Here is a 144,179-nt window from a genome sequence, read left to right on the forward strand (position 1 = left end):
TTTGTGTGCACTGTTTTGCAGGAGTAAAGTACTCCCTTGTCTTACCCTATTTCACACAGGAAAAATGTTAACTGCTAGGTTATAAGTGCCCTGAAGAATGGGATTTATCACTGAAATGCCCTAAGTGACTACTTCAATCAGGGCTCAAGCGCATTGCTGCAATAATGATACGCAGCCTTGTGTTAAATCTTTGAAACACCCTGGACAAGAAATGTGTTTGCCGCCTTATGCTTTGATTTCTATAGAGCAGGACTTATTTTTGATTCATCTGAGAATTTTAAAGCTAATAATAGATAGAAAAAAAGGAAAAAAAAAGATATTCCCTTTCTGATCCTAAAGGAGAGACAAGCGCTATGGAGTGGTTAAAATGAATGTTTTCGAATCAGGCTGACCTGATTTTAAACTTTGACAGACACATCATAGGCTGTCAAGAAACAACTGAATCAGTGAATGGCTCATAGACATACAAGCTGTGTAAAGTTGGGCAGATTTAGAATTTTTAATGTCTTCTCTTGCATAATGGGAAAATGATATCTACATCAAGAACATGTTTTAGAGAGAGACTATATGTGCAACGGTAAATACTGTGTTTGACATATAGAAAGATTTCAATAGCACTATTATTAAATAATTTTTTAGTCTACAGCTCAGCATGTGGAACCCTCCTCCCCCAAATTTAATGTTTTACATGAGGTGTAAAAATAGAGATGCGCTTAGTATCAGATATAAAAATGAGCCCTTTCCAAATTCTCTCTTCTCCCTCCTCCATTCTCCCCCTAACTCGAGTTAATCAATAGTCTTGGTATATACATAATTCTTATGAAATCTTCTCATATAACATTTATTCACTTCTTCCTTATTTCCTCAACCACGTGACAAATCATCTCTCATCGTTCAAGACTCTGCTCAGCCATCCCTTCTGTTAGAAGCAGCCCTAGTCCCCCCCAGGGAATTGGGTCTCCTCCTCTGTGCTCCAGTAGTGCCTGGTTTGCTTCCCTGTTACAGCACTCATTGCATCTTCAAACTTGCAGTTCATTATTTACATGGCAATCCCTCCCAGTGGGGATAGCTATAAAAAGTATTCATAAGTCATACATTTGAGACTGGACTAGATGACTTGTGTTCCTACCTCAGAGCATTAAAAATATAATGCATGTAAACAGCTTAGCCCAGTGGCCGGCAGTAGTAAATGGTCAATAATAATAATGATGATGATAATTAGCAGTAGTAGTAGTATTCAGCTGTCAAAGTATGAGGTGAGTAAGTAGATGAAGTATAATAATTATCTGTACAAAAGCTATGATGATCTAGAATATTATAGACCAGCACTCCAAGGTTTTGGAATATCAAAGATTGCTTACCATACAAAGAGGAAATAATGGATCTCAGAATCTTTCTTGTGGGTCTGTGTACAGAAAAAAAAAAAATTGAGTTTTCTTTTCCTAACAAAGTTGTTTATAGAAATAGTTTAAAATCTTAAATGAGAAATTAACACTACACTGTATTTCCTCCTCAATAAATGTCTACTGAATGAATGATGACTATAACTCTTCCATTGATAATATATTCCTACATTAAGATTTGCTCTCAAGCAGTGGTCCTTATTTTAAAATGCAATTGCTCCTGAGAGCCTGTCTCTAAATTTTCTGGTATCTTTATTAGAGACTTGGTTGCAGAGAAATTCAGCCTCGGTGGCTATGGGAGGTATCCGATTAAGGACAGGGAAGGACCAGAGTATAAGCTAAAATTCTCACCTTTGGTACCTCACCGCATTGCCTGAGGCTAGCACTACCATCATTGCAGCTAAGAGCTGGAAACCTAGGGATCACTTAAAATTCCTTCAAGTTTTTTTAAGTTATGAAGCCGTCTCCCCCTGCCCACCCACCCCCACCAGGATTGGCCCTTAGTTGAACAAGGCTTCTGTCTCTCCTCCAGATCATCTGCTACATCAGATGTTATCAGCGACAGGGGCTCTGAGGGTGGCCCAGAAACATTCCATCTGTGTGCAGTGATCCCTTCAAGCTCTCCTTTATGCTCTGGAGCACGCTCCTTTGAGGGGTGGTGTCCCTCTGCATGTGGCAGCCTTTCTTGAAGGCTGACCTCAAACTGCTTAAGGAAAGGCAGCACAAGTGCCCATCAACTGATGAAGGGATAAATAAAATTCAGCTTCAACCATACGATGGAATATTATTCCGCAATAAAAAGAAATGAAATATTGATACATGCTGTATTATGGGTGACTCTTTTGAAGTAGAAGAAGCCAGTTAATTTTTTAAAAATCCACATATTGTATGATTCCATTTATACAAAATATCCAGAATAGACAAATCCATAGAGAGAAAAAGTAAATTAGTGATTGCCTGGGTTGGGAGAGTTTGGTGGGCAATGGGAAATGACTGCTGACAAGTATGGGTTTTCTCTTTGGCATGATGAAAAGTTCTAAAATGGATTGTGGTAATGGTCGTGAAACCTTGTAAATATGCTAAAAAACTGAGTTATGAATTTTATGATATGTGAATTATACCTCAATAAAGCTGTCCAAAACGGGGAGGGGGCAGCACAAAGCAACAGAAGCATTTTAGTGAAATTATATATGAGAATCATGAGATTGTCAGGCACCCGTCACAACTGGAAAAGACTTTGGAAAGTTGCTCTCCAACAGAGGGGTGTGTAGGGCCATACGTATGAACAGTTGCTTACCTCAAGGTATCTATAAATTGATTCCATCCTCAAATTCCTGTGATGCTTTTTTCTCTCCTGAACATGTCTAATTTATTAATCCTATTCTTTTTCCCAGCTTTTATGGGATGAAGTTCACAATAATTCCCAGACTAAAAATATGTGAAGTCAGGCACATATTTTATATTTTTTGGAAAGGATTATAAATTAAAATGTAAAATATGGCTGTTGCTTTGCACATTCTTGCTGCAAGCAATGACAGAGAGCTGGTACTCGTTATTTACAATGGGACAGAAGCATGTAATGTTTAAAAGTAGGACATGATTCCATCAAAGTCTCCGTGTGACAGAGCTGCCACCTCCTTTTTCATCCCCACGGCCATGGCCTCATTCAGGGCTGCATTATTTCTCGCCTGGACCATTGAAGCAGACTCACTAATTTCCTGCCTCCAGTCTCTCCCTCCTTAGTAACTCATCCTCCATCACACTGCTGGAGCTACCTTTCTAAAACGCAAATATGAGGCAGGCTAGCCCAGGGTACACACCTTGGGTCTCAGTTTCAAACTGCCTGGATTTGAATCTGGGCCTCACCAGCTTTCCACTCAGTCCTCTTAGGCAAGTTACTTAATCTTTCTGTGAATCATTTTATTTCCCCCCCTATGTTTAGTGAGCATTAGATGAGAGCAGTATTTTAATTGCTAAATCCAATGACAGGCTCATGGCAATCAGTCACTGTAAGCTTTTATTATTATTACACTTATATGCAAAGGCTGCTATGTTTCTCCATTTCTCCATAATGAAATCTAATCATTATGAATTAAATTTAATCATCGATTATTCAGGAGCCTGTGAAATCTAACCCCAGTCTCTCTTCTCCCAGTTCACAACCTTCTCTACATACATCAGTTGTGTGGCTCCATGTTTTTCTCAAGTTCCTTCCTCTGCCATTTGAGTATCTCCAGTTAGAAAAGCCCATTCTTCGTTCAAGATGACAATATGGCCAGGAAGCGACTGGGAAGCTTTTCCCAAACTGTCCTTTCCTCTGTGTTGTGACAGCACCATAGGGGTTTGAGAGAAGTTGACCAAAGTGAGACATATTTTATAGGTAAAACAAACCAGACTTCCTAGTGGACCGGATAAGGGAAATAAGGGATAAAAAAAAAGGATGATTTCTAAGCTTAGATCTGGAATAACTGGGCATGCGCTGGTGCCGTTTATTGATATGGGAAAACTTGGGGAGGATAAGGTTTTTGAGGAACTAGTAGAAAAGACCTCTGTATTAGTTAAGTTAGGTTTGAGATACCAATTGGATGTCCAAGTGGATTTGGTAAGGAAGCAGTTGAATACATGAGTCTGGGGTTTGGGGAATGGTCAGGGCTATGGATATAGCACTGAGAGTCATAACCCTGTAGGTGGGGCCAGTGGAGATAACCTGGACGAAGCCCTGGGGACCAGCAACATCTAGAGAGCAACTAGAGGAAGAGAAACCTGTTAACTGTATACATGTGAGTTTACTCACCCAGAACCTGCTTGGAGTTAAGTACTGTCTTACTTATCTTTGTGCCTAGTGGTGTTTGTCATACAAATTTTCAATAAATGCTTGTTGAATTCATTTCAATTCTAAAAGCCAAGAATGGTAACCACTTAGAAGTCTCCCAGCCATACACTTTAATGATTTCGCAACATTCGCAAAACAAGCATGAAGGACAACTCCAGCATCTAGCCGAGGGTGGAATATGGTGGACAGGTCCGTGACGGCTGGAGACAGGCGGATCCAACTTCCTAACCTTTTCCTATCCCCTTTCCCTAGGGACACTCTCCAAAGGGCATGGCCCCAGTGCTCATGGGTAGATGGCAGAAAGTCCAGGATCCCAGCATGGTCCTCAAGGCTGAATACCAGGGGTCTTGGTAGAGCAGCAGCTGCTAGAACATATGGGTCATCAGCAGGAATTCCCCTTAGTTCTGGACTGAAGCACCTAGATGTACACAATACTCAATTTTCTGAAAGGTTGCATGGGAAACTCTCTAGTATCTTCTTTATCTAGTCATGTTTTTTTTTGCATGGACTCTTAACAGTTTAGTATTCATATTTTCCTTACCTCCTTGTTCCTATGACACATTTAAGAATTTGTAAATAAGATACATCTCTCTTTTTTCTCTCCTCTTTCTACTGTTCTGACTAGGCCTTCATCATCCTTCACCTTGGCAAGTTTAATAGCCTTCTATCTGGTCTCCCTGCCTTCATTCTCTCCCCACTCTGCCACCAGAATAACCATGCCAAAGTACTGCTGTATCAGGGCATCTACCTGCCAAGAGCTCCTACAGCTTCCTTGTTACTTACTGAAAAATAAATAAATAAATAAATAAAAGATTCCATAATTCTAAGGATGGCATACCAGGTCTCCCAGAATCTATCATTTCCAGGCAACCTTTCTAGCATTAATGCCCACCAACCATATCCTGGGTTGTAACTAATCAGGCCCCCGTTTCCCCCAAAATAGTTACTGTGCTTTCTCTTTGCTGTATCTTGGCACCTGCTGTTTCCTTCACCCAAAGTTCACCTGTTTCTCTACCTGTTAAAATCCTACCCGCTCCTCAAGTTCCAGGCAATGCCACCGTCTTCAGGGAGCCCTCCTTACTCCTTACCTCTCTCTTGAGAAGTCTATATTTTTGAAACAACTAGTGTTTATTTTTTTAAGGCAGTTATCAGATAGATGATGGTGATGATGATGAAGATAGATAGATAGTTAGGTATAAAGGTTTGTTGTTGTTTTTGCCTTGGAAAGCTAACAATTTCAATTTCAACATACTGTACTTAGCACAACATATACAAGCCTATTGACTAAATGAATAAGTGAGTGACCCAATTAACTCAGCATAATTAATCCCCACTTCTCCCAGTTTATCCACTGTATAATTCTAGATCTTTATATATCAGATTTTCTTAAAGTTGGGTCACTCTGTAGGGCGACCATAGGTCATCATATAGGTGACTTCCTTTCACAAATACTAATTAAGTGCCTGGTATGTCCCAGGTCTTGTGATGGACCCTGAGAAGCAAGTTGTAAATACAAACAACACATTCCTGCTCTTACAAAGCTTACAGATTATGGACGTGACCGCACTTGAATAACAAGGGCATGTATTAACCTGGGGGTAAGGTGGGAGGCTTCGAGGAGGAACTGATATGCCAGCTGAGACCTGATGGAGTCATAAAGCTTAGTCAGACTAACCTGTCTGTGTGGCAGCATGTGAGGATGAGGATACGGGGAGGACCATGTGAGCAGGCTGGGCAGAGGATGGAGAAAAATGAAAAGTCCTTATGCGAAGAGAGGAAGAATCAGAAAAAGACATTCCTTACGGCCAGGGTATAAGTGAGTGATGTGGAGGAGGTGAGGCTAGGAGAATGGGCAGGTTCCGGCATAAGGAGCACTCTGAGGTGTGAAAGATATACTCATATATGTCTTCATAGGTCTTTGAAGGGTTTTAAGCAGGGCGTTGACATGACCAAACTCGCCCTTTAGAAAGCCGGCCCTAAATTGATGCGCCAAGTGGACAGGAGCCCTAGGGAGGAGGCTCGTGCAGGCAGCTCAGGCTGCGTGCCTGACGGGCGCGTGGCCCTGGTCTTGGTCACAGCTGTAACTGCTGTCTCTGCCTCTCCCTGGGCTTCTAGGACAGCGGCTGAGGAGACCTTCCCGAGGGGCAGCACGCAGTAGCTGCTGAGCCATCGCACCCGGGAGAAGCAGCAGTAACATGGCAGCCCCTGCTTGAGAGGAATTAAACACCAACAGACTCCATTCAGAGAGGAACAATGTCCAAGAAAGGGCGAAATAAGGGCGAGAAGCCCGAGGCGCTCATTGTCGCCCTTCAAGCTGCCAACGAAGACCTCAGGACCAAGCTCACAGACATCCAGATAGAGCTGCATCAAGAGAAGTCCAAGGTGAGTGGGGCTCCCCGAGGCTGCAGCCTGGGAGGCTCTGGGCCGGCTCTGCCCGCTGGCCTGCCTCAGTGGGCCTCTGTCTGCTGGTTGCCAGAAAGGGCAACAACCCCTGGACAGAGGGAGATTCCCTGTGTGTGGCAGGAGGAAGTTGACCACAGGATACACAGAACATGAGAAAAACCTGCCTGTGGGGCTGAGCTCTGCCTCCCCAGGGGGCCAGATGTAAAAATGGAGACCACACCTGCCCCCACCTACACCTCTGGACACTTCATAGGCATACGGCCTTGGGTAGGTTCCACCCTTGCCCTCTGTAGTCATTTCCCCTGTGGCATTTCTCAGATGTGTCCCTGGTGTCACTCCACTGCTCAGAACCCTGCAACGGCTTCCTGCCTCTCAGTCAGGACTTTCCCCACCACTGAGGACTCTCCCTCCAGCTGTCTCCCAGACCCATCTCCCACTGCTGTCCCCCAGATCACTCTGCTTCAGCCTCTTCGCTGGACCAGGAGACATATGCCCATCACATTTGGGCATATGTCAGCGGCATGCTCCTTCCTCACCAACTTCAAGTGTCAGCCCTAGTACAAGCATCTGACCACAGTGTCCAAAACAGAGCACTTCCTGGGCCCACATACTGCTTAAGGCCTGCCTCTTCTTGATTCATCTCAGAGCAATTTCTATGTTTATGTATTCAACTTGTTTAGTGGTTCTCTCTCCCCAGTCAAGTGTAATCTCTATGACAACAGAGTCTCATCTTACGTCTCTATTCCTAGAGCCTAAATAAATGTCCAGAACTGAAAAGCTCAACATATATTTGTTAAATGAGTAGATGAATGACATGACCAAGAGGTGATTTCTTCACTATACCTTAGCTTCTTCATCAGTCACATACTGTTTTCCTGTTGAGCTGGGATGAGGTTTAAGTTAGACAAGTACAAAAAGGAGTCATGAGGAGTACATGAGAAAATTCACGTCAGAGGCTCAGAGAGCTGCCTGGCACATAGCAAACTCTGAAAAAAAAATGCATGGTAATATCCCTTCTAAAATGCTGTATGCTTGAGTCAGTTGCTATCTAGACTTAAGAAAGTCTCTTTAATTCTCTGAATCTCATCCCTTAAATGAATATGCTAACACTTATCTTACTAGAGTGGTATGGATATCAAACAGGGTCACGGACAGGAAAGCATTTTGAAATATGTGACAGGCATAAGACATTTTTGCAAACTAGAGACAGCCATGTCAGCATAAAGTTGCCTTAAAGAGATAGAGCCTTGTGTAGTAAGGAAACGTTCTTGGTCAAGCTATAGATCACAAACCAACAGATATCCTTATTCTTTTTAATCTACCTCTTCTTCCTTGACGTTGCTATTACATTTTAATTAGTTATTTTCACCCAAATCTATTTCTCCTGGTTTGAGCAATCATAAAGCTTGGATTGGCCAAAGCTCCTGGCCTCCCATCTCAGCTAAGCCTTGACCTTGGATAACCAGACCCCAATGTAAAGTTTGTGAAGGATATTATAGTTTCCACGAAGCTAAAAGGACTGGGATGTCCCGAAATGAAAACAAACAAACAAACAAACAAAACCCAAAAACTTTTGTGTAAGAGTCAGAAAACCAGAATATTGTCTTTATCTCTCCTTGGGGACAAATTTCAGTGTTTCAGTATCTCGATCTGTAATTCAGTGACTGAATCTGTTTCTCCATATCTGTGTCCCTCAAGCATCACTGGGCGTTAGAATAACCTGAGGGAACTTATTAAAAATTGAGATCCCTGGGCCCACAACCCAAGGATTGTGATAAAGTAGGTGGGTTAAGGTTCAGGACCGCAATTCCAGCAAACAGTCCAGACAGTCCCCATGGAGGTGGCTCTCTGCCTTCATGTTGACAAACACTCCACTCCACGATTCCTTCCAGGTTGACAACCTATAAACATTTCATTGGTTTTAACTTTCCCTGGGGCAACATAACATTTCAAGGGAGGCAGACTCCTTTTTTTTTTTGTGGTCCGTGGGCCTCTCACTGTTGTGGCCTCTCCCGTTGCGGAGCACAGGCTCCGGACGTGCAGGCTCAGCGGCCATGGCCCACAGGCCCAGCCGCTCCGCGGCATGTGGGATCCTCCCAGACCGGGGCACGAACCCGTGTCCCCTGCATCGGCAGGCGCACTCTCAACCACTGCGCCACCAGGGAAGCCCAGCAGAGTCCTTTAATTGTAGTAACAACAGAATGACAAACTACCTTCACGGGAAGAAACCTATCCGTCTAAAGACCGGCAACTATAACCTGCCGCTGATTTACAGAGAGCAAACTCATGAGATTTTAAAGAGGCAGAGGCCCGACAGACCCCACCCTGCCATTTTCCACACATTCAAGCTTTTTTTTTTTTTTTCATTCAAGCCTTTTAAAAGGAGTAACTCTTGACCACGGACAGAGCTGTTTATCCTGCCTGTTTATCCAGGGCCTGGCCCTGGTGTCTAAGCCAGCAGGTCAGGGGTAATCTCCTTTGCCTCTGACAAGAGACGAGAAGCCAGACCCTGGAATAAAAGCACTGCCCTATTGTCCCCTCTGCTGCCCCCTCCCCAGTCTCCCTCTCCGCGGCCCTTAATTACAATCCCAGCACAGGGGCCACAGCAAAGCCTCACTGCCTGTCAGCAGCATTCCCCAAAGAGCAAAGGGAATTTAGAGGGCAAACAAGTCATAAAGCAGTTTTATTAAAATAAATACGATTGTGTTTCCAAAGGCCCAAGCTTTAAGAGAGAGAATATGAACAATGCCAACATGTGAATTCACACTCTCAGTTTGGCTCCAAGGCTATGATGATAAAATGACAGTTTAGCCACTGGGGAATGGACTAGTTAAAGAGCAGAAACCTTTGGAGCAATGGGGCATTACTCATTTTTCCAGAAAGACAAATCATCCCATTGACATTTGCAGAACACATTGTAGTAGAGCAGAGTCACAAATGCTAGACTTTTTGGAATGTTTACTCTCTGTCACACACCATAAGAACTGCATTTCCTCCTGACATAATCCCAGCTCTTTCCCTTAGCTCCTGAGTGACCCTGAGCAGGTTATGAAATCCCTCTGCATCTTCCTTCCCTCATCTGTCATGTAGGATAATAGTCATGTTTACTTCCTAAGTGTGTTATTTTTTGAGGAGTTAGTGTCAAACATGTTGCGTTATAATTCAGTCATCTCACTTCATCCTCACTACCATTCTCTGAGGTGGGCATTGTTGTGATCCACATTTTACAGATGAGGAAACCGAGGCTTGGTGAGGTAAAGCAATTCACCCAGAGTCACATGCTAGTCGGTGACAGAGCTGAGTCTTTAACTTCCCTTCTCTCTCCTCCCAAGCCAATGCTCCTTTTTTGAAATATGTTTTTTCCCCAGTTTTATTGAGATATAATTGACATATCACATTGTATTTGTTTTAGGTATACAACATAATGATTTGATATATGTATAAATTGTGAAATGATTACACAATAAATCTAGTCAGTATCAGTCACCTCACATAGTTACAAAGTTTTGTTTTCTTGTGATCAGAACCTCTAAGATATACTCTCCTTGCAACCTTCAAATATTGTTAACAGGATTGTTAACTATAGTTGCCATGCTGTACATTACATCCTCAGAACTTACTTATTGTATAACTGGAAGTTTGTACCTTTTGACCCCCCTCGCCCATTTCTCCCATCTCCTACATCCTGCCTCTGGCCACAACCGCCAGTCCGTTCCCTGTATCTATGAGCTCTAATTTTTTTTTTTTTTTTAGATTCCACACAGTATCTGTCTTTCTCTGTCTGACTTATTTCACTTGGCATAATGTTGCAAATGACAGAATTTCCTTCCTTTTTATGGCTGAATAATATTTTGTGTGTGTGAGTGTGTGTGTGTGTGTGTGTGTGTGTGTGTGTATGTGTGATATATCACATTTTCTTTATCCATTTTACATCAGTGGACACTTAGGTTGTTTCCATGTCTTGCAAAGCCTATGCTTAAAATATGTGAAGGTCTGGAAAATACTGAAAAGTTTAGGCAGAGGAAGAGAGGATGTAAGAACTTTTCTTTACACTATTGTGCAAAATTTCAAATGGAGAAACAAAGTGGGAGAGGGAGTGGGAACATACCCCTATCCTTCTCCCACAGATGCCTGCATTTCCACTGCAGGGAAATGAAACAAAAATACTAGATACAGTCAACTTCTGGTGAGTAGAAATTATCTAAAATATTTGCCAATCGCTGATAGGAATAACCATGCAGATAGGTAGGTCATTTTGACTGGACTCCAGGCATAAGGACCAAGAGGATATAACTGTGAAGAGCCTGTGGTGGATAGGAAAGAACACAAGGCGGGGTCTTTTTCTTTAGTTAATTAATTAATTTATTATTTTCTTATTTTTTTGGCTGCGTTGGGTCTTCGTTGCTCTGCACGGGCTTTCTCTAGTTGCGGCGAGTGGGGGCTACTCTGTTGCGGTGCACAGGGTTCTCATTGCAGTGGCTTCTCTTGTTGGGGAGCATGGGCTCTAGGCACATGGGCTTCAGTAGTTGTGGTTCGTGGACTCTAGAACACAGGCTCAGTAGTTGTGGCACACGGGCTTAGTTGCTCCGTGGCATGTGGGATCTTCCCAGACCAGGGCTCAAACCTGTGTCCCATGCATTGGCAGGCGGATTCTTAACCACCTGCACCACCAGGGAAGCCCAGGGTGAGGTCTTTATGCTGGATGATCTTGTCATTTCTGGCCTGCACTTGTGCATCTATAAAATGAGCAGATTGTAGACAACATAAAAGAGCTAAGGTCCTTGCAAAACGGTCGGGATTAGTTAGGAAAGGAAACTGCTTTAGCTCTTCGGGACCCTTCCCTGACCACCGAGTTAGATGACACTGTTCCCCTAGTTCCATGTACTCTATCACATCGCCCTGTAATACTTTAATCACCGGGCTCTGTACTGTCTGAAGTTATGTTATTCGTTTATTTGCTTGTTTATTGCCTGCTGCCCCCACCCCAATGAAATATATGCTTCTATGAGTAAGAGACCATGTCTGCTTAAGGGATCCCCTAAGTAAGGTATCCCCAGAGCTTGCAGTGCTGCCGGGCATGTAGGAGACATGTCCTACTTGTTGAATGAATTTCCATGGTTCTTTTTAAAACATTCCCAACAACCCCAAGGGATAAGTACATTATAGTATTTATTTAGGTGGGCATCCCCAAGCCTGGGTGGAGAAAGTATTTCCACCCAGGTCTGTTTTTCTTAGAGCAGCACTGAGCCATTAAGCCATGGTATTTCCCTGTCTGTCTGCTCCTTGGACACCATGATCCGCTGATCAGGGTGTGTAAGCACACCAGGGATTGCTGTGAGATGTGAAATCCACCCACCCGATTCCCCAGGGTTTGGTCTTCTCCCTCAGAGGCAGCCTACAGCTAGGATGAACCCCACAGGCACAGAGGGGATGAAGCAGGAGCAGAGGACAGGGCTCGAAGGGTAGGGGCAGGGGGGCAACAGGCCTGGGATGCAGGCTCTGGGAGGAGTCGGCTCCAGACAGCAGTTGCCACCTTGGACAGCCCTTCAGCCTACAAAGCAGTCCTCACAGAGAGCCTGGGACAAAGGCAGCATGCGATACTATTCTGATTTCACTGAGAAAGAAAATGAGTTCTAACCATGTAACTCATTTGCTCCCAGTGACACAACTAGTAGAGCAGCCAAAATGGGAATTCCCATCTTCTCCAAGGCGGTGATCAAGGTAATGCTGCCTTATTCCACCGCACTCTGTTGCCTCCAGGGCACTCTCAGAAAACCAGCCAACCTTCTCTATCCTCAGGCTAGTACTCTAGAGCTTCCAGGTTCAGGGACCACACTGGGCATCCAGTATTTCTTGCTTTCTGCAAATTTAGTTTTATTTTCAGGAAGCCTAAGTAGCTAAAAGCAAGAAATGGAAAGAGAGAAGCTTTTATTACTTCCCCAGGCTGTATAAAAAATCTCCCTTATGGGTCACGTTCCTGTGGCGGCAGCCTTTCCCTCTTCACATCTCCTGTTGGAGAGTTACTCAGTGCCCATGAAAATCCCTGCCTGCCTACCATGAGTTTAGATCTCCAGCAACATCCGATGAAGATAATCCAAGCTGAACCTTTTGCTAACTTGTCTTGTCTTGATAACCTCTCAATTCTCCTTATCTTCGACAGGCTGTCCAATGTTTAATCCTAGATTTCTAAGGTCACATTAAAGCTCAAACACCACCCTCTTTATCTTGGCAGAACTTACAGTGGCATTTTTCAAAGGCCAGAACAGAATGAAGACAGAAGAAGAAATTATAATGTGAGGCCTGGGAGGGCTAGTCATGAATTTTCTTCCTTCTGTCATAGTGGAAGCTTTCCCCAGCCGGATTAAATTTTCCTAATGATCTTTATTTATTTTATTTTACTTTTTGGAAAACACCTCTGGGGTAAAAGGGATATGGGAAGTGTACCATTCAAAGCTCTGTTCAGTGCTCACCCCCTGGCCCTGTCCCACCCCACCCCCCAGTCCTTCGTACACATAATCCAGGTATCTTCCCAGTTAAGATTAGATGCCACCAGGGAACTCAAGACATCTTGAGGAAAATGTTATCTTTGAACATCTCTTTCTATTAGGAAAATCGTTGCTATGGTCTTGATAATGTAATAATAGTAACATTTGTCTTACTACCATAATATGGGTATTTAGATTTATGGTTTTGTTGGTATTAGTATATCATTGCATGATATAATGTTAATATATGCTATAATGTTCATCAAAATTAATATCTAGTATCTACCATGTATTAATAAGTATTAACCTCCCATGTGTTCCAGCCTTTCCAAAGGACTTTTGCTACATTATGGAAGTCAGTCCTCGCAACAATCATATGAGAAGGATATCACCAATTCTAGTTTACACGTGAGACTGAGGCTGAGTCAGGGGCCCCAGCTTGCCCAAGGTTTCAGAGCAAACTAGGAGACCTGGGATCTGACCTGACCTGGCTCCTGGCCCACACTGGACTCTGATCAGCCTTCTTTATGTTGTGCTTATGTAGAGCCTGTTCCCCATTTTTTTCATCAGAAATTCAGGTGCAACAAATACTAGCTACATCATAGAGCTGCCTAGGAGGTTAAATGTACTGATAGGTGTAAAGCCTTTAAAAAATCGCCTCATACATAGTAAATTAAACCCTCAATAAATGCTTACTATTTATGTGATCGAGCTGAAATTTTTCTCCATAAAACATTTCCACTAACAAAATTGATTCTCTCTCCAATTAATAAATAATTTTTTCCATTTCAAAGTATTATCATCTTCACATTTTTTCAGTTACTCAGGGGTAGTTCTTCATCTTTTCGTATACTCATTCTCATGATTTACATTAAGATATTAAGATCTATTTCCTTAGTGGTACAATCTAAGCTGCAAATAATTTTCAGAAAATGATTTTACTACAGAATTTCTATTGGTTCTTTTTTCCTCCCAGATGTCAGTCACATTCTTTGTATCTCCTTCACAGTGAAACTCTTCTCCCAAGCCTAAAAAAATCATACCTAGAAATCCTGCCAAAAATGACAGTTTCCATGACAACCAAAATAAGCAGACATAAAAAATGCCAAATGTAATTCAATACCTTTGAATTTTCTTTGAGTTCTGTGGATCCCTTTTATGTGATAGACAAAAAGGCCAGTGTTAGTTTTGTCTTCATGCTGGAATATATTTCCCATATACCTGTATTTTCACTTTTTTTTTTCTTTTTCATTCATTTCCTCTCCAGTCTACACACAAAAGATTAGTGTTTATAAATAAATTTGAGAGAAATTACAGAATCAGAAAGTGGTACAATCTAATGCACCTGCAGAGAATTTGACAAATAATTTTAGATCAAGAGTATCTCCTCTTATATCCAATAATAATATCATTACCTTACATTTTATAGTACTTTACAGTTCAAGCTACTTTCCCATTCACTATCTAATTTAATCCTAAAAATAATTCTTTTACAGGTATTTTTAAAATTGTAATCAAAGATCCTCAGAATAAAGCAACCTTCTTAGAGACAGCAGATGATGAAATCAAAATACAAACCCAGAATTCATTACCCTTTATCCATTTATACTACAACGTTTTATTGTTTTAGGAAGAGTTGCTAAAATTCCCTTAGTAACTTGTTACCTATCAGCTCTTAATGGTCATGATACTGTTCCAAATGCCTAAGGAACATAAATACGTCCTGCTGAAATTGAAGATGATCCCGTTTCGTATCACTCAAGCTAAAGTTAACTTCCCCAAGGTCCTAGATGGAAGATAAATTACAGAGTTTCTAAATCAGTGAAAAATAAGGCCTCTTATGTCAAAAAGTGCGTTATCTAAAAGAAGAATCAGCAAACATTTTCTGTGAAGGGCAAAACAGTAAATATTTTAGGCTTTGTGGGCCAGTCTCTGTGAAACTACTCAACTTCATTGTAGCGTGAAAGCAGCCATAGGCAATATGGAAATGGATGGGCCTGGTTGTGTTCCAATAAAACTTTATTAAAAAAGACTGGGGGTGGGGCAGGAAAGATTTGGCCTATGAGCTGTTGTTTGCCCACTCATGGTCTAGAAGATACTTCTTCATTGTAGAAAAATGGAAAGTTAGATTTAGGTTTTCATCACTGAAGAACTGAGAGAAACATCAAACAGAGGACAGGCAAACATTATATGTTAGGGGTTTTTTTGTTTTATACAGGGAAGGGATGGATGAGGGCTGCTCTGGGTAACAGTGCAAGCCTATGTTCGTTCTCTAAATCGTTGACAGGATATATTATTCCTGCCTCTGGTTACGAGGCTAGCCAGGGAAACATATTGGCTTACATTCTTTAATTCCACACGTACTCTTTGTCTTCTTATCATGTGTTATGCTGACAACCAATGGGTAGACAAAGATGAACAAGGCTCACTGGCAGCCTTCTAGGAGTTTCCAGTCTGAGGTGAGGTAGGAGAGGAGGTGGTGAGGACAGACAAGTATGTAAAAAAAAATACAGCATAAAGAAAAATGTGGAAGAGACCAGTAAGGAGGTATTAGCAAACTGCACTGAGAAGACAAATGCAGGAGAAATAAGCTTGGTCCTGGGTGATTGGGGTGTCATGACCAGAGAGGGTAACATTTAGTTGGGTCATGAGGAATGAAAGGATCCCAAAAGGAGCTGAGGGAAGGGCAGGTCAGGAAGAAGAATCTCAGGTAGGCACACAGGTACAGCGATGTAGGGCATGTGCAGAAAATAGGATAATCCCCCGTGCCTGGAGAGGTAGAGTGAGGAGTGGAAATGGGAGCTGGAAGTCCAACCAAGTCTTCTGAGAGCTGAAAGATGCAGCTGAAGTGTTGGGATTTTATTCCCCGACAGAAAGGAGTCCTGGCACGTAAATCAGATCATAACAGGACTTTATTAAGAGAATGTCAGCAGCAGTGTGAAGAAAGCTCGGTTCATTAAATGAACCTCCAAGAACTCTGGAGCAATGCTGTCCAAAAGAAATATAATATGTGCCACAAACGCAAGCCACATATGTGATTTTAAAATTTCTTATAACCACAATTTTAAAAAGTAAAACTAAACAGCATTAATTTTAATAATATACTTTATTTTACCTAATTTATCCAAAGTATTATAGTTTCAACATGTAATCAATGTAAAAATTATTAATGAGATATTAATGTTTACCTCATACTGAGTCTTCAAAATCGGGTATGTATTTTACACTTAGGGCAGGGCTCAATTCAGATTTTCAATATTGCAAGTGCTCAGTGTGGCTAGTGGCCACCGCATGGGACAGCACAGCTCTAGAACATATGAACTAAAGGGCATCTGGGAGGGGACCTGAGCCTAGGCTGGAGGCAAGACACAAGGACAGTCATTTGGGGATGCCTGGCTGCATATTTTGCCAAGTCTCCTTGTGCCCTGAGTTCTTTTAGAATAACCTACATGGGAATAATTGCTGTGCCTTTAAAATAAAATGTTCATAAAATGCCATGTGGACTTAGAAAATCCTGTTCTAGCTAAAGGTAGGTAAACTGTTAAGGTAAGTGAAATCTCAGACACTTTACATTATAATTACAATGGTTTCAATAAGGAATTTGGATCTTAACATTTTTCAGCTGGAAGGGCTCTTAATTATTTTATGAAACGTTCTAATTTTACAAATGGCAGAGACTCAGTATCACTCACCTAGATATTACTCCTGGGGCTGCCCAGTTCTTCCCTTTTTCCAGGTTACTGTGTGGGTGTATGTGTGTGTGTGGTGTATGTGCAAACAACAGAGACAGAGGAACAAAGGCAGGCAGCAGAGATGAGGAGGGGGAAGGAGAACAGTACAAGAGCCTGGTGAGTCTTTTTTAAGCTACAGATGCTGGGGCCCTACCCTGATCTACTGAATCAGAGATGGACTCACAGACAAATTAAGGTAGTGCCATTGCTAATCTACGAAGAGACCTATGTTATCATTAGAAATAGTACAAAACACAGGAGAATTTTTTAAACCAGAATACCTGACAGATGAAAAGATGAAAAGGAATACTTTATTAAATTCCTTGGAGTGTTGGCTTAGGTGGGAGAGAGAGGGAGATAAAAGCACGGGGTAGTGAAGGATGCAGACACCCATGTAGCAGAAATAACAACAGCCACTGAACGCCTTTAGCACAGGGCCCTGCACTGCAGGGTTTTGGGCTGGTGTGTGTGTACCTGTAATAATTTTGGGGGTGGAACCAAGTTGCCATAGTAAGAAAGGGAAGGTTGAGGACCTATCAACTGTCTTCATTTCTCACCTCCCCCTTAGCAGCAATTAGTTTCTCTTCCCAAAAAAAGGGGCGGAAGAATATTTTATACTTTCACTTTAGGCACCAATTTATTAGCCTGATCATAATATTGAACTATGGACCAACCTGGGTGTCCCGGTACACCCACATTTATCCGTTTGGACCTTGTTAGGGATGTGTAGTCTAGAAAGCTCTCCAGGTGATCTGTTCTCCTGGTGATCCTCACCAGGGTGAAGACTATTATAGTACCGCTTCCTAATTTTAATGTGTACACCAGTCACCTGGGGATTTGTTACACTGCAGGCTCTGATTCGTAGGTCTGGGATGGAGCCCCTGCATTTCTGACAGGCCCCTGGGTGATGGCTGTGCTGCTTGTCTGCAGACCACACAGAACAGTAAGGCCCCAGAACATCAACTATTTTTCTGAACAAAGTAATGTAAGCACCCTCGGGTATTTCCTCCTTTCCCACTGCATTCCCAGCATTAAAAGGCCTGAGGTTCCCCTCGCTCCTTCCACAGGGGGCTGGAACTTGAAAAGAGACGAGGCATTAAGAGATCTCAGGGGCCTGAGCTGCCAGCCCTGCCTAGGAGCACACCTGTTTGATGAGGCTCACCTCTTTTCATCCTTTCACCTCTCTGCCTTCAGGTATCTAAACTCGAAAGAGAGAAAACTCAAGAAGCCAAGAGGATCCGTGAGCTGGAGCAGCGCAAGCACACGGTCCTGGTGACCGAACTCAAAACCAAGCTCCACGAGGAGAAGATGAAGGAGCTGCAGGCCGTGCGGGAGAATCTCATCAAGCAGCACGAGCAGGAAATGGCCCGGACGGTGAAGGTGCGGGACGGGGAGATCCAGAGGCTCAAGTCGGCGCTGTGTGCGCTCCGGGACGGCAGCAGCGACAAAGTAAGGACAGCGCTCACCATTGAGGCCCGCGAGGAGGCCCGGAAACTGTTTGATGCAGAGCGCCTTAAGCTCTTACAGGAAATTGCGGACCTGAAAACGGCCAAGAAGCAGGTGGATGAGGCGCTGAGCAATATGATCCAAGCGGATAAAATCAAGGCTGGGGACCTCAGGAGTGAGCATCAGTCCCACCAAGAAGCCATCTCCAAGATCAAGTGGGAGTCGGAGCGGGATATTCGGAGGCTGGTTAGTAACCCAGGGCAGAACCATTCTCTTTCCAGGCTTCAGAGTGCTTTGGGGTTTGCTTTTTCATGAAAGGTGTCTTTTTCATGAAAGGTGTCTTTCATGAGAGGATTGTAAACAGTACCCTCCTTCTGTCTAGTGCTATGGCCAAGATACAAGATAGGTCAATAGATAAGTAGAGGCGCCCAGGCCAAAATTGGCATTGTAAAAGGTAAAAGATTTTGGAGTCACCTTTCTCATGGAAACTGGATTCTTCCAGCCCCACACGTATGGAGAGTATGGGTTTAATGACTCCTGTTTTCTTGGATGTCCATGGAAATATTCTGAATTATGAACTCTTCCAAAATCAGCATGTTTTGTAGGCTTTCCATTTATAAAATGTTTGGGGGTTTTTACCGGGGAAAGGGAAGTTTCTTTGGCTTTCAAGGTGTCTGAAAATGGCAGCCACTGGGAACATCCTCTGGGATTCACCTGTCTTCTCTCCAGGAACCGTGTCTGAAAGCAAGAAATAGAGCTATAAAACCCCTAGTCATTTTACAAAGAGATCTTCTTTCCCAGAATAAACAGGGGCCACTCAAAATAGGGGCCATTATAATTCTTAAATTGGATGTCATTCCTAAATAGCTTATTTGCTATTACAAATTTCCAAGACTTCCTTCAACCCCTACTGAGTTGAGTCTTTCTTTTTAATATGTATGACCAAAAGCCACGTCAGTCTCTCACTATGCTTAAAAGTAAAACAAATAGAATTATTGTGTGAAAGCTATAATGTTGCAGATTGGCCTTCTCTTAGAAGTATTTATATGCATCTATATTCAGAATGTTTAGCATTAGTTATATCTTGGTTATATATTAACTATCACCTGTTCGAGTGTACTTTATGCTTCTCTAAAAATATTTTCTTAGGAAAAACTACACCTTCCTTCTTGTGTGTGCCAGGTCTAAGCATTTATATTCTAAGAATTCCAATTATGTGTCTTAGACAGTATCTCTAGGATTTCAATTTTATGTACAAAATGGTTATGGTAGAACATTTTAGAAAACCAAACATGTGATTTTCTTTGTACTGCAATACAGTGTGACTGTAAAATGTTGCCTTTGCTACACTTTCCAAATTCTTTATCTGCAATTCATACTATCGCATTGGTTGACAATAAAGACCAAACACAGTGCAGAAATATTGGTCTCTGCCCTGCCTTTGGTTTTTAAGACAACAATGGCTGATGAAGAAAGAATCAAGACTGTGAACTCTGGAGTCAGCAGGTAGGTAAGGAAGCTTACATTAAATATTTTTGCTTGTCGATGCTTTTAATGTAAAATCTTAAATGAAAAGGAAGCTTTACATTAAATACTTTTTACATTATATTTACATTAAATATTTTTGCTTGTCGATGCTTTTAATGTGAAATCTACACGTATATCTACCTGTTGGTCTGCAATTTCTTCCATGATTTCCTTTCACCAGCACATTGCAGAAGCAGACTTGAAATCCCTCTTAATAACAATGTAAAATCTAATCTGTCTGAAGATTGGTTCAAAAATTGGGTACAAACAGAAACAGGGGAAACTTTTTCATTAATACAGATGCACTTCATTTTTTCCTTCTAATCCTGTTCTTACTGCAACACCCAGTTTTATTTTTGGAACTGAAAAGGAGAGAAATGGGAGCTATTCTGTGTAGAAAATTTTCCCAGGGAATTCTGGTATGTACCCATCTAATTAGAAATTTGGAAGATTTTCAGTATTCTGAAACCAGAGTCCATATTTATAACCAGCATGCAATAGAGACTGCTTGACACTAGGTACTGGATAGTCTACAGAAAACCACTTTGGGAAAATGCTGGAAGGATAACCTTGGCATAAGTATAGCATAGGGCCAAATAGAATGGGCTCTAGGGTCATAAGACTGTATATTAAATCAGTCTTCATCATTTATTAGCCATATGACCATGAACAAGTTCTTAACCCTTTGGGTCCTCAGTCGTCACCTGTGAAATGGTGATAACAGAACCTATATAATAGGATTGTTATAAAATTAGACAAGGTATGTAAGGCCCTGAATGCCTTGAATGTAGAAAAAGATCAATAAATTTCAGTTATAATGATGAGGCTGATTATATGGGTGTAATGGGGTGATTTCCCAGCCAGTTCAGTTATGTAGGGTACTTAAGAACCAAGTAAGAGCATGCAGATCTGGAGCTACGGTAAACTGGAAATAAACCATAGATGACAGATCTAACAAAGGAACGTGCTACTTAGATAAGAGCAACACTGGACTCAAGTTTCCTGCAAGGAGATAAAATGAAGACAATGCTTTTACTCCCAAATTAACAGGACAGCGTTTGATTACTTGCCAAGTTATCAGATGATGTCACAGCACCATGGCCTCCCAAAAATGATCTAAAATTTTATCCTGTGACTTGGAGGCAGTAGCTCACAGAGAGTTACATGTGGGAAGATGTGATTGTATAATACAGTTTCTGTTCCAAATATATATAAATATGTATTTTGGTCTTAGGAACACAGCAAAGAAAGATTTATACCAAGTGATTTGTTATATATAAGGAGACATTTTTATAAAGAGGAGAACAGTATACTATTGTTTGCATTAAATGTGTCTATTCTATTTCCATTTTTAAGATTCTCATGGAATATAATGAAATGAGAAGAAAGGTTTTACCTAATGGCTGTGCTTTCTTCAGAGATTGTTTATAGATATTAACTTCACTAGCCCTCACCCAGGGATGGCAAAAAGTTTTCAGTCCAGTGGAACTCTGATCAATTGGTATCAAATGCTTTTGGCCTTTAGTTGAGAAGTATTTCTGAGGTCATGCCCAGGCTTAACAAAAATGAGTGTTGGGATCAATAAATATATCCCACAGATATAGGTGGGAAAATAGTAACTAATATTACCAGGTATTTTCTATTCCAGTTCTTGTCCCAACCATGATTTTCTGACTATAATAGTAGAATGGTTGCTAAGAACTGGCTGCTCTGAAAAATGGATAGGAATGGAAAGAACCATACAACATGAACCGTGGAAGGACAAATTCACCACTTGAATGCAAACATATTGGCCTTAGGAAATGATGAGGCTACTGGAAATACTGTAGCTTCTTCAGTTACAAATGACCTGTTCATAGTTGTTACTGCTATTTAAACTGAACTCAAAAGTCATTCCCCCAAACAGGAGGTAACATCACACATTGTCCTGGGAAACATTGTAGTAGAATATTTAGCATCTGTCCTTATTAACACTAATGCCCTGTTTTAAAGTTAACTTTTGCTTTCCATATCCAACCAAACCAGACTGTTTCAAACAATATATTGAATCACAGCACCTACATAGGATATACTAGAGAGAAAAAATTACCCTCCTTGACACCTAATTAGTCTAGGATGGCCGTTCATTACCTATTCTTGCCTTGTCTGACTCCTGAATTCAGTATACTTGTCATATTCATGATTTTTTTCCCTATATCAATCAGCAGAACAAAAGTTAAGCTCATACCATTGTAAAAATGCATTTCTTTGCAGCATTGTTAAATAAAATGTCATGGGTGTCATTTAATTCAGATGGATGAAATCAAAGCCAAGGACAGGATCATCTTTTCCCTGGAAAAGGAACTGGAGACCCAAACAGGCTATGTACAGAAACTCCAACTGCAGAAGGAGGCTTTGGATGAACAGCTCTTTCTGGTCAAGGAGGCTGAATGTAACATGAGCAGTCCAAAACGAGAAATTCCGGGAAGGGCAGGAGATGGCTCTGAACACTGCAGCAGTCCTGTAAGTCTATTCAAGTTGAAGTTAAAAACTCAGGAGTCATCTTTTATTTAGCGCCTAAGTTTTACTTTTCACTTAAGCTCTTTTCCTGTTTACTACAGAGCAATCAATTCCACCTCCTACTATAAAACAAGCAAGTACCTTGGGAGCAGAGTTTTCTAAACTCATAGACAACAAAGTGGTCTGTACTGCATTAGCTGATCACAAGAGAATTACATATCTTTTAAAATCCTTTATAGAATTTTTCTAGCCGTGATACCTGTCCAAACATCAGCATATTATAAGAATCATAAATTAGATGAAAATACTTTGCCTCTTGCCAAGACTGGTCATTTTCCCTTGTGTGAACAATTGAGTTGAAAATTGGTAAAAATGGTTATCATGTACAGGGGTCAAAATGTATAACTGTGTAAAAGACTAAACCATTTATAATCGTCACCTGAAAGCTTCAAGTCTGATTGTTCGACACTTATTTTCCTGGAGTTTCCTCATTTTATATGAGAAATTATTTTCAGAAGTTTAGTGATAGAAATCAGCTTGTATATAGTTTACTTTCATATCTTATACCTTGCAAATTATTTAGCGCTAAAAAAGATGACAATGTATTTTTTAGGAACAGAGGTAGGTTCCAAAGTAGTACTTAGAACTGACTAATAAATAATTTATGAATATATGTGTGTATATATATATATATATACATATATCCCAGTAGGTGGCGGAAAGAATACTGAACTAGGATTCAGCAGATGTAAGTTTTAGTTCTGTCACTGACACTTAGCTGCAGTGTAGTAAAATTGTCAAGAGAATGAGCTCTAGAGTCATACCCTTTAGTTTAAATCCTGGATCTGCTGTTTGCTGTGTGACCTTAGGCAGATCCTTTGACTGCTCAGAGTTTCCTCATCTGTAAAATAGAGGCAATAGTGGTACTCCACAGAGCTGGTCTAAGGTTTAGAAGAAAAGATATGTAAATATAGAACATAGTGTCTGGCACACAGCATCCAATACATATTAGTATAGACCTTGAACAACTTACGACCTCCCTGAATCTTACCGGTTCTGCTGAATCCTTTAGGATATTGTGAATCAAGGAATAGTGTGTGAAACTGCTTTGCCAACAGTACAGCACTATCAAAATGTAAGATGATAATGGAATTGCAAGTATATATGTCCTATGGACTCTAGAGCACAGACTTAATCTATGACTGCTGCGTGTAAAGTGATTCCATGACTATTATGCCAGTGGGGAAGCCAGCTGATCTGGGCAGAATCTACCAGCGAAGTTTATCCTATAATCTACTGTCTTCTATACATGAAAGTAATGCACCAGCCTTCTGAGTCTGACCTTTTTCTCCGGGGTATGCAGGAATTTGCAAATCCCATCCCTATATCCTGCTCTATCCTCTCTTTGGCTAAGAGTAATAGCAGGACATCTGTCTAGGCTTTGGGAAGCAATGTGCAGCCATGACACAAGGGATGAACCTCATGTAACCATGAACCTCATGTAATCACAAAGTGACCTTGGTCTCACAGCTCACAGATCTCATAAACTGATCCAACCATCTACCACTTCCTTTGCCAGGAGCCAGGGCTCCAGGGAGTATCTGCCACATGGAATTCATTTACAACTTCAAACAGGCTTGATCTTAAACCCAAGCAGAGAATATTGGGGATTGGAATAGGGTAAATATTTACTCTTCTCTGAATAAGAGAACATTTTACTCTCAACTCATGAGCCAAATGAAAGGAACCAAGCCTATTACTTTTATGAGCAGTATTCTAAAATTTTGTGAAAAGTATTATTGAAGAAATAATAATTTTAATTTTCATGTGTAGGATTTGCGAAGAAATCAAAAGAGAATAGCTGAGTTGAACGCCACTATAAGAAAATTAGAAGACAGGAATACCTTGCTTGGAGATGAACGAAATGAATTGGTGAGTTCTAAGCAAATTTTTTTTATTTTATTATTTTTTAAACATTTTGTTATAGTAGTATATACGATGTTATAGAAGTATAGCACAGTAAAGAAAAGCGCACAAATAATAAAGGTATGGCTCAGTAAATATGCCCCAGTGAAGCATATTATGGGCGAAGCACCCATATAACCACTACCCAGGTGAATAAGTGGAAGATTACCAGCATCTCAGAACTTCCCCTTTGTGTGACCTCTTTCAATCACCATCCTTCTAAAGTTAACCACTATACTGAATTCTCTCACTACAGATGTCTGTCGCCATTTTTAAAACGTGTTGTAGGGAATTCCCTGGCGGTCCAGTGGTTAGGGCTCGGCACTTTGATTACTGGGGCCTGGGTTCAGTCTCTGGTTGGGGAACTAAGAGTCCCGCAAGCCGTGCGGCCCAACCAACAACAACAAAATGTGTTGTAAATGGAATCATATGAGAATCACTCCTTTGTGTCGGGCTTTTTTGCTCAGCATTACATTGGTGAGGGTCATCCACTGTGTTGCATGTAGAATTCATTCATTTTCACTTTCTATCATATTCAATTATATATGATATAATTATATATTTATTGTAAAAGTATAAACAATATACGATATGTATATACAATTATATGATAAATATATATATATATTCATCTATTGTTAATGGACATTAATGTTGTTTCATAACAATTTATAGCTGTTAATGGTGCTGCTACATGTCCTGGTGAGAAAATGTGCTCATGTCTGGGGGGAATATACTAAGGAACAGAATAACTGGATCATAGAGTATGCATGCAGTCAGCTTCAGCAGTTGCTACCAGTTTTCCACAGTTGTCTTAATAGCCACATTTCCCCCAACAATGTATGAGAGTTGTAGTTTCTCCATGTCTTTGTCAACATGCAAAGTTAATTGGTCATTTTAGTCATTTTGGTGGGTGTGAGGTATATTCTTATTGTAGGATTTTCATTTTTATTTTCCTTCTCACTAATGAGGTGGAGTAACTTTTCAAATATCTATTGGCCTTTTGGGTATCCTGTGTGATTTGCCCTTTGTCTTTTGCCCATTTCCTCTTGTGCGTTCATTTTCTTATTAGTATTAGGGATTTTTTACGTCATTTTTGGATGCTTGTGTTTAAAATATCATGCTCTGTGCCTTACATTTTACATTCTTTTTGGTGGCTCTTGGTATAATGAAGTCATTTTCAGCCTCTAAACACGAGGGACACATTGTCTTATGTCTTCCCAGTTAAAACGCGTGCGGGAAACCGAAAAACAATGTAAACCTCTTCTGGAAAGGAACAAGTGCCTCGCCAAGAGAAACGATGAACTGGTGGTGTCTTTGCAGCGCATGGAAGAGAAACTAAAAGCCGTTACCAAGGAAAATTCAGAAATGGTGTGTACCACAGACTCTGCAAAACTGCAGCTTCTTTCCTTTTATTACACTGTTAACCTGACTTCCTGGTCTTTCCCAGTTTATTTTTAAAATACAATGCTATTTGTGAAAGCTTAGATTTTTCCCTTATGTAAGCAAGGAACACATAAGGAAGAAATCAAGAGAAGGTTGCTGGCTTTGAATTTTGTGGGGTTTCTAAATTTTGCAGAATGATGGGAGCACTTCCAGGAATCTGTACACTCTCCAAAAGCTCCAAAATAGAGAAGCAGAGTTTCAACCTAGCTCCTCAGCCACAGAAACCTCCTTCCAAGATAAACAAGGTCCTACTGTATAGCACAGGGAACTATCTTCAATATCCTGTGATATTCCAGAATGGAAAAGAATATGAAAAAGAATATATATATATGTATAACTGAGTCACTTTGCTATACAGCAGAAATTAACACAACATTGTAAATCAACTAAACGTCAATAAAACTTTTTTAAAAATTAATAAAATTAAAAAAATAGAAACCTCCTTCCAAGAATTTCACTAACGTGCACTTTGTGGAACTGTAGAGTGGGTACCCCACATCTCCTGAGATCTTGCATAGTAACTGAGAACAGATGCCATCATTTTCATTATATATAGAGGTGACGTGCTAACGTACTCCTTCACAGACTTCCCGTCCTGCTGTAGAGATCTTCAGACATTCCCAGTGATTTCCACCTATTACAGAAGACAAAATGTACTTGAGGGTGTTAGTTGGTGTGTGTGTGTGTATTGAAGCTGGGCCATTTTCACATTTAGCTGTAGCCTCATAAAGTTTCTACAGATATTTTATGTTAACCACTAACGTTTGGGATTTTCAAAGTCTCCACCTGCATTTTCTTTTTTTTTTTCAACCCAGAGAGAAAAAATTACATCTCATCCACCCTTGAAGAAATTAAAATCTCTGAATGACCTCGATCAAGCTAATGAAGAACAAGAGACAGAGTTTCTAAAACTTCAGGTCATTGAACAGCAGAACATTATTGATGAGCTCACAAGGGTAGGTCTTGATTAATCTATAAACTCTAAGCTGTTTCCAAGGACAAGTAGCCAAGAAATCAACATACACTTAGAAGCAGTTAATAACTTTGGTAACACAAATAATAGCTGCAAAGCACATTAAAATAATTCCCAAATGCATTATAATGTGAGTAGGTGGATCGTGTGATGTATCTTATAATTGCTTTCCAGTATCAAGATTCTGAGGCTCAGAGATTAAATACTTGGCCTACAATAACAGGACCATAGGTCTCTTGTTTCCCAACACCTGATTCAGTGTCTGGCGCATAGTGGTAGTTTAATAAATATTTGTCGAATGAACACCAATATCATAATGACATAACAGCTGAAATTCCAGTCCAGATCTTCTGACTGTGACTTCAGTACCTGCTGAAGTAGGTAAAGCAGTTACTCCCATCTGCATCTGGCTGAGGCCTGTGTTACCTACAACTTTGGGCTGAGACCTGTATACGCGTTTGGGTTTTCCTGTTTGCCTCTGTCTTTATTATGTGAATGACATCTGTGATCACTCCTGAGGACCAAGCCAAGGCTTACAGATGTGAACTAGTGATGGGGGAGTTTCAAGCAGTAGTCTCCAGAGTAGGGTGAGCAAGATGATTTACTGCCATTGAGGGAAGAAAAGATGATAAATTCTGCTTTATAATTATTTATGGTTCACCTTTTTAAAAGTTTCCATGTTGAGTGTATGTTATAATGCATATGCTACATTTGGAGGGTCATCTAAGTATAAATTTTAAAAGTTTTGGATATATTAAGGTTGCATGATCAAATTACTTTTACTTATAAAGGTGAAAGATCAAAAAAGTTAACACCACTGGCTTAACCAGATTATTTCTTAAACATGTGCTTAAAAGCTCTATGCCCCTCACTTCACTTCCACATCCTTAATAACTCATAAATCTCACAGATTCACTAGTCCAGGAATTTGCTTGGCTTTGAGTATCCTGAGTTTAAGCTAAAAGTTTCTTACAGAATTTTGAGGCATGTCCACCAGACTTTCAAGAAGACATAAGTGTCACTTATTCCATCCACTTTTTAAAAAAATATTTATTTATTTATCTGGCTGCATTGGGTCTTAGTTGCGGCACACGGGATTGTCGTTGCAGCGTGTGGACTTCTCTCTAGTTGTGGTGCACGGGCTCCAGAGCACGCAGGCTCAGTAGTTGTGGCTCGTGGGCTCTGTAGTTGTGGCACACGGGATTGCCCTGCAGCATGTGGGATCTTAGCTCCCAGACCAGGGATCGAATCCGTGTCCCCTGCATTGGAAGGCGGATTCTTAACCATTGGACCACCAGGGAAGTCCCTCCATCCACTTTTGAATTTGTACAGTAAGTATATGGAGTATTTAGCAGGTGGACACCAAAGTCCCAGGATATCTCCTTTCACAAAAAGAATGAATTAAGAAATCGATTGTTATTTCTAGATATTCTTTGAATTTCCCAGAACATTCTAACGAGGACCACCCCCCATCCAAAAAAAGAAAACACTAGATGATTCCAACCAAGCAGATACCCTGTCCCATTTTCAGAGGCTACAGGTGAGAACAAGGATCCAAACATAGTCAAAAGATAGCTTTCTATGCTTTTCAAGTGATTAAGTGAAAAGAATGTTTTATTCTTTAAAATAAAATAATATTTTTTTCCACACCTAAATTTAAAATAATTTGGGATCTGAGAAAATTGAAGAATTGTGCTTTGGGAGAACATGAATGACTATTTTGTTCTTGATTTCAAGTATAACACACTTGAAATCCAATTAGCAACACAGTGTACACAGTGTACTTCCTGACTGTGAGGCTCTCAGATCCACATAATCAGGAAAGGTTGTAGAATATCCTTCCTTTGAAAATACTTAAGTATCAAACCCAAAGTTGCCAAAATTTACAAAACATAATCTTATTTTAAATAGAAATATGTAATGCCTCAGGGGAAAAACAACTCTGTCTTTGGGGGAAAAAAAAAACCCAAAACCCTACGGGGAGATATGTACCAACTCAAGATCTGAAAAGTCGTTAATCTATTTTCCAGGACCGGGAAAAGCTCATTCGTAGGAGAAAGCATAGAAGAAGTTCCAAGCCAATTAAGGTAATGAGAAAACTAGGTTATCAGGCTTTTGCCACACACAGAGCCGGAGAAGTGAGGCTTGCCAAGGAATCTTCCTGCAAAGATGTGATAAATCACATGTTCCTGAATTGCAGCAAACCCTGGGGTTTATCTGCCAGAAGAAAACCTCTTCTCTTGACAGTTCTCAGAAGTCCAAAAATGATTGCGTTGTGGATCTTAACCTGAAAGGGTTTGCTTTAATATGAGTTCCTCTTAGTGAAGAAGCCACTAGGTTTGACATAGAAAGGGTTATCTGACAAGCTGGAGAGTCACACTCCAAGAACATGAAAGAGATACTTATTATTTGATGTCTCCCCTGAATAATATTAGCATCTGGTACCCATCCTATAATTGATTAATATATTTTCATTATTCACTTGGGCAATATTATTGATAATGATACTCTCAATCCATGAATATCTGTATAGCCTCTTATAATCCACAAAGTTTTGTTATTTAATTTGTCAGTGTGTTTGATTTTTGCTTTTAACAATTGCATCATTTGATTTGGATGTGGAATTAGATGATATGAGTTGATAATCCCTTCCCATAGATGCCTGGACTTTCAGAATTCCTTAATTATATTTTAAATACTGGACAGAGTAAATGACATAAAATCATCATGGTATAAAATGTAACATAAAAGAGGATACAGTGTTTTTATGAAGAGCCCAAATATTAATGAATCTTCCTCTGAAATATCAGAAGTGAAATAACGTAGGACAAACATTTATTGGAATTATTGTGTTCATGCCTAATATGTTTATTTCATCAAAGAAGCATTAAAGGATCTATGTCTTCTCTGTTCATTTGCATGTTTGCCAGTTGACAGTGCTTTAATAATATGTTGACTTTCCCCACTGTAAGTTTTATTGGTAAATATGTACTGTCCCTCCATTAGAGGCCTGTTTTGGACCCATTTATCGGCTACGATGAGGACTCCATGGATTCAGAAACATCATCCATGGCCTCATTTAGAACAGACCGAACGCCAGCTACTCCTGATGATGACTTGGATGAAGTAAGCTTTTTCACTTCTCTCTCCTTTTGTGATATTGTCACCACATCTTTCCTTGAAGGGGGAGAAACACCATTTCACTTTTTATCTGCTTTATGAACAGCACATAATCTCATAATAGTGACCAATTTTGAGACTGTGCTTGACTTTGTTACCTCTTAGAAATAGCTTCACCTATGTTATGTAGCCCTTGTAGAAACTTCTCTGAAGTTCAGCTCTGTAACTTGAAGACTTCTTTCAAAATAAAATTATTCTTCCAGATTCTTCATCCAGAGGAGGTGTGAACCAAAGAAGAAGCTTAGAGGAACAGCTTTTAAATAAGTCTAAGACAGTGTTTAGCCAAGTTTCTTTGTTGGCCACCTTCATCTGAACTATCTAGGGGGTTCAATTACCATGAAAGTTCCTGGACCACACAACTCCTGACTCAGGATCTTGAGGGTGGAACCCCCAAATCTGCATTTTTCACAGAACGCCTTGATGATTGTATTATGCTCTGAAGTTTGGGACCTAACGCTGTAAAACTATGTTTTTATCATTTATCTGGGGAAGAAGTTGTTAGATATGAATGTATTGAAAGGAACTGAAACTAAAACTCTGATTACCATCTCCTCAAATTTGGATCCAAAATCTGGGTGTACATTTTTCTCATTTGGATCCAAAATTGTCTGTAATCCAAGCCCAAATGGGTAATAATCAGAAAGGTATAAATAAGCAAATGCTTCTCTTATTAATGAATACTTAAATATTTCTGAAATGCGCATCTGGAATGTGTCATAGTATTTGTGCCCATACACATACTTTAAAATTAAGAAGAAAATCACATAGAATCCAATATCATACAAACCTTTATTTCTCTTTAAAAAATGGACAAATGCTAATATTTCACATTGAACACAGGACCTGAACATAATTATTTTTTGACTTTTTTTTTAACCTCAAGAGTCTAGCAGCTGAAGAATCTGAGCTACGATTCCGACAATTAACAAAAGAGTACCAGGCTCTCCAAAGAGCCTATGCCCTCTTGCAGGAGCAGACTGGAGGCATCATTGATGCTGAAAGAGAAGCCAAGGTTAGTGTACATCTGGGAGAGTGCCCTGAATAGGCTTGCGACAGTCATAGCATAAAAGTATTGCAGACATAAAAGTACCAATAGGGTAGCTTTCTCTGTACCCTTCTCTCCACTGCAGTTTTGAACTGCTTTATCTTTTATGTCAACAAACCTTGGATCTAGAGACATTAGAACCAGCTTAGATCGATGCTTTTGTTCCTTTAAAGATAGTTGAGTACATAGTTCTTATTTTTGCTATTTGAAAACTTATATTTTCAAAGCTAAACAATGTTGAATTTTGGTAATCCATGTTTTTTAGTTTCTTGCTTAATAAAAAAGAAAACTTTTATCTTTCAAAAGCAATGGGTAGCCAGTTCTTTTTCTTAGTTAATAAGTGCACAGCATTACATTGACAGCTTACTGAGAATTGTCACTAACAATATCTCACTTAACCCTTGTGCCAGCCCCCTAAGGTGGGTATTTTATAAAAGAGGAATTTGAGGCTCAGAGAGGTTAATTGAATTGCCCCAGATCACACAGCTAATAAATGCTAAACTGGGATTCCAAGTCATATCATACTGGGTCAGTTGTTTTTTCCATTATGTTGCAACTGCCTCTCATAAGTCTGTTTTTTAAAAAAGCCACATACAGTACTAATACTTGACATTTATTGAGTCGTTGCTGTGTTTTAGGCATTGTATTGAGTACTTTATATGCATTATCTCATGTAATCCTAAAACAACTCTATGAGTTAGATGCTATTATTAACTCCTTTTTACAGGAGAGGAAATAGTAGCCTAGTAGAATTTAAATGTAGCTTAGTTAGGTTAAAACCAGGGTATGTAGCTTAGATAAAAGCTAGGATATGAACCTCGTCCTTCTGAGTTCAGTCATAACCACTATGCCATAACTTCCTTATAGGTTAGTTTACTTGGGGCAAGAAAGAGTGTGACCATCCAGTGATCTTATCCTACTTCCTAATTAGAAGACCTACAATGTACTGAGGAGTGTTGTAGGAACTACTGTTAGTTGGTTAGTGGGAAAGGATAGATATTATAGCTATATTTTTAAATGGTAGCATACATACATACATGCACATACACATACATAGAGAGCAAACATTAAAGAAAACCCACTGTGATTTGGAATAGACACGTAAGCAATCATTAGGAAGGGATGTGTGTGTGTGTGCTTTCATGTCTGTGCCCTAATACTGTAAGAGTTGTGGATTCCTTTATCAGTATTTACTACCCATTCTTAGCAGTGTAGGATTGGTCAATTGAAATAATAGCATATGCCTTGTTTTTTGGAGAGGTGACGACATAGAACCCAGTTCTCTTTCTCTAGTCTCACTCTCCCATCAAAATACAGGTTTAGCATTGTTTATGGCCATTAAAGTAAGACAACTTAACTATTCTGAGCAAAATAGCCTAAAACAAATCAAGATGTTGGGAAAAGAGTAGTAGAGTAAATTCAAAGAAAGTAGAAATGCAAAAATAGTATAGATGAAAAAGTATCAGTGAAAACAGAAGACCTAATCACTTCAAGACAAGGACAAAAAATAGGTTATACTCAACACCCATTCAAAGTTAAAATAATTCTTTTTTTTTTTTTTCCGGCTGCGTTGGGTCTTCGTTGTGGTTCACGGGCTTCTCATTGTGGTGGCTTCTAGTTGCAGAGCACGGGCTCTAGGCACACGGGCTTCAGTAGTTGTGACACACAGGCTTAGTTGCTCCGAGGCATGTGGGATCTTCCCGGACCAGGGATCGAACTCGTGTCACCTGCATTGGCAGGTGGATTCTTAACCACTGCGCCAACAAAGTTAAATTAATTCTTAGCAAACGAAGCTTGGAATTTTTTAACCTGATAAAGAAGCTAACACTAAATATAACACTTAACAGTCCAAAGAAATATTCTCCTCACAGCGAATAATGAGAAAAGAATACTTATCATCACTGATTTTGTTCAACTTTGTTGAACCTATCCAGATCATAAGACAAGGAAAAAAAATATGTGTATGACCAGAAAACAAAAAAAGCTATTTTTCACAAAAAGTAGGATCATATTAAGAGAGAATACAAGTGAATCTAAAAAATTACTAGACTAAATGAAGTAAGGTTGTTCCGTACAAATCAGTGTCCCAAACTGCTGATGTGCGCACACGTGCATGCACACACACACAAAACACATGATAGATACATAGATACATACCTACATACATAGATTTGGATTTAGATTTAAATATAGGGCACAAAGTTGGCTTCAAAATAACAGAAGGATTTTGGGGAAGCAAAATGGGAGAAGGCTTTCCAGAAGGGGAAGTCGTTCAAATAAAGAGAGAAGCGGAGAGGTACAAGGCATATTTAGGAAACAAGGAGATCACTAGCAGGTAAGGGATGGACCCTGCATTGATAGTGGTGGGAAAAGATTGGAAATATAAGAGAAGTTCTCGAATCCTAAGCTAAACAGTTTGAATTTTAACCTGATGGTAAAGGGAGCCACTGAAAATTGTACACAGAGAATTTAGGTTGTAAAAATAGATAGAAAATATTCTTTGGTGATAGAAAATTCTTTTTTTTTTTTCTCAATTGTTGAGTTCTAATCAAGGAACACGAGGGGAAGAAAAATGTTGAGTTGCCATTTTACGTACTGAGTTCTGGAATTTTAATTTCACTAGGCTCAAGAGCAACTCCAGGCAGAGGTGCTAAGGTATAAAGCCAAAATTGAAGATCTGGAAGCGACTCTGGCTCAGAAAGGGCAGGTAGGCATTTGGTTGCTCCCACTTCTGCAGATGCAGACAATTCAAACTGACCTTCCTCTAGATCACCCTGTGCATGGGCCCATCCAGGACACGGCTTGGCCCTCCACAGTGACCTTTCTCAAACTGTGTCAGAATGTTCAACTCTCTGTTTCTGTCCCTGGTGTTTGGTTGGCCAGAGTGTGAACCCAGCTACAACAGTGAATGAGGCTGGGCAAGAGAGAGAATGCCAGAGGAAGAGGAGCCCTGTACACATAGCCTAGAGTGGTCATGAGCTGCTAAGACCAAGACCCACCCCTCAAGCTGCATTCTTTGCCTCTATGCTACATTTATGGTTCTGCATTTTAATGTTTTCCATCCATATGTATCTAGCCTGTGTGCATTCTGACCCTTTTCACTTTTTGCCTGTGTGGTCACTTCTGAGTCCCCAGAAGGCTGGTCCTGGATTATTCAGACTTAAAAAGATAGGGATAGTGAGTGACAATAAAAAGGGGGTTCAATTTTCCCGGCAACTTTGGCCCCAGTGTCTTGGAATAAGGAGCAGGCCGGGGTGGATGTCATTTACCAGTCGTTGGCAGGCAAACAATCCGGGTGGAGAGAAGACGGCTCTGGCAAAGTGGTTTGACGACACATGCTCTTTCATGCCACTCTGAAATGCTGACTGCGCGATATTCTTTGTCAAACAGGATTCACACTGGGTAGAAGATAAACAACTTTTCATTAAGAGAAACCAGGAGCTTTTAGAAAAGGTATGTGGGGCGCAACACCCTAGTGGGGCAGAGGAGAGAATGATGAGAGATCCAGGAGCAGCAGGGGGTCCTCTCAGGAGTGGCACAGGGGCTAGGGGACGGGGAGGCTTTTCTGGCGCTGTGCTCCCCTCTGCTGAGTGCCCAACTGCATCTCTGTCACTGCCATCACCATCAGTTGAGTGGCACGTGGTGTGCATGGCTCTGCGCTGGGCGTTGTGCCGACTTGAAAGGATGTGATCCCTGAAACCTATTGATTTGTTACCCATATATATATACTGTATATGTACTGTACGTATATATATATTTACACACCCACACATGCACACATCCTATGTGGTTGTCCATCTACAAGAGCACCCTTTGAATAGGACCTGTTATTTTGTGCAAGGACATGCTGCAACCTAGCATAGAGTGTGTTCTTACTGTTAATTTTTTGCTAATGTTCGCTGCTTGTTTGTTTATTTTTTATGAAAGAACATTTCAAAAGATACATCCAGATCACAAAAGAGCATTTCCAGGAGGTTGGAACAAATCAAGATGCAAAGGCTTGGTTTCGGCCCAATAGATAAAATTAATTTGGGTTAGCTGAACATAGACTTTTGATTAGGGGCAGTGAAATACATCAGAGATCATTTTAAGTTTAAACGTGGCTTTTCCTTTGGTATTTCCCTTTGATGATGTGAAACGATTACAAAATAATCTCATATTATTCTTGACAGAAAAAGAATTTGAAAGCCCATTTGAAAAAGGGAAATTATTCTGTAGGGTGATGTAAAGTTATATAGAAATTATTTTAGGATTGTTTCTGCCAATATTCACTAGCCTTGACAAGTAATAAAAGTTAACTGCAACACCCTGGTAAGCATGAAAAGGTAAAGAAGACGCTTGTCCTCCCCTCCCTCTGGTCCTGTCTCACTTTCTACATGATGAGAGACAGAGCTGATGTATAGAAGTGGGGTGGGTGTTCCAGGATTGAGGACTGGTACTCTCAGAAAGGTTGCGGGTCCCTATAAAGAAACTTTATGGACATTAGCCCTGGTCTATGAATTGTAGCCACCTGTGAACCACTAATATTATGGCTAGTGCTAACCACCAGAGCCAGGCATCTCCCCAAATATCCCATCTCTGATGTCAATCCAAGATTCTAGGAAATAGTCAACTTCTAAAAACTTTCAAAAGTTTACTAGACCACAAAAATCTAGTGGAAAAAACTTGAGTTGGCTACATAAATTAATGTTACATAGTATCTCACTTTCCCCCATCTTTATTTTCTATAATTTTTCTATATCAGGAGACTATGAGAAAAAGAAGATTTTAGTAGTTTCCGAGATACCCAGTAATAAGTGTTATTATATTTATTTATCATCTAAAAAATAACTCCCATTATGTCTTCTTTCTGATTTTCTTTGGTCTTGATTTCTTTGGGCTAAAAGGGGAATTTTTTGAGCTCAGGCTTCTAAGAGTAAAAGAAAACCAAAGTGACAATAAAGCTAAACATTCTACTTCAAGTGTTTATCCTTGAGAAAGTAAGATTCACCCTACATTAAAAAGCCCCTGATTTTTTATTTCTAAATTCAAGATTTTAAACAGTTACTGTACAGAAGGCCCACCCACACAGCTAATATCGAAGGCAGCCCCAAACCTATTGCAAATCATGAAAATGTTCTGATCCCTTGTGGACGTGGGCACTGTGTACAGGGCAAGGCAGGTTTGTACACAACTAACTTAATTCCATGCTTCATCAGGTTACACTAGATGTCCTACAGGAAAGCCCTATGGGAAAACAGAAGGGAGAGTTGTCACCTTGGATTAAGGAGCCAGGGGAAGGCTCTTATGGTAGGAGACATCAAGGAAGTATAGGATTTCCTCATGTAGAAAAGGGAGTGGGGGAGCCCTTTTCAGGCAGAGGTGAGCACAGACAGAGCTCCTGGAGTAACCAGAACATAGGGTAGATCTGGGTTTCTAGATTCAAGTGTATGTGATCACATGTGAGTGTGTGTGTGTGTGTGTGTGTGTGTGTGTGTGTGTGTGTGTGTAGACATGACAGTGATAACACCTAAATCTGGTGAGCAGATTATTAAGGTTTTTGAATTCCATTGAGGACTTCAGCTTTATTTTGCACGTAACTGGAATTCAACAAATTTTTGTGTAGGATCAGAGCTGTTTTAAAAAAATATTTCTTCAACAACTTGTAACTCCAGAAATAAGAGGTGTCAGTCTCCATTATTTGCACCATTTAATCTAGTTCTTGGACACTGTCCCAGACAGCAAGGGACAGATTCACTATTCATAGGGTCCCTAGACTTTATCTCAATGAATGGAGGCATCCTCCAGTATTTTCTTCTATGACCCGAAAAACTCAACCAAAGGATAACTAGAGGGAAAACCAAAGATTTAGTTTATTCACATCTACTTGGGACTTTTTTCATGGTCTAGACAATTTATTCACCCTGTAAATGAATGCTGTCCATGCTTGCTTTGCAAAGTTGTAGATGCTTTTTGCAATGTCCACCTAACTTGAGGATTTACTTTATCAGATAGAAAAACAAGAGGCAGAAAATCACCGGCTCCAACAGGAACTGCAGGATGCCAGAGACCAGAATGAGCTGCTGGAGTTTCGAAATCTAGAGCTAGAAGTAAGGAAATGATGATAATGATAATAAAAATATTAACATGCACTGAACCCATTCTTTGTGTGAGGTACTAGCTTAAGCATTTCAGATACATACCCTCATTGGACCTCACAACCACAACCAAGATTTGATAGATGAGGCAACTGAGGTTAAATAACTTGCCCAAGTCCTGTGACTAGTACGTGGTGAAGCACTGATGCAACTCAGAATTGTCTGTTTAGTTACTGTACTTTACAACACTGTTGCCTTTATGAACAAGGCTAATGAATAATTTTAAAATAATTTGAATAATATATTTCAAACTTTATCAATATTTCATTGCTTTTAAATAATCATTTCCATCCTTCATTGAATTCTGACTCAGGAAAATATTACTTCAAGAATTATATTTTAAAATGTACTATATACACAAATACTTTATTGGTAGACCCTTGAATCTGTAAGTAAACTTTTTATTCTGTAATGCATTATGCAAAAGGCTAAGAAGCAAGGTAATTTGTTTTAGGAAATACTTTGTTTAACTTGACCAAGTTTCAGAGTCTTTGTTTTTAAGTAAAACATATCAATCAAATCAGATTTTGATTGTATCATGCAGAATCCGGCATAGGGTCTGGTTGAATGTGCATGATATGTAAAGGATAAGAAAATTTCCCATTTGATTTCTTTGTTATTTCGCCAACAATTTCTTCTTGAGGTTATTTTACATTAGGTTTGGATAAAGTTAGTAGTTGGTATGCTTCAGTGAAGAAGAGTTAGGTCATCTTTGGTAGCCCACAAATCTTACTAATAAAGCTTGAGTGGATTGAATATGCAGAAGACCATGAGCTGCCATAAAACTTCATGGTCAGAAGAACATTCTTTGTGATACCTGAAAGCTCTAAATATTCATGTAGTTTAAAATGGAACTCCACTTCCCACATTTCCTTGATCCAAAAATTTGCAAAACTGGCCGCAGAGTGGCTGGGCCCGTGAGCCATGGCCGCTGGGCCTGCGCGTCCGGAGCCTGTGCTCCGCGGTGGGAGAGGACACAGCAGTGAGAGGCCCGCATATCGCAAAAAAAAAAAAAAAAAAAAAAAATTTGCAAAACTGGATGACACCATGTTAAATTCTTCTCCCACATCTCTTAGTTGACTTATCAGTTCTTTTCCATTAAATTCAAGCATGAAGATCTTGAGTTCGATTTTTTTTTTTTTTTTTGCCAAATGGCATATTGATAAGCTGCTGAAATAGCATAGAGGCCACAGACAACTGGTTTAGTGATTAATCAGTTGTTGCTTTTTTTTTTAATTTGCACATATTCTTCACTGTATTTCAAGGAAAGAGAGAGACGATCCCCTCCATTTAATCTGCAAATTCACCCATTCTCAGATGGTGTGAGTGCTCTACAGATCTACTGTATGAAAGAAGGTGTCAAGGTAGGCAGATGTTTCCCTGTGTATGTTGTAGACAGTAGAAAAACTGGGAATTGGAAAAGGGGAGGTTGTTTGTGACTGTTTTGTCTTTCGGTCACTGGTTGTCATTTTGATACAAACTATGTAGGAACTGAAAATAGTCACATCTATGGGAAAATCGACAGAACATACACAAAATAAATGTGTGACAGATGTATGAATGGTAACAGCAAAAAAAAACAAAAACAAAAAACTAGGAAGCCATGATTATTTAGAACAGTAACGTAAAGAGTGATACAGAATCAAAATATTAAGATAATTACCCTTGATTATCTGGAAGAAATATTAAATAAATTCAATATTTTAAGAAACATATCTCAAGGATGCCAGATAAAAAGGTATTTGTTGAGTCCCTTTGTTGTGCTGTTCTAATTGCTATGGAATTCATCATCTTGGAATTTCAGTATTAGAAGAAACCTTGAAATCATCTTGCCCACCATCTCTTTTGATATGGGTGTTTTAGGGAGGATTTCACTTTTGGAAGGCCTTGGGGATTATAACATGTTGCTCACTTAGACAAAATATAATTTCATCTTTAGTGATACATTTTAAATATTAAGGTCAAATGGAGGTGCTTCCATCTCCTGGAAGATATATTGTCCCTCAATGTAACAGAATCACATAGTGACTGACTATTCCAGAGGTAAGGCTAGGAAGCCTCCCGCTCTTTCTGGTCTCTCCTTACCTTCTGCATGGCCCTTCCTGTTCCCACTCTGAGCCGCCAAATATACCTGCTTTAGTTGCCTTCTCTCTACCTCTGAGATTGAGCTAGACTTCTGTATTTCTGGCAGTAGGGATCTGCTAAACTGTTATCTGAACCTGAGTAAAAGGATAACGTGGTACTAATGGGGGGGAAATTAGGTCGAAAATTGTGCTTCTTTGACTTCTGTCTTAAACCACTCTTATGTTGTTTAAACTTCTGGCCTTCCTGGGCTGCGTGAAAATTTGTAAACCAAAGCAATTTTTTGATTCAACTCTAATTCAATGAGAAGCACTTTACTTTGTCTTTTCCTTAGATGTTTTGTTTTTAGATAAATCACAAACAACCTAATCAGTGCATGTAGTTTATATACAAAGGAACTCTTTTAAATGGAGTTCAGCTGCTTCAAATTGACTCAGGGACTATAATAAAAATCAGCTGTTTTCCATAGGATGGAATTAATGCTAAACACCTAAAAAATAGAACTGCTCTGCAGTTTTCTATGTGGCAGTCAAAATCTCAACCAGGTCAGAATTCCATTAATTAGAATGAAATTGGTTGGTTATTTAAATTTCTTTCTTGTTACTTTTCTTAATACTTGAAATCTACCACAGTTGAAACAATTTTCAACAATTATAAGAAAAAGAGTTACTGAGCAAATCCTGAGTCCTTAGTACATCCTAGATGCTTTCATGTACAATCTCTTTATCCTCAAATCAGCCTATGAAGAAAGTATTTATTTTGCAGTTGGCGAAATTGAAAATGCACTGTTAAGTAGTTTTCCCAGGTTCACACAGCTTCTATGAAGCAAAGTGGAAATGTAAAACCAGCTGTGCCTGATTGAAAACGAACCAAGGAAGAGCAGGTCTCAAAATGTCCTCTCTAACTCAAGGTTCAGGCAGGCACTGATAGAATGGTAAGCCACGACTTGAATGAATCTCCTTGATTTTGCAGGATGTGAACATCCCTGATCTCATAAAGCAGCTTGATATCTTGGGTGATAACGGGGTAAGTCATGAATTGTTTAAGTACAGTAAAGATATGCATTTGCCTAAAGAGAAGCAAGAAATACTTGCCAATGCATTACGTGTAAAACAGTAGCAAGTGAAGGGAACTATACTCAGTATTTTGTAATAACCTATAAGGGAAAAGAATCTGAAAATGTAGCTATACACATATATATGCATGTATATATGTAGTTATACATATATATGTGTATAACTAAAGCACTGTGCTGTACACCTGAAACTAACACAACATTGTAAATCAACTATACTTCAATTAAATAAATAAATAGAAAAAAACAAAAAAATAATAGCAAGTGAGACAGCAGGTTCACTTAAGCATGCGGCTTCTGGAAAAGAATCAGCAATCTATCAAACCACTCAGCTAAGGGATTGTAAGGATCTCTGGAAGGTAGTGGCAGAAGTGGGAACTGGTAAGGTGCTTTTCATGCGCAGGTTTCAGGTTTGAATGCCAATGGAGTGTGCGCTGATTAAAGCTAATTACCTTCTGACTGTTGCTGGGAGGCATGGGGGTAAAATTAATCAGTCATGCAGTTGCAGATGCTGCTAAACAGTAGGGTTGGTGGCAGCCCCATAAAAATGCGCTAGGAAACTATAATCCCTTTTCTTTCTAAAAACACCTTCCAGACAGGGTCAAGCCATATTAATTCAGTGGGAGGACCATTCATTGAGATACTAGATGAATGATGTATGTAGGTTGAAATAGTCACACTATTTTTTTTCCCTTGAAAAATTACCAAAGGAGAGAACAAAATCGATTAAATCACATCAAACTGCTGTGAAGAGATTACTCTTTATTTCATTTCTTTAATATCTTTATCGGAGTACAATTGCTTTACAATGGTGTGTTAGTTTCTGCTGTATAACAAAGTGAATCAGCTATACATATACATATATCCCCATATCTCCTCCCTCTTGCGTCTCCCTCCCACCCTCCCTATCCCACCCCTCTAGGTGGTCACAAAGCACTGAGCTGATCTCCCTGTGCTGTGTGGCTGCTTCCCACTGTCTTTATTTCATTTTGGTTTCTGCTTTTCTTATGACTATTCATGCAGTATGCTTACAGTGAAACAAAATCAAGTCAGCACTAGAGATATAAAACCATCACATTTAATGTACTTTTTACAGCTTTTGAATGAACTCTTTGTTAGGAATTATTACTAAATAGAATAGGCCGTTTGTGAATGTTCTATGCATGCGTATGTGGCAGGCAAGTTAGGCAGTATCTTCTGATAGTATAAATGTCAAAAAGTGTTTTCAGCTTATTTTCTTTCTCCCCACCCCTTCAACCCCCGCCACAGAATTTAAGAAATGAAGAGCAAGTGGCTATAATTCAGGCCAGCACTGTGCTGTCCCTGGCAGAAAAGGTAATAAATCATACTAACATTCAAATCATCTCAGTGTCTGGCTTAACACTTGGGGTTGAAGGACAATCTCTTTGCACATGATTTTGCATTATTGAATACCTAATAAATATTTTATTCTTCAGGGTGATATAACCCAGATAGAATGAGAACACACAAAACAAGAGTCTACACACTGATTTAGGGTGGGTGGATAATTCTTGCTTTGAAGTCTCTTAAAAATATAATTCTGTAAAAATGCAAAACCTGGATTACATTACTTAAGCCATCCTTACCAAGCTGGGAAACCAATAAAGAAGGGTTTTGTTAAGTGGTAAATTGGAACATGGCTCTGTCTGTGGGCTTTTCCTTGGGTGTATACCTACCAGTTATTCCAACTGATTCTGTAACTTGTGGTGGCTCCCTGCACCTTCATTTAGAAAGCCCATCTGGGGACTGTCAGAAGAGCAACACTGCGCGTTCTCTCACCCCCTTGTGTCTAAACCTGGTAAATGCAAGAGAGAGAAAAAAGGAAAGAGCCAAGTGAAGAAACCTGGTAACTGGCTGTATTCAGGGCACCTTGAGAATCAGCACATAGTTGACAGTCACGTGTACATGGCTGGGTAAAGTAAGAACTTATGTACTATAAGTTCCTTGAGATGCTTTCTTAATTTCTAAATGCATAAAAAAGCATGTTGTAAATTAAATGAAACCATGAGCAAGCATTCACCTTGCTCCAGTCTGAAATGAGGGAATTCTACTGGTCAAATGACCCAGTTAAGTTACTCAAACAAAACAATGACATTTAAAAAAATGGCAGAGGGAGAGGGAAGAATTGCTATGAAATAAAAAGTTACTTAAGAAATATTGAAATGGTCCTTTTTTGCATCCTGTTTCAAGCAAACCAAGTGTGAAACCAAGGACATTTTGCTGACAACTGGGGAAATTTTAATATGGACCAGGTATCAGATGACAAAAGGGATTAATATTAATTTTGCAAAGTGTGGAAATGGCCTTGTGGTTATGTTATTTCTTAAAAGACCTTAAGTGTTAGGGACACATACTGAAGTATTTCATGTGAAATATCTGGGATTTGCTCTTTTGAAAACTTCCACCCTTCACAATTTAATAACAGACCTTATCACTTTCCCTTTCCTCTTGTGATCAAATTAATAGCACCACATTGTCCCTAACATAGGTCTAGAATCCAAAATTTGGCAAGAGGGCCCCCTTGGAACTGGCCCTTACCTATTTCTCCAGCACCCCACTTCCTTCCTTGGTCACCAACCAAGGTCCAGCCATGCACAGATCCTTTTGGGGCTCCAGTCTCCTCTCTCCTCTCTTCTCTCTCCTCTTGCTCTCTGTCTCTCTATCACTCTATCTCTGTCTCTGTCTCTGTCTACCTCTACATATTTTCATCCCTTGGTCCTTTACACTGTTCCTTTTGTCTAGATTTTCTCTTCTTCCCTTTCTACCTTTGTCTGGCTAAATCTTAATCATTAGACCCTCCCATACATGGGGAAGCCTTCCTATTCACCCAAGCCCAGTTAGGTCTTCTCACTCTGTGTTCCCACAGTGACCTGTGCTTCTGCTACCATGGCTTTTAGCAACTGTAATACAACCACACTTTTTTTTTTTTTTTTTTTTTCTGTAGTTCACTAGACTCTACGCTCCACAAGGGCAACTCTGGAATCTGTTTTTCACTCTTTGTTTTCCTAGTTTTTCACACCAGAACATCTCATCCAGTTGGAGTCATGAAGGGCTATGATTCTTTATTGCAAGTGTTCCCTCAAGCTTCCTACTAAAAGCAGAAAGTACCCTACAGCACGTAGGAACTGTTCTAGTAAAGCTTTGACGTATTAGTTCGTGCCTCCACTTACCTCCTTTGCAAAACAGGTGTGAGGGGTTCGGATTAAACAGTCAAGGGGTGATGCCTATGCGCTTAGCACTGTGATTGAAAGTGAGGAATCAGCTGAATAAGACACAAGCTTGTCCTTAAAATGCTCATGGTCTGTGCAATTGCCTTTTGTGCAAATCTTTGCAATTCATAAGCTAAAGTCACCGCCTCCCCCCATGTTCGGGATTCACAGATAAACATTTCTACCTCCAAGTAATTGTAAATATCATCTTGAACTTCCTGAGACCACACATTTGAATTATCTCTCTACCATCTGAGAGTGTGACCTTTAGCCAGAGGTTGAGCCTAGACAAATTTCCAACAAGGAAATCCTATTGTGACTTCGTATTAAAAATAATAAGAGCAGTGACCTTATGTGAGGACATGTTACGGGCCAGGGACTATGCTAAATACTGTCTGTGCACTATCTCATTGCTCCCCACAACCACCCTATATTCATCCACTATTTTCATTTTATCTGTGAGAAAACTGTGGCCTGGGCTATTCATTCCTCATCCTGCATCATCCATGTAGTCAGAGTCAGGGGCCAACATACAAATCTATAGCTAAAGCCCATGACCGGACTACTTCACTTCACGGTTCTCTTAAAAACATAGTGTGGGATTTCCCTGGTAGCACGGTGGTTAAGACTCCGCATTCCCAATGCAGGGGGCCAGGGTTCGATCCCTGGTCAGGGAACTAGATCCCACATGCATGCCACAACTAAGGAGCCCACGAGCCACAAGTAAGAAGCCCGCCTGCTGCAACTAAGACCCAGCGCAACCAAATAAGTAAATATTAAAAAAAAAAAACATGGTACACAAGAGAATTTGTTTCTCAATGGTAAATGGCAGCAAGCAAGAGGAAGCATTTTAATAAAGCTTGATGGTACACAATTGCAATATGAGGGTGTTTACAAGAAACCCATGACTTTGGACTGAAATTTGTTTCATGAGGGAAGCCATGTGTACGTACAAGAGCTGAGAGATTAGCACCTCTCCAGTCTCCACGGCCTTTTTTCTTTCCCCATGTTCCTTACAGCCAAGGGGCTGTTGGATATGGTGGCCCCTTGTGAATACCAAGGCTTTAGTATATAGAAAAATGCTCAGTACACCACATAATTTATCACAAACAAACTAAGAAGAAATAGTTGGTAGTGAGGCAAATTTCTAACAGTGTGGAAGTACAAAAATGAATGTTAACCAAAAACAAGAATGTATTGGTTACCTAGTACGTGCAGTACACTGTCAGTAGGACCTTAGGTTTATTACATCCTTTAATCTTCACATTATTATTAATCCCATTTCACAGATAAGAAAGTTGAGGCTTAGAGAAACCAGGTAACATTTCAAGGCCACATAGCCATGAAAAGCTAGGATTGGGATTAGACCCAAGGTAGTCGGCCTCTAGGACCCACACACTTAATTATTTGCCCAATTGCCTCCCTGAGGGATAAGCTTATGGTTAACTTGATGGAGACCCATTATAACAATTTATTCTCTGAAACCATATATGTGGTAGGCTCACAGTATATTATTCAAAGTCTAAATTCATTCAGGGTATTGATCTGTGCTAATATCAACACCATCTAACAGAATGATATATTCTAAGTGTTAGGAAAGATAAGTTCTTTCTGTGTGATTTAAAATTTGTCTCCACTCAACAAAAATGATTCCTCAACATTTAGCTGTAATCAGTGTCATATACTGAAAAAAATGCCATTTCTCCAGATTCACCTGGCCTTCTTTCTTTCATCATGCTCCCTCCAATCATGGAGAATTAGACATACCTTCTGCTTGGAACTTGCCCCTCACCTTTGCTTAGTCATCTCTGACTCATTCCTTACACCCAGTGCAATTGTCATTTCCAAGAAAGCCTCCCATGGTGTCCTCCAATGAGGGCAAAACATGTGTTGGTCTTATTCACCATCACAGCCCTATTACCTAGCACATTGCCTCACACATGGTAGATATCAATGAAGGCTTTTGTTGAATGAAGAATGAATGAATGAGTGGAAATTTATAAACTTGTTTCTGAGCTAAGAGTTAAAATGTACTAAGTTTTCACTCCAATTCTTAGTCTGCTTCCTGAGATATAAGGGGAAGAGACACTAAGCAGCTCAGGAGGCAGCACCATTTACACCATGTCAAGCAATCATGTCAAACACTTGTGTCTGGTTTACCCCTTAGTGGATCCAGCAAATTGAAGGAGCAGAGGCTGCCCTGCACCAGAAAATGATGGAATTGGAAAGTGACATGGTGAGTAAAAATGAGATGTCAGAAAACAAAAGAAAAATTGACAAGACAAATGGAAAACAACTGTTTTCTAGCAGTTTTATCTGGCACGGATGGAAGTTTGTAGCCTTGCCATTATTTTGTGTATAGACTGTGAAACAGAATGCCCAGAAGTACCCCACAATTTCAAGTTATAGCCTCCAGAAATATCATGTTGTAATTTTGTAGTATTTCCAGAACTAATGCTGAAGAAAATCCAGTTAGGTGTTTTCTTTCTTATGCTAAATAATTTTTCCACCAAATTGACAGAAATGATGGGTGTAACTTTGGTATTAAAAATCCCCAAGCCACCTCACTCCCATTAAGATGGCTACTATCAAAAAAACCCAACAAAAATCAGAAAATAACAAGTGATGATGAAGATGTGGAGAAACTGGAACCCTGTGCAGTGTTGGTGGGAATGTAAAATGGTGCAGCTGCTATGGAAAACCGTATGGTTAGTCGTTGCTCAAAAAATTCAAAATAGAATTTCCATATGATACAGCAACACCACTTCTGGGAGTACACCCAAAATAACTGAAAGCGGGCTCTTGAAGAGAGATTTGTACACCTGTGTTCAAAGCAGCATTATTCTCTATAGCTTAAACATGGAAGCAACCCAAGTGTCTGTCAATGGATAAGCAAAATGTGGTATATCCATCTATGGAATATTATTCAGCCTCTAAAGAGTAAGGACATTATGACACATGCTATGACATGGATGAACTTTGAGGACATTATGCTAAATGAAATAAGCCAGTCACGAAAAGACAAATACTGTGTGATTCTACTAATATAGGGTACCTACAGTAGTCATATTCATAGAAACAGAAAGCAAAATGCTGGTTCTCAGGAGCTAAGAGGAGGAAATGGGGAGTTACTGTTTAATAGGTACGGAGTTTCAGTTTTGCAAGATGAAAAGAGTTCTGGAGATTGGTCTCATAACACTGAATATACTTAACACTACTGAAGATAAGAAAGTTTCTGTGAAACTTGTTTCTGTGAAACTTTCTTATCTGTGAATATACTTAACACTACTTAAAAGTGGTTACGATTATAAATTTTACGTTGTGTGTAGTTTGCCACTATTAGCTTTTGTTTTTTAAATCCCCAGGCCTGGGAATTGGTCATTTTTAACTTACAGCAATACATAGACTTTTTTAACAGTACGGTCATTACTGTTATCATTATTACTAAAAGTCAGGTAGTGATTCCTATCAGGTTGGGGAATCCTATCGTAAGAACAACAAGTTGAATTTATATAGCATGTGACAGCTTACAAATCATTAGCTCGTATTTTACACGGGACTTACATTTTACCAACAGGTTAGGCTGTAAAGTCAAAACATATAACAAGAACTGTTTATATTCAAAATACCCTTGAACTCTTTAAATGCATAAACATTAATTAAGCAATCAGCTTGTTACACTGTTCTAGGCACTGCAGCTCAGAGGTAATTAGGAAAGTCACTAGCAAAATCGCATGCAGACATATCCTCTCTCAAAAGTTGATGCAATCAAGTTTACCTTCAGTGTTGGATGAGGCCCTTGTTCCTTGTTAAGCATACAGGGAAAGAATGGACTTGTGCTTGGAGCTATGTTCTATACAAAGATACATTTTTTAATGCCAATGGCAAGATGCTCACAATATGAGAGCCACACAAAAACTGAGGACAAGCAAGGGAACATCAGATTTACGTTTCCCAGCTCACTCTGGCTTTGCAGCAAGAGCAGACACTCACTCATTAAGTGGCACTGTGGGTGGAATTGCCTCCACTCTCTTTTATTTTTTTCTTTCTTTTTAAAATAAAATTTAGTTTAAATTGTGGTAAAAAAACATACAGCATGCAATTTGCCATCCTAAATTATTTATTTATTTATTTAGGACACACCAGGGTCCAAGTTCCCTGACCAGGGATCAAACCCATGCCCCCTGCAGTGAGAGCACAGAGTCCTAACCACTGGACCACCAGGGAAGTCCCCCGTGACTCTTCTTAAAGCAGATGCCCACCCCCAACCCCCTGCCTCCACCACCCCTTCATAAGTCTTAGCGAGACGGGCAGATGGATAAATTGGTCAGTTAGTTGGTATGTGGATGGAGCAATATGTGTGGTTAACTTTGTGCCCACTCTCTAAATTATCTTTGTGTTTGCTAATGATACACAGATGAGTTTGAATAAATTGTTTTTTATTATACAACTTTGCTCTATTACATTTCATGACATTCTTACAAAAATATACTATCTCAGTATATTTACACAGATATATTTATTAGCATCTATAGCATTTATCTTGTCAGAAGTCTACCCTTAGGGACTTACCTGGCAGTCCAGTGGTTAAGACTCCGTGCTTCCACAGCAGGGGGCATGTGTTTGATCCCTGGTCGGGGAACTAAGATCCCACATGTCGTGCAGTGAGGCCAAAAAACAAACCAACAAACAAACAAACAAAAATCTATCCTTAATGACATACTCTTAAATTGGTATAGAAATCCTTTAAGACATTCCATGTGGATTGTTTGTTATATATTTTTTCTTCTTTCCATTGATTTGTACATTCCCTGTGTGAAACTATAAAAGTTGAACTATTTCCCTAAAAGACAAAATCTGTGACCCTACAAATACTAGTGATTTGTCTTACAGTGGACTTAGAGAAAACGCTAATCAATACAATTTATATATCACTTTCTCATTAACTAAGCTGACTCTATCTATTAATGTCGCCCTTTTTTCTAGGAACAATTCTGCAAAATCAAAGGCTATCTGGAAGAAGAACTAGACTACAGGAAACAAGCTCTCGACCAAGCATATATGGTAGGTACAACAAGCATTGGAGACACTCTGAGTGTTTACGATTACATGCTCTGGAGGAAAGCATCCTGTGTAATTTGTCATGTCATGTATTTGAATAGACCACAACGTGCAGCTCATTTATTCAGAGGTTTCCAGTTCTCATTCTAGAAGAAATATATCTCTAGTTCTTTGCTGTTACAATACTCTTATAATAGTTAATAAATATTTCATTATACTTGATTTTTTAAAAAATTGAATTGTGTTGTTAAATAATATTTAAATGAACAACAGATTGGATGGCAATGTAGATCAAAGAGAAATTTTATTAAATCAAATCTGATTGTTGGGGAGCCTAATCTAGGGATAGAATAATGATGTATTTAATGTGATACATATTTTTAATTCATTTATTTCTGACAACAACCCTAAGAGGTATAGGGAATATTATTATTTATATATTACATATGAGAAAATGAAGGCTTAGAGAGAGAAAGAACTTGGTCCAGCTTGGTACACAAGTAGGTAGTGTTTATCTGACTCCAGACATTGTGGCCTTAACTACCATCATCCAGCCACAGTAAGAATATATGGGTATGTATAAAATGGATAACTAATAAGAACCTCCTGTATAAAAAAATAAATAAAATTTAAAAATTAAAAAAAAGAATATATGGGGAAATGGGCTGTGCCTTTTTCTCTCCTCCAGAAGATTGTGCTGAAGGAGGAGCACATTTGATCCACCCCCCGAACCAAATTCATAAAGCATCATTCCTAATATTGGACTACAGCTTGCACTTCTTCTCTCCGTGTGGACACCACCCTGCCCCCCACCGTAATACACTGTAATGACTCAAGAGAAAAAGAGGAACATTTTGAGGAGTTGCTAGTAGAGGTTTTTATAATGCTTTCCTGGAAGCAGCCTGAGTCACTTTTGGGAAAAGAGTGAAGCACTTAGCCCCTGCTTATATCAAAGATGAATTAGTACTCCCCACCCAAGATGAATAAGAGATTCTGAGCACTGATGATGGGGAAAGGAGAGGATGAGTATTGGCCGCTGATTAGAGAATAAAGAAGGAGGTAATTTTTCCCTCCCTTCCTATCCTTTTAGCCTTGCCTTCTCTACCTACACACGGTAAGATTAAACTGCATGTGTGTGTGTTCCAGGACTGAAGACTCATTCAGATAATTATTAATATATTTAACCTTTAAGAGATGAGACCTGCTTAGTCCAGGACAGGAGCCTGGAGAACATCCCTCACCAGGGCGTGTCCTTTCACCTATGTCAGAGTCACAGGGGATAAGATGATAGATTTTGGTAACTGTATCTGAAGCATGTGAAAGAAAAGAAAACTGGGATATAAGAAGCAGTAGACTCTTCATCTAAAAAAGAAAAGCCTCAAGGAAGCATTTTATAGCTAGAGCAACTATAAATCTCAGAGTATTAAAAAACAGACCAACTCCAAAGACTCTAGGCTATATTTCTCAATTTTTATTTTTATAAGAAAAAAATGGAGACTATAAAGCCATCTTCAGAGGTGTGTCATGTGGAAGAGAGGTGGCATTGTGTGTGTGAAATATCTCCAATTTCAAGTATTTTATTCCAACTTGGACCACTTTTCAATGCTTATTTCTAAAAATATGACCACCACGATAGATGTCTTTAAATATCTGTCAAATGAAAGAGAGAACAAACTTATTTTCAGCTACATTTGAGAATAGAAGGATATACAGTTATTATAACAAAGTAAGGACTTCCTAAAAATGAAAAGTATGTGACATGGACAGGATCCCAAGAAAAAGAACAAACTCTCCATCATCGGAGTAGTTCACGTATTGGCTAGATGATCCTTATGGCATCTTATAAAGGGGATCATCAAAAGGATATTTAAGCTGGAGAAGCTTTTTTTTTTTTTAATTATTTATTTTTGGCTGAGTTGGGTCTTCATTGCTGCACGCGGGCTTTCTCTAGTTGTGGCGAGTGGGGGGCTACTCTTCGTTGCGGTGCGCAGGCTTCTTTCTTTTATATATAAATTTAGTTTATTTACTTATTTTTGGCTGTGTTGGGTCTACATTGCTGCGTGCGGGCTTTCTCTAGTTGTGGCGAGCGGGGGCTATTCTTCGTTGCGGTGCGCGGGCTTCTCATCGCGGTGGCTTCTCTTGTTGTGGAGCACAGGCTCTAGGCAAGCAGGCTTCAGTAGTTGTGGCACACGGGCTCAGTAGTTATGGCTCGTGGGCTCTAGAGCACAGGCTCAGTAGATGTGGCGCATGGGCTTAGTTGCTCTGTGGCATGTGGGACCTTCCCGGACCAGGGCTCGAACCCGTGTCCCCTGCATTGGCAGGCAGATTCTTAACCACTGCGCCACCAGGGAAGTCCCAGTGTGTGGGCTTCTCATGGCAGTGGCTTCTCTTGTTGCGGAGCACAGGCTCTGGGAGTGCGGGCTTCAGTAGTTGTGGTGCACGGGGTCATTAGTTGTGGTGTGCAGGCTCAGTAGCTGTGGCGCACGGGCTTAGTTGTTCTTCGGCATGTGGGATCTTCTCAGACCAGGGATCAAACCCTTGTCCCCTGCACTGACAGACAGATTCTTAACCACTGCACCATCAGGATAGTCCCTAAGCTGGATAAGCTTTGAAATTTATTTTGTTGCTAGGATCCTGTGAGACTAAAATAATACATCCCTCCACATGTACACACGTGTACATTCACACACCACAGGTAAGATGCTAAATTCCAAGGTTTTCTAATTCTATTTGCCAGAGAATCCAGGAACTAGAAGCGACTTTGTACAATGCTCTGCAGCAAGAAACTGTTATCAAGTTTGGTGAATTATTAACTGAAAAACAGCAAGAGGAGCTGAGGACAGCAGTGGAAAAGTTACGGCGGCAGATGCTGAGGAAGAGCAGAGAGTACGACTGTCAGATTCTACAGGAGAGAATGGAGCTCTTACAGCAAGCCCATCAGGTGAGGATGTAGTCACTACATCTGTGTTGGGTGGTACTAAGAAAATGGGACCAAGTGCTCAGTACATAGTGTTGAGTATGAGTATGGAGAAGCCTGGGAGCTAGAAGCTATTTTCAAAGAGTAAAATAAGTAACTGTTGTTTTTCACCTACACTCAGAAACAGGACCATGGTTTTATAATGAATTAATCTGAAGAGAATTGGCACTTCAGAAGCACTGTGTCATGCTACTGTTTTTGCAACTACTTTGTCATGAAACACCCCTTGAATCTCATGGAGCCTGATTATGTCCCTTATGCTGGGAAGGGACTCTCTGGGACTCAGTCCAGGACACAGATAATGCTTCCCCGCTGTTACTCATCCCAGTCCATAACCTAGCCTGATCAAATAATCCGAAGAGGGTAAAAGGGAACAAGGACCTTTCTCTTTATTCCCAGAATAAACAGCAACAGCAACAAAGCATGGAAGCTGCCTCTTACTTACTGGCATGTGCTATAGGTCAGGAGCTAAACTAAGGGCTCTACTTCCATTGTTTCATTTAATCTTGGCAATAGCCCACTACTGTAAGTATTCTCACTATCCCAGCTTAAGAGATCATGATACTGAAGAAAAGAGTGCTTAGGTGATTGGCCCAAGATGACAGACAGTAAGCAACAGAGCCAGAATTACACCCCAGATCGGCCTGACTCCAAGGCCAGTGCACAGAAACATTGCACTGTGCTGTCTTCTACAGCTTGAATCATCTATAATTTATATGATTTATCTAGACCGGCAAGGCTCAAAATAAACACCCAATATTAACTTATAGCCAAAATTCTTAATTCCAACTATTTGTTCATGTCACAGATTGACAGGCAAAGACTAGGGTCCTGGTCAAAAAGCAGATTCTGAAATAATTCCAGAATTGAAAGTTCCAAGCTAGGGTATTCGGTACTCATAAGCTGAAATGAGCAACTGGTACGAAATCCAGATGGGCTCTACGGGAGGTAAGAATCACGTGGTCATTAGAGATCAAGGTGAGTAGAAGAGGAACAGGGGTGATTTTTTGTGGATCTTTACAGGCTAACAAATTACCCAAGTTAACAGGGAACTCTGAAGCCATTTTGTCCCAGAGATGATAAACACATGCATGTTTGTTTCACTGGTTCTTGAGATTCCATCATAAAGGTTTGGATTTTGACTCTGAAGAGAGTTTTAAAGCTTTCAATAATAGACTGTGCGGTATCATTGCATTAATGCAGGCATTCTTCCCTTCTATAAGGGAATGAACATGTCCTCTGCATAAATTTCTCAGGCTGCAATAGCATTTAATTAATTTCAGCAAAGAAGGAGGTGTGTCATAGAACCGCAGAAGTGTTTATTTTTAAGATGGACAAATAGTTATCTAAATTTTTTTATGATTAAAGCCTTGTCAATGCTTTTGTGTCTCTTCAGTCAGCTAAGGTACTTCACTCCCAAAAGAGATGGTTCCGTTTGTTTTGTTTTAAGTTACCCAGTCTGAACTATTAAGTACATTATATTTCTAAGCCTTAGAGAGTTTCATTGACATTTTCTGTCTCGCAAGCAGATGTTCATTAGAATATGCCTTTCCAGTTATTTCTTACTTTCCTTTCAATCAGTAGCTTTGATTTGAGAGAATTATTCCAGAAAGCATTGGCCAGGATTTGTCATATATAAGTTTATAATGCAGTCTAAATTCTAGAGCATATCACTAACCACTTATTAGACATTTCTGTTTGAATGTTTTAGAGTGAACTCAAATGAAACATACCTAAAGACACATTCTTATCCTTATTTCTCCCTTCTCTCCCCATCTGCCTGTCTTGGTTAGTAAAACTACCATATGTCAAAGCACTCAAGCTGAAAACCCTGGGGTCTCCCCTGTCCTTCTCCCCTTTTCTGATGTCATATTCTTCCTCAAAAGCCTCCATGATCCCAATTTCCAGTTGAGTCTAGTCGTGCTATCTCCAGGTCCTTCAGTAGCTGGCTACTCCTCCCCTAAAACCCAGATTTGAGACAATCTTCATAGCTTACCTTCCTCTCTGTTCATGCAGAACTCTTCCCGTACCCCTTAGGCCATGATTTCCCACCTCCAAGCCTTTGTTTTCCTGACTGCTCACCCCAAAATGTCGTTCAGAGTCTGCTGCACTTATCCAAATCTTCTCATTTTTCAGTTCAGATCCAGCTCTTCAGAATGCTCTCCCTGATGAACACAATGAACTACATACTACTGAAAAAATCGACATTCCATACCCTTTTCATACACTCATTCAGAACCATTTACTGAGGGCCTGCTTGTGCTGGGTGCTGGGAATGTGATGGTGGAGAAAGACATAAAGGTCATTTTTCTCATGTATCCTACCGATGAAGAGGGAAAAAGCAACAGCGCAAATGAGCAATAGCCAGGGCAATTTCAGAGAGTGGCAATAAGTGCTCTGAAGATGTGTGCATGTGTGTGTGAGAGAGGGAGAGGGAGGGAGAGGGAGGGAGGGAGAGGGAGAGAATGAGAGTGAGTTTGGGAGTAGGATTAGCCACTCTAGACTGGCTGATCAGAGCAGGCCTCTCTGAAAATGTAGAAATCCCAAGAAATCAGCCACACAAAGATTTTGGCGAGGTGTCCCAGAAGTTAGGGTCAGCAGGGGCTAAGTCTCTATCATGGGAATGTTTGGAATATTTAAGGAGCAGAGAGAAGGCCAGTATGGCAGGGGCACATGGAGCCAAGGGAAGGTGGTTATGAGATGAATCTGGAGAGGTGAGACAGGCCAAGGTCATGCTGGGCCTTGAAGGAGTTTGCGTTTTATTCTGAGAGCAACTTGGCTAACTGTCCCTCTCCCTCTTCCTCGCCCCCTTAAAACTCAAGGACTGCCGTGATCATTTCACATTCTAAGAGTTCACACTGGCTACTGTAGGTGGATGTAGGATGCACAAGATTAGAAGCAGGAAGAGCCGGCAGTAACCTCTCACACAGTCATGATGGGGGACTTGGTGTACTTAGTAGCAGTAGAGACCAAAAGTCGTAGAAAAGGGATCTATTTTGGACTCCATAGAGTTTACTGTGAGACTGGATGGCAGGCTGGTAAGCAGATGGGACGGAAAAAGACATAAAGCCCGCAGCACACAGGGTAGCTTACCTAACTCATTGAATAAATATGTATACGCAGCTTCTTTGTGCTAAACACTGTACTGGGTATTAGAGGTTGGCGATGAAATTGTGCATAGCTTCATCATTGTTTACTTTTTCTGCTTAATCTGTTTTTCCCTGTGTTTTACATTTTTTCTCCCCATCTGGATGTGATAGTTCTTTGAGATCAGGAACTAATTGATGCCTTGCCTGTATTCTCCATCACATCCAGCACAGTCCGGAACATGTGAGAAGGTGCCCAACAAGCACAGGCTTGGTGGCTGCATAGATGCCATAGTAATCTCATGATTTTATTGGTGTAGTGCTTGCCTCTACATCCAGCAGACATGAGAAGGAAGTTCTTGCACACTCAAGGTAGAAATAGCTAGCAAATTTATCCTTTCACTGTGTAGCTTTGGAGCATAAGCCGCACTATGGAAATACAAGCACACACATCACACACATTTATCATTCACTGTCACACACATCATGGTCACATAATTTCATGGTCCTTCTGACAAAACACACCCTCCTCTCCTGCACAAACCTCATCCTCTTTCCTTTAAAGCAGGATTTCCCAGTCTCTGCACTACTGACATTTTGGGCCTGATGATTCTTTATGGGGGCGTGGAGACTGATCTGTGGATTTCCCAGTCTCTGCACTACTGACATTTTGGGCCTGATGATTCTTTATGGCGGGGGTGGGGTGGGGGGGTGGAGACTGATCTGTGTACTGCAGGATGTTTAGCAGCATCTTTGGCCTCTACCTCTTAGGTGCTAGTTGCACCCCTTCCCCCAGTTGTGACCAGTGATCACATGTGATTCAAAACTGTCCAGAGATTAGATAGTGGTGATGGTTGCACAACTTTGTGAATATACTAAAACCACTGAATATTACACTTTAAAATAAATTAACTAACTAACTTTTTTAAATGTCCAGACATTGCCAGATGTCATCTGGGGTGCAAAATCACCCCCAGTTGAGAACCACTTTAGAGAGAGGAAGATATGATTTCCAAGTTCAACTGTTCTTTGTTCTAGCTTCCCTTTTGTCTCCCCACATTGCATTGTAAAACCTCTCCTTCTATATTATCACGTTGTTTAGCTTCCACTGTTTTCTTCTTAAACTCCAGTTCTCCATATTCTAATTATTCCCAAAAGAGGCATTAAATTACAAGCTTGCCCTGTGTAACCCTGTACCATGAACATACAAGGCCTTTAGATTGCCAGAAGGAAATTTGAAGACTCTTTTCACTTATAAATTAGTCTATATAATGTCAATTTCAAATCTGTGCTATTTAAATTACTGGAATTTTGTTATAGTTTACAGGTAATTTCAAAGACAGTTCTGGAACTTTTTTGTCTTCAGGATTACTTGTGTTATTCTTGTTATGTTTGGGTTTTTTTTTCTCCTAGTTTATCAGTTCCTTCTTTTGAATTTTTTTGAAGTGGAATTGCTACCTTGTTTTGTGAAAATTGGTCAGTCCTGTTTCGTGAGGAAATTCCACCCTGAAACAGATTTGAAATAAGGTTGGAAAAAAAAAAAGGTAGAACAGAAATCGATGGGATAGTTGCATTTGTGTGAGCCAGTTTTAGCCATTTTTTAATGAGGTAATAAACAACCAAAAACCTTAATCAAATGGTTTACAACAAAATTTGTTTCTTGCTCTCTAGTTCTGGGACATACAGCTGTCTCTACAAGGATGTGGCTTTCCCACATCTCACTCCCACTCACGTTCCACTGGCCAAAACAGGTCTCCTGACCAAGCCCAAGGACAGTGGGGTGAGAATCATGCCTCTCTCACAGGGAAGGGGTCTTCAGGGATAGATTGACCCAGAAGAGAAAGGGATGGCAAATATTTTTAAAATATAATCAATGAAAATGATTTTCACTGTGAGTATGGGTAATTTTTGAAACATGCAATAACCCACTGGGTATAGAAAAACATATATGTGACATTTCCAGATGTTATGTTTTTATAGAAGTTCTGTGTTTTAGGTTGGTGAATGATCTTCTTGTTTAACTTAACAGACTGAAAAGCTTCTTTTTCCCATCCCTTTTTTTTTCAGAGAATTCGTGACTTAGAAGATAAAACAGACATCCAGAAAAGACAGATAAAGGACTTAGAAGAAAAGGTACATGTGAAGTTCAATATGTATTTCAATCTTTATTTTTTAGATCAGACAATAATATTGTTTTCACTCACCGTGTTTTCTTTCTTCTCAGCTATTGTGTATCTTGTGTAGGCAGGTATAGTTACAGCAAACGTAAACTCTGCCTGTAGTCAGGCACCAGGATTCTAGCAAAGCTTCTGCCTTCAGTTGCATTTTTGCCTTTTGTGTTGATTCCTGTCCTTTTCTATCAGTGTTTTCTTTCCTCAGTTTTCCCTTTCCCATCTTCACTTCTTTGCCAAAAGTTTCTTCTGAGTTTTGTTACTCTACGTTCCTCTTCCTTTTTAAAATCTTTTTAGTCCCTTTTTAAAAAAGTCTTTCCCATTATTCATAAAAAGCCCTTCCTCCTTGTGCTGCAATTTCACCTCAATAATACATTCAGAAATTTAGATTGACACGTGAAAACTATGCCCTCATGTCACTTCCCCAGTGGTCTGAGAGAGGAACTGCTTCTTCCAAGTCAGCCAACACTTTTGGCAGGGGTGGGGGTGAGGTAAAGAGGGCATTTGGAATTGTGTGTGTTCTGGGAGAAGGGAGAGGGCTAGCACAGGGATGCTTCTTAGCTGCAGTGAGTTCAACAGTCTTGCATAACAAAGAATTATCCTGCCTACGATGCCAGGGGCGCCCTGCCAAGGAACACAGCAGGGATGGCAAGAGGTGTTCTATGGAGTTTCAGTCTCATTGACTGGAAGTAGCAGCCTGAATCCCTGTGTTGCGAAAAAGCATGGTTGTTTTGCAGTATCTCATGGGCACCCAAGAAGCAAATAGCAAACCACCTGCCATTTCTGAGATAGTGATTAGAATTTGGTTCATTCCAAATGGCTTTTATAGTTGCCCTTATGTGAGCTCAAAGGCCACTGGTAGGGTCCAGTAGCCAAACAATCAGCCACCTAGATTCTTATGTAGTCTGGGTCTTCATGTACTTATTTGAGCTTGGGTAAGTGACTTTACCCACTGTGTCTAAGCCATATCTATTCAATAGGGATGGTAACACTCACCCTCACCTCCTCTCATGGGTTCCATGAGGAAAAAAATGAGGTCACTTACATGAAAATTAGGAAATACTAAAAAAGTATAAGTCAAATTAAAGTATATTTTTTAAAATTTCCAAATGTAAAGTTACATATCTTATAGAAAATTTTAAATTTGAATTTTCCTCTTTTCCAAACTGTGCTATTTAGTTCTTCAGGGTAAGAGTGTAGTAAACGAAAAGCTGCATCTAATTTCCCAGTGTTTGGCAGAAAGACCCATAGAAAGCAGGTGTTGTCCACAATTTCCCTGGCTGTCAAAGGACACAGCTGCTATCTTCCATTTTCCACGTATTTAAATGGCTACCCTTGGTCCTAGTCAGTCTCTCTGCTAATTCGTAAACAGTCCTGGGGTGGCTCAAGGAGGAAGCTGCCAGCTCTTCCCCAGAAACTTCATTCAGTTCAGTCCCCACTTAACTGAGGAAAAACAAACAAATAAAGGAATTTTCTAACATCTAGTCAGGTCACCACCCTAGCCAATTAAATGTGAACTTTTCATTTTACAGGTCTGAACTTCCTAAATATTTATGATAATAGGTTAATGTACTTAACAGAAAATGACGATTATTTAGCTATCAAAGCAGCATATTCCATATGTAGTACTAAACTAAGCCACTTCAAAAGCAATCCAGTTAGTTTTTGATAGAGGTTAGAATGACAGATGAGGTTTATAAAGTACCTTCTATTCACTTGACCTCAATTCTACTCATCCACAAGCATAGTGAAAAGGCTAAAGATCACTTATGTCAGGGATAGTCTTCATTCTTTCCCCTGGAGTACTTGAACACCTTCTCAGGGTACATACAGTATTCCTTCTTTGTTCCTAATTCCCATGCACACAGTGAGTATAAATCAGGTGATAAAAACAAACATAGCAAAATTGCTTCCCACGTGCCGCTCTTCACCATCCAAGGCACTTCCACATTCATCATCTCATTTGATGATGAATTATCATCATTCATTATAATTATTATTATAATAAATAATAATTATTATAATTAATTATAATTATCCTGAGAAACATACCACAGATATTAGGTTCCCCTTTTATACAGATAATAAAACAAAGGCTCAGAGACATTAAACAACTTTCCCCAAATCATATAACCAGTCTATGGCAAATCAAGACCAGAGGTCAGGTATCCGACCCTAAGTGCCACAGCCTGCCTACCACATAGCATGGAATTTAGATTCTCATTGTAAATCAAGTGATGGGCGTCCCCTCATGCCCAGAGAGGTAGCTCTGACACCTGACCTTCTCATGGGAATAGTGGAAGCCTTCCATTCCTCTCCTCCATCCACTCCTGTTCCATGTGCCATCCTATTACTATCCATCTTCAAGGAATGGAAAAAAAAAAAGGACAGAGTTTCTGCTTTTCATAGTACTAGACCAGTCACTAATACATGGCTCTTCACACCATGTCTATAACTTGTTCATGCAATTTTGCCACAGGGAAGCAAGAGCCTTATAAGTATGGCATTAAAGGAAATGTGCAAATAATATGCCCAATATGAGACTGCCATACAGGACCCTATTCAAAAATGTCATGACCAACAGAAGGCTCCTGAAGTGTGATAACAAGGCAAAAGACTTCATGACTCTGTAAATCACCGAGGAAATCAGTATTCGAAAAAACGGATCTGACCTATGACATTTTATAGTTTGTATACAGTTGGTTTTCTACCAGTGCTACACAAGCATGTTTTCCATCCAAGTATCTGCTTCTCTGGTGAAGCTTCTTGGTGAAGAGAGAAATGTCGGACTCCATTTAACTTCTATGAGTCAAATAAGGAGAAATCTATCTCAGAAGCATGACAGCCTGGAGCGGCAGCATCCATTCACTGTGTGTAGTTACCTCTGATGAATAAGCATAGTTCATACCAGTAGGAGGACCACATATCCTCACTCAACCAGGACAGACCCAGGTTATACCTGTTGCCCTGATGTAATTACTAATACAATTCCATTTCCCTCTGAGGAGTGCCCCACTGTGGATAAGTGATCATATGTTTACCCTACAGATTAATACCTTAGTCCTAAAACCTAACACGTTAACCAAATAATGATAGCATTGAGTGATTGTGTACACTTTGATCATTTTTAATTTTTTAAATTACCCTCTCACACATTAAAAATAGAGACAATAACATGTAATAGAGTAGGACTTGGAAGGTCTAACCTCTAGGCTTCACTATACCATCAGATTATAGGCAATTAGACTATTGATTAACTGCTCTGTGCTTATTTTTCTTACTTATAAAATTACGAGCTTAGGCCGATGACCTGTTAAGACCCTCTCAGAGTTCTAAAATGTATCAGTCGATGTTAGTTGAACACCAGTTATTCATTGCATTGCTTTACCAGTGGATAAATAAAAGGTATGGTTTTTTGAAATAAAAGGTGTTTGGTGTATATATGAGAAATGGTCAGATTTGAGCAAAGTGGAAAAGCTGAGGTTTTGTACGACCTGAATGGCAGTACAGAAATTCAGATTTACATAATCTTCTTCTTTTTCTTCTGCAGTTTCTGTTTCTATTCTTGTTCTTCTCTCTTGCCTTTATTCTATGGCCTTGATGTCAAGGTGCCTCTTACAGGTAAGATTCCATTTAATTCTCAAAATGTGCTTCTAAGAGGTATTTGATAAGAAGGATGCTGCATATAGTTACTATGCCCATGTTTTTTTTAAAAAAATACACTGGGTATTTAAATGCCATAAAATGAGAAATAGATCCAATCCATTTGGGTGATTATTAAAGAAATGAAGCGACCATGAAGCATGATGGAAATCAAGAATTTTTTTCTAGCTAACTGTCTTGCTCTGGGAAGTCATCATGTCTGTGGATCTGTGAATTCTCATTGTAGCCCCTCATTACACTGAAAGAGTCGTTTCTGTATCTGCAAAGTAAAAAAATATGAGTACGTTTTTAGTCTCTCTTCCAGGTTGAAAATTCTGCTTCTGTAAATCTAACAAGTTAAAGATGACTGATTTTTTAACCCTTTTTCCCAGTCCCTCTTCATCAGGACTCAGGAAAAAAGACTGTTTAGGGAAATTGGATCTTGTTTTAAAATAAGATAGTTTTCAATGTCAATTTAGAAAAAAATGAAGACTCACTATTATTATATTATCAAGTCAATTTCTTATGAATACAAGTATAAATCATCTTAGACAGTGATTCCCAATGCTATTAAAAATACAGATTCCAGGGCTTCCCTGGTGGCACAGTGGTTGAGAGTCCGCCTGCCGATGCAGGGGACGTGGGTTCGTGCCCCGGTCCGGGAAGATCCCATATGCCACGGAGTGGCTGGGCCCGTGAGCCATGGCCACTGAGCCTGCGCGTCCGGAGCCTGTGCTCCACAATGGGAGAGGCCACAACAGTGAGAGGCCTGCGTACCACAAAAAAAAAAAAAAAAAAAAAATACAGATTCCAAAGCCTTACCTCCGATTTAATGAAGCAGATTACTAGACGTGGGGATGAGACAGAGGGTGAGAGAGGTGGAGAGTAAAGATTGATCTATATTTTTAACAAGCATACCAGGTGATTCTGATGTCTACCCAGGTACAGAAACCACAAACCTTAACACGATTATTTAAAAATAAACAAGGGCTAGCTGCTATTCTAAATCTGTTTACCATGGTGTGTGTCCACCTTGATTATCCTATTAAGTTATATCATGCAGGGATCTTTCGTGAACCTCACGTTACTTAACATTTTCTATAACAAGTTGAAAAATGGAAGAGAGACACTTTCTCTCTCTGTGGGTATCAACTCTGTTACCTGGATGTGAAACAGAAAAGCAAAAGTACTTTAACATGACCTGATACAAGGAAGGAGTGAAGCAGATATCCCCAGAAAGTTGTATCCTCATATACCCAACTCCCTGGCTTTATTCCTTCCTCCAAAAGATTTTCTTTTCAGACTGAAAATTATCCTCTGTCTGACAAGAAGGGTAGTAACCTTGCAGCACATAAAGAAGAGGACTTAGTTTCTTAAACTGAATGAGAATATCTAAAGAGAAATAGGTGAGATTCTCTAGGAAAGGATCAAAATGGCCAGAGCATGAGAAAACAAACAGCCCTCCCATCCCCCAAATAACAGTCAATCAATCAATCAATCAATGAGGCAAATAAAGTTCATTGAGACACAAGTACTACATGGTAGCGTAGGGAAGAAAAATCAAACTTATACATAAATACTAGCTAGGAAATGAGTAGGCTTGAACATTAATATTAATAATGACTAACAATTACATGCTAGGTGCTGTTCTAAGCAATAGATACATTAATCCTCACAAAACCCCCTAGAAAGTAGGTGTTGCTTTTATTTCTTTTTTTAAAAGTTGGAGAAACTACAGCATGTGATTCTCCCAAGACCATATAGCTACAGTGGGCAGGACTAGGATTTGTACCCAGACAGGCTCACACCAGAGTCCACTTTTAACACCATTCTGCCTCACAAATGAAAGAGGGCCTTTCTCTCACATTTTGAGCATTATTTACATTCATATATATCAGCAATCAGAGGGGTCCTGTCTACAATCTGTGTACTACTACATAGCTCTTGGGTTTTGAAATTGCAATGTGCTCATCTCCATACCTTTTCCAATTTTTTGTAACTCCTCGAGGGATATACAAAATTTGATTTGCTTTTCCTCCAGAGGCGTGCGTGATTGATACTGAGGAATGGTCAAATGAAAAAATGCAATTATAATTAATAATAATAATATAGCCAATTAATGTGGCAGTGAATCTGGGTAGTAAAAATATGTAGAGGAAAAAGGCTGAGTAGAGTGTACAGCTTTGAAGTTAACTCTAGTGTTAAGTTTGAATCCTGCCATATACTAGCTATGTCATGGTAGGTTTAGACCAAGATTAGGTTTCCTATTCCATAAAATGGTTATAATTATATTAACTCCAGCATGGCATTATGTTGAAAGAATTAAATAAGATTATACATATAAAGGATTTGCCACATTGACTGGCACATGGTTCAGTAATCAGCAACTCTTAGCTATTATAAAAAAGAAAAAAAAAGTTGACTATCACATTTACTGAGTTTGCAAATATACAAGTTTGAAAATAAAACCTCTAAGTACTGCCGTGTAGTTTACTACCTAAACCAAAAGGAGTAGTTACCTTTTCATCTCTTCTTTTCCGAGAATAATCTGGATTTCAATAATACAAGGGAATAAAACGTTACTGGAAAGTGATTAATGCCACTTATATGTCCAAAGCAGGCAAGAGAGAAGTAGGAGGAAGTAAGGAAGAAAAGTGCTTTCTTATTGGCGGGTAGTAAGAGCATGCTGCAAATAACCACAAAAATATTTTTCCTATTAAATTAAAGATTTATATTCTGCTCTAAACCTAAGACTAACTTAAATTGCATATAAAGATAGCCTCCTTAAAATGAAATGACTTATGCTTCTTTCCTTGTAGCAATTACCTAAGTCATTCTTGTCAGTGATGAACTAGAAGCTGCTGAAGGCTCCTAACTCCTTACTGCTTTCAGTGGTTGCTGACTAAATAACTCCGTTCACACGTTATTGTGGGACTTTTACCTTAAGTAGGGGAACCCCACATAGTTTCAGGAGATACCATCTGCTCATGCATTCATTTTTTCCTTCCAGTTTTATTGTGACATTATTGACATACAACACTGTATAAGTTGAAGGTACACAGCATAATGATTTGACTTACATACATCGTGAAATGATTATCACAGTAAATTTAGTGAGCATCTACAGAATTAAAGAAATAGAAAAAAATTTTTTTCTTGTGATGAGAACTCTTAGAATTTACTCTCAACAACTTTTATATATAATATACAATCACATTAATTATATTTATCATGTTGTACATAATATCCCTAGAACTTATTTATCTTATAACTGGAAGTTTGTACCTTTTGATTGTGCATCCAGTACCTCTTCCCCCTACCCCTCGCCCCCAGTAATCACAAATCTGATCCTTTTTTCTATGAGTTTCTTTGCTTGTTTTTGAAGTATAATTGACCTATAACATTATGTTAGTTCCTGTTACACAACATAGTGATTCGATATTTCTGTACATTTCAAAATGACCACCACAATAAGTCTAGTTACAAGCTGCCATACAAAGATACTACAACTTATTGACTATATTCCCCACATTGTACATTTCATACCCAAGGCTCGTTTATGTTGCAACTGGAAGTTTGTACCTCTTAATCTCCTTCATGTATTTCTTTCCTCCAAGTATTCTGTATTTTTATTCTAATAAATAGTGTACCACTAATTCTTCCATGTTAGACACTTACACAGGAAGGCAAAGGAAACAAGAAAATGAGAGGAGTGCAGAAATAGCTATCACCAGGTTAGTTGTTACATCCAGGTTACAATGACCATTGAAAATCCTCCTCTTCTGAGGAGGGATGGATTAGTGAAGAACAAAACAGAACCAGCTTTGTTCATTTTGAAGTTGGGAAGACCAGACAGAGCACAGGTGAGCGTGATTCTTCATCCACATATTCTAGTTCATTTTTAATGATACTTCTCTGGTGTCAACCATGAATTTTTGAACTTGATAGCTCAATATTTTCGCTTCCTGTCTAGTAACATAAGCCATGTTAAAAGGCACATAATATTGCATTGTTGTTCTGATCCCAAAAAAACTTAACAATAAATGCTGTATTATAAAAACAGCCACAGCTGATTAGTTACAAATTCTCCATTAAAATATACGAATGTTTATTTCTTATTACATTTACATTTTTTTCAATCCCTCTTCCCACTAATGCCTATAGGTAACATGTGGAAAACAAATGGCAATTGACCAATATCTACAATATACGTTGTTTAAAATCGGAGAATTTTGCTCCTTGTTCTTTTATATTGGTAAAAGAAGTCCATTTGATGCAGCATTATATGCTAGCTAATCAGCCCTTCCTTTATGTAAACATATCCATTAGCCTTTATCTAGTCGTATTAAAATTGTTTCCCTATCCGTCTCACACATTAGACTGTTCGTAAAGCATAGGGTAGGGCCTATGCTGTATTCATCTTTGTATCTTCAGTGTGTACAACAGTGCCTTATATATACTTAGGTGCTGAATAAATTTTAAATTGACAGATGGACTGAAGGGCAGATGTATGAATGAATAACTAGCTGGGTAAATGAAGGTGAAAGCAGATTTGTGACCTGTTAGATCAGGGCCCTGGATAGCATAGTAATGTAACACCAAGATAACTATCCAGTTTGTTCTTTATATGTCGTTTGGAGAATAACTTAAAGAATGAGTGAACAGAGGAAAGAATACATCAATATATTCTCCCCCAGCTCCACAGGGGTGATATCTTACTTATTGGAGTCAGTGCTTCTCCTCAGACACTCTCATAACTCACTCTTCATACAGCAGCCCGAATGAGTTTTAGGAAACACCAATCTAATCATGCCCCCTTCCTGGGAAAACATCACCATTAGGGTCAAATCACGGTTCCTTAATGTGGCCAAAAAAGCCCTGTCTGATCTAACTACAGACTAACTGAGGCCTCGTGTTGTTCCAGGATTTCCCTTGATGAGCTATACTCCCTTCTGCCTACCACAGAGGTCTGCCCATTCAGCCCTTGTGTGCAGAGTAGAGTCAGTTCTCTATGTCCACAGGTTCCGCATTCTTGGATTAAACCAACTGTGGATGGAAAATATTCGGAAAAAAAAATTCCAGAAAGTTCCAAAAAAGCAAAACTTGAGTTTGCTGCATGCAGGCAACTAGTTACATAGCATTTCCATTGTATTAGGTATTGTAAGTAATCTCGAGGTGATTTAAAGTATATGGGAGAATGTGCATAGGTTATATGCAAATACCACACCACTTTATATAAGGAACTTGAGCATCCTTGGATTTTGGTGGGAGGTCCTGGAACCAATCCCTCATGGACACGGAGGAACAACTATACTTTTTGTGCTGCTTTATCTAGTGAACACCTTCTCACTCATCCTTCAGATCTCAGCTCACTTGTGATTCCCTCAGGGAAGTCTTCCTAGATTTCACTCCCAGTCAAATGTTATATGCATTTGGAGTTTTGGGTTTGGTTTGGTTTTGTTTTAATTACTGCCTCTCGCCTTCCTTGCATATAAAGTTCATGAGGGCAAAGACCATAGATGTTTTCTTTACTCTTTTATCTCAAATACCTAGACAGTGTCTAGCACATAGTTGACAATCAATAAATGCATTTTTAATGATAGTAATGATACTATAATAAGGAAGAGGACATCCTGTTTTGCAGTTGAAAAAGTACATTTCATGTCCATTATTTTATGTAATACTTACAACAGTTCTGGAAAATAGACACTATTATACCCCTCCAAACATTAATTTCCTAATTAAAAATTAGCAAGTAATAGCATCTACTATTTTTCTGAGAATTAAGTAATATTATATAAGTAAAGTAACCAATATAGTACCTAGCCCATAGAAAGGATCATTAAAAGCCAAGTTCCTAGGACACACCAAGCGTTCTGTTTTAGATCATGCATTCTGAGACGTGCTTCCCTCTACCTGGACCACATTTCCAACAGCACCATCAACTAGTTAATGTCCATTTGTCCTTCCCATCTCATTGTAAAATTACGGACTCAGGGAAGCCTTCCTTGATCCTCTAGCTTCAGTTAAGTTTCATTCAATATTTTTATCTTCTTTACTAGGATTCTCAAGGACCAATGATCTAACAATCCTCCATACCAGTTTCCTCATCTATAAAATGGAAGTAAGAATAACAGCTACCATTTATTGAATACTGTACGATAAGTTGTATATAAGGGTTGATAGATTGAAAAGTATTGGGAATGGCCCTTAGGGTCCCGGATGGTACAGTATAACTGGTTAGATGGTGGTACCCTTTACCATGAAAAGCATATGTGGAAGTCAGGAATAGGGCGTGATTGCTGTTCATGAGTTTTGGCTATTTGTCATAACCAGAGAACAGGAGTTAGCTACAGTTTGTTAATCAATGTGCCTCTAAGTACGTGGTCCATAAAGGATCTGAACCAACTTCTAACAGTTAGAAGACTCTAAAGAACAGTGAACATAAGTAGCCTATCCATTGATCTCAGCACATATTTGCTAAGTTTCTTCTGTGAACCGAGCAATGCAGCAGGTACTTGGATACTAGAGTCAGAAGTCAGAAATGACATCACTTCATTCATCAACTTAGAGTCTGGTGGCATGTCGTAAACTCTCAGAAGGGATGACTGCAGTCACTGTTTTACAGAGGAGGAAACTAAAGCTCAGCGCTGTAGAGCAATACATTCAAAAGAATCCCTGAGGTTTTGTAATATCCAGAAGGGCCTTCTGAATCAAAGATGGATTTGTATTTTATACAGTTTTAGTTATAGCATACTGACCTTTAGATCATTGAAAATGGGTCATGTGTGGTGACGCATTGGATACTACTTCAGTTATTCATAATGCCTGTTTGAATAAACCTGGCTTTGCTGTAGAAATCATAGTTCCTTTTATAGATACTCAATTTGCAGAAATTTAACATTCTGGGAGACTACCTATAAATCCATTTGTTTTTTAAAACCAACATGGTTTTACTCAAATGATGGGCTTTACTTCAGTTGTGATGGGGAGAAATGGTGCATATGTGCTTTGAAACAGAATTTAGGATTTATCTCTGAGGTTATATAAATTGAAAATTTGCAAGTAAAAGACTTTTATGTTACATATTTATTTTATATATAAAAACACACTGGGTGTGTGTGTGTGTATGTATATACATATATATTTATAGAGAGAGCGTGCACGCGCACACAGACACACACACACCTTAAAGCATCTTTTATACACATTCAGATTAGTTCTCTTCTTTACCAGGGATTATGGGAATCTTATAGGTGTAACGAGTTGTTTGAGGCTCTCATCTCAGTGGGATGTAAGTCTGAGTGCAATCTATTTTTTTTTAATAAATTTATTTATTTATTTTTGGCTGCGTTGGGTCTTCGTTGCTGCGTGTGGGCTTTCCCTAGTTGCGGTGAACGGGGGCTACTCTTCGTTGCGGTGCACGGGCCCTAGGCTCGTGGGCTTCAGTAGTTGCAGCACACGGGCTCAGTAGTTGTGGCTCGCACCCTCTAGAGCACAGGCTCAGTAGTTGTGGCGCACGGGCTTAGTTGCTCCGCGGCATGTGGGATCTTCCCGGACCAGGGCTCAAACCCGTGTCCCATGCATCGGCAGGCGGATTCTTAACCACTGCGCCACCAGGGAAGCCCTGCAATCTATTTTTATCAAAACAAGGCTTTCACTTATTTCCCTCTCTCATCCTTTAATTAAATCTTAGGTTGGTTCCCCAGTTTGTTTTCCCCAGTCATTTCCAGTTCTTGAAAGTCTAGCCTAATTTAAAAATTCAGCTTCAGTCTCTGCTTCATCTCACTTCTTCCCTTATCCCCATGGTGAAGGAGGTGCACGAGCTGGCTCTAAGAGGTCTCTTCCTCTGCCCTCTGCAAGGTTCAGCTCTTCTGGAGGGCAGGGAAGAGGAAGAGGGAAAATGATCCATGCCTCTCAACCCATGGGCAGTGGTTATGGCCCCCTCCCTGGTGGTTGAAGCTGTTTTTCTGGCTATTACTGACCAGTTCTTGTTGTATTTTCTATGAGAGGTGATGGGGCCATTTGGAGGGTCATATGTGTGAATTCTTTAGAAGCCCATTGCACTATCCCCTGCCTGGCTGGGGCCCAAGCCCTTCCACTGAGACTCTGGCTCTCGTCATTGGTGGTACTGGCCTCAGCTTCTTGTTGGGAAGGAAGTTACTGCCCCGTCTCGCCTTGCCATTCCTCTCCAGTTCTCTGCCTAGATAGACAAAGGAGGATGAGAAATAGATGAGCATTGCTCTGTGTTTGAGCAATAGAATGCAAGTCTCCTTTGTGCCAGCACCACCTTTTAGCACCCTCCCCTGCCTCCCACAGTGTACTTTCATCCCAACCACTGCAGTTCCTTCCCACTTGTTCTCTTCTGTGACTCGGTCACTCTTTCATCTCAGTCTAATCTAGTCTTTGGAAGTAGACAAAGTGGCTCTGCAAATACAAGTTCGAAATATTTCGAACTTGCACCTATGGCACCTATGGCAGGAATTTCTTTGGCAAATCTCTAATTTGCCTCTGTATGGTGGACTGGAAGCATCCTTAAGGTACTACATGCCCCCTTTTCCACCACTTTGGATCTTGGTCACTATTTCTGGAGTGCCAGTAAAATCCTGCTACAGAATTAGTACCTTTACCTTATAGACAGGGAAATTAAGCCTTGGAGAATTTAAATGACTTTTCCATGGAAATCCCATTTTCTCCATCCATGCCATTCACATTCTAAAGGCCATGTCCTTAGGCAGCACATGGTAACATGTGCTCTGTGCCATTTTCTGGCTTTTATTGGAATAGCATATTATGTCCTAAACTTCTACCCAAGCAAAAACCCAGACACATGGACTTAAAGAGGAACAGAGCTAGGAGACTTGACTGGCATAGCCCAGGGAAATACCTTTTCAGAGATACTCTGAGACCAAACAGGAAATCTGTGTGGCAAAATTCCCAAGGAATCCTCAGATCAGGGCCTTGGGGTAGAGACCATCTGCCATTAAATACAATTGTTGTGACATAAAAGTAAGTCACTGTAAAACATAGATAGACCAGCTTTTAAAATAGTATCTTATGCTACTGACAAGGGCTTAATTTCCAAAATATACATACAGCTCATACAACTCAACAACAAAAAAACAAAGCAACCCAATCAAAAAAACGGGCAGAAGACCTAAATAGACATTTCTCCTTTCTCCAAAGAAGACATACAGATGGCCAATAGGCACATGAAAAGATGCTCATCATCGCTAATTATTAGAGAAATGAAAATCAAAACTACAATGAGGTGTCACCTCACACCAGTAAGAATGGCCATCATTAAAAAGTCTACAAATAACAAATGCTGGAAAGGGTGTGGAGAAAAAGGACTCCTCTTACACTATTAGTGGGAATTTAAATTGGTACAACCACTAGGGAAAACAGAATGAAAGTTCCTCAAAAAAATAAAAATAGAGTTGCTGTATGATCCAGCAAATTCAAAAATATAAATGCATCCCTATGTTCATAGCAGTACTATTTACAATAGCCAAGACATGGAAGCAACCTAAATGTCCATTGTCAAATGAATGGATAAAGAAGATGTGGTATATATATATATATATATATATATACACACACACACACAATGGAATATTACTCAGCCATCAAAGAAGAATGAAATAATGCCATTTGCAGCAACATGGATGGACCTAGAGATTATCATACTAAGCAAAGTAAGTCAGAAAGAGAAAGACAAATACCATATGGTATCACTTATACTTGGAATCTAAACATATCTATGAAACAGAAACGGACTCACAGATATAGAGAACAGACTTGTGTTTGCCAAGGGGGAGGGGTTTAAGGGAGGAAATGAATGTGAGTTTGGGATTATCAGAGGCAAACTATTATATACAGGATGGATAAACAACAAGGTCCTACTGTATAGCACAGTGAACAGTATTTAATATCTGTGACAAACCATAATGGAAAAGAATATGAGAAAGAATATATATATATATGTATATATATATGTATATATGTATATATATATGTATCTGAGTCACTTTGCTGTACAGAAGAAATTAGCACAACATTGTAAATCAACTATACTTCAATAAAATTTTTTAAAATACAATAAAATGAAAATAATATTTTAATTGAGCTTCTCAAGGCATTGGCTTAGAAGGTCCCAGAGAAGAAGGCAATAATGATAACAGCTAATATTTCAGGCCACTTATATGAGACAAGAACTGTTAATTGCTTTACATGCCTTACGTTGCAGTAACCCTTGAAATAGATACTTCTGTTCTCTCATTTTAAATTAAAGAAATTAAGCTTAGAGATTTTCTTTATATAACATGCACAAGATCATGCAGTTCCAAGAGGTGGTAAAAAATAAAAGATGGTTTTTTCTTTTAAAAAAAGAGTTTGTGCTTTTATTCTGTTTCAGCTATTGACAGAAGTGATGATTAAAGAATTTCTCCGTCTGTTTTACAGAGTAACCGAAAACACGGATAAGACCGCAGAAAAGCAGATACTTCTAAACCTTCAAAGATGGCAGAAATGTTTACAGCAGTGAAAGGGAGATCAAAAGCTTAGAACTATAATGTAGCCAGGACTACAACTGTGTATTTTAAAGCCATTATTCAAGGTTTCTTACTTGACAGTTCCTACATGACCCTGTTGAAAATCTACAATATATGCTGCATTTAATGAAACATGTATAGGTCAAACCAGAAGGAAAGAACTATAAACATAGATTGTGAGAAGAAAACAATTCAGCAATGGAAACAGTTTCAGCAGATCAAGCAAAGATGTGTCTTGGGCATGGAACCAAAGTTACAAAGAAACATTCTACCCCTGCTGTGCAGGGGATGTCATTTTAATGTAACACTACACCCCATGGAATCACTAGTCCTGAAATAAACATCATTTTAAAAAATCAAACAAAAAAATAAGGGTGGGTGGGGATTGAAGCACGAGGAATACCCATGAGGAGCTATTTACAATAAAATATTTCATTTGAAAAGTCTGGTTTCTTACTACAGGGATTTGCTTTTCTGTCTTTATTATTGTTTAAAACTCAGGAACTGAGACATCTGCAATTTGAGTGAGAAGAAAAGCAGTGTCTGGTTTGTTTTTCTGCAAACGGTGGAGCTTGTGGAATGCATTCCACACATGACAGATGAGAAGTGGATCACAGTGACCCCGACTAAACTGGCAACCAAAGTGAAAGACCCAGGCGAATGCAACATACGAAATAACAGCAGATGTTGATGCTTCCTTGGCCTTCTGTCACATCTGTGGTCCTCCACGAGCAACAAACTGATCTCATTCATATTGAAAATTAAGAAGATGATGCTCTAAATCACAAGCTCCCTGACTTAGTTCTGTTTAGAATGTCAACGACTATAGGGCCAGAGCCACCTCTGAATACTTCCATTTCCAAAATACTGGTCTTCAAATGGCTGCTTAAAATTGCCTGCAAATACCATGTTATGTGATTTGATACAAATAGAGGCGATAAGTAAACTTCTACCAACAGTTGAATTTACCACAGAGATGTGACTATTAAATGAAATTATGATTATTTTTAGAAGTATCCTGATATGCTTAGAGCATTCTGACCTCTTGTCATTTAGACTGATAATGTTTTTCTTTTTCCCCAGAGATCTGACAGCAACAAGGTAGCTCTACTTTTTTATATAAAAGTAACGTTGTGTTACTGATAAGGTCATTTTCTACCAGAGACAATTAGAAGACTGGTACTTTCCTAGGTTATGTAATACTGAGTCTTGGATTCAGCTCTGAGAGCAAATAAATGTTCCTGAAAAACTAATTTTAGCCTCATTTACTGTAGATAACAAAACAGCCTCAATTTTTCAAATTGTCAGCGTTTTATTTACAGGGCTAGCATTCCCATGCATTAAGAATGTGTGTAGGGAACCAGAAACTCTTTCTGTGAAATGCTACACAAATTCTTCCATACATGGGTTCAGTATCTTATTCTTCAGTTTTAGCACTGGCATTTTCAAAGCCAGAACAATAACTGAAGAATGTACAAGAAAAGCTACAATGCGGGAATCCCACTTTTTGTTCTTATATTTACTGCTGACCCAGGTATCTTTGGCCCAGTCACTGAACCTCTCTGTGCCTCAGCTTCCTCGTCTGCAAAATGAGGTTAAAATGCTTTTTCATAAAGGTTTTTTGTTTGTTTGTTTTTTCTTTTTTGTTTTTTGAGGTTTTTTTGCAATTCTGGAACAAGAGGTGCTTAAAGTAGCACAAAGTGCTTTGTAATTATAATGACTGCTATATTTGACTTTCTTGTGTTGTTGAGAAAGAGTCCCCTGTGTAATAAAATAGTGCTTCAGTTTGGTTCAATCTAAGCACGGTAGCACTGAAGCTTTCCCATCAATTACTAGCAATAAAGATGGAGCGATCCAGAACCAGGATCCCTAATCACCTATAGTAAATAGATCATTCTCATGCTATTGAACAAGTTAGAAGAATGTGTAATTTCAGTGATAAGCATTTTCTAGCTCTCCTTACTGTATATGCATGCCATAATACAAAACTCCACTTTTATCATAGGAGAGCCAGCCATGAAATTAAGGTTTGAAGTGAACTGAGAATATCACATAATTAGTCTAATTATCCCTTTCATTTGGAGGGGGAGGTCTTGTGAGATGTCCTACTGGGAATATACAATATAACTATCCTTCTGCTGGATTCTTTGTTCAACTGGGTAGCTTCAATATTAAGTATGAATAGTACATGCATTGTGCAGGCAATATGAAAAAGGGTGCTACTACAGTTTGTGACCCAACACTTTCAAATCTCAGTCAGAACATATGGAAGAGGATAAATTACTCTCCCATATCTTAGACAACTTTTCCATTGGCCACTCCAGCGTGCATCTGAGCAAATTCATACCCCATCTGCTCCACCAAACCTACTTTCTTCCTCTTCATCTTGCTTTCCCCACCAAGAAACTTGTAGGCTAAATTTTATATCCAAGCACTGACTGGGGTTTGAACAATCAGAAGTATTTATTAAAATAATGTAGTTTAATCATGTACCTTATCTGCTATAAATCTGATTGTATCACATACACACAAAATCATACAAGAGCGATGCCCATGAGAATGGCCACCTAAGCAGCTTTAGATGTGTTTACGGAAAATGCAAAAAAAAAAAAAAAACAAGGAGGGGGATTTAGCTTAAGATCCAAGAGAATAGCAAATTTCTCTAAGATTTTAAGGTAAAAGGTGATATTTTTACCGTACCTTACTCATGATCCTCAAAATTAACATATCTTGGGGTAGGGCTAACTATTTTGATAGGCACATTCTCTGTTATCCATTTCCACAATTATAAAAAGCATCAGCAAAATTGTACATGTGTGTTCCAGTCACTCATGGGTCCACAGAAATGGATCATATCTAAATGAATGCTTCCCTTGCATACTATGTTCAGCAAGCTTAAAAAGAGTGTCTCAATAATGGAGAGGTTTATTGTGACTCCACTTCTTACAGAGATCAAATGATCCCCACTTGGGTCTTTAATATCTGCTTTAATTTCTACATCTTAACTATCCTGACATATTTGGCCAGTGGGTTAGCAGCAATCAGAACAGCATTCTTCAGAGTTCATTTTACTTAATTTTTCTTAACAAAGTCTTCATCTCTTGGAAAATAAACTTAACTGAAGATATTAAAAAAATAGTTTGAGATAAAACGAAAGTCCCAATTTAGCACGGCTATTGAGGACAGGAAAAGTTTCATGAGAAAGGAAAAAGAAATAGAAGACTGTATTTGACTATAAAACTAGAAAGCATCTATTACTAAATTGTCTAACTTTTTTTTAATGGCCACCCAAGTTTTGTTTTAGGTAACACTAGAATTTGCTAAAAATAACTATCAAATCCCTTTTAACTTACATCATATAAATGAAATTTTTGCCAATAGCAAGGTTTTTAGGGGTGGAAGAATAAATTTTGCTTTGATTTTTTTTTTTCCATTTGTTAAAAAAACTGCTCACGTAGGTGGCATAGTTCTTCTAAAGGACAGAGATGATGTAGAAGGCTCATGGGTCATCACTGGAGTAGAATGAGGACATACGTTTTCCACTAGTAATAGAAGAAATAAAGTTTTGCCAAACAAATTTTTGCTACAGTATTTGAACTTACTGTTGTGGTTTTCCATATAAAATAAATCTCTGGCAAATTTGTTCCTTTTTGCCTATTTATTGTCAACTTTTTCTGTAAACCCATTGTATAATTCATGTGTTCAATGTCTTTGATGTAATTCATAAGTTCATTGTTTTAAAATGAAGCATGTCTTTTTAACCTGCCTAGGTTTTCATGGAAACTGTAAAAATAGTATTCATCTGTTTTGTGTTGATGCTAAGTAACTGGATCATATGTGTTATATTACATCAAAATAGATGGGCAGCATAGACATTTTATTTTTAAAATATTTAATTGCATTTTTGATCTGTCAAAGAATGGTACAGTATATATATGTATACATATACATATATACATGAATGTGTATGTATATATTTATCTGCTATATTGAAAAAGTTCGATATAACTTGAGAGATAGTCATCAAAGCAAATCTTAGATGACTGTTTATGTCATGAGTTAATGCTTCCAGGGTGGACCCAAGCCTCTCCTTAAGTGGACTTCTACTTTCTAAAGGGAAAAGAGTAGGTCAAAAGGTCCTGAGGGCCAAAAGCTTACATTCTGTTCAACTGCCTTGTCATTTCTATATAATATATTGTCCTGAGACTGAACCTCAGGCATTGTGGCAGGAGGATTCAGACATAACAGAAGTTGGAGTTGATCCTCTGTGATCCCATTTCAGTATCAGGCAGAGCAGATTCACATTCCTTTGCTGCCTTTAGTTTGGCAGTTTAGTTCTTTCTAAATAAATCTTCTATCGTTAAGAGTACAAGACCAATGTTTAATCATAATCACTAAAGATATACTTCAAGGGGCAATGTGGCAAAAATAAAAGGACTATAATTTGCTATATTCAACCTAGTATATGAAACTCAGAGGTACAGGTGGTTGATTGGGTGAAGTTCCCTGTTTTTATCTTTGTGTTTGTGCATTGAGGTCTTTGAACCCATGCTTATATTTCCATCCTTGTGATATCAAAGTTCTGTAGGGTGGGAGTGCTGTAGATAAGCAACTTGGAGTCCAACTTTGCCTACAGTCAAGCCTCTACAAACTTACTATAGTGTGGATGATGCAGTTTCCCAAAAGCAGCTCCCCAGCATCCCTTGATAACAGCAGTCACTTATATTTGATGCATAAGTCACAAAATGTGCCTATTTCCCCCCATTAACCATAATAACTTCCCACAATGAGGCAGATCAAAATCCAAACACTTTTCTAAATATGTGATGTAGATATATACACATATACATTCTGTATATAGTATGATGGTTGTGAGCGCTTACTAAATGTGTACTTCTGCCCTAGGACGGAGGAACTGGGAAGGGGTTTTCTGATGCTGCTGGGTAACTCATGTTTTTGTTTAGCATCTGGTATCTGTGCTCTGCCCCTGCTTGCCTGTCTCTTCTCTCTTTCCTCTACCTTCTGTCCATTACTACTATTCCCTGGTTTTGACTGAGGCAAAGAACTACTCATTGGTTTTCCAATTACCCAAGCCTTCTGGTGACGCCAGTGGTTTTTCTGGAAAGAGCAACAGAGTCCAGCACAATCTACAGTATTAATATTAGCCCAAAGTCACATATTTTTATCATCTAAAAATCTCATTCCGTAAAGGGTTTATGCCTGCTTGAACCTCCACGATACAGTTCTGCGGGGACTCAAGTACAAAGCCCGTGCATGGGAATACGTAATTCCCCAGATGTCTACTGTTTTAATGCAGCCAGGGGGTCAATTTCTCAGAGTTCTCATTCAATCAACTGCTTCAGTTGGGGTTCTTTCTCTTCATCTCATTAGCATGACTCCATATATTGCTTCAGTGCTTGTTTATCAATGGAAGAAAAATATAAATTCACTGAGTTTCACCAGAATGATCCTCTGAAGTACACCAAACATGTACATGTACTGTATGTTATTACCGTAGAGATTGGAATCAACTTACTGTATGTAAAGTTTTATGAATGGTTATTTTATAATTTATGTATTTAATACAGGAATCAATGAGCTCTGGTGTTTTAGTTTATATAAAAATAAAACAAACTGCATTTTTAAAAACTTTATCTTGCATTGTCCATAGGTTTTTGTTTTGTTTTAACTCTTAATCTACTTTAGAAAAGCAGGGTGAGGGAAATCAGGGTTATCCGTATAATGTTGGGGAACAAACTCTACATCAAAGATGGTAAATAGGTTTCTTCTCATCTACCCACGCTGAATTTTTTATTGTACCTGCCAGGGGCACTATGGTGAGGAGTCCAAGGCACAATTTACACTCATGAGGAGGGAACTATGGTCATTAGCACGCCTGCTCTGAATATAGTTTGGGGAAGAATCTTGCCAGCTTGCCATTCTTATTCTAGCTATTCCTTTATCCACCTACCTTTTTTCTCTACCTTGTAGACCCACTAGATGTAACAAGTTAACAAGCATCTGTTACATGACCATCAATATGTGTCCATCCCAATGGCCTGGTATGAATGGGTCGACCCTCAAAGAGCTTACAGTTTATGTGGGAAACGACCCATGTATACGTGAAACAAATAAAGAACCAATATGGCACAATGTGAGGCATAATTTTATAGGTCACTATTGAGAACAATTAAAAATAATATTAGTCTTTGGGGGTGGGCTTGAAAAATCCATGCTAAGAATGGTTCTTAAGTTGCAACCTCTTATCTTTAACTAGCAAAAAGTGTCGCTCATCAAGTTAAAGTTCTGTTACCTGTTTATAGGAACCATCTCCTGTGTCACGTCAGATCCCTAAAACAGAGAATAAGATATAACCCCAGCCCTCAAGACATCATGACTACGTTATCTGATGAAGACTTACAATTGCCTGAGTGTCTATGAGAAAGGTACCAAGCATATCAGCATGCCATGAAATAGGCAGTTATTGTTATGGATTCTGTCTAATGTTATAAATGAAAAGTTTTGATGAACTCCAGTTCTGGTATATAACTCAAATATGCTAATCATGTCAACAGCTCAACTGACTTCTTCTAGCTCCAAAACAAAGTACCCTGGTGTCTTTTGGAGATATTAATGGGGACACACTTCCTACCATAGCAAGTAATACATTACTTCCTATGGTAGGAAGTACCTACCATAATGGTAGGGAGTACCTACCATTAATGTACCTATTGGTACATTAATATGTACCAATATTAATGGAACACACTTCCTACCATAGTGCCAGTGGGACAGGTAAACATCCACTAGGTTCATACAAAGCCCACACAAAGGGACTCCTCCTATGGGCTCATGATACAGCTGTGCCTCTGACCTACAGGTGAGCAGCTTTCATAGGGGTGCAGATGTGTAGTCAAGTGCTTACCTACCCCATGGGTAAAGGTATGTGTCCAGTGACTGATAAAGAATACTTACTTTATTTAAGCTACTTTGTATTTACATACGAAATGTCAGAGTGAATGATGAAGGCTTTTTTGCTCACTGAAAATGCTCCAAATAAAAATGTGTTTAACAAATACATTTTTGCATGCAGATGCACTTATTAATGTGAAAACATTGGTTTTGATCAATAGGCTCTATAACAAAGAGGCATTGGGAATCTGTGCCTGTATTCCTGTAAAAATATTGAGAACAAGGGCCACTACATCTATATCATCTTCATGAAGCTCCATATGACACTCTTTTTTAGAATTTAGAAGGAGAAGGAGAAAACAAAACAGCCACTTCAAGAACTAGATTCTTCTTCCTTTATAATAAGAAATAAATAATTTATTATGTAAATTATTTTGCCCTGACTGCCTAGAAATGCATGAACAAATCTAAAATTTAATTATGGAATCTTGTCAATTATTTCTATTTTCTTTTTACTTTATTGATTTCACTCTTTTGCCTTTAATTTACTTTAGTTTTGCCTTTAATTTACATCACCTCAGATGTATTTTTGTACAGCCACAGGGTATAAATTCAATATTTTTTAAGTGCACATTAAATATTCTTAGAGCTACTATAGGAAAGTATCAATATGTAGAAAAATATTCAAAATATGGAAGTAAAGTAAAATGATGAATATTTGTCTTTCTAATTTCATTTCAGAGTGGTTTCTAATATGTCAATTGAAAAGTCTTTTGACTCTGGGGAAATGCAGCAATTGATGAGAACCCCGTTGTTTTACAGGCCTGTAAAGCTAGAAGCTAACTTGCAGAAAGTTTATAAGGTGAGACTTTTTTTTTTTTCTGCATGATAAAAAAAGAAAAACTCAAAGATGAGGCGTTTGTCCTATATGCAAATTAACCACTTTGGTTTCTAGCATACTGCCTTCTTTCACTGTACTTTGCCTCATTCTTCAAATCTTTCTTGAATCAGGTCAGTTATTCTACTGGTTTCTTTATTTAATGGAGTACATAAAACTTGGACACATGCTCATTAATTTTTATGAGAATGACATTTTTAACAATTTGAAAAGAGTGCTTTTTCAAGAGGCATTCTAAGGGATATAAGACAAGATATGTTCCTTGCTCTCAATGAACTTCTGGTAAGATAAGGCACTTAAGTCCCCAAAACAATGAAATAGAAATCAATACAGGAGGGTTAAAAGCCACCATCTGCTAAGTATCCTGAGTTAATCTTTGAATCCAGACCTGTTCCCTCTCCTAGTTCCCCCAAGTTGGTGAGAGCTGTTAGACAGAATTAGGATAGATTCATGGGCTCAGTTCTCTCCTGCTTTTCCCTCACCCTCCACATCCAGTCCTTCACAAGTTCTACTGATCTTACTTCTCCCACCTGTCTTCTATTCTCCATCACTTCTATTAAGAGCTTCTCGCCTGAACCCTTGCAGCAGCTTCTTAGTTAAATTAACTGCTTCCACTTGTGTCCTCTTTATTTTTACCCTACGTGTTGTTTCCAGCTTGATTTAATGTGCAAATCATAGCAGCTTGTTCTCATCTTTAAAATTACTCCTTGCTGTCCCATGCCTACCTGGGGTTGACTCTCAAACGCTTATGGAACTAAACATGGGATTTGGGGCTGGGGTAAGACACTGCAGCCAACACAAGCCTGTTATTTTGTCTAACCCAGCTATAGGAAATAAGGCTCAGACTCTCAGCGTGGCCATTTATGTCCTGGATACCTCTTCTAAAACTTGAATATTCAGCTTAGCCATCGTCTTCCTCAGGAGTTGGACACAATATCCTTTGTTCTCCCAAAGCATTCTATGTGTACTCATCTTGTCATTTACCAGGTAATTAAAATTATTTGTTCTGTTCATCCCCACTTGTACCCCCAATTAAATCTGAGTTATCTGAGAGCAGAGAATATGCGTTTTTCAGTTTTCAATCTTCAGCAACTAATACATTTCCTAATACGTAGCACAGTCTCTGTGGAGGGAGTCCTTTTTCCATGTTTTTATTGAAGTAGACTTGATTTACAATATGTTTCAGGTGTTCAACAGAGCTATTCAATATTTTTATAGATCATACTCCATTTAAAGTTATTAGAAAATATTGGCTATATTCCCTGTGCTGTACTTACATCCTTGTATCTTATTTATTTTATACCTAGTAATTTGTACCTCTAATCCCTTTCCCCTTTCTTGCCCCTCACCCATCCCTCTCCCCTCTTCTCACCACTAGCTTGTTCTCCATATCTGTGAAGCTGTTTCTGTTTTGTTATATTCATTTGTTTATTTTTTAGAGAAGTATCACTTCTCATTTGGATGATAAAAAAGGCTCCATGAATGTGGAAATAGGTAAACTGGGTCATTGTTTGGAAATTTATCTTATTGTTGTTTCTGGGGTTTTGTTGGTTCGTTTTGTTATTATATAAGGGTTTTGCTATTTCTTCCTGTTGTTACCTTATTTTATATTTTGAACAATAATTTTGGTCCATAGACCAAAAGCTCTTCAGAAAACAGGCAAAAAGACTAACACATTCCCTACTCGCTTCCCTTATCCTTCCGGTTGAAGTTCTCTATTCCCCTGTATTCTACCCTCTGACCACAGGAGGGGAGCATTTGTCTAGAAGTCCAGGAAAAAGTGTCAGCTCAAAGAAAATCCGAAGTTGATTTTATGGGGCATTTTGTGTCTCTTGATTTTGTGTTTCTCTTCCGCACGTCCATATAAAAGCAATAATCTAAATATAAACACTGTCTTGTCCACTTTTCTGGCATGGTTTTTCACCATCTTGGTTTTTTCAGTCTCTCCTTACTTCAGGGAAGCTGGGTTGTTGTCTTTACCCAGGCTGCAAATTCATTTGCAAACACAAAGGCTCAGGGAAACTTAAGAGACCAATTATAGCCTCAAAATATTCCAGACTCACTAAGATGCCAGACAAAAAGGGTCAAGGCAGTCCATCAGATTCACTCCCTAATTCTCCTCCTCCAAAGCAAGTCCTTCCCAGAGAACAGACAAGGGAAGGTATGTTATTGTGTCTAGAGTTTCTCTGTGTGAATGTACTTGAATTCTTTTAAATGGCAGTGTTATGTTTTAAATATCTTTGCCAAAACATATTATGTTTCCTAAAGGAATTTTTAAAGAAAAAATAGTGATTCATCCTTAAAAAATATTTACCTCCCAAGAAGCACAAGAATGAAAAAAAAGCAATAATTTCTGATTGTTTGTACAAAACATTGACTAGATAAGCTTTTATTCTATTAGTCTGCCATTCTTAACCGTAAATGACATTTTATATATCACTCTGTAATTGACAAAGGATCCCTGCTTCTTAGTGCTGGCATCTCTCAGCAGCCCAGGGGCTGCTGTGGGAAAGATCACACAAGCCAGGTACTTCCATTTTATTTTAATTACTGATGGACATAAAGCAGAATCCCAATTATGTTGGTCTTTTCTCTTTCTGGCCTATTTTTCTTTCTACTCTGTTATGAGAGGGAATATGTGTTTGGAAGACAGACTGGGTCCCAGCCCTAGCTTTGCCACTAGGTGTGTGTCACTGAGTTACTGAAACATTTGAAGCCTTCCTTTCCTTTTTTGTAAAATGGGATAACTAAGATAATTTCCCTTGTTAGGCTGTTGTGAGAGTTAAATGAGATATGTAGCAGGGTTAGTACCAAAAGTTTTAATGTGTGGCTGAGATATAAGGACTCGATCAACAGTAGGCTTCATAAGTCACATTTTAATTATTTGTAAAGTCTTCAGTTCACTTATAAGTATAAAAGGATATAGTATAGAAGATCAATATAAAACCATAAACTATGAAAGAATAGTATATGCATCCTACCCCAGACATTCCTGCCTTCACAATCCTTCCTGACTCCTGGCACTCTCTAACAAAGCCAAGCAATGTGTATTCTGCCAGAGCATTGCAATATTACGTGAATAGGCAGGCATTTATGTAGCGGACTAAGCAAAAATCTTACTCCTCAGGCTAGGGTTAATAGGCAGCAGAGGAGGAGCAAACAAGGGGCGGCGCAAACAAATCCTGGGCAAAATGCCAACATCAGGCATTACCGGGAAGCCTATGCAATAACCCTTGCAGTACCCCCTTGGCACCACAGGGGTCGCTATAAGGAACCGCTGTGGTCTGGGGTACCTCTGACTCAGACTACTGACAGTGAAGTTTTCATTTGAGCATTAACTATTTAATTTTTCATTTGTGTACATCACAACGAGAGTCATTTTTTTAAGACCCAGAAGAGACAAACATTTACTCATTCGTTGATTCCTTCATTTATTTCTTCAGTTTTCAACAAATTTTTATTGAACAGCTACCATGTCTCACTCATGCCTGTGTATGAAGGAGAATTACTGGTGTGTAAGTGACTTGCCTTTTGGCAGAACTAATGAAGAGCAGAGACAAAATGTGGGTCAGATGATCCGACTCCAAGTTTAGTCAACTTTCCACTTAATTCATGTAATTAATGCATTATATAATACATTATATAATCCTATATATTATGATACATAATTATATTAATATAATTATCAATATAGCTAACATATAATTAATTATATATTAAGTGAATAACAACATAACAATTGCTGAGCCCCTACCAAGTGTCAGAATTTTTTAATACATTTTTTTCATAGGCTGTATGGCTTCCAGAGTGGTCTTTTGAATCCCAGTCCTGTTCCCCATTTGCTCTATGACCTTAATCAAGTTAATGAATGTCTCCGAGGCTCAATTTTCCCATCCATAAAATGGAACTAATATAACGCACCTGGCGTGGTTATGGTAAGGATTAAATTTAAATAAAGTAAAATGAAACAGTATAAAAACAGACATAAAATGCATGGCACAGGGTAGGGTTCCAGTTCTTACCATTTGTGTTTTAAACAACTTTGCATTTACTAATGAGGAAACCAACACATAAAAGTTTGGTAACTTGCCCAAGTTTATTCAGCTAGCAAGTGGCCGAGCTAGGATTTGAACTCAGCTCTCACTTGAAAGCTTGTACTCTTTCCGCTCTACTGTGCTGCCAGTGTGCTTTTTTGTCTCCAGTTAGTGGGTCATTGAGGTGAGAGAACATTTAATACTTCCCCACAACGCCTGGGGAAGTATACATTATAATAGTCAACACAAGTCTGTTAAGTGAGCAACATACTTAGACAAGGGGAGAAGACAGAATAGCAAAGTTTTGTTTTTGTTTCTACTCTTTTTCTGTCTACAAGTAATGTACTAAGGGTACCAGGAAACACAGCACACCTGTTGACTAACGATGAAAGGGTACGGCCTTCACTATATGAAAGCTTATGAATCCACTGTGATCTGCAAAGAATCCCTTTGCCTTTTGACCCCTTTTCAACTGGAAAGCAAGGTTCTCTTCCCATTTCCCATCCTTTGCCTCAACAGAAGGGACCACTGACTTCCCGCAGCCTACAGAGAAAAAGATGGGACCGGGGGAGCCAAGGCAGGGCTGACCCTGAGTGTGGATGACTCAACACTGCCTGCTTGGTGGGAATGGAGAGGGCACTCAAGACCCCATTGCTCCTTCTACTGCCTCTCTCTCTCACACACCCAAACATTCTCTTGGAGTTAAAAACGAATACATATTCCAGACATTCCCTGGGCAAAATGAAAGTGAGTTACCAAGAAAGGCCGTAATGAAGGTATTAGAATCCATTAACAGAAAATTCTCTTTTTTTTTTTTTTTTAGACTATCTAGCTGCCTAGTCTACAGCCCTGAGGAAAAAAGCATCATGAATGATAAGGAAACATCCTGCTGGGGAATAAGGTTTTACCGAGACCGAGTTGAGGAGACGTATATGGGGAAATTGGATCAGCCGAGACAGGCTGTCAGTGGCCAGGCAAACAGCGATGTGCTGGTCAGCGGCTCAAGCAAGAGAGGGCGAGCCTTGGTTTATACGCTGGCAGATTTCTCTGAGGTAAATGCTTCCACCGTGGCTGAGTTCAAGCTACCAATGACAAAATTCCTGAATATTTAACAACTGGCCTTCAGGACTGTTATAAGCTCAAGCACATCCTGACCAGTCATTTTGAAAGGATGAGGTAACTTCCTGCCAATTGGTTACCATATGAACAATAATGTGCCTTTTTAAAGTAGGTATGTGTTTATCCCTTTAAAGTGTAGTGTGCTCTACACCCCACCCTACCACTATAATAGCAGTGCTCACTGAGGGGTAAATAGAGTTAAGATGGGGTGTCACCACAAATCAGTGCATGTCAAAACTGGTGAAATCGGAATCAAGTCTGTAGTTTGTATTGTTCCAAAGTCAGTTTCCTGGCTTTGCCATTGTACTATAGTCATAAGTTGTTGCCATAGGGAGAAGCTACATGGGACTCCTATTTTCCTAACTTTGTGTTTACAATTATTTTAAAATAAAAAGTTAGGGGGAAAACCCTCACAAAATATAGGAAAATATAAAGGTGACAGTAAAATTTCCCCCAAAATTATACCATACAGAATTAATCATCAGCATCGTTAGGTGACCATCATCTTAGACATTTTTCTTTGTAAATATTCAGGTGGAAGGAGAGGGGTTAAGGCTACTTTTAGGGAAATGGAGTTCTATAGTAGATCCTATTTTTAAATACAAAATAATTTAACTGTATTTGAATGTAACAAAAGAACCTGATATTAAATTGTAAGAATCAGTGAATTTCAAATACATTTGCTGTGACCATGCGTGCATGCACACGCACACACACACACACACACACACAATGGAGTATCAGGTTTCTTAAGTGACCAGACAAAAGCCTGTGGGACCATTTCTTTGGCCCTAAAATTAAGGCTCTGAAAATTATAAGTTGAGTTCATCTATTTCCTGTTACCAAAGATCATACCACTAAGAAAGAAAGCCTTGAGAGAGCCAGCCCACTAAGGTTTCAGAAAAGAATGCAAAAACAATGAGCATTGACATTTCAAAACATCTTACAGCCTTGAACCACAACTGTGCATTCTGAATTTGACTCCCTGCTTTGTTTCATAGCTAAAGCTTTTGACCTTACTGTCCTCTTTTATATCTCTTAAGGCCACTGATACAGTAGTACAATATTAATGAAAAATAACAAAAAAAATTTAATATTGATATTTTGTCAAAGAATTCACTGGTGTGTACTTCAATGAAATAATAAAAGGCATCTTACAGATACAGCAAACTTTACAGTTTTTAAAGCTCTGTACAGTTTTTACCTCCTTTGAATGTCATAGCAACTCTGTGCAAGAGTCCAGGCTGGTATTTTATCCCCATTTTACAAGTGGTGACAGTGAGGCTCACGGCAGGTGAGCAACTTGCCTACGTCATAGGGAGTAGGTAGAAGGGGCCATGGGGTTTTACAGATTCCTGGACTTTTTCCCTTTCTATCACATGTTAATAGAAGCTTAGTATCATGTTAGGACCCTTAAAACCCCCAAATAGTAAATGTAATTTAATACAGCTTGTAATACACTCAGGACATTAAAGCATACAAGAAAATTGAAATCTTCTCTACTCCCCTAAAGAAAAATATGTCAAACCTACTGAGAGGTTAGTAGGATTTTTTAAAATCATATTAGCGGATTATCCCATCTTACAAAGCAGGATCCAAGGAAATAGAACACAGGACAGATAAGGTTTTATTGTGGATAGAGAAAATAATAAGGGATAATATTTTTAATATGCCATGGCAGTGCTACATATTTATCTGTATTACCTCGTGCTCAAACAATCCACTGATGTAGACATAATTGTTATCCCAAATTTGCAAAAGAAGAAACTGAAGTTTGAAGAGATGAAACAGGTAGGAAGCAACAAAGGATCTGGGATTGGATCCCATGTTTATCTGATGCAAAATCTTGCATTTTTAGCCAGAGTGAGGCCATACTATACTGTGGAGACTAGAGGGAGGCCAAACAATCAAAACCCAAGACTAATTAAAGGTACAGCTGAAAAAACCGAAAAAGTAAAGTTGATCTTTGGGATTGTCATGTATTCTTGGCCCCCTTCTCCCCATAGTTATCCAAAACCACTGGGTATTTCCTCTCATCCAGATCTAACGTTACTCTCTAAAAAGTATCTGGATCTCATTTAACATAAGGGACAAGTGACTCTTCACAGTTTTAAAATCCTTGCTCCTGAAGCTTTAGATCAAGCATTAATTAATCCTTTGGAAGCTAAATTGCTTAGTTCTCAGGAACTGGAGTTTGAGGATAGAAAAAAAAAAATTCTCAAAAGTGTGACATGTAGTCAGTTGATTAGTTGATTCTGATTAAAATGTCAAGACAGGGAATTCCCTGGTGGTCCAGTGGTTAGGACTCTGTGCTTTCAGTGCCAAGGGCCTTGATTTGATCCCTGGTCAGGGAACTAAGATCCCACAAGCAGCAGGGCCAAAAAAAAAAAAACGAAAGAAAGAAAAAAGAATGCCAAGACAATTAAATGGAGGAGAAATAGTCTTTTTAACAAATGGTGCTGGGACAACTGGTCTCTACAGGTAAAAGAATGAATTTGGATTCCTACCTCACACCATATACAAAAATTAACTCAAAATGTATCATAGTCCTAAATGTAAGAGCTAAAAGTATAAAACTCTTAAAGGCGTAAATCTTCATGCTCTTGGATTAGGCAATGTTTTCTTAGATATGACACCAAAAGCATAAGCAACAAAAGAAAAAGTAGTGAAACTGGACATGATCAAAATTAAAAACTTTTGTGCTTCAAAAAACAGTCTCAAGTAAAAAGATGACCCACAGAGTAAGAGAAAATTCAGAAAATCTTATATCTGATAAGGGACATGTGTCTAAAATATATAAACACATCTTCAAACTCAGTAGTAAAAAGCAAATAGCCAATTAAAAAGTGGCCAAAGTATCAAAATAGTTCACTCAAGGAAATATACAAATGGCTAATAAAGACATGAAAAAATGCTTACCATCATTAGACTTCAGGGAAATGCAAATCACAATGAGGTATCACAGTAGGATGATACTAATCAAAAAGAAATATAATGATCACTTTAGGCAAGGAAGAAATTGTAACCCTTATAAACTGCTGGTGGGAATGTAAAGTGGTGCAGCCGTTTTGGAAAACAGATTGCAGTTGCTCGAATGGTTAAATATACAGTTACCACATGATCTAGAGATTCTACCCCTTGGCGTATACCCAAGAGAACTGATAACATGTCCACCAAAAACTTGCGCGTAAATGTTCATAGCAGCATTATTAATAATGGCCCAAAAGTCCAACAACCCAAATATACATCTACTGATAAATTAATAAAGAAAACGTAGCATAACCATACATTGGAGCATGATTTGGCAATAATGATGTACTAATATATGCTACAACATGGATGGACCTTGAAAACGTTGTGCTGAGTGAAAGATGCCAGTCACAAAGGACCACATATTATATGATTCCATTTATATAAAAAGCCCAGAATAGGCAAATCTATTGAGATGGTAAATAGATTAGTAGTGTCCTAGCGCTGGGGGGAGGTGGAAGGTTTGAAGGTAATGGCTAAGGGATAAGGAGTCTCTCTTGGGGGTGAAAAAAATATTCTAAAATTGTTGTGGGGATGGATACAGTACTCTGTGAATAAATTAACAGCCATTGAATTGTACCCTTTAAAAGTGTGAATTATATGGTATGTGAATTATATTCCAATAAGGCTGTTTAAATATAGCAATGCAACTGATGGGATTACAAATCAAGACTATGATAAGATGTCACTGCAAATCTATTAAAACAGATATAATAAAAAATAGTGACAATACCAAATACTGGCAAGGTTGTGGAGAAACTGGATCTCTCAGCTATTGCTGGTAGGAATGTAGAGTAGTACAGTCACTTGGAAAATAATTTGCCACTTTCTTAAAAGAAATCTATACATTCACGTACCATACAACCTAGCAACCACACTCCTGGGCGTTTACTCCAGAGCAATGAGAACTTATATCCAAATGAATTCCATACATTATTGTTCATAGCGGTTTTGTTTGTAATTTCAAAAAACTTAAATAACCAAAATGTCCATTCAAAAGGACAATTTGCTTAAAAAATTTACAGTACAACCATACCATAGAATACTACTCAGCAATAAAAGGTAATGAACTACTGATACATGCAACTTGGGTGGATCTCAAGTTCATGACATTGAGTGAGAAGAACCAATCTTATGAGGTCCCCTATGTGATTCCATTTATACAACATTCTCATAATGTCAAAATTATAGAGATGGAGAACAAATTACTGGGTTGCCAGGGGTTAGGGATGGTGGAGGCAAGGGGATGGGTGTGGCTATAAAGAGGTAGCATGGGGAAGACCTTAGTGGTGATATAATAGTTCTTTATCTTGAGTCAGGGAGTGGTTACACTAACCTGTAAATGTAACAAAATGACATAAACCTATGCATACCTTGTACCAATATTAGTTTCCTGGTTTTGATATAGCACTGTTGTTAGCTAAGATATAATCACTGAAGAAAACTGGGGAAAGTGTACACAGGAACCTCTCTATACTATCTTTGCCACTTCCTGTAGATCTATAATTATTTCAAAATAAGTTAAATGTATGTATGTATGTTCCTATCTACCTATCTATCACAATATAAATACACTGCCATAAATATATATATTTATCTATGACAATTCAGTTGGCAGACACTCAGTAACTATTAACTAAGCTATTTCTTGAGGAGATATGTATAAATGTATAGGAAATGCAAGAAAATTTATTAAAGTTAAGCACACTACTCCTCACTCCTCTCAGACGACGCCCAAGATAAAAACCAAGAGAAATGAGTCATCCTCTGGAGAAGGATGTGCCTTATCTACACTGAAAATGTGTGCAAATAAATGATAAATAAACATGCCACACTCCCTAAATTTTTCCCGTTCTAAATATACATTATAATAGTGGATTTTAGTTTCTCAAGCTGTCTAAGTCATGGCTGTGATCCCCCAGTCTGGAGGAAATGCTGTGCTTGCAAGAGCTATGACTTCATTTCCTTCCAGAGCAAGTTCCCCCCTTTCAGGTTCTTGCACATGTGAAATTTCCTCGTCTTTCACTCCATGGGGCAGCTGGTTCCCAGCCTTGGAGTAAATTCAAACATTGTGGTTCAGAACATGCCAGCAGCTGCCAGAAGGATCCTAATCTTTCAGTTCCTGGGCCATTGGGGAAAGGGTTTTTGGCCAAGGTAATCAGAGACTGACTCCACTTAATACAAACCAGACAGCCAGGGTGGAGGGCTTCCCCTCGGGAGCCTGGCTCAGCTTCTCATCCATACAGACTCCTTTCGCAAGGTCTCAGCTGCATGAACCTCATCCCTCACTGATCATGTCCCTCCCCAGCAGGAGTGGAAAAAAGGTCTGTGAACTCGGTGGCCACACACAAACTTGTACTCCATCTCTTAGGCTGCCGCGGCCCACCAGGCCAGGATGGACTCAACAAGGATGCCCTCGCCACACTGGAACCCACCTCCAATGATCTTTGTATCTCTAATTACAATTCCTCAAGCCTGCTACCCAACTCCCAAACTTCCTGCTATTCTTCACGTTGTTATATGTATTTTCTTACCTCCTACAAAGTGTCTTACCACCCACATCAAAGTCCAATTACTATGCTTAGCATTATTATTGACAGTCACCATTTCAAAACTTATTATGTTCTAGGATTTTGTATACAGTATTTAATTTAGTCATGACAACAACCATCAATGTTAGACAATTACTTTCTTAATTTTCCAAACAAACTAAAAACAATATCAGCAACAACTGAGGTCTGCATATTTCCAAGTCCTTGCTTATAATGTTGCCACCATAGGTCTACCTGTGATACAGAAGGACCTGTCTTTCCATGGTCCATGCTGTGACCTTCGGAATGTGAGACACCTGAGCTTGAACCCTGTTAGATGACTCTTGATCAGTGGCCCTTGTACAGCACATAGGCGTCTGAGCCCATTTCCTCATCTGTGAAAATTGAAGATGAAAATAAAGCCTGCCTCACTAAACTGTTGAATGAATTAAATGAGATAATAATGTATGTAAACTACTCAGCCTGATACCTGACAAAAAATGGACCCCAGTGAATGTCTCTCAAGTGAATTAGGAAATGAGTCTATAGCAATTAACATGAATAGGGGAGAAAAGAGACAGAAAATGCCAGTGACTCACAGGACTCAAAGTCATATTTGGCTTTGTGACACTGGCCAGACACATTTGGATAAGGGAGTCCCATGGCTCTCTCCCAATTCTATTGCCTGTTGCTGTCTGTAGAAGTTCAGTGCTAATCAGGCCACACCATGCTCTTGGGAGCAATTCACTTTGGTTCTATAGGCACCAATGACATCTCTAAGGCAGCTGTTCAAAAACACTTTTTTAAAAAAAATTTATTTATTTTTGGCTGCATTGGGTCTTCATTGCTGCACGCGGGCTTTCTCTAGTTGTGGCAAGCAGGGGCTACTCTTCATTGCGGTACGCAGGCTTCTCATTGCAGTGGCTTGTCTTGCTGTGGAGCACGGGCTCTAGGTGCGTGGGCTTCAGTAGTTGTGGCATGTAGGCTCAGTAGTTGTGGCTCGTGGGCTCTAGAGCACAGGCTCAGTAGTTGTGGTGCACAGGCTTAGTTGCTCTGCAGCATGTGGGATCTTCCCAGACCAGGACTTGAACCCATGTCCCCTGCATTGGCAGGCAGATTCTCTTTTTTTTTTTTTTAATCATCAAAATAACCTATCAGGGTTTATTAGAAAACATACCAGATAAGGCAGGGTTCTTCAATGCAACCACAGGAGGAGTCACAATAATTTAAAAAGAAACCCTTCTATGCTAAACTGACAACACTGCCACCCGCCCGAGTGAAGACAGAGCTCAGCCTGGGGGCAAGTATCCTACCCACAGGCTGGACCGGGACCGGGCCCACCCAGAGTCTCCTTGCAGAAGACCTCGGCCATCTCACTTCTTGTTCTTGTCCTGCTGGTCAGCCAGGATTTTGGCTGAGGACTTGGCATCGTAGAAGAGCTCACTGATCTTCTTGATGTGCTCCTTCTCAGTGCCGTCCTTCCCGTTGATCTTGGCCAGCAGGTTGGCCGGGGTCAGCAGCTGCACCATGTACCTCAGAGTGGTCTTGGTACCAATCTCCCCCAGGTGGTTCAGCGCCTTCTCACTGATGTTGATTCCCTCTGTCTGAGCTCGGGTTTTAATGATCTGTTTCAACTCCTGCAGGGTGTACAGCATGGTCTGGATGATCATCACTCGGTCCAGAAGGTCGAGAGGGACGCCGTGAGGAGAGGTGATGTCCTCCGTGCCCCTGATGACACAGTTGCCTCGGTTGGACGCAAAGATGACAGTGGGGGCGATGGAAGACTCCAGTGCCTGGTGCAGGTAGGTGAAGCACTCGATGTCCAGCATGTGGACCTCATCAACGAACAGAACCCCCAGAACCAGCTCTGCCACACCCTGGTGGATGTACTTGTTCACCACCTTGTTAATCTCCCCTCAGAGTTTGTCTGTGATCTCCATCTTCTTTGGCTTCATGAGCTGGCCCATCAGGGACAGGATGTCGTGTCCCCAGTGGGGCCATGCGTTGACCACGTCCAAGTCATGCAAGGTCACGTCTTGGATGATTTCCTTCTTGTTGTGCACATCTCCCTTGGGCAAGGGGACGTACTCTTCAGCTTCAAGGTCAAATTCTGTGGCGTAGGTATCACACCTGCCCTGCCTCTTCACGGCCCCACTGTTGGCTTCGATGTAAATCACATCTCCAGCTTTTACTCGCTCTTTCTGCAAACTTTCAAAAACGCTGGGGTCCCGTTTCAACTGCTTGGTCCCCTTGGCTGTCTTGAGCCCTATGATTATGTGGCTGTTGGTCTTGCCCTAGCGCTCCATGGGGTTCTCCGTCTCACATGGGGTGAGCTCTGTGACCTCGCCTTCATATACCTCCTTGGTCTCCTTTAGCCGCAGCCCAATAGCCCCGTGGAAGTTCTCCATCAGCACTTCTGTCTCCTTGATCTCCGTGGAGTAAACTTCACTCCCCACCATCCGGCAGAAGGGGACCTTACTACCCAGTTCCTGAGCAATAGCCAGAGCTAGACCTGTCTTGCCAGTTCCAGGAGGCCCTGCCAACAAGACAGCACTTCCAGCCATTTTCTTGCTTTTGATTAATTCCACTATCACACTACGTGCCTTGCGCGCGTTCTCCTGGCCCGCGAGCTCTGAGGCCACCGCCTTGGCTAGGCCTCTCTCGACCAGCTCCAGCCGCTTCACGTGGCTGTGGGAGATGATGCGCTGTGTCTTGGTGGTGCTGTTCACCTTCTCAATCTTCATCCTGTGCACCTGGAGCCTGAGCGCCCGCTGAGCCCTGGCAGCCCGCAGGTGGATTCTTAACCACTGCGCCACCAGGAAAGCCCCCAAAACACTTTTTTTTGAAACTGAAGTATATAATGATTTATAATGTGTTAGTTTCTGTTATACAGCAAAGTGATTCATTTTATATATATATATAAACCAAATATATATATATATATTCTTTTTCATATTCTTTTCTGTTATAGTTATCACAGGATACTGAATATAGTTCCCTGTGCTATATAGTAGGACCTTGTTGTTTATCCATTCTATGTTAAAATAATTTTCATCTGCTAATCCCAAACTCCAATCCCTCCCTCCCCCACCCCCCTTGGCAACAACAAGTCTATTCTCTATGTCTGTGAGACTGTTTCATAGATAAGTTCATTTGTGTCATATTTTAGATTCCATATATAAGTGATATCATATGGTATTTGTCTTTCTGTTTCTGATTTACCTCACTTAGTATGATAATCTTTAGGTACATCCATGTTGCTACAAGTGGCATTATTTCATTCTTTCTTATGGATGAGTAGTATTCTATTGTATATATGCACCACATCTTCTTTATCCATTCATCTGTCGATGGACATTTAGGTTGTTCTCAAGTCTTGGCTATTGTGAATAGTGCTACTATGAACATAGGGGGTTTATGTATCTTTTTAAATTATAGTTTTGTCCAGATATATGCCCAGCAGTGGGATTGCTGTATCATATGGCAACTCTATTCTTAGTTTTCTGAGGAACCTCCATACTTTCTCCATAGTGGCTGCACCAACTTATATTCCCACCAACAGTATAGGAGTGTTCCTTTTTCTCCACAGCCTTTCCAACGTTTGCTATTTGTAGACTTTTTAATGCTGGACATTCTGACCAGTGTGAGGTGACACCTCACTGTAGTTTTTTTTTTTCTCACTGTAGTTTTGATTTGCGTTTCTCTAATGATTAGTGATGTTGAGCATCTCTTCTTGTGACTTTTGGCCTTCTCTATGTCTTCTTTGGAGAAACATCTATTTAGGTCTTCTGCCCATGTTTTGATTGGGTTGTTTGTTTTTCTGTTGTTGAGTTGTAAGAGCTGTTTGTATATGTTGGAAATTAAGCCTTTGTCGGTCACATCATTTGCAAATATTTTCTCCCAGTCCTTAGGTTGTCTTTTTGTTTTGTTTATGGTTTCCTTTGCTGTGCAAAAACTTATGTTTTGATCAGGTCCCATTTGTTTATTTTTGCTTTTATTTCTATTGCCTTGGGAGACTGACCTAAGAAAACATTGGTATGATTTATGTCAGAGATTATGATTTATGTTTTGCCTATGTTCTCTTCTAGGAGTTTTATGGTGTCCAGTCTTATATTTAAATCTTTAAGCCATTTTGAGTTTATTTTTTTGTATGGCATGAGGGTGTGTTCTAACTTCATTGATTTACATGCAGCTGTCCAGCTTTCACAATACCACTCTTTGAAGAGACTCTCCTTTCTCTATTGTATATTCTTGCCTCCTGACTATAGGTGTGTGGGTTTATTTCTGGCTTTCTATTCTGTTCCATTGATCTATACATCTGTTTTTGTGCCAATACCATACTGGGTTTTTTGTTTGTTTGTTTGTTTTTATTTAACATCTTTATTGGAGTATAAGTTCTTTACAATTGTGTGTTAGTTTCTGCTTTATAACAAAGTGAATCAGCTATACATATACATATATCCCCATATCTCCTCCCTCTTGAGTCTCCCTTCCATCCTCCCTATCCTACCCTGCTAGGTGGTCACAAAGCACCCAGCTGATATCCCTGTGCTACACAGGTGCTTCCCACTAGCTATCTATTTTACATTTGGTAGTGTATATATGTCCATGCCACTCTCTCACTTCATCCCAGCTTACGCTTCCCCCTCCCCATGTCCTCAAGTCCATTCTCTACGTCTGTGTCTTTATTCCTTACCATACTGTTTTGATTACTGTAGCTTTGTAGTATTGTCTGAAGTCTAGGAGGGTTATACCTCCAGCTTTGTTCTTTTCCTCAGGGTTGCTTTGGCAATTCTGGGTCATGCTTCCATATAAATTTTATGATTATTTTTTCTAGTTCTGTGAAAAATGTCATGGGTAGCTTGATAGGGATCAAATCTGTAGATTGCTTTGGGTAATATGGCCATTTTAACAATATTAACTCTTCCAATCCAAGAGCATGTGATATCTTTCCATTTATCTGAATCATCTTCAGGGAGTTCCCTGGTGGTCCAGTGGAATCATCTTCAATTTCCTTTATCAATGTTTTATAGTTCTCAGCATATATCTTTCACCTCCTTGATCAGATTTATTCCTCAGTATTTTTTATATGATTTTAAAAGAGATTTTTTTTTACATTCCTTTTCTGATATTTCAGAAATGCAACAGATTTCTGTATGTTAATCTTGTATCCTGCAACCTTGCTCAATTTGTTTATCAGTTCTAGTAGTTTTTGTGTGGAGTCTTTAGAGTTTTCCATATATAGTATCATGTCATCTGCATATAATGACAATTTTACCTCTTCCAAATTAGATACCTTTTATTTCTTTTTGTTGTATGATTGCTGTGGCTAGGACTTCCAATACTATGTTGCATGGAAGTGGTAAGAGTGGGCATCCTTCTCTTGTTCCAGATTTTAGTGGGAAGGTTTTCACCTTTTTGCCATTGACAAAAACACTGTTTTTGAGAAGGACTCACCCAAAAATGTTATATCTGAAGATCCCTCTCTCTCTCTCTCTCTACTGCTAGACAGAGGAATAACTCCATACAAAGGCAAAATTCATGGGAACACTGACTCATATCTGTGTTGAGCCCAGTGTCTCTATATCATCAGCTCATCAATTCTGAGACTTTGAGATTTTACCTACTAGTAAAATAGGAGGGAAATAGGGAGAAACCTCAAAAAGGTATTTTGTAAAACAAAGAAGATTTTAAAGCAAAAGCATAGAAAGAACTTATCTCCGTTTTTTTTTTGTTTGTTTGTTTGTTTTGCGGTACACGGGCCTCTCACTGTTGTGGTCTCTCCCGTTGCAGAGCACAGGCTCCGGACGTGCAGGCTCAGCAGCCATGGCTCACGGGCCCAGCTGCTCCGCGGCATGTGGGATCTTCCCGGACTGGGGCACGAACCCGTGTCCCCTGCATCAGCAGGCGGACTCTCAACCACTGCGCCACCAGGGAAGCCCCTATCTCCATTTTTAAAAATTGTATAAAATTTGATTAACACTCATCACAGTGATCTTTTTTTTCTTATTCTACTATATACCCATGAAAACTTTGTTATGGAACTAACCTCAATATGGACAGGTATTTAGGAATGACTGCAGTATATTATTTGTTTCATAAAAATCCAGAAACACGGGCTTCCCTGGTGGCGCAGTGGTTGAGAGTCCGCCTGCTGATGCAGGGGACACTGGTTCGTGCCCCAGTCCGGGAAGATCCCACATGCCGCGGAGCGGCTGGACCCGTGAGCCATGGCCTCTAAGCCTGTGCGACCAGAGCCTGTGCTCCACAACGAGAGAGGCCACAACAGTGAGAGGCCCTAGTACCACAAAAAAAAAAAAAAAAAAAAAATCCAGAAACACTGTTACTATTCTCAGTTTACATTGGAAGAAACTAAAGATACTTAGGGTAAAGAGATTTTTCAAAGACACAGTGCATTAGACTGAGTGGGTGGACTCAGACCCAAAAAGCTCAGTATTAGGAAGTTCTCATGATGCAGTGCCAGCAACCTATGAAATGCTAAGTAATTCACAAAAGCTTAGTCACAGCAAATTTTAGGCTACAGTTATGTAGCTGTAAATATATAAAAGAAAATTGAAATTTTCATCAATTATCTTTAGTTTTTCCACTCCCCAAAAAACAAATTATATATCTAGATAATCTAAAAATAGGGTTACTGATTCAATATAAGAATAATATTCGTCTATATATTGCATTTATATATATGTTCTCAAATTAAGAGAACACAGCTTCATCATTCTCTCTTTCTCTGTCTTCCTCCCCTGCCTCTCCTCTTTTCCAACATCTAACACATAGTCCCCTACATTCTCAGTGCTACCTAATGTCTTGACCTTTCATATACTCTGTACACTACAGTAGGAAAGTGTTGGGGTGAGTAAAGTTTTTATAAGTTTGTATATGGTTTCAGAAACAATTTGATAATGATAACATCTTGGAAACTCAGCTAATTAAAAGCCACTCAAACTCTGATGCCAGGTCCCCATATCACGATAAAGTATTTCCTCCTGAGGTAAGGCTGCCTAGCTCAATCTGCTAAGACTTCTCAGCTCCTGAGTCTTTAGAATTACTGCCCTTTAGAGCCACTATTTTAGAGCAATGCCTAGTGTCACCATAACTGTTGCATTTTTTGGAGGACTAGTTGCCCTGCATGCAAACACTTGAGCTGACCACACACATCTGAGTGAGCCAGCTTATAACCAACTCCACGCTTGGGAATAACCAGCGGAGCTCCCAAACCAAGTCCCATGGACCTCCATTCTTCAGGGTGTCATTATGTGCGCCTTTCTGCTCCCTCACTCCAAACAACGGCAGGTGCAATAGAAACAACAATGCTTCATATTCAGATTTATTTAGTTAATGCTGAATTATGTTATTTTCATATAGGCCTGCTCAGAAACTGTATGCTAATATTCATGATGAGTTTCCAAATACACTGAGTTTGTCAAATATATTAAAGTACCCATTTTTATAGGATTCAAGGAGGTAACTTAAAAAAAAAAATTCCTGCACTATTATTTGTGGAAATGTGTCTTGGGAAATTATGTTCAAGCATCAATGTGTTAAAACCAGAGTAGTTTACTTGAAACTTTTCAGATGTGTAAAATATTTCCCTAACTTTATACCCTAGAGTGAAAAGATAAATTGCAGATGCTTTTATTCTCCAGAATTCATGACTCCCTGGACTTGGGCCTGAAACATTCTATAATTTTTCTCCTTTCCAGGACCCAAGCCCACCTCCCTCCATAAATCTATCCTCAGCTATAATTATAAAAGCAAGAGTTTAATAAAAGCACGAAGTGTTCCAATAACCATGCTGCATGCAATATTTCACTTAAACCTCTGGTTAATGCTGTGAAATACCTATAATTATTGTTCCCATTTACATATGAGGGATCTAAGTCTTGCTAGGTTAAAGCATTTTTGAGATCACTTGTATAATTCTTGGAACTGAGGCATACTGTCTGTAGAGCCAGCATCTTTCAACACCTATTCTTTCTCTGCTGCGTTAAGTCCTAGTGCCTATACTGATTCTTTATTATATTTGACCTTGTAAAAAGCTGCACATGACTCACACACTTCTGCGGCCCCCGGTGCCTTAACAGTGTTTCATCAGCCCTTTTGTATTTAAATAGAGATAGAAAATAGCCAAAAGGATCAAGACATCTGCAGAGGGGCAAAGGGGACTGACTGGCTCTCCCTTCCCAGACAAAGGCTTTGTCCATCCTAGTCCTTTGTGAGCTGCTCCACACTTGAGGGATCCTCAGGGAACACAAAAGACTTGGGAAAAGGGAAGAGCAGTCCAGCTGACTGATAAAAAGCCTTCTCTGTGTCGTGTCCTTCTAACTTGGACCCCAGTGAATACCATTTGTTTAAATAATGATGAGCACATAATAGATATGATGAGGTTGCCAAGAGCCCATCCATTCAGCCTCTATTTGGCTAAGGGAAAAACAAAAAAAAGAAAAAGAAAGAAAAAAACCCACCCTGATATGGTTAGGACATGATTCATTGGGTTCAGATTTTGCCAAACTGAAGTTTGAACTGGAATCCCAAGATCTATCAGTTCTAAGGAATAAAGAAGTTGGCAGATGAACAGGACCTGCCTCCACCCTCAAAACAAAAGTGGGAGGAGACAACTGGTAACTACTTAGGAATAACTGTCAGAGCAGCAGACCTCAGTGGTACTCCCTGTTACTGCCTGAGTTGGGTAATGGGGGATGGGTTTTAGATGGCAGAAGTATACAGGGGAAAGATACTGACCTTTGGTGTCACTGGATTGAGGTTGGAGGCCTAGCTCTTTCTTGCTCAGATTATGTGCTCTTGATCAAGTTAACATTACTTCTCTGAGACTTGGTTTCCTTCACTGGAAAAAGTGGAGAAAATATAGCCAACAACTTTTATGAAAATTCAATAATTTAGTATGCCTATAGTCGAAATAGAAAAATTTTGTTCCTCATTGAAAGCAGAACGCCCACCACTGAAGCCATGGATGATGCATTAACCTCTTCCCATCTCTACTCTCACCCAAGAGCCCTAAACTCTCCTCCCTGTTTTAGCCACATTTCACATAAAATTTTAAAAAGGAGCATGTAGTGCTTAAAATCCAGTATAGTAGTTAAAAAAAAAAAAAATAGAGATGCTGGTGAAGCCATTATGTTTCGAGGTATCCATGAGGCTTAGTCATCTCCAGGGAAGAAAATGGGAGATTGTTATAACTAACTCATCATGCCCCAAAATTCACAGCTATCCCTTTTGTACCCTGAAGCCTGACATTCTAACTTAACAGAGGCATCAGCACACCTCCCTGGCCTCCAGCAGAGGGAATTCAGAACTGCCCATTGAGGAACGGCCACTGAATATTGTTCTTGCAGGTGGAGACTGTTGTGATCCAGACTTCTCTGGCAGGAATGCTGCAGCCCAACTAGCATAACTTGTATCTCATGGTGTTGCCAATTTTATTTCCCTTTATCCAATTCTCTGTGTAAGCAAGGGGAGGTACCAGATGGTAGTAATACACTTGCCCATTGATTGGAACCCTACACACCAAGAAACCTTACTATCTACATAGTAAGTGTTACCAAACTCAGGTCCTCCAAGAGGCAGTTGTTTGTAGAAAGGGAAGTTGCTTTTAATCAGAATGCCAGCAATCTGGGGAGCTGGACTCAGTGTCTCCCAAAAACCACTTTCCAAGATTCTATTCGGCCATGAAGGTTTTTAAAGGGAAAAAGAAAAGTAATCTCAATTAATCATTGAGATTGGGAGTCAGAATTGTCACCATCCCCCACTGCGTGCAGGCTTGTTGACTTGTGATCTTTCTTTAGATGCTATCTTGTTCACACAGTTTGTTCGCAAGATCACTGAAAGGGAAGCTAGAGAAGAGATCTGGACAGCTGTTAATTACTTATTCTTCATTTCTACTTCTTTGATCTATGGAAAGAACCAACAGGTTAGGCAAGATATTGTGTGATCAAAAGATATGAAAGGTGTGCTAGGGTGGGAGATGAGTAGAACATGCAGGACCCTTGATTTAAAAGTTAGTTACTATGTAGCTTTGCTTAAATTGACAAGAAAAGGGGTTTCCTGCTGAGGGCAATTTCTTGCAAAGAGTTGCTTACAAACGTACTCAATAAATGGAACCGACTTTATAATTTAAGACAAGACCAGTGGGGTGAGAACGTTCTTTCCAAGATAGGAAGAATTTAAAACCAGGTACAGATCATCATCAAGGCAAGTCCCAGATACTATCCTCACAATTCCCAGAAATATCATCTAATCTCCATCAATTTTGCCCAGACTTTCATTTTCTTTAAACTCAGTCTCTTTAAGCTGGTGCCTGATTAACTTGTTATTCTTCAAAATATCTTCTTTGTCAACTTCTGCCCCATAGTTCCTGTAGGGGAGGAAAAATAATTTCCCCCCTACTCTTCTAGGCTGTTGCTGAGAACCCCACGTAATAGGAGACAAATTAACAGGAGAAAAACAAAAGTTTAATAATATGTATACCTCCTATATATGTGGCAGATACCCAGGAAAACTGAGTACCTCCCCAAATGGCCCAAGTCACCACCTTAAATACCTTCAGCTAACGACAAAAGAAAGATGTGTTGGGCGGGGAGGAGGGCACCTATGGAAGTTTTACAGGCAAAATGCAGTAAACAAGGATTTAAGTCCATGCCTTCTCCATTGGTAAGAGTTTCTAGAGATTTGGCCATCCTCCTCTTCCTGGTAGAGACATTACAAATAGAGATTTCCCTTATAAATGTAAGTATAAAGGGTAACTTCTGCTTGTTTTCAGAGATTCTCCTGTGTCTGCAGCTTTTCAAAAATAATCAACCCCAAATAACCTATATGCCAAAGAGGAGTATTTTTTTAAATAAAGATTATTTTATTTATATTTTATTTTACTTAAAAAGTTTTTTAATTTATTTACTTTTGGCTGCATTGGTCTTCATTGCTGCACGCGGGCTTTCTCTAGTTGCGGCGAGCAGGGGCTACTGTTTCTTGCGGTGCGCGGGCTTCTCATTGCTGTGGCTTCTCTTGCTACGGAGCACGGGCTCTAGGCGCACTGGCTTCAGTAGTTGTGGCACCTAGGCTCAGTAGTTGTGGTGCACGGGCTTAGTTGCTCCACAGCATGTGGGATCTTCCCAGACCAGGGCTCAAACCCACGTGCCCTGAATTGGCATGCGGATTCTTAACCACTGCAGCACCAAGGAAGCCCCCAAAGAGAAGTATTTTGAGGTGGTATGTTTTTTTTTCCCTTCACTCCATTCTCTTTCCACTGGTGCATTGCCTCTTTTCTATATAAGTGGACTCTATTTATATCAGAAGTATACCCAAATTATTCTAAAAATGATTTGAGTAATCTCATATGTATTTATGTCAACAATAACCCCCAGCCAACTGACACACATACACATACAAAAAATTATTATGTAAAATCAAGAGTCTGAGGTTTAAAAAAATGACCAGGTCACAGCAAAGAAACCAGACATCCTCTACCCCTCCCCCACTGCTGTGGGTTTGCAGAGAAGGATTTGCAATCCTCACACTAAGAAGCTGGAGGGCATGCTAGGCTCCATGGGAATAAACAAGAAAATAGCAACCAAGTGAATTAGACATAACTACCTAAATAATTCAAGTAAAGGACAGCATTTGCTCAGTAAGTACCTGAACATTTAAGCCTTGGAAATTTTATCTTGGCCTGATTTGGTCAATTAATGAAACTATTTTAGTTTACTCTTTTTCTTTGTCTAACTGTAACTACCTATCCCCAAGCTAAACACACCCAGGGTGATATTTCAAGATAACCTAATCCCCCAATTTTGATCTCAGTGTGAGGCCTTTCAGAACTCAATCAGTGGGGTCCACAATCAAACAGCACTTAAGAATCTGCTCTTTCAGTTTTCATACAGAGAACTTCCTGGGACACAGGCAGGTGCCCGACTGACTCAGCCTGACATCTACACCTACCATGGCCCCCACCCCACTAGATCACCAACCCTTCAAGGGCCTCCCAGTAAAGGTGGAACAAGTCGTTTTTCCCGGTACAATCATGGCTCCCTCTGCCCCTAACCTGGTAAGGGAAGCAACAAAGAGTGATTAAGGGTTTGTCCTTGTTGAAAAAGTTATTATCAAGTATTACAAGATGATATAGCTGGCAAGTTCCTCAGCTGAAAAGAGAAACACAAAAGTCTAATTCTATACTCTGTTTTTAAATGCCAGTTAAAAAAAAAAATTCAAATGATAATGATTATGCAAGAAAAACACAAGGCCCCACCAGACTCCCAGAAATGCATATGAAGATACAAACTAAAGAAGCCAAGAACTTCCTAAGGAAAGATCTGTGAATGGGGTCCAGAGGGAGGGTCTTGGAGGGAAAAGAAGTTAAAGCCAGCAGACTAGGTGATGCTGAAAACTCAACCTCTGTGCCCTGGTGCCAAATCGAATCTCAGAGACAGAATTTGGGGTGAAGTAGAAAAGAACAGTTTTATTGCTTTGCCAGGCAAAGGGGGACACAGCGGGCTTATTCTGCTCAAAACTGTGTGTCCCAACCGGGAGGATTTGGCGAGGAGTTTTATAGCAAAGCTTCAAGGGCAGGGTTGCTGATAAGGATCAGGGTGTGTGCAGGGCCTGCGCTCCTTTAATCTGGTCTCAGGTGGTGTCCTGATGAGCTTCTCCGGTTGTAAACTGTGATCTCTGGAATGAAGAATGCTAACCTCTTCCATCAGTTGGCGGTTTTAGTTCTGTAAAGAGCTCAAAGATATTGTTATGAGTATCCCTTGAGGTGGAATCTGTCCCCCTCCCTGGCAGGACCCCCGGGGTGGGGGGGTGCACAATGCATATACACAACTGTGTACATACTATGTTTCCACAACAGAACTTTGGGTACACAAAGCGTATACACAACAGTGGACATACAATGTTTCTACAAAGGAACTTTGGGTACACATTGCATACACACAACTGTGTACATCGTATGTGTCCACAAAAAAACTTTGGATACGCAATGCACATACACAATAGTGGACATACTATGTGCCCACAGAGGAACTATGGGTACACAATGCATATACACAACTGTGGCTGGACCCCAGCAGGGTGCCTGGGCCCCCACTCAGGGAACTTTGTGTACATTATGTATATACACAACTGTGTATGTAATATGTGCTCCTCCCTTTTCTTTGCATTTCCTCCTTTCCCTGATTAGCAACCGTTGGAATCTGCCCTTTGGGATTCAGGGAAGGTCATGGAGGCTGGAGTCTATTCCCTACAAACAAGAAATAGGGGACAGAAAGGCTCCCATCCCCAGGAGCCCCACAATGTACAGCTCGGTTTCATAGGGAGGCCATGGAAAAGGAGATTTGGGAAAAAGAAAGAACATGGTCTGGCACCAGGACAGAAAACAGAAAAAGAACAAAAACAGGAAAAGTGGATTTTATGAAATCTGGACATATATTTGAGATGTTAGTGTATTTGCAAAAGAAATGATTCAATCTTACAGCTGCTGATGGGTGAGCAGAGATGGCTAGGCGATCCAATCTCATTTGAGTTGTAGATCCTTTTTTCCTGAATACTTTGAAAAGGCAAAACGGGATCAATTTATCTCTCTAAATTCATTGCCATTTAATGAACATTCTTTTCTATTTTGACAGCAGATTTTTTTTTTTTTGGTGCAGTGGGAGGGAGGACTAGGGGACATGAGTGAAGAGTTCTGCTTTTCCCCTTAACTAACTGTTCTGTGATGATCTGATTCCAATTCAGCTATACTTCCATATAACCATACATATATAACTATTCCACAAACTGTAAATACATACTTTGTGTTAAGCATCTTCAGATTTTTATGATCTCTTCTTTATATAAAAGAACTAAAGTTAAGAGGTTTAGAAACTTATCCAGAATCCATGGCCAAGATTTGAAGACACGTTTTTGGCTCCTAGATCGAAGTTCTTTCCACCACACCTGTGTAGATCTCAGACCAGCCATATCAGCATCACCACCGGGGAGGGCATTCATTTCTAGCTATGGCATTCATTACTCTGGATATGAAATAGCTGAGAAAATTTCTGTATGAAATTTGAAAAATCTATGCCGTTAAAACACCATATGGGATGAAAGAGTAAGCGGCAAAGCACTGTGTATAGAATAATTGCATTTTAAAATAAATTTTATATAAATAGGCGTGTATATCTATGCAGAGAATAATGACTGGAAAGATTTAGATGAAAATGTTCTCTCTGGGGTTGGAATTATGGGCAATTTTTTTCTTTTTTTAAGTTTTCTTTAAGAAACACCTATTAAATTTTAAAAGTTAGTTTTTGGTAATCTTCTCTGAATCTAGATATCTAAGGGAAGAGAAAAGTAAGGCACAGAAAAACTATACGTTGGCATAAAAGAGCCCCATAGCCTGTCACTACTGAAGTTTTCTGGGGGTAAACCCACCAAGCCCAGAGGCTCGCAAGCATTCTCACCTAATTTAAATTAAATTAAATTAAATTAAATTAATTTAATCGTACAATTTAATGCAGCCCCTCCACTCCCTGCCAGAGGGGCTCACTCTTCTGGCCCCCAGGGGGCAGCCCTGTGTAGGTTTACAAGCGCTTTCTTTCCCCTCCCCCATCCCCCCCTTACCCCCCCTCAGTGTGACTAATCAGACGTCCTGTTAGCCGTAACTCATCTAAAACCAGGGTATGACGGATTCTGGGTGCATTAACAACAACAACAACAAATACTGCAGGCACAAAGAGATAATATTTTATAAATAGAGGCAAAATCCCCAAAGAAACAGAAAAAACAGAACACGAACCACCCGCATTGCTCAGCCCTAGCACCAAAGAATCTCTAGCTACAATGGTATCTTGTTTGTGGGGGGTCGGGGAAGGTGGGAAGCACAAATACAACAGAGACACCGGATGCAGGTCAGATTGCTTAAGGAAAAGTCGAGTTGTGCTGTCGAGCTGTTTAACCTTGGGCAAGTCCCTGAATTCCTGTTCCTCTATTTCATACCATTGTCAGTTTCCCATTCCCCAGCTTTGAGGATTGAAGGAGTGCTTTGATAACTGTCAAGTTTACAAATGTGAGAGTTTCCCTGCTGTGCTGGTCTAAGGAAAACCACACTCCTGTGTGTCTCCTCTCCTCTCAATCCCCTTCTACAACGCTATTTCCCTTCTGACACCAGACCTGTGAGTTTTCCATACATCAAGCAATTCTGCAACACCACCTGGGTGTCCTACAATTTAATTCAGTTCTGAAGCTATCTACCTGGAGAGAGCTCAGATCCCACAGGTTAAGGGCTCCGTCACACAAGACAGCCCTCCCCCTCCCCCTACTGCCAATGGGAATCTCATGTCCCTGGTTTCCGCCTGTTTTGACCTAGGGGCTGTGAATCTCACATTCCTATGATGCCCTCCTTGGTTTCAATTTATTTGCTAGAGCAGCTCATGGAACTCAGGAAAGCATTCACTTACTAGACTACTAGTTTTTTATAAAAGGATATAACTCAGGATCAGCCAGATGGAAGAGATAGATGCACAAGGTAAGTTGTATGGAAAGGGCCATGGAGCTTCCATGCATTTTCTAGACACACCAACTCTCTCACCACCTCCAAGTGTTCATCAACCCAGAAGCTCATCAGATCTTGCTGTTCGAGAATTTTTATAGAGCTTTAGTCTCCAGCACCCCTCCCCTTCCCAGAGGTCAATGGGTAGGACCAAAAGTTCCAACCCTTTAATACATGGCCTTCCGTGTCTGGTCTTAAGCCTTTTTTTTTTTTTTTAAATATTTATTTATTTATTTGGCTGTGGCAGGTCTTATTTATTTGGCTGCAGCTGTGGCGCCGCAGCTGGATCTTTACTTGTGGCATATGGGATCTAGTTCTCTGACCAGGGAATTGAACCCAGGCCCCCTGCATTGGGAGCACGGAGTCTTAACCACTGGATCACCAACCCTTTAATTACTTGATCTTTTTTGGTGACCAGCCCCATCCTGTGGTTTCGTTGGGACCTCACTCTAAAACACCTCATTAGCATAAACTCAGGTGTGATTGAAAGAGCCTGTCATGAATAACAAAAGATAATCTTATCACTTAGGAAATTATAATGGTTTTGGGAGCTTTGTGCCAGGAACCCAGGACAAAGAGTAAATATATTTCTTATTATACCACAAAATTTGCTCCACTAGATCCATTCTATGCCCTTCTCTGGGCTAGTCTGTGCCTTGAGATGCTGATGTCTTTGGACTGTATTGTCCAGACTCCCTTGGCTTCTGTTGGGTTTGGCCCATCGGAAGGAACAATAAGAGATTAGAGAAAGGAGGTGATAGCGGCAGAGGTGAGGGTGTTTACTCCTTCACTCCCACTCCCTTCTTACCAGACACCTATGTTACCTTAAAGAGTCCTCAGGAGCATAGGGGCCATCATCTCTACTATGCACTGCTGAAGGCTGGAAGGCATTTTTGAGATTTTGGAGGGGTTTTGTGCTAATCATTGAGTGGTAAGTCTTCATATTCACCTTCAAAAAGTGACAGGACAGACATCATCTCATGGACCTTATGTTGTAGTGTGGAAGACACTCATTAACAAATTTTTACCCAAATAATGGTTTAAATTACATCCGTGACAAATGTTATGAATGAAAGTTGGAGGGTGAGAGTGTAGATATATCAAGGGACAGTGCCCAGTCTAAAGTGTCAGGGGAATCATCCCTAAAGAAGGGATATTGAAGTTGAGACTTAATACTCTTGAAGGAGACTGCTTTGCCCCACTTTGCCCTTCACCAAGCCAGTGATCACCCCATTGGACTGCTCCACCAAGCGTATCGGACAGTTGGCACTATGCAAACTGTGCAACAACTCCCCAATGTCTTGTTCTAGCACTTGGGCAGGAATGAACTTTAAAATGAGTACATTTTTTTTTTATTATTGAGGTATAGTTGATGAACAATATTATATAACTTTCAGGTGTACAATATATTGATTCACAATTTTTAAAGGTTATATTTCATTTACAGTATTATAAAATATTGACTAAATTCCCTGTGTTGTACATATTATATATCATTGTAGCTTATTTATTTTATACTTAGTAGTTTACACCTCTTAATCCCCCATCGCTCTATTGCCCCTCCCCCCTTCCCACTTGACACTGGTTACCACTAGTTTGTTCTTTACATCTGTGAGTCTGTTTCTGTTTTGTTATGTTCACTCATTTGTTTTACTTTTTAGATTCACATATATGTGGTATCACACAGTATTGGTCTTTCTCTGTCTGACTTATTTCACTTAGCATAATGCCCTCCAAGTCTATTCATGTTGTTGCAAATGGCAAGATTTCATTCTGTATTATGGCTGAGTATTATTCCATTGTGTGTGTGTGTGTGTGTGTGTGTGTGTGTATATATATATACCACATCTTATTTGTTCATGCATCTGTCGATAAAATGAGCACTTTAAAATTATCAATACATTCCTTTGCACTCTTGTTACCTATGGGCATCCTACTTCTTGCCATGCATATACTTTAAAGATGCTCATTTTAAGGCCCCTCGTGCTAGATTGTAAAAGAGGATGGTCAAATAGAAGTCTTATTATTGTGATTTGCAGCATTTTTCTTTACTATTGGAAAATTAACCTGGAGCAGATGGCAAGGGTGAATATATTTGTTTAATTTATCTTAAAAATGGTTCTGGGTTATGCTGAATAAATATATTAGCCTTTGAATCTCGGGATAGTTTCGTCAGATTTTAAGTGTGTATACATCAGATTGATTCAGAATCTCGTTCTAGCACGTGCTGTGGCTATTGTGATTTTACAAAGTCATCACAGACTGGGAGAAAGGGAGCTTTCACTCTGTTAAATACAGGGTTGTCAAAGCTATGAGCTTTAAACTTAATTTTGCACTGGACTTTGAACCATTCTTGAAATCCTCTAATGTTTGAGCAAAAGAAAAGTTTATTCATGTAAAACTGTCCAGTCCCAGCTATTTCAGAATGGCAGCAGGCTTTCTTGTTATTGCTCAAATCACATCACACATAACGCCGTAATAATCTGTGGGCCGCCACACCAGTGAAGCCCCAGCTTCCTCATCTATGAGATTAGGATAATACTAATATTTTCTATGATTGCTAGGAGGCTTAAGTGAGATATTATTAAAAAATCTGCAATGCTCAGAGTTTAGAATTTGGAATGATGAAAGGTCCCTTTTTGTTTTTTACTGCTCTCATCAAAAACTCCAGTTAGAGAACACAACCTTACTATGACACTGAGAAAAGTGAAAAATTCAGTGGTTTTATCCTAAACAACAACAGAAAGAATGTCTTTCTAATTAAGGAAAAAAAATACCTTGACCACCAGCTTCCAAACGTCAACTTCCTGAAAGAAAGTGGAAAAATCCAAATCTAAATTAAAATCTGCAGCTTCTCCAATTCCCATGCTCAGGGCCATATCAGCTAATACTCTGGGAGGGAGTCATTTCCATCCACCAATGAAACTAGCTTCCCTTTGCAAATCCCCTTTTATAGGCAGAATTCCTTTTCTATTTCCTTGTGGTTTTATTTCACTCTGTGGGCTGTTTGCAATATTCTCGTTTGAGGGAGTGAAAGGGAGAGAGGGGGCAAGATGCAGGGTGAGTTCCTCCAAATGTCAGGCTGGGTAGTGCCAAGACAGCTGGGCCTGAAACCCTGCACCCAAGGAGGGGCACTGTTGTGGCTGGAAAGGATGTGAGCTCAGCCTCATCTGGTTTCTTTTAATGCTCGCAGCAAAGGGCCTGAGTTATTGCATTCTTTCTTGATGTCTTACATAAAATCAGATTATTAAGTGCAGAGACAGTCAACTGTTCTTTGTCCTCCTGGCTAGCGTTTTAGCATCACCATAGCAACATCAATAAACAGAGAAGTAAATTAACCTCTGAAGAAGAAGGTCACTGGTTTTACTGTCCAAATGGCTTTTACTTTCCTTGCTTAAATACACACACACACACGCACACACACACGCACACACGCACACACACACACGCACACTTATGCACACTATTGTTGTGGTTGTTTTTCTGGTTAAATTTATGAGCTATTTGACCCAATGGTGACAAGACAAAGAACGCAGCTTGGTTCCTATCACCCTTTTGTTTAAAAAACCTTCAATTATTCCCCATTGCCTACAGAATTAAGTCTGATTCCTTTGCACAGTGTTCACCATCTTGATCTGTTTCAAAGCCACATCTCCATCATTTATTCATCAGTGGCCCTCTTAAAGCATTCAAGGAGGAGAAAGGCCTCATTTCCTTATAAGCCTCTTGCCTGACTTGGCACTTCTGTCCATGCCTCCAGCTATCACCTCAGTACAACCAAGGCAATCTTCAAGCCCACCTCCAACACTGAATCTTAAACTTCCCCTCCTCTCTGTTTCTACTGCCACCAGCCTGGACCAAGCCATCCCCAAGTCCAACCTGGGTGACATCTGCAGGAGCCTCAGCACTGGACTGAGCCCTTCTGCTCCTGTCCTGCGTGGTCTGTTTTTGACACAGCAGTCAGAATGAGCTTTTAACACATAAATTGTATTAGTTCATTCTCCTGCTTAAAACCCTCCCATGACGTTCCTGGCACAAAAATTAACTCCAGAGGCCTTACTGGGTGGGATCCCCACTGGGTCCTGTGTGACCTGGCCTGTGCCCATCCGTCTGACTTCATTGCATAGCCTTCTTCCATCCCTGGCACTTCTTCTCCAGAATCACTGCCTTTATTTCCATTCCTTAAATGCGCAAGCCCTTTCCCTGCATCTGGCCTTTGCATTTTCTTAGTCTAGAACAGTTTCCTCTGAGAGTTATGGGGTTGACCCCTTCTTGTCACTGTTCACGTCTCCACTTAAATGTGGTCTCCTTAGAGAATTTTGTGATCACCCTATCCACAGTCGTACCCCTCCAATCCCAGCTCGACGCTCTATCAAATTGTCATATTTTGTTTCCTTGATAGCGCTTACCACTATCTTATGTTATCTTGCTTATTAATTTGATAAATTAATTTATAAATCTTGTGTCTTTCTTTTAGAGTATAAGTAGGACAGGGACTATTTTTGTTTGCTTACTACAGAATCCCTAGCTCCTAGTAAAGTCTCTGGCACACAAAAGGCCATCAATAAATATTTTTTTAATGAATCAATGTATAAACCTCATTTTTCAAGACTCAGTTTACATGTGACCTTTCTTGAAGCCTTTGTTACCCATTACTAGAAACCTCCTCTCCCTCCCATATGTATCTCCTACACGACATTGATCAGTTTCTTCCTTTTTAAAAGTGTATATATATGTATTTATCTATATATTCTGTTCAATTCTTTTCCATTGTACATTATTACAAGATATTGAACATAGTTCCCTGTGCTATACAGTTAGTCCTTGTTTTTCATCTATTTTATATATAGTATTATGTATATGTTAATCCCAAACTCCTAATTTATACTTCCCCCACCCCTTCCCCTTTGGTAAACATTCTAAAAAAATACTATTTTTTTAGATTCCACATATAAGTGTTATCGTATTATATTTGTTATCATATTATATTTGTCTTTCTCTGTCTGACTCAGTATGATAATCTCTAGGTCTGCCTATGTTGCTGCAAATGGCAATATTTCATTCTTTTTTATGGCTGAGTAATACTCTATTGTATATATGTACCACATCTTCTTTATCTATTCATCTGTTGATAGACACTTAGGTTGCTTCCATGTCTTGACTATTGTAAACAGTGCTGCTGTGAACCAAGCCTCTGTCATTTATGGCAGCAACCTCCACAATATACCTTTATACTGGGTTTCTATCCTTCCTTGTGTCAATCTTCCTTTTCCCTCACTCCTGATTCCTGAGATCACTTGCCAAATAAACTATCTGTAAATAAGTTCTTGCCACAGGCTCTGCTTAAAAGGATCTCAAACTAAAACATTAACTTTTCCTTTAAGAACTTCCTTTGCTTTCAACATTGGTGTTGAAAAAACTGGTTATACACATATAAAACAATGAAGTTGGTCCCTTACCTTACATCATACAAAAATTAACTCAAAATGGATCAAAATCCTGAACGTAAGAGCTAAAACGATAACACTCTTAGAAGAAAACACAGGGGGACAGCTTTATGACTTTGGCTCTGGCAAGGATTTCTTAGATATAATACCAAAGACACAGGCAATGAAAGAAAAAATAGATCAATTGGACAGCACAAAAATTTTAAACTTTTGTACATTGAAGGAGTCTATTAACATAGTAAAAAGGCAACCCATGGAATTGGAGAAAATATTTGCAAATCATATATCTGATAAGGGTTTAATATCCAGAATATATCAATAACTCCTACAACTCAGCAACAAAAAACAAACAATGCAATTTAAAAATGGGCAAAGGACTTGAATAGCCATTTCTCCAAAGAAGATACACGAAGGGCTTTTGTATATCTTTTAAGCACATGAAAAGATGATCAACATCACTAATCATTAGGGAAATGCAAATCAAAGCCATAATGAGATATCACTTTACACCATTAGGATGGCTACTATCAAAAAAAAAAACCCAGAATATAACAAGTGTTAGCAAGGATGCAGAGAAATTGGAACCCTTGTGAATTGCTGTTAGGAATGAAAAATGGTGTGGCCTTTATGGAAATCAGTACGGCAGTTTCTCAAAAAACTACACATAGAAGTACCATATAATCCAGCCATTGCACTTATGGGTATCTACCCAAAAGGACTGAAAGCAGTATCTCAAACAGATATTTGTATGCCCATGTTCATAACAGCATTATTCACAATAGCCAAAAGATGAAAGCAACCCAAGTGTCTACTGACAGATGATTGAATAAACAAAATGTGGTATATACATGCAATGGAATATTATCCAACCTTAAAAAGGAGAGGAATTCTAGCACATGCTACAACATGGATGAATTTTGAAGACGTTATGCTAAGTGAAATAAGCCAATCACAAAAGAACAAATACTGTCTGATTCCACTTATAAGACGTACCTAGAGTAGTCGAATTCATAGAGACAGAAAATAGAATGGTGGTTGCCAAGGGCTGGAGTAGGGATGGAAGTTATAGTTTAATGGGTACAGAGTCTTAGTTTGGGAAGATGAAAAATCCTGGAGCTGAATGGTCATGATTGAGCAACAATGTGAATGTACTTAATGCAACTGAACTGTATACGTAAAAATGGTTAAAATGGTAAAATAAAAACAAAACGAGAAAAAACAAAACAAAACAAAATAAAGCCCTTTGCTGCAAATTATAGAGACAGACAGTAGATTATTGGTTGTCTAAGGCTTCAGGGGATTGGGGAAAATAAGGAGTAAGTACTAATGAGTAAAAGGTTTCTTTGGGGGGTTATAAAAAATGTTCTAAAATTTATTGTGCTGTTGGTTGCACAATTCTGTGAAATACTAAAAACTATTGGATTGTATATTTGAAATGGGTGAACTATGTGATATATGCATTATATGTCAATAGGTTGTTATATTTTAAAAAAAGAAACATCTTTTGCCATTGGACAGTCCCTCTACTTAGGCATCTAATAACAATCTTGGCTGTCCATCACATTCCTTCTCATTATATCCAGAAATTCATACTTCTTTCTTCTTCTCCATCAAAATTAACTATGCCCCATTTCCTTTTCATCCTGCTATCTAAAAACTAATACAATATACGCCTATGTTTTTTAAAAGGCCTAGTGAGTTCCTATGAACAAACACATTTGATAAAGAGCCTCTGAGACTTCAAAGATTGAATTAATGTGGAAAGTCCAGGAAACCTGGCAGACCTAGGGGATATATTAAAAGAGGTGTCACAGCAAGCACACTAAAAGCTGCCTGTGATCCCTTCTCTTTTTGCTGCCAAGAGAGAAACTATCAGTCACAGTGCTAAGCTTTCATTTTCCAGAAAGGAAAAAGACAGAAAATGGAGCAGAATGTCCCAGCAGCCTGAGTCACTGGACATCAGCATTACAGTAGTATTCTGGATTACTGTTGGTTCCCCGAAAGATAAAATCCTGGGTTTCATTGAAGAGCTCAAGATTAGAAAGGGCAATCTGGGTTCTAGGGCAGCCTGTTCTATGTCAAAGATAAGCCAGGTACTAGTTAAAGTGGTAAGGACAGATTTTAGTCAGTAATATCCTACTGCAGTAGGAAAAGAGTCCAGTGTGAACAGAACTCAACTTTGATTTGTACAAAGGAGACTCGGTGTTCTAAAGGGAGAATGAGGGAAAAGGGAGGATGGTGAGCAGAGGCTCAGTAGAACCAAGGAAGTGAAAAATTACCAAAACTGGGAAGGTGGGGTTGGTCCATGTGAATCCCACCTGGTTTGTTAATTGACGCTGTGTATGGAAGTTGGGCTCTTCCCCTCCCACAGGGGCTGAGAGGCAGGGGACCCCATCTTCAGGTGTTGGTGGAACAAACAGTAAATTCTTTTGGCAGCCATAAGTTTTCTCAGGCGGTCCCTTTAAAGGGGCTAGTGTCATTCTAGGGGTGAGGCATTGAGCTGGTAGAAATGATGTTAGCATTTTGTTTTTGTTTCTTCTTTTTATTTATTTATTTTACATCTTTATTGGAATATAATTGCTTTACACTGTTGTGTTCATTTCTGCTGTACAACAAAGTGAATCGGCTATATGTATACGTATATCACCGTATCCCCTCCCTCTTGAGCCTGCCTCCCTCTCTCCTTATCCCACCCCTCTTTGTCTTCACAAACCAATGAGTTGATCTCCCTGTGCTATGCGGCTGCTTCCCACTAGCCATCCATTTTACGCTTGGTACTGTATATATGTCAATACTACTCTCTCATTTCATCCCAGCTTCCCCTTCCCTGCTGTGTCCTCAAGTCCGTTCTCTACATCTGCATCTTTATTCCTGCCCTGCCACTAGGTTCATCAGTACCACTTTTATAAGATTGCATATATATGCGTTAGCATAGAGTATTTGTTTTTCTCTTTCTGACTTACTTCACTCTGTATGACACTCTCTAGGTCCATCCACCTCATTACAAATAACTCAAGTTTGTTCCTTTTTATGGATGAGTAATATTCCATTGTATATATGTGCCACATCTTCTTTATCCATTCTTCCATTGATGGACATTTAGGTTACCTCCATGTCCTGGCTATTGTAAATAGTGCTGCAGTGAACATTATGGTATATGTATCTTTTTTTTTTAACATCTTTATTGGAACATAATTGCTTTACAATGTTGTGTTAGTTTCTGCTTTATAACAAGGTGAATCCATTATACATATACATATGCCCCCATATCTCTTTCCTCTTGTGTCTCCCTCCCTCCCACCCTCCCTATCCCACCCCTCTAGGTGGTGAGAAAGCACTGAGCTGATCTCCCTGTGCTATGCGGCTGCTTCCCACTAGCTATCTATTTTACATTTGGAAGTGTATATATGTCCATGACACTCTCTCACTTCGTCCCAGCTTACCCTTCCCCTCTCCCTGTGTTCTCAAGTCCATTCTCTACGTCTGCATCTTTTTTTTTTTTTTTTGCGGTACGCAGGCCTCTCACTGTTGTGGTCTCTCCTGTTGCGGAGCACAGGCTCCGGACATGCAGGCTCAGTGGCCATGGCTCACGGGCCTAGCCGCTCCGCAGCATGTGGGATCTTCCCGGCCTGGGGCACGAACCCGCGTCCCCTGCATCGGCAGGCGGACTCTCAACCACTGCGCCACCAGGGAAGTCCCTACATCTGCATCTTTATTCTTGTCTTCCCCTAGGCTCTTCAGAACCATTTCTTTTTTTAGATTCCGTATATATGTGTTAGCATACAGTATTTGTTTTTCTCTTTCTGACTTACTTCCCTCTGTATGACAGACTCTAGGTCCATCCACCTCACTGCAAATAACTCAAGTTTGTTTCTTTTTATGGCTGAGTAATATTCCATTGTATATATGTGCCACATCTTCTTTATCCATTCATCTGTTGAAGGACACTTAGGTTGCTTCCATGTCCTGGCTATTGTAAATAGAGCTGCAGTGAACATTGTGGTTCATGACTATTTTGAATTATGGTTTTCTAAGGGTATATGCCCAGTAGTGGCATTGCTGGGTCATATGGTAGTTCTATTTTTAGGTGTTTTTTTTTTGGCTGCGTTGGGTCTTCCTTGCTGCATGTGGCCTTTTATTTGGTTGAGGCGAGTGGGGGCTACTCTTCATTGTGGTGCACAAGCTTCTCATTGTGGTGGCTTCTCTTGTTGCAGAGCATGGGCTCTAGGTGTGTAGGCTTCAGTAGTTGTGGCACGTGGGCTCAGTAGTTGTGGCTCACGGCTCTAGAGCACAGGCTCAGTAGTTGTGCCACACAGGCTTAGTTGCTCTGCAGTGTGTGGGATCTTTGCGGACCAGGACTTGAACCCGTGTCCCCTGCATTGGCAGGCAGATTCTTAACCACTGCGCCACCAGGTAAGCCCTATATTTAGTTTTTTGAGAAACTTCCATACTGTTCTCCATAGTGGCTGTATCAATTTACATTCCTACCAATAGTGCAGGAGGGCTCCCTTTTCTCCACACCCTCTCCAGCATTTATTGTTTCTAGATCTTTTTTATGATGACCATTCTGACCGGTGTGAGGTGATAGCTCATTGCGGTTTTGATTGGCATTTCTCTAATGATTAGTGACGTTGAGCATCTTTTCTTGTGTTTGTTGGCCATCTGTACATCTTCTTTAGAGAAATGTCTATTTAGGTCTTCCACCCATTTTTTGTTTGGGTTGTTTGTTTTTTTGATATTGAGCTGCATGAACTGCTTATATATTTTGGAGATTAATCCTTTGTTGATTTGTTTGCAACTATTTTCTACCATTCTGAGGGTTGTTTTTTCATCTTGTTTATGGTTTCCTTGCTGTGAAAATTCTTCTAAGTTTCGTTAGGTCCCACTTGTTTATTTTTGTTTTTATTTCCATTTCTCTAGGAGGTGGGTCAAAAGGATCTTTTTCCTCTAAGAGTTTTATAGTGTTTGGCCTTACATTTAGGTCTTTAATCCATTTTGAGTTTATTTTTGTGTATGGTGTTAGGAAGTGTTATAATTTCGTTCTCAAACATGTAGCTGTCCAGTTTTCTCAGCACCACTTATTGAAGAGTTTGTCTTTTCCCCATTGTATATTCTTGCCTCCTTTGTCAAAGATAAGGTGACCATAGGTGCATGGGTTTATCTCTGGGCTTTCTATCCTGTTCCATTTATCTGTATTTCTGTTTTTGTGCCATTACCATACTGTCTTGATTACTGTAGTTTTGTAGTATAGTCTGAAGTCAGGGAGCCTGATTCCTCCAGCTCCGTTTTTCTTTCTCAAGATTGCTTTGGGTCTTCGGGGTCTTTTGTGTTTCCATAGAAATTGTAAAATTTTTTTTTTTTTTTTTTTTTGCAGTACGCGGGCCTCTCACTGTTGTGGCCTCTCCCATTGTGGAACACAGGCTCCGGACACACAGGCTCAGTGGCTATGGCTCACAGGCCCAGCTGCTCTGCGGCATGTGGAATCTTCCTGGACTGGGGCATGAACCCATGTCCCCTGCATCGGCAGGTGGACTCTCAACCACTGTGCCACCAGGGATGCCCACAAATTGTAAAATTTTTTGTTCTAGTTCTGTGAAAAATGCCATTGGTAATTTGATAGGGATTGCATTGAATCTGTAGATTGCTTTGTGTCGTATAGTCATTTTAACAATATCGATTCTTCCAATCCAAGAACGTGGTATGTCTCTCCATCTGTTTGTATTGTCTTTGATTTCTTTCATCAGTGTCTTATAATTTTCTGCATACAGGTCTTTTGCTTCCTTAGGTAGGTTTATTCCTAGGTATTTTATTCTTTTTGTTGCAATGATAAATGGGAGTGTTTCCTTAATTTCCCTTTCTGATTTTTTGTTGTTAGTGTATAGGAATGCAAGAGATTTCTGTGCATTAATATTGTATCCTGCTACTTTACGAAATTAATTGATTAGCTCTAGTAGTTTTCTGGTGTTAGCATTTTGTTCATGTCTTTATAGGCCAAGTTTGAGACCTAGTCAAGAAGAGATCTCAGAGGGCCTGGCTGGAGCTTGGTCAGGGAGAGAATCTTTGTCATCTATCACTTACGAGCTGAGTGATCCTGGGTGAGTCACATATCATCTCTGATCTCTAGTTTTTAAGATCAAAATCAAATATTTCTAGGCCCAGTACGTTTACCAACACCCCACCCCTACCATAGTTTCTTATTGTTCTGAAAGGAAGGGGAACTGGATTTGAATCTCATTTCAGTACTTACTAGCTTTATAACTTGAACAAGTCATGTAGTCACAGTGTTGACACCCTTAAAATGATGACAAATAACCTTTACAAAGACTGGAATCTCTGGCTCCTGCTTCATTTCATTTCCTTGAATATTCCAAAGGTGTATATCATGGTATTGATACTTGGGGCTTTCACTATTTTGTGTGGTTAAGCGAGAAAATTTTAAGTACTCCCACGTCCTTTGGTAGAGGGCCTGTTAAGTAAACCACACATTCAAACAATGGAATCCTAAGCAAAAATTTAAAAATAGGTCTTTATAATAGACTTAGAATAAAGGCCAAGAAATACAAAGTGGAAAACAATGAAGTTATAGAATAGGATTATTAATTAGATCTTAATTTAATTGTTATTAAATAAAAAAATATAATTAGGTATTATATGAATATGTACATGTACATATTTATTTATATAGGAATAAAAGCTTGGTTGAATATACACCAAGCACTAATATATGTGGATTGTAGACTACTGTGTGTGTATTATATGTGTGTGTATAGGTGTTGGGGAGCAAGTGATGAATTAAATTTAAGGTTAGAACACATCAATGAGGATACCACTTTTTCCCTTATAAAACAGCCAATACTGTGCTAACCATTTTAGCCTTCAATAACTTATTTAATCATCCAAACAATCTGTAAGGTGATTATTATTAATATGATTATTACTATTCCCATTTTAAAGATTAGAAAAGTGAGGCACTGAAAGATTAAGTAACTTGCTTGATATCACACTACTGTAAAGTGCCAAAGTCAAGAGTCTACCGTGGCACTGACTTCAAATTTTTTCCTCTTTAACCAATATTTAGCTTCCTAGCTAATTGCTTTGAGAGTAAATAAATAAATAAATAAATGCTTATCAGCAGAGTAATCTCTAATTCCAAGATGTTTGTTCTGTCCTTATCAAAAGATACCAACTACAGATTTCTCCATTTACTATAGGGAAATATTTCCAGTATAGAGTGTATATAGGTGGAGGAGCACCTGCCCATATTATTTTAATACCCATCAGTAATATTTGTTCTTACCAACATGTAGTTTAAAATCTTCAAACTATCCCTTTGTTTTCCATACCTTTACAAATAGTCAACAAATTGAGTGATGGGGAGATCCTATATCTAAAAGTCAGAAAAGTGTTGCTCCCCACTTCTGCTTATTGCCCCTGCCCTCTAATAATCTGAGGGAGAGTGAATGTCTGTATATAAATACCTGTAGGTACAGCCATAAGGCAGAGAACTCATTGTTGGAGAGCAAAAATGGGAATGAAAAAGAAAAATTTTCAACTGCTTAAAGACAAAGAAAAAGTAGTTTAACTGGAATAAAATTTGTCAGTTATCCAGCATCCTCCAAGTAGAAATAGTTTTAAAAAATGATAGTAAAATGTCAACTCCCTTTGGGCCAAATCCAGTCAACTTTCTCAGCAAAGAGCATGGAGTTGGCCATAGAAGGGAAAGAGGGAATGGGGGATCAAACATAACCCCCTGTCTCCCCACCCCTGCCACACACACACGGTATTTAGTCATTACATAAAATGAACAAGGAAGCTCAGATTCTTGTCTAGAGTCCCTTATTGCATGACATCCACCTGTTTGAAATTCCCATTTCCCCCATTTGTGAAATCACATCCTTCCTACTTCATCTCTTACAGGCAACAATTGCAAAGTATGGATCCTTTGTTGAGTGCTTTGAACACAAAGGATTTGTAAACAGAGGTATGATAAAGGCAAAGTAATACCCGGGGCCAGTGATGCAGGTAGACTGCTCTTCTTTTTCCCTTTTTCCTCTTTCTGGTCCATATGAACCTTGACCTCCTGCTTCCCACCCTTCCCTGGTCCCATTGCATCTGAAGCCACCCAAAACCTATTTCATAAGCACATTCCCTGTTCTATGTTTAATCAGACAGTTTTCCTAACATTTCAAAATGACAGAAACTACTTTTGCTTCCATCATTTAAACTACTTTTTGTTTCCATCATTTTGATGTAGGGGAGGTGGCTCATTTCATAGCAGAAGAGAATAGAGTTCCATCCTGCCCAGGGGCAGAGACTGCTAGCCAGTCTTCAGAACCATATTCTCTTTATGGGTCTGCAGCTAGAAAATGTTTTCCTGGCTGCCTTGTGGTTAGGTGTGATTGGTCATAAAAATCTCCCAGCTCTCATCCTCTTTGTTCTTTCTCTTCCCCTGACTTGATGCTAAAAAAGGACAGCATTCCTAAAACAAAATGTCATTGTTTTAGGTTATATTGTGGTAAGCCCACAGCATTAACTTCTCTTGTATTCAAGCCATTATGCATTTGCGGTTTCTTTGTTATAGCAGCTCTTTTCACCTAATACAAGCTTTCATCCACTTAAAGAAAGACTGGTATGAAGAGGCCATGGTTAAGAATTTGATCAGGTTAATAGAAGACTACAGTGTCAGCAAAACACCATGATCATCCATTTTGGTTGGGAAAATAAAGGCCCCAAGAGATAGACTGAAAGACCAAGAAATCAGATCAGAAGAACTAAATAATTCTATATCTAAAAGAAGATTTTTTAAAGTTTTCTAGAGTAACCCTAGAATGGTGTAAAAGCTAAGAAAGGCACATATGGGGTTTGAATATATAGACTGGAGATACGAAAGGAATATACTGAAGAGAGGATGAAATGGAACCACAAAATGGTGGCAGCGTGAGGATCTGCAGAGAAATTGGCCAGTGACCATTGCCAGGGGTCTGACCGGCAGTAGGATTTTAGGAACATGAAAACCTTACATTGAATTTTATATCGTTAGCTTTGTTATGTGACATAACTCTCTTTAACTAATATAGTACATTTCCTTGTACTGGTATATTTTAAGAAAATCAAGAAAAATATGCTGTAGGTACGTCTGGGTCACACCCAGCCTACAGCAGAATAAGATAGATAGAAAGGTAAGAGTGACAGTAAAAACTCATCAGAAGCCAGCAATATAAAAAAGAAATGAATAGAAAAAAATGTAAGCCTCCAAGAACTTTTGAGGTTAATGAGAGGAGTCTGGATTTCCTACTATCTATGGAGAAATAGTAATGCAGATTATTCTTTAACACTGGCTCTGAAGTTGGACTGCCTATGATTTAACCCAAGTCTTACTAGTTACTAACTGTGCATCTTTGGACAAGTTAATTTATCTCTCTGGGCCCCAGTTCTGGGCCCTCTAAAAAGAGGATAATACTAGAACCTATCGCCTAGTGGTGTTATGAGGAATAAATTAATTAAATGATGTTAATAGGAATAAATGAATAGTGTCTGGCATATAGTAAGCCTTCAAGATATTTTAACTATTATTGTTATCATTATTTTTACTATAACATCTGGAAGATAATGTAGAGGGGTCAGGAATTGGTGAATACCGAAGCTTTTAGAGTATGTAGTTTTAAGAAGTGAATTATGACAAAGTGACATTTATGTCCAACTATTATACATGAATGTAAAATTAGTTGACAAAGAAAAAAATGACTGCCTAAATAAACATTATTAAAATGAGGTTATTTCATGCCAAAATGGCTAATATTAAAAAGATTGACCATTCTCAAATTCAAACTGGAATTATTACATAGTGCCAGTAGGAATAAAAATGATTATAACCTCAGTGGAAAATGGTTTAGCATTATCTATTAATATTAAACATACACAAACCTATGGCCCAGCAATTCACTCCTAGATGTATTCCCAGTAGAAATCCATGTGTGCGGTCACTAAAAACTCTAGAGAAAGATGTTTATCTCAGCATTATTCTTGATATCCTCAAATTGGAAACAACCCCGATGTCTATCAAGAGTAGAATGGACAAATAAATAAATTCATACCATGGAATACTACATAGCAATAATAATGATGAATGCACCCCTGATACATACAAAAACATGGGCAAATCTCACAAAAATCATATTGAGAGAAAAAAGTCAGACACAAAGGATTAGGTACTTTGAATGCACAAATGAATGAATGGTTTGAAATTAATGGTTCATTTATATGCAATGAATGCATAGAGTTATGAATAAACGGTGTAATGAATATATAATGAACCTACAGTGTTGAATACTATATAGTGAGATGAATGTATAGTGTTAAATGTCAAGGTAGTAAGGACCTTGAAGAGGTAGGGGTAATAATTGGGAAGGGGCACAAGCAGGATTTTTAGTAATGTTCTAGTTTTTTCCTTGGGAAGTAGCTATTCAGGTATGTTAACTTTGCCGTAATTCTTCAAACTACATGCTTATGATTCATGCCCTGTTACACTTCAGTGAGAAGTTTTTTAGAAAGAGGACCCTTGTTAAGGTTGGATTCAGGGTTAGCCCCCACTAGATCCAAGGTGATACTTGCTCTCTACTCCCAGGATCACAAACTTTCAGTCTGCATCACTGTTCATAGAAAAGACTCTGGCCTTACCACAATATAACCTAAAAACAATGATATTTCTTAAAGGAACTAAGCAATAAATCACATATTGCTGTCAGTTTCCCACAAGCCAGTAATTCCATTCAGAGCTGTTCAAAGGCTTAGAAAAATGAAAAAAGTTCTTCCATTTCCACAAATCTATTTGTGTTACCATTTTCATTGCTCTGCACAGCAGGAATTTTCTTTCTTCCTTCCTTCCTCCCTCCCTCCCTCCCTCCCTCCCTCTCTCTCTCTCTCTCCTTTCTTTCTCTTTCTTTCTTTCTTTCTTTCTTTCTTTCTTTCTTTCTTTCTTTCTTTCTTTCTTTCTCTCTTTCTTTCTTTTTCTTTCTTTCTCCTTCCTTCCTTCCTTCTTTCAATTAGCTATTTGAGATCCAATTTGAAATGCATTTGAATGGATTCTTACCAAAAAATAGTGATATGTGTATTTTTCTGTAAAAAATTTTTCAAATTCATTCACCCAATCATTTCTATATTTGGTGATGTCATTTTGCCACCCAAAATATTTCATCATAAATTTAATAATCAGAACTCACAATAAAAATAACCCCTCATTTTCATCACTACTTACACTTGTAGTTGTACATTTACTTGGCTTCTTTAATTTCTGTCTCACACACAAGACCATAAGCTTCATTAGGGCAGGGAATAAATCTTTGTTGGTTCTTTTGTTATATATCCAGTTCCTAGAAGATATACAAATAAAATAAATGACTAAATACTGTTGTGAGTTACCGATGTCAATATGTTTCCAAACATCTTTAACGAAGCAGCAACAAATCTTATGCAGATCCCTGATACATCAAGTATATAAAAGTGGAGTTACAATGCAGGATTGTCTTCCAGTGTCTCTATACAATCCTAAGGAGACTCACAGCAGACTATGAAGACAATGTGACTACCTAGATAGATAATTATATAGTTCTCTGTACCGGGTAAAACTGTTCATATATTCAGCTAGCAGGAAATCTTCTGGATGCATCTAGCAGACCTGCAATAATAGGAGCAAAGCAAAGCAGAAGTTGGACCACTGTGAAACCATCATCTTCAACCTCATTGGTCTGCCCAACTCTCTTATTTTGTGTGGACCCTCCCTTAACATTTTTCAGCAAGTTGTTCAAACCTGTGAAGTTGTCAAGTAGAAGAGTAAAAATATGTCTTTACTGACCAATTACTCTGCGCTTGTGCTGTGCTAAGTGCTTTGCAAACATTATTTTATGTAATCCTAATTATTACAGTTTGTAGCTGAAAGAAGTTGAGTGTAGAAGAGACTTAAAAACTGAAGATAGGGAATTCCCTGGCAGTCCAGTGGTTAGGACTCTGCACTTTCACAGCCCGGCACCCAGGTTCAATCCTTGTCCAGGAACTAAGATCTCGCAAGCCATGTGGCCAAAAATTAAAATAATTTAATTTAATTTAATTTTAATTTTAAAAACTGGACACGGGATTTAAATCATTGGTTCACTCATTGATTCAATAAGTAGGTTCTTTTGAATGCCTGCCTTCTTAGGCCTAACCCCTATTTACACCTAAATAACTTTACTATACCACCACCAGCCAAGTGCCTTATGTCCATCTGTCACGGCAAGATACCCCACTATACCCCTAAATCCATTTATTCTTTTTCCTTTTAACTACTAGCGAGAAGTCCTTTAGCGTACTATTTTAAAAAAATTATTATTATTACTCTGAGAGAGAGCCAGTATCAGTCAGAGGAAGATGTCTTTGCCTTGCATGCTGTGCATACTAATTCTACTCCTAGGACTATAAAGGAGCTGGCACCATTCTCCCAGGATACAGCAAGAATTATGCACCCTGACCATGGCCTTGACCAGGAAGCTTGAAGGAGCAGAGACTGGGCAATGGACAGAACCATGCAAGAGAAATCGAACACGGTGGACTCCCAAGCATCCATCTGTGATTAACTCTATGGGAACCAAAAAGTGATTCAGGGAGAAATTTAGAGACTATTTTCCATCTTATCATCTACACTCCACATGTGCTCATCATCAGTTTATAGTCCAGATGTTCCTTTTCTGATCTTAGGTTTTACTTACACTCCTATTCAGGACACCATTTTCATCTGAAGATGCCTGAGTCCTTTTCCCTAGAATCAGATGGAAAAAACAAGACAACATAAAATGAAGAGGTTGTACCATCCAATTTTGCAAGAAACAATTTAGAAGCGTCCTCCAAACCAGGGTTTCTTTCCTTATTGGGCCATAAGGTAAGTTAATTAGGAAGTATGACATTTCTATTATTTTGTTCTTTGACTCAGAGTAATTCACAGATATACACAGGGTTGACTCAGATTTGACTTTGGGACGTACACGATGTAGCGGGGTAAAATCAGCCCAGAGAGATAATTTCAAGGCTTCTGAACAACATGTCAGAAATAGTGACCTGAATAGGCATACTGGCTTCTCTAGGAAATGTAGCTCCAACCTCAAGGGAATTAGGTGACTTCTAAGAGGTGAGAATATGTAAGAGACTCACATTAGTTCCCAATAAACTTCTGAGTCCACAGAGGGATATCAGTGGTCGTGTGTGAGTGTGTTTATCCTTGTGGTTTGCATAAGCTGTCCAATGTAAAATGCATACATTTTCTGATTTTTTGTATGTAATATTTCATTTGCAAGAAGTTACTGAACTGAATATTGTAAGATATTTACTCAGAATTACTAGAAGTGTTAATGTACTGTGTAGAACATCAATATAAAAAGCATGCAAGATAACTTCACTGGAAAAGTAGTTATTTCCATCTGCGATATCCTATGTGAATTCATTCATTCATTTATTAACTTAATACATTCAACAAATATTTACTGGGTCCCCATACATGTGCCCACCACTGTAAAAGGCACGGGGGTTATAATAATAATTTTTAAACAGAACAAAACATTTACCTTCCAGGGGAAGACATAAACAAAATAAATAAGTATATTAAATTACATGATCATCAGCTAACTCTAGTTTTAGTTTCTTAAGTAACTTCCATACAGTTCTCCATAGTGGTTGTACCAATTTACATTCTCACCAACAGTGTAGGAGGGTTCCTTTTTCTCTACACCCTCTCCAGCATTTATTATTTGTAGACTTTTTGATGATGGCCATTCTGACCGATGTGAGGTGATACATCATTGTAGCTTTGATTTGCATTTCTCTAATAATTAGTGACGTTGAGCACTTTTTAATGTGCCTATTGGCCATCTGTTTGTCTCCTTTGGAGAAATATCTACATAGATATTCTGCCCATTTTTTACTGGGTTGTTTGTTCTTTTGTTATTGAGCTGTATGAGCTGTTTGCATATTTTGGTGATTAATACCTTGTCAGTTTCTTCCTTTGCAAATATTTTATCCCATTCTATAAGTTGTCTTTTTGTTTTGTTTATGGTTTCCTTTGCTGCGCAAAAGCTTTTAAGTTTCATTAGGTCCCATTTGTTTATTTTTGTTTTTATTTCCATTTCTCTAGGAGATGGATGGAAAAAGATATTGCTGCGATTTATGTCAAAGTGTGTTCTGCCTATGTTTTCCTCTAAGAGTTTTATAGTATCTGGTCTTCCATTTAGGTCTTTAATCCATTTTGAGTTTGTTTTTGTATATGGTGTTGGAGAATGTTCTAAATGTCATTCTTTTACATGTAGCTCTCCAGTTTTCCCAGCACCATTTATCAAAGAGATTGTCTTTTCTCCATTGTATATTCTTGCCTACTTTGTTGTAGATTAATTGACCATAGGTGCATGGGTTTACTTCTGGGCTTTCTATCCTATTCCATTAATCTATATGTCTGTTTTGGCGCCAATACCATGTGTGTTTTTTTTTTAACATCTTTATTGGAGTATAATTACTTTACAATGGTGTGTTAGTTTCTGCTTTATAACAAAGTGAATCAGCTATACATATACATATATACCCATAACTCCTCCCTCTTGCGTCTCCCTCCCACCCTCCATATCCCACGCCTCTAGGTGATCACAAAGCACCGAGCTGATCTCCCTGTGCTATGTGGCTGCTTCCCACTAGCTATCTATTTTACATTTGGTAGTGTATATATGTCCATGCCACTCTCTCACTTCATCCCAGTTTACCCTTCCCCCTCCCCATGTCCTCAAGTCCATTCTCTACGTCTGCATCTTTATACCTGTCCTGCCCCTAGGTTTTTCAGAACCTTTTTTTTTTTATTTTTTAGATTCCATATATATATGTGTTAGCATACGGTATTTGTTTTTCTCTTTCGACTTACTTCCCTCTGTATGACAGACTCTAGGTCCATCCACCTCGCTACAAATAACTCAGTTTCATTTCTTTTTATGGCTGAGTAATATTCCATTGTATGTATGTGCCACATCTTCTTTATCCATTCATCTGTTGATGGAAACTTAGGTTGCTTCCATGTCCTGGCTATTATAAATAGTGCTGTAATGAACACTGTGGTACATGACTCTTTTTGAATTATGGTGTTCTCAGGGTATATGCCCAGTAGTGAGATTGCTGGGTCGTGTGGTAGTTCTATTTTTAGTTTTTTAAGGAACCTCCATACTGTTCTCCATAGTGGCTGTATCAATTTACATTCCCACCAACAGTGCAAGAGGGTTCCCTTTTCTCCACACCCCCTCCAGCATTTATTGTTTGTAGATTTTTTGATGATGGCCATTCTGACTGGTGTGAGATGAGATCTCATTGTAGTTTTGATTTGCATTTCTCTAATGATTAGTGATGTTGAGCATTCATTCACGTGTTTATTGGCAATCTGTATATCTTCTTTGGAGAAATGTCTATTTAGGTCTTCAGCCCATTTTTGGATTGGGTTGTTTGTTTTTTGGATATTGAGCTGCATGAGCTGCTGGTAAATTATGGAGATTAATCCTTTGTCAGGTGCTTCATTTGCAAATATTTTCTCCCATTCTGAGTGTTGTCTTTTCTTCTTGTTTATTGTTTCCTTTGCTGTGCAAAAGCTTTTAAGTTTCATTAGGTCCCATTTGTTTATTTTTGTTTTTATTTCCATTTCTTTTGTTTTTATTTCCATTTCTCCAGGAGGTGGGTCAAAAAGGATCTTGCTGTGATTTATGTCATAGAGTGTTCTGCCTATGTTTTCCTCTAAGAGTTTTATAGTGTTTGGCCTTACATTTAGGTCTTTAATCCATTTTGAGTTTGTTTTTGTGTATGATGTTAGGAAGTGTTATAATTTCATTCTCATACATGTAGCTGTCCAGTTTTCCCAGCACCACTTATAGAAGAGTTTGTCTTTTCTCCATTGTATATTCTTTTTTTTTTTGTGGTACGCGAGCATCTCACTGTTGTGGCCTCTCCCATTGTGGAGCACAGGCTCCGGACGCGCAAGCTCAGTGGCCATGGCTCACGGGCCTAGCCGCTCCACGGCATGTGAGGTCTTCCCAGACCAGGGCACGAACCTGTGTCCCCTGCATCAGCAGGTGGACTCTCAATTACTGCACCACCAGGGAAGCCCCCACATTGTATATTCTTGCCTCCTTTGTCAAAGATAAGGTGACCATAGGTGTGTGGGTTTGTCTGTGGGCTTTCTATCCTGTTCCATTGGTCTATATTTCTGTTTTTGTGCCAGTACCATACTGTCTTGATTACTGTAGCTTTGTAGTATAGTCTGAAGTCAGGGAGCCTGATTCCTCCAGTTCCATTTCTCTTTCTCAATATTGGTTTGGCTATTTGGGGTCTTTTGTGTTTCCATACACATTGTGAAATTTTTTGTTCTAGTTCTCTGAAAAATGCCATTGGTAGTTTGACAGGGATTGCATTGAATCTGTAGATTGCTTTGGGTAGTATAGTCATTTTCGCAATGTTGATTCTTCCAATTCAAGAACATGGTATATCTCTCCATCTGTTGGTATCATCTTTAATTTCTTTCATCAGTGTCTTATAGTTTTCTGCATACAGGTCTTTTGTCTCCTTAGGTAGGTTTATTCCTAGGTATTTTATTCTTTTTGATGCTATGGTAAATGGAACTGTTTCCTTAATTTCTCTTTCTGATCTTTTGGTATTAGTGTATAGAAATGCAACAAGTTTCTTTGTATTAATTTTGTATCCTGCAATTGACCAAATCCATTGATCAGCTCTAGTAGTCTTCTGGTAGCATCTTTAGGATTTTCCATGTATAGTATCATGTCATCTGCAAACAGTGACAGTTTTACTTCTTCTTTTCCAATTTGGATTCCTTTTATTTCTTTTTCTTCTCTGATTGCTGTGGCTAGTACTTCCAAAACTATGTTGAATATAAGTAGGAAGAGTGGGCATCCTTGTCTTGTTTTTTTTTTTTTGGCTGCATTGGGTCTTTGCTGCTGTGCATGGGCTTTCTTGCTTTCTCTAGTTGCAGTGAGCTGGGGGCTACTCTTTGTTGCGATGTGCATGCTTCTCAATGCAGTGGCTTCTCTTATTGCAGAGCATGGGCTCTAGGCGTGCAGACTTCAGTAGTTGCAGCATGTGGGCTCAGTAGTTGTGGCTCGTGGGCTCTAGAGCACAGGCTCAGTAGTTGTGGCTCATGGGCTTAGTTGCTCCACAGCATGTGGGATCTTTGCGGACCAGGGATTGAACCCGTGTCCCCTGCATTGACAGGCAAATTCTTAACCACTGCACCACCAGGGAAGGCCCCTTGTCTTGTTCTTGATCTTAGAGGAAATGCTTTCAGCTTTTCACCATTGAGTATGATGTTAACTGTGGGTTTGTTGTATATGGCCTTTTTTATGTTGAGGTATGTTCCCTCTATACCCACTTTCTGGAGAGTTTTTATAATAAATGGTGTTGTATTTTGTCAAAAGCTTTTCCGCATCTATTGAGATGATCCTATGGTTTTTTATTCTTCAATTTGTTGATGTGTTGTATCACACTGAATGATTTACGTTTATTGAATAATCCTTGCACCCCTGGGATGAATCCCTCTTGATCATGTTGTATGATCCTTTTAATGTATTGTTGGATTTGGATTGCTAGTATTTTGTTGAGGAGTTTTGTGTCTATGTTCATCAGTAATATTGGCCTGTAATTTTCTTTTTCTGTGGTATCGTTGTCTGTTTTGGTATCAGGGTGACGGTGGCCCCATGGAATGAGTTTGGGAGTGTTCCTTCCTCTGCAATTTTTGGAATAGTTTCAGAAAGATAGGTGTTAATTCTTCTCTAAATGTTTGATAGAATTTGCCTGTGAAGCCCTCGAGTCCTGTTTGTTGGGAATTTTTAAATCAAAGTTTCCCTACTTGTGATTGGTCTATTCAAATTTTCTATTCTTCCTGGTTCAGTCTTGGGAGTTGTACCTTTCTAAGAATGTGTCCATTTCTTCTAGGTTGTCCATTTTATTGGCATATAGTTACTTATAGGAGCTTATAGGTTGTCAGAGTGGACTGAACAGGAGTAAAAATTTGGGAGTCATCAGCCTGTAGATATTATGAGATTGTCAAAGAGGTGAGAGATCCTGCTGGGAGATCAAGTAAGATTACAACTGGGAATACAACATTGGATTTAGCAATATGGAGATTATTGGTGATCATGACAAGAGGAGGGTTTTTTTTTTAATTAATTAATTTATTTTTGGCTGCATTTGGTCTTTGTTGCTGCCCACGGATTTTCTCTAGTTACTGCAAGCGGGGGCTAATCTTCGTTGCATTGAATGGGCTTCTCATTGCAGTGGCTTCTCTTGTTGCCGAGCATAGGCTCTAGGCATGCAGGCTTCAGTAGTTGTGGCACACAGGCTCAGTAGTTGTGGCTTGCGGGCTCTGGAGCTCAGGCTCAGTAGTTGTGGCACACGGGCTTTATTGCTCTGAGGCATGTGGGATCTTCCCGGACCAGGGCTCAAACCCATGCCCCCTTCATTTGCAGGCAGATTCTTAACCACTGCACCACTAGGGAAGCCCGAGAAGAGGAGTTTTAATGGAGTGATCTAGAGGAAAAGATGTGGTAGAGCTTACAACGAAAGCCTCCATCGTTTCTTTCCTCCTTGTATGTGAATATTGTTCCTCACATCAAGAGGGAAGTCTAATACTCCTCCCTTTGATTTTTTGTAACTTATTTGACCAATAGAATTAATATTCTAGGACGTAACAATATGCCCAGACCTCTTCAACACTTATGTTTGGAGTGGTCCCACTTGGAACCCAGTGGCCATGGTGAGAGAAACCCAGGCCACATAGAGACGCTATGTCTAGACATTCCAGTTGATAGTCCATTTGATAGTCAGGATCAACTGCCAGCTATGTGATTGAGGCATCGTAGATGTCCAACCCAGCCAACCTGTTAGATGACCCCAGCCTTAGCCACCATCTTGAGGTAATCATGTTGTGGGTTGGGTTCCCCAGAAAGTAGATTCTGAGACACAGAGGTTCCATTAAGGAGTGCTTTGGGGATATATGCCTGTGGAATGTATGGAAGGGAAAGGTGGGAAACAGGATTGACAAAGGGAGAAATCACGCTGTTAAGCAATTCCATCAGAACCTCAACTGATGCTTTTAGGGAGTTCTGAGGATGGGATGATCCCTTGTATGTGCCCTAAGTTGGGATGAAAATGTTGTGCTTTATATCTTCTATATTAGCCAGTCCTTGGATATGGGCTACTCTGGGAAGGGTATGAGACCTTGGGTGAGGTGACCCTCACAAACTGAGACTTTCCCTGAAAAAGACTGACAGCTGAGGGCTGTCAGCCAGACTCCCAGCAAGTGCTGTAATAATTTGTTCATTTCTGAATCAGGATCTGGTCGACACATCCCAGGGTTCACCACATACGTCATGATAGATCCCAAAAGAGAACTACCCAGCTTTGCCCAGTCAACCCACAGAATCATGAGAGGTGACCATAAATTGTTGTTCTAAACAATTTAGGGTTTGGGGGCGAGAATTTGTTGAGCATTCATGGATAACTAGACAAGAAAGCGGAACATGGACTGAGCTTTGGAGAACCTCGATGTTAAGAGGGCAGAGAGAAGAAGAGCCAATAGAAAGACAGAGGAGGAGTTACCAGTAGAGCAGGGGATAAAGCAGTCTGTTGTGGCAGACTTGCCCCTGTAGACCCTCCTCCCCTTCTTCTTGAGTCTGTATGGCAGTGGAATTGACCACTGCAAGCTGCTTTTCCCAAGATTCTGATGGTAGTTGGTTTCCAGCTGGGATTAGTTTATGAAGGACACTGACGGAAAATTGGAGAGAGGGAGAAAAGGAGAAACCAGGGTTTCCTCTCCTCTGCGGTGGTGTCTCTTATTGTGGCTGTACCTCTGTTCCAGCTCCAGCTTCTGCTAGACAAACCCTTCATGACGCTAGCTTCTGCTGGGTCCCTCAAGCCCATGGGCACCTCCTCTCCTCTCTGTTCCTCGAGCCAAGGTTGATACCATGTTTCTGCTGTTGCCCATCTCTGGTTTTCTCACTTTCTCCTTTTCAGCTCTTTTGTCGCCTAGGTTATCAAGGCTCTGAATTAAATTCCCTCTTGTCAGACGCTAAGAATAATTTTTGTTTTCTTGATTAGATCCTGACTTGATTTGATCCTGAAAGCCAAGTGAAGAAAGTGCATCAAAAAGAAAGGAGTGATTAACTATGCTAAATTCTGCTGAGAGGTCAAGTAAGATGAGGGCTGAGGATTGATTATTAGATTGAACAAAATGGAGGGAAGTCAGTGGTGACATTACCAGAGTGGTTTCAATAGCGTGTTGGGCAAGAAAAGGTCAATTAGGTTAAATCAGGGACCACCTCTGCAGCCATGGTGGGGCCAGTCCCCCAGAGATTTGACACAGGGAAGACATAGAATCATTGTGGGGAAATAGCCACAGTATCCACTCTCACTCTCACTGAGAGGGATGCAGAAGATTAAGGCCACAAGAGGGAATTCGTCAATGTGGAAAGAGCCCACAATCAAAGTCAGAACCTTCCAGTGAATAAACTCCAGGACTTAAGTTCATGGCAGAAATACATGCCAAAGCAAGAAGGTAAAGTAACATAAGGAAAATTCAGAAACTCTGGTTAAAGTAACAGAAAAATTCAGAATGCCTTCGGGGAACAGTGACTTTCTGCTTTCCAAGCCTTATTTTTGGAATTGGACAAACCAATTAACAGTGTATTGTGGGTGAATTTATTGCAGGAAGTTAGTATATGCTGATAAAATTTGTTTATCTGCAATAAACTTCAGAATACAACATTTTTGAGTAGTGATTCCACTTGAGGGAAGCTAATCCAAAGAAATAATCCTAAAAAAGGAAAATGTTTTGGCATAAAGATGAATACTGAACTAATATTTATTAGAATAGAAAAGTTGGAAACATTATTAGTTTAGGAATCTGGGAATATGTAGTTAAATTATAGGGCATCCACTCAGAAGATTACTATGAAAACCATTAAAAGTTATGGTTCTATACATTAAAAAATACAGTTCAGCTTTTAAAATGAAGGATGCAGCATTTATATGCAGAGCATAATTATAACTAAGTGGAGGTATGCCAAAGTTTAAGTACCAGTGTGAAGGTGGTGAGACCCTGGGTAATCTTTCTACTTTTCTCTGTTTTATTCATTGATAATGTATAAATTTTTTTTTTTGTGGTACCTCTCACTGTTGTGGCCTCTCCCGTTGCGGAGCGCAGGCTCCAGACACGCAGGCTCAGCGGCCATGGCTCACGGGCCCAGCCGCTCCGCGGCATGTGGGATCTTCCCGGACTGGGGCACGAACCCGCGTCCCCTGCATCGGCAGGCGGACTCTCAACCACTGCGCCACCAGGGAAGCCCATGTATAATTTTTTAATAGTAGAAAAAATAAATTCTTTAAAAAGAAAAAAATTCCAGGTGATAGGAGACAGATTATTTCCTATTGGAGAAATTCTGTATTTATAAGGAGGCATAATAGAGATGGCATCTTTTAAGATAGGCTATATTTTAGCTAATTAAAGTCTTAATCTGAGTTCCAATTTCTTTGGTTGCTTGTGATTAGCAAAATATTTAACTTGTGTAAAAGTTGCCTCCCTCGCAGTCTTTCTTATCCTATTACTGAAGTTTTTAATGTCATATCATGATGCTTGAACTGACAAAATTGCTTATATGTGAATGTCATAGCCAACTGCTGCAAGTTTCTGGGATCCTAATTATATAGATGAAAGCTTGTGTTGCATGCAAATGGATTGAAAACCTTCACAGAGAGAGGAATAAGAAAAAAAATATGCTGTAATAAAAATATCTTTAACACACTCTTTAAGAGAAAAAAAATGGGGGATTGAGTCTGAGATGAAATTATGCCGTTCAAATACATTACGAGTTCTCAGTCTCAGATCTGAAAGATTCTGTCCACAAATCTCTACATCCAGAACCAACACCCTTTTCAAACCACTCTGTTATTTCAAAACCTAAATGGATAGCTTACATGTTATGCTTTCTTTGTATTGTTGGAGAATACCTGCTAACAAAAGATAAGGGAGCTCTCAGACAGTAAGCTCAGAAGAATGTCAATGTCAACCAATATAGTACTTCCAATAAACCCCAAGAACAAAGAAATATTTGGGATTCCGTTGGAAATGAGGAAAATCTGACGGTTCTTTTTGCTTCTTCTTAAGGTTAACCAAGAAGCGTCGACCAACATGATCTGCTTGTCTTTGATCATAGCAACAAAACATTCCAGATATCTTATGCAGACAAGGAGTAGAGGTCTAAATTTCAATTCCCCTTACATTCCTCAAATTATTCTAAAAGATGAATAAATGGTGGATATGTTGTTTTGGTAACCCAAGAGATTCGAATCAGGTATATGAATGTTTTCTCCAAAATTTAGCATTCTTCCTTCCCTCAGGTCAGACATTATATTTTTCCCTACTCACAATAGTTCAGATTCCTCTTCACCCACTTGTAGGTTAATGACAAGCCTAATTCATTCAAGTTTTAACAGCACCTTGGGTCAAAAACAGGGTATGGTATTGGGCGATGGGTATAGCGTAGTTTTAAAAGCGTAGGCCTATGGGTCAACATTCCTGATTCAAATCCTGCCTTTACCACTTACTAGCTGAGTGACTTAATTCCTGTAAAAGGATAACGTTAGTACCTTCCTTCAGGGGGTATTGTGGGACTCAATGAATTAATACACATGAAGCACTTAGAGTGGTGCCTGGTACATTGTGTGTACTTCATAAAGTGTTAACTGTAATTACAATCAGCAACCTTTGTGTCCGGCTCCAGGAAATTCCTTGGAGATGATTATACCCACCCTTCAAGATAATGTGGTAGGACTGATCATTAATCTCTCTAGCTCATTTAAGTGAACATCTGGTAAAGTTTTCATTCCAAACAATATCAATCGGGATGACTCGGCCAGACCATGATTAAATAAGGCAAATATTCTCTAATTCTACTGTATTGCTGACCAAAACTGTTTTTCCCCTTCTGCTTGGAGCCAGAGACAATATTAAGGCTCGGTGGTAATTTATTTCATTTCACAGACAAGGGAGTGGTTAAGCTAAATACAAGGATTCCAACTACAAATATCTGGAGAAATATTTTTTTAAGAGCAGACTCTTACAAACCGTTCTTATTCTCCGGGAATGTAACCACCAAATCTTGGTTATTTAGTGTGATAATTTCTCTCTTATAGAGAAAAAAGGTAGAGGCAATATAACTGATTGACAAATGGCAGTCTTCATCAAAGTTGCATGCTACTGTGTAAGATGTAACACCTTCTTGTCCACAAAACCTTGATGATCCCAGGGCTTCTAAAAATAGCAAAGGACTCCTTACTCCATAAGAATAATAGAGATGAGGAGATCTTTGAGGTTATCTTTTGTTCAACCACCACTGCTTAGACAGGGGCTAATTTAAGAGTGAAGCAGAAAGCTGATTTATTTAAGGCCATGTGGCAAGTTTAGGACAAATCTGGGACTAGGATTAGGTCACCTAACTCCTAAGGCAGTGCTTTTCACATCTCTCCCATGCTTCCCCAAACTCCACTGCCTGCAATTATGGATAAGAGGGTCTTGGCACCTTAACTTCCAGAGGGATATCAGTGTAGATTTCCTCCTTCTATTGTCTTTTTTGCAAGTTGACACCAAAATTCTTTTCCATCCTGACCACCTGGACTCCATATGTAGCATTTTGGCTCTTTTTTTTTTTAATTTTATTGAAGCATGGTTGATTTAATGTCATATTAATTTCTGCTGTGCATGTTGGCTCTTTAAGTTGTGGATGTGCCCCCAAAATTCCAGTAAATGATCAACATACATTGTACCTGGGAAGGTTCTAACTGTCTATTATTGAAGATGCAAAATGGACCAGGTCCTGGGCTAAATAATTCATAGGGATGACTTGATTTACTGCTCACAAGAATCCTAGGATATAGTTAATATTATTAACACTCTTTGACAGATGAGAAGACTGAGACTTAGTGAAGTTAAGTCAATTGCTGAAGTCACACAGGTATGAAATATCAGAGTCTAGTCAGACACTTTGATAATCTTACCCCCAAAATCATGGGTAAGTTTTTTTCTACTTGGGAACTATCACTACCATCCATAGATCTATCACTGTCCGAATGTTCTATTTCTTCCTTTAAAGTTCACATGAATGTGCTCTAGATTTGTTGGCCTGGTGCTGTTTTTCCAGTATTTTATTTTATTTATTTCATAAAAATGGATACAATAGTTAGGGCCCGGCATTGTTCTAAGCAATCGATATATATCACACGTATATTTCATCTTTATCACAGCCCAATGAGTTTGGTAAAATTAGTAATTAGTATCCTCATTTTTTAGGCAAGGAAACTCAGGCATGTGTGTAACTTGCCCAAGGTCACACTGCTAGTTAATGACAGATTCTACCATAAAAGCTGCATCATTTAATTTTATGCTTTTTTCTCTTCCTTTCTTTTTGAGTAAGAGCATATTTTCAAAAGAAAACGTAAAGGAGAAATGTTTTGCTAGAATGAAGATTGGGTCGTCCCAGATTTCTCCTCAACTCCTATTCCATGGTAATCTTTGGGGTATATACTAAGGATCAGAATCTGAAAATCACTGCTTTAGAATGTGCTTAAATAATTTTTTTAAGTAATTTTTTTCTTCCTCAGTTATTTCATATAATGGTTACCTGTTCTTAAACCAAAAGAATTGTGTTGCCAAAGACAACAACTTGCAGATGATTACACAACCATTTAAAAAGTGATAATTGTAAGGGGTATGTAATAACATTGCACAATGACTATAGTATAATAGAAAGTGGAAAAGAGGAACACAGAACTGCATGCATTGTATGATGATAGCTGTATAAGGATCTATGTGTCTATATACCTTTGAGTGGCTTTGGTAGAGCAGTGGAATTATGGGTGATTTTTTCTTTTTAAAATTTTATCTGAAGCTATTCTATTATCTAAATGAAAAACAACCACAACAAAATACCAAAATAAAGAAATATTCCTGAGAAATGACCTGTTCTTAACCTAAAGGAAAGACTTAGTTGTACGTGAACCATCAGGATCGTGATTCTTCTCCAGATTATGTTTTTGGAATGTGTGTCTCATAATGATCTTCTAGCATTTGGTAGATTATGTTAAAGACATTGCTCTGGAAAGTTAGCCAAGAGCCTGATAAATTGAGTTATGCCCATCCTCTTTAAATATAATGTAGCCATTAAACGTACTATTTATGGTATGATATGATATAGGAGCATGTTCAGTTACTTAAAAAGCAATATAGGGCTTCCCTGGTGGCGCAGTGGTTGAGAGTCCGCCTGCCGATGCAAGGGACACGGGTTCGTGCCCCGGTCCGGGAAGATCCCACGTGCCGCAGAGCGGCTGGGCCCGTGAGCCATGGCCGCTGAGCCTGCGCGTCCGGAGCCTGTGCTCCGCAACGGGGGAGAGGCCACAACAGTGAGAGGCCTGCGTACCGCCAAAAAAAAAAGCAATATAATGTAGTATGCAAATAGAGTATGACAGTTATAATACAAAGGCAATACAAAGGAATAATGCAGAAAAGAAATACATCAGAATGTTAAGGTTGTTTGAATTGGAGAGAAGACAGTTGGATCATTTTTCTTTTATTTTTCTATATTTTCCAAATATTTTGTAATAAACACAGATTATATTATAATGTAAAGCTGTGAACTGCAGTTTTAAGACGAATTAAGAATCTGAAGTCAAAAGTGGGGGAAGTCAGCATCTTATTTGAGGATTCTGAGAGTAGCAGAAATTGTCCAGAGTTCCATTCCCCATCTCTCTCCCTCCATGAGGGATGAGAGACCAGAGGGAAATGGAAGATCATTGAGGCCAAATGTAACCCTCAGCTTTCTCAAAACCACATGGGTAGCTGATGTTTCAGTCCCTGGGGTCTTGGACAAAAGTCAGTCTTCAAAAGAGCACGCACCTTGTGAAATGTTAAGACTATAGCCGTCCCTCTTGTCATGGAAGCTGTTTGTTTTTGTTTTTAAACACAGCTCGACTTCAAAGATACTACAAAAATTAGAAAAAGGAAATGTTATATCGATTGCGTTTTCCGTTTGAGACCGATAGAAACGATTCTATTTAGGAATTACCTGCAGCATCTCAGAAACTCCCAAACCTGGCTGGATATCAGAACAACCTGGGAAGATTTTTAAAATAATAAGTGATTGGGCTCACAGGAGACTGTGACTCAGTAGACAAGGGATGAGTGTCCTCTCTGGTTTGTTTAAGCAAAGACCTCTAACTAGGCCAAAACAATACCATCTTTGTGTGACCAACCTCATTCTGATTTTCTCAGGCATGTTCTGATTTTAGAACTGAACATCCTGCATCCCAGGAAACTCCTCAATGCTGGGCAAACAGGGCCAGTTGGTCATCCTAAATCATCTTCTCAGACTCCTAACCAGGACATACACTTGACTCACTTTTAGTTATGGTGCAAACGCAGAGAAATGAAGAACAGAAAGAATGGAGTGAAATCTTTGAAATGCACAAGTCATCTTTCTTGGACCTTTGAAGCCATCAAAGTGATCACATTAGAAAAAAGAAAAACCTTTTAGTTTTTTTAATCTTCTAATTTCCTGAACGTTTCTCCTTTCCAATGAACGTTTTATTTAAGAGAATACAATAGGGAATCTTAGCTGTTATGACTCCATTTAAAAATGCCTCTTAGGAATAGGCCAAAAGAATGACAATTTTATCCAAAATATAGGTCCAATCCTTAGCCATCATGGGTAAACATTGCCTTTATTTTTTTCTTTTTTTTTAAAATTTAATATTCCAATGGTAAGATAATGAACTCAAACATTAACAAAAGTGCTTTCTTTCAAAGTTTGGGCTGGAATTAAAGCGTTTGGGTCACTTGTTCCCTCTGTTGAAGTTGGAATGGGTAGCATAGAAATTCTTGCACTGTGTTACCCTCTTCAGCCTTTGTTCAATAACAATACAGTTGGAGGTGTGGAATAAGAACTTGAACATCAACAATGGGAAGAGTGCTGTGTGTTATTATTAGAGATTTATTCTATTATGGGGAACACACATTGAACCCTGAGAAACTACATTACTTTAAGCAAGCCTCTTATACATGTAGTGAAGAGTGACTTTTGCCGTTTCTGTACCAAATCATAGTGTGGAGGCAAAAACTGACCAGTTATTTTTCAATCATTGTCCCAACTAAAGACTTACAATTTTCCCCAGAAAAAACAAAACACTCTTATTTTTACCTTTCTCAACTCTGTGTTAAGGAGAAAGAAATTATATGGAAGTTCTAAAAGATATGATTTCCTAACAAGTCCTTTTGACATTCATCCCCAAGTGCAAAATCTTGGAGAAAACTGGCTTATAGAATTTGAATAGCTTTGGTTATGCTTTCCAAGTGTCTTATTTACTTTAACAATAGGCTTCCTAACCAGGTTCACAGAGCAAGGAGTCTATGGCTCAATCAGTCTGTCATCTAGCTGGGACCAAGGAAAATCTGAGGGATGGCAATGCTGTGGAGAAGCTGAGGTGACCAGTGTGCAGTGTGTAGTGGATTCGCCTACCAGCTCTGGAAGCAAAGTGATTGTGTTCAAATCCAGGCTTTCCCTCTTACTAGCTCTGCAGCCACAGGCAAGATATTTTAACTTTGAGCCTCAGTTCCCATCTGTAAAATGGAGTAAAAATGCTGACCCCAGAGAGTTTTTTGTGGCTTGAATGAAAAAAGCAAAGCACCTAGCACACTGTGGGAAGTGAGGTGTGTGCTCAGTAAGTGCTGGTGGCTGATGGAATTCTCTCCCCCTCACTCTTTATGTTCCAACCACGTGGGATAGATTAGTTCCCCCAATGAACTACATGTTCAATTTCAACTGTAGACCTTCACCAATGCCCTTGCAACTACAAAAAGCTCCCTAGCCCTTCACCTTACTAAATCTTATCATCCTTCCAGCCTCAGTTTTGGGGAAGCCTTCCCCACTCACCTAAACTTTAGGCTGATCATAACATCTTCCTGGACTTTCCCTTTATTTGTCAGGACAGGCACATAATAAAACTTAACAAATAAATGATAATTATTTACTAATATCATTCTTATTTAGAAACTTTTTATCATAAATCAAATAAATGGGGTAAAATCCAGCTTTACCAAATAATGGATTCTCCCACCTCTGTTGCACGTAACCAGATTACAGCAAAAGGTATCACGTAGCATTTGCCAAACTTCAGTAATTCTTACACTAATGTCATGTTTTTGCCATATCTCTACAATATCCATACTATTTGCCTAGAATTTTCTTTACATTGGTTCACTTTTTGTTTACATTGATTTGTTTTGAGGAAATATTAAACCACAGCCCTTAATGAGAAATGGTCTTTGGGAACTACTAATCTATTCCATCACTCTCCTTTTCCATGTCAGGAGACTGAGGCCTGGAGAAGGGCAGGAACTTCCCTACAGTCTTTTACCACATATGTGTCAATGGCTTATCAATGGAGATAATTCAGATTTCCTACTTCTTAGCCTGCATCCTCTAGAGTATTCCATGTTGCTTCACGTGAGTTTCATTCCGGACAGGTCCTGTTTTAGTTTGGTTGACACATTTGTAAGGGACTGACAGAATAATCCATACTTTTTTGATAACTTACAAAGCTAACTAAGGAACACACTGGTGGTAGTTGTTCCTAACATAAAACAATGCCCTATTCCAAAGGAGTAATTTATGTTTCATGACTGACCAGTGACTTCCTTTCTTATCAAGATCCACTCCAGTAGCTTCTACCTACTTTACCAACAAGTAAAAACAAAAAAGTTGATTAGAACAGATTTCATTATTGCAATAACAATATTGTAATGGAAAAGCTGCTGCTTCTTTATAAATAATTTTATTGAGATTAATTCACATTTCATATAATTAAAGTATACTATTCAATGTTTTTAGTTTAGTCACAGGGTTGTGCAACCATTACCACAATATAATTATAAAACAATTTTTCCCCCTAAAAGAAATCAGTATCCACTATCAGACAATCCCCGTCACCCCTCCTTCCCCGTCCCCAGTAATCACTAATCTACCTAACCTACTTTCTGTCTCTATGGATTTGCCTATCCTGGACTTTTCATATAAATGGAATCATATAATATATGGTCTTTTGCGATTGTCTTCTTTCACTTAGCATAATGTTTTCAAGGTTAATCATGTTGCATGTATCAGTACTCCATTTCTTTCTTTTTTTTTTTTTTTTTGCTGCAAAAAGCTTTATTGTTTCCATTTGGTCCATGTCTTGGGAGAGGGCCCCAGGGTGGTTAAAAAGCTGCCTGGTGGCTGGAGAGAGAGAGGCTTTGGGCAGAAGCCCTGACACCCGAGGGGTTCCTCAAAGGCCGTGGGCTTCAGAGTTTCCTAGTCGTGCTTGAGGTGAGCCTTTGGAACAGATACTCGCCCAGCCCAGCCTGGGGACCAGCCAGCCTGCAGAGGTTGGTCAGGTGGTCGCCATCTTCTTGATGAGTTTCACCTGCTCCTCCAGGAAGAGGCTCTCCCGGAAGTCACAGAGCTGGGGGTCTGCCCGGGCAGAGTGCAGGGCATGTAGATCCAAAAGGCTCTTCTCCATGAGAATGGCGGCTTCCCTAGCATCCTGGGTTTTGCCCCACTCATCTTGAGATGGTTTCTGCACGTCCTGGAATAGGGCACTGCCGTGGCTCTGAGTTTGCATTTTCAAAAGACGCTGGGTGGCCCCCGTGCTTCTCCTCAGCCATTTCAAGGAAGATGTGGCCCACGCCCTCCAAAGCCACATCATCGTGGTCAAAATCGAAGCCCAGAGAGAGGGGGGTGTAGGAGGCCCGCAGACGAACCTGGGAGCTCATGCTTAATTGGTAGAAAGGAACTAAGCTCAAAAAATGGTGCTGGCTGGGCCTGGAGGCCGAGGATAGCTGAGTGGCTGATTCCGAAGGTTGCAACTGGAAAAAAGGTTGGAGGGTAGTTGGAGGGGGGAGCAAGGGGCAACCCTGGGTCTATTCCGTCCAAACACTGTTGAAGCAAGAGACAAACCTGCGGGGACTGCCCAGCACACAGCGATCCATTTCTTTTTATAGCTGAATAATATTCCATTGTATGAATGTATACTCATTAGTTGATGGACATTTAGGTTTCCCACTTTATGGTTATTATCAATAACACTGGTAGAAATATTCAGGTAAAAGTTTCTGTGTGCATGTATGTTTTCATATCTCCTAGGTGTGGAATCACTGAGTTACGTGGTAATTCTATGTAAATCTGCTGTTTTGCCTTCCCCAAATCCTTCACTCTTCCTTTTCGTAACAGTCCTTCCCACCGCCCGTTTTGCTGTATAATTTCTCCCACTTTGGCTACTGCCAATCAACTCATCAGGATTGAGCCACCTCCCTCTGCCAAGAGGTGAGCATGTGATCCACGTCCTGTCAATCAGATGCCCTTTCCCTGGAATTTGATTCTTTGGCAGAGGGACAGTGAGGCTGAAAGGAGTAGGAACTGGCTCATCACTGTCTGTTCACTTTCTACTATCTATATCTCAGAGCTGTTCTTATTCTTCAACTTTTTCTTCAAGTACTGAGTTATACCGAATCCGTCCAATAAAGTCCCTCATTTTTTTTTCCTTAAGCAGGTCGAAGGTAGCTTTGTTGCTTGCATCCACCTTTAGCCACATCTTTGGATAAATAAAAATACATTCCTATTTCTTACTCTAAACTAGTCTTTCTGTTCATGCTGTAAGTTAGTCAACTCAAACCTTCCCCAGCCACCCCAGTCCATTGTCCAAAAGGGAAAGGAAAAACACTCTCCGTTATATGCCCTAATCCCCCAAATGAGGAATTCAAACAAGTCCCTGGATTCACCCTGTGTCCCAAAGACAAAGATGCTTATGCCAGCGCTACTGACAATGGTTTCTTCTTTCTTGGTCAAGTTATATTCTAAGGCTTTCACAGCAGCCTGGTCCCTGCTCTTTCATGTGTATAAGGAGGATGCAGTCAAAACAAATTAAAAGCTTGCATGCCTTCATCCTGTATTAAACCACAGACCCACAGGAGGGTCCTTCAGATCCATAGATTAGATCCGGAACTCTTCTTTCCTTCTGTGAAAGACAAAAATGCACAGGACAATGAAAGAGATGATTTTATTTAGGGTATTGCAATGTGGAAAACGTTCATTAATGAGGAGCATCTCAAAGGAAAGGACAGAGACCTGTGGTTTATAGAGGGAAGTAGACAAGGAATCATGAGGCAGAGTGGAGGAGGGTCTTAAATGAATCATATGGGAAGGGTGGTCCTTGGTGGTTAGCTCTCCCCTGAAACAATAAAGCTTGAGGAACAATTAGATGAAGTTCAGTGTTGTCCTTTCCTTCCCCCCTTCCTTCCATCCCCCCTTCCTTCCTTCTTTCCTTTCCCCCTTCCTTCCTTCCCCTTCCTTCCATCCTTCTTTCTTTCCTTCCTTCCTTCCTTGCTTCCTTCCCTCCATCCTTCCATCTGCCCTTCCTCCCTCCCTCCTTCCTTCCTTCCCCCTTCCTCCTATCCCTCTTTCCTTCCTTTTCTCCCTCCCTTCTTCCATCCTTCCCTCCTTCCTTCCTTCCTTGCTTCCTTCCCTCCATCCTTCCATCCCCCCTTCTTCTTTCTTTCCTTTCCCCTTCCTTCCTTCCCCCTTCCTTCCATCCTTCTTTCCTTCCTTCCTTCCTTCCCTCCGTCCTTCCATCCCCCTTCCCCTCTCTCTTTCTTCCTCCCTCTCCTCCTTCCTTCCTTCCTTCCTTCCTTCTCTCCTTCCTTCCATCCCCCCTTCCTCCCTCCCTCCTTTCCTTCCTTCTTTCTTCCTTCCATATTGTTTTTCATTCAGGAAATATATACATATTGAATATCTACTTTAATGCTGGGGCTAGGGCTCTGGGCTGAAGGTAGAGTATCCTGCTGTCAGGTCCTTGTGAAAGGAAACAGAGCTTAGTAGGTGTCTTGACCTGCATAGACTGAGGGAGCATGGGTTTTGAGGCACACTCTTTTCCTCTTACTGCCTCTTTCTTATCATTCCCCTTCCCATGTCACCTCTCCTCTCTTGGTTTCTGTGTCTTGGATCAAGATACCCCTTTGTCTGGATAGCACGTCTACATTTTTGTACTAACTCCCAAGTCAATCTAAATACCAAGGAATTTTTCTAGATTTCAAATGAAGTCCATGAGATAGCTTTAATGGCTCCTACCAAGCACCATGGAATTCTTTAACAGAGATGATCTACTTTTTCTTAGTTTTATGTAAAGTGGTATCTAAAAGCAGCTTCAGGATAGCCTCTAGTCCCCTCTTCCAACTAGATTGCCTCTCCTAAATGCCTCACATAGAAATTCTAATAGGTTCTCAGAGATGAATGAATCTCTCCTTCCCTTATTTATATTCTTTAACAATCTGCCTTATTGAAATCATTTATGAATGTCTGCTCTGGTAGTTTGTAAGTCAATTTTTATTCATATGTCTATCTTCTAAAACGCCTTTGACACCTATCAGTTGTAAATCTTCCTGGGTTTGAGGAACAAGTGTGAAATGTTCTTATTATAGGAAAAACAAAAAACAACTGTACTTAAGTGGAAAACTATACATTGTCTATAGCATATCCTTCCAGTGTTATCTTATTCTGATTCCATGGGAGTTACTATTTTGTAAGCTGTAAATAACTGATAGCAAAGTAAAATAAGTCTTGTCTATAGACATGCAAATTCTATCCGGTGGAGGAAGTCTAGCTGACTTCCGGCTCCCATTGTGGAAGAGTCCTCTTTCACCTCTATATCACATTCATTTCAATATTCCTGATCTATAAATGTGGCTTTTTTTTAGTGGCACTTTTAACACATACCTAATTTTCTCATTAACGAGTTAATAAAATCTCTGACACATGTTCATATTTATATCTATATGAGAGTCATAATTTAACCTTTTTTTGAAAATTATACTTTACCAAGATTGAATTTCATTAAATTGCTCAGATCATCAGGGTTCACTGAGGAAATGGGTTCAGGGGAAATAAAGTGTAGTAGTGAAGAATACAGGACTTGCAGTTAGACTCCCTGTGTTTAAAATCTACCCGGATCTACCACTTTTTTTTTTTCCTAAGCTCTCTGACCTTAGGCACGCTACTTAGCCTCTCAGTGCCTCAGCAGAGATAACAGAACATATTTTATAGGATTATTGTAAGGACTACGTGAGCTCCTCAAACAATGTGTGGCATATAGTAAGGGCTCAATACATACCAGCTATTGATATTATTATTTAATAAGGAAACATGTAAGTAAATTCTGGGTCCCAGTAAATCTTAGCAGGTTAAAGACAGAAAGCAAAATTTTTCCAGTCACATATCTCAAGTATTCACAGTCACAGTTCCATGTATAGGAGGACAAGTTGAGGTGACAGAAAGAGGTAGAATCAAACTCAAATCAAACTTTGAGCTATTATTCTGCAATCTTGTCCCCCTTTGCAAATAAAGCATTAAAATGTTAGCCCTGGGATTTTCAAAACAAAGCCTCTTAGTTGACAGACAATGGGCCCTTCCTGTTTCTCTCTTTTAGACCAGCTCCCACACCCTCCCTCTCCCAGGACTTCTTACAAGTCTCTCCTCTGACTCAAAATAGAAAATGGGCAGAGGCACAATTATC

At 39.5% G+C, this 144,179-nt stretch overlaps 2 protein-coding genes across 4 annotated transcripts; one reads left to right on the top strand and one right to left on the bottom strand.

The window, feature by feature from the left end:
- Positions 1–6,314: 6,314 nt before the first annotated feature.
- On the top strand, positions 6,315–76,604 carry JAKMIP2 (janus kinase and microtubule interacting protein 2). 3 transcript variants are annotated; one of them, XM_004280383.3, is made up of 21 exons: positions 6,315–6,618; positions 18,050–18,547; positions 22,121–22,330; positions 24,161–24,259; positions 25,517–25,663; positions 26,554–26,694; positions 28,742–28,798; positions 29,718–29,837; positions 30,775–30,903; positions 33,560–33,643; positions 34,327–34,389; positions 36,927–37,025; positions 38,339–38,437; positions 40,128–40,181; positions 41,500–41,565; positions 45,628–45,696; positions 48,447–48,524; positions 51,259–51,462; positions 56,652–56,717; positions 60,306–60,376; positions 70,862–76,604. In XM_004280383.3, exons 1-20 carry the CDS (start codon positions 6,490–6,492, stop codon positions 60,354–60,356), a joined length of 2,463 nt encoding a protein of 820 aa, XP_004280431.1. In that variant the 5' UTR covers positions 6,315–6,489; the 3' UTR covers positions 60,357–60,376; positions 70,862–76,604. The 3 variants fall into 3 exon arrangements, with proteins under 3 accessions (XP_004280431.1, XP_033262736.1, XP_004280432.1); XM_033406845.2 differs by lacking the exon at positions 60,306–60,376; XM_004280384.3 differs by lacking the exon at positions 34,327–34,389.
- A 14,183-nt stretch (positions 76,605–90,787) lies between these two features.
- LOC101287928 (ruvB-like 1) lies at positions 90,788–92,260 on the bottom strand. The gene is given in 1 exon segment (XM_012536930.2): positions 90,788–92,260. A coding segment is annotated over 1 exon segment (1,371 nt). The 5' UTR covers positions 92,219–92,260; the 3' UTR covers positions 90,788–90,847.
- Between the last annotated feature and the right edge of the window lie 51,919 nt (positions 92,261–144,179).

Source organism: Orcinus orca, chromosome 3 (genome assembly GCF_937001465.1).
Source record: "Orcinus orca chromosome 3, mOrcOrc1.1, whole genome shotgun sequence".
In the NCBI taxonomy this organism is placed as follows: Eukaryota; Metazoa; Chordata; class Mammalia; order Artiodactyla; family Delphinidae; genus Orcinus; species Orcinus orca.

Excerpts from the sequence above, each read along its gene's own strand:
- JAKMIP2 (XM_004280383.3), top strand. The coding sequence starts at position 6,490 with ATGTCCAAGAAAGGGCGAAATAAGGGCGAGAAGCCCGAGGCGCTCATT. Across the intron at positions 24,260-25,516 it reads GAGATGAACGAAATGAATTG|TTAAAACGCGTGCGGGAAAC; the intron begins GTGAGTTCTAAG and ends ATGTCTTCCCAG. Across the intron at positions 37,026-38,338 it reads TTCGAAATCTAGAGCTAGAA|GAAAGAGAGAGACGATCCCC; the intron begins GTAAGGAAATGA and ends CTGTATTTCAAG.